Source organism: Haematobia irritans, chromosome 3 (genome assembly GCF_050003625.1).
Source record: "Haematobia irritans isolate KBUSLIRL chromosome 3, ASM5000362v1, whole genome shotgun sequence".
Lineage (NCBI taxonomy): Eukaryota > Metazoa > Arthropoda > Insecta > Diptera > Muscidae > Haematobia > Haematobia irritans.
Genome location: NC_134399.1, coordinates 172,612,186 through 172,737,237, shown reverse-complemented (window position 1 = coordinate 172,737,237; position 125,052 = coordinate 172,612,186). Strand labels below are relative to the sequence as shown.

The window sequence follows — 125,052 nt, the reverse complement described above, 5'->3', positions numbered from 1 at the left end:
TATCCCCTTGCGCGTCAGATATATTGAATAGTAAAATATCCCAAAATTTTGACATATCAAATCGTAGTATTAAAGAAAATACCAAATATACATACATGTTGGATCATGGATATGGGAAAAGGTCCCGTATGATGAAAAGTGATTTTGAAGAAATATGTACGTGTAAATGCCATATAAATGCGGCCGTTATAAAAAATAAATTAAAAACGGAAATAGAAGATTTGAAAGCATAGCAAAAACAATATGAAATTGAACTAAGCATGGCAAGAAAAGAAATCAGAAAAGTAAGAGAGATGCTAAAACCAAAGAGACAGAAATTGGTAGAAATGACAAAAAATCGAAATCAAATGATAATAAAATATGCCAAATTAGATGCTCAGATTGAAATGATGAAACATAAAGCTATAATGCCTCATCCACAATCCAGCGATCTTGCGCTTAAATTTGCTAGCATTGCAGTGGGTCCGATTAAAAAATATGACGATGAAGAAATTGGAATATAAGAAAGCATTTACTTGCAAAGCAACAAATGCTACAGATTGCTGAGAAATGACTTTCCGCTCAGACTTCCACATCCGTCAACTCTACTCCGACGTAGACCTATCAAGTCCATCAGTCCTGGCATAAATTCTTCCATCGTACTCAATCTGAGCTTTTCATTAAATTAGTTTAATCAACGTGAACGTCTTTGTGTGCTGTGTTTCGATGAGATATCAATAAAACGGTCATTTGATTACAACGTAGCCGAAGATTTAATAGATGGCTTTGAAGATCTCGGGAAAGGGCAACGAACAAATAAACCAGCAAAAAAGTGCTTATTTTTCATGCTGAAAGGATTATGTAGTGATTGGAAATATATTCTCAGCTACTACGCCGTTGCTGATATAAAATTCGATACTTTGAAGAAACTTATATATGAAAATATAAATGTTGCATGTTCAGTGGGACTAACATACAGGTGAAAGCATTGGTTTGTGATCAAGCAACGAGTAACATAACGACTTGGCAAACAATATTGATGAGATAGATGCGGTTAATAAGGAAATTAATAAATATCAAATAGAACGATCTTACATAACAGAAGTTCAAACCCAACGCTATCTGGCCGGTTACATTATTTATAAAACTGTAGTTACTAAAACGAACTGCTATTACGAAATAAAGAGCTAAAAAAACGTGGCGCAAGAATCCATAATTAATTTAAATGGGGATGTAATCGCCCGATCATTATTTTCGGGCATTTCATTCAATTGTAAGTCCCATAATTGGTAATCCCATAATAGTAAATGTATTTATAAGTACAATTCTAATGTATATTTTCCACAGAACTCAATCGAAGATTGGTATGATATGGTCGAAATGATAGAACAAATCACAGTACCTTCGGATTTAAACTTCTTCTTTTTGTACACCTTACCATAAACCAGAATTGAATCACAGAAGTACGAGCATATAATATACACTGAAAAAAAATTGAATGATGAATGAAGATCTTACAATCCAAGATACATATTTTCCGTACATCTTTTTTTTTTTTTTTTTTTTTTTTTTTTTTTGATTTGACGTTAAAAACATTTTTTGCTTCAAGGATTGTGATGGAAAATATAAATTTGTTTATATTTATGAAGCGAGCATTGCACTTTTCTATGTGTGTTGGAAAAAATAAGGCCTTAATGGTTCGAAAGGATATTGCAAGGCGCAGTTTCCAAAAATAAAAATTTCATAAGAGCTGAAAAATATAAGTTACGAAGGAATATAACATTATTAATAAGGTTATCTGTAGATAGTATTATTTATTTATATTTCTATATAGATTTCAAATTAGCGTTTTGAACCGACCTCAGCCTTTATTCAAGGCATATTAAAGAGGTAAAGTCATGCAATCAGGTGACTAATAAAGGCTTTGTTTACGTTTAGTATGTGTGTTTACATTCTTTGTGTACATAAATATTACAATACAACAACACTACACATACACAAAATGTCAACTTAAGTGACCTGTCATTTTAGTTTGACTTTCTAAATATCATGGGGTGTACACACGTTTGCTCGTGACTTTACCTTTAATTAATATGCCTTGGCCTTTATTTTTTTCCATTCACAAAGGAACCATAGCGTATTGATTAAATATTCGTAACTGAAAGCGCAACGCCGTATACTTTTGGGAGCACCTTTAAGATAGGTGTGTATTACAATTTATAGTCATTGAGTCAAGGCCGTATTCAGGGGGGGGGGGGATGAGGAGGATCAAACATTTTCCAAACGTGCAAATTCTTTTAAAAATTTTGCCAGTTACTCAGGGATGGAAAATACAATTTTTAAGAAAGTACAAAAAAGGTATTTTTTGAGCGGAAAGGTACTTTTTACTAAATTTCAACAAAAATTTCACTGGAAGATTATTGTCAAGAGACTGAATTTTAAAGAAAATAAAATTTTGACAAAATTTTCTATAGAAATAAAATTTTGCAAAAATTTCCTATAGAATTAAAATTTTTACAAAATTTTCAATTGAAATAAAATGTTGACAAAATTTTCTATAAAAATAAAATTTTGCAAAAATTCTATATAGAAATAAAATGTTGACAACTATTTCTACCGAAATAAAAAATCGATAATATAGAATCGCATTCTTTTTTCGACTAAAACTTTCTTGAAGTTCAATAAAATCCTGTTTTTGACTATGTCTTTTACAAAATCGAGATTTTCTTCCCACATGAACATGTCTGTTTTGCCATATTTGTAAAAGACTATTAGCAAATAAGGTTGATAAAGACTTTCTCAAAATATTAAACTATTTTGTCAAAGCTATTGTACCATAAATCTGATATCGACTCAAAAATGTCTGCACAAAAGATACTAAATCATTCGCGGGACCGATAAAAACTTAATCCGATACACGTTTTTGTGAGCCTAAAATACCAGAATATTTACAATTTCAAGCAAATCAGATAAAAACTACGGTTTCTAGAAACCCAAGGGAGCTTAAGACCTTAGTTGTCATAGCCATTAAGCCATTTAAGTTATCAATTTCAATTGTAACTTAATAATGAATAAATAAATAAATAAATAAACCCAAGGAGTTAAATCGGGAGATCGTTCTTATGGGGGCTATACAAAAATATGGACCGATACTCACCGTTTTCGGCACACCTCTTTATGACCCGAAAATACCTCTAGATTTCCAATTTCAGTCAAATAGGATAAAAACTTCGGATTCTAGAAGCCCAAGAAGTAAAATCGGGAGATCGGTCTATATGGGGGCTATACCAAAATATGGATCGATACTCACAATTTGGCACACGTATTTGTGGTCCTACAATACCTCTAGATTTCCAATTTCAGGTAAATTGGATAAAAACTGCGGTTTCTATAAGCCCAAGAAGTAAAATCGGGAGATCGGTCTATATGGGGGCTATACCAAAACATGGACCGATAATCACCATTTTTGGCACACCTCTTTATGGTCATAAAATACCTCTAGGTTTCAAATTTCAGGCAAATTGGATAAAAACTACGATTTCTATAAGCCCAAGACCCGAAATCGGGAGGTCGGTTTATATGCACCGAAAGAATTCTCTTCGTTAATTTTACGAAGAATTCTTCATTAACTATTCTTCCTGAATTCTTCATTAAAATAACGAAATTTTCATTCATTTTCGTAAATTTTACGAAGAACATTTTACGAATATACGAAACTTCTACGAAACATTCTACATTAACTTTTCTTCGTAAAAAGTTCGTACTTTTAACGAAACTTTCTTCACATTTCATGAATTTTGTGAAGAAGTTTTTACGAATATTTTACGAAACATTCTGCGTTAAAATTTCTTCATAAAAAGTACGAAACATTTTCTTTGAAATAACGAAGAAGTTTCATTGAAGTTGTAAAATTTCCGTTCGCGGCATTAAATTGTCTTTTATAATGTGCTTGAGTGCATTCCTTTATTCTATTTTTTATGCAAGTCTATGCTACTTCTCATTTGGGTGATAGCGCGCTATGAATAAAAGTGAAGCAATAAAACTAAAAATTATTCAAAAACTTAAGATGTAAAGTAGTGATGTCATTTTTCACACTTGCAACTACAACCAAATGCACTTTCGACTATAAATTTTTTTCTAAAAGTTCGAACATTTTTCAGAAAAAAGTACGAAAGTTTTTCATAAAAAGTACGAACATTTTTCATAAAAACTACGAAAATTTTTCATAAAAACATTTTCATAAAAAGAACGAAATTGTTTCATAAAAAGTACGAAGATTTTTCATAAAAAGTACGAAGATTCTTCATAAAAAGTACGAATTTTTTTCTTACAAACTACGAAAATTTTGGAAGAACTTTTCTTCGTAAAAAGTACGAAATATTTCGTACTTTTAATGAAAAGTTTCTTTGGTTGTAAAACAATGACAAATTTCGTACTTTTAACGAAATTTTTCGTTCTTTTTACGAAGAAAATTCTTTCGGTGTTGGGACTATATCAAAACCTGGACCGTATAGCCTATCTTCGAACTTGACCTGCCTGCAGACAAAAGACGAGTTTGTGCAAAATTTCAGTACGATTGCTTCATTATTGAAGACTGTAGCGTGATTACAACAGACAGACAGACGGACATCGTTATATCGTCTTAGAATTTCTCCCTGATCAAGAATATATATACATTATATAGTCGGAAATCGACATTTCGATGTGTTACAAACGGAATGACAAACTTATTATACCCCCGTCACCATGAGATTATATGAATATTTTTTTTTAAAGTTGAACCCCCCCCGAATTAAAATCTTGGCTACGGCCTTGCATTGAGTGATTTCTGAGTAAAGGCCGGTACTATGTTCATTCTTGCGAAAAATTTTTATGGAAACCATTATTTCGCACATAGAAAGCGGCGTTTTTTAGGTAGCTTGGAGCGCTATTTTACAGGGAGCGATATTGGATTAAGTTGGTGGTGTTGATTGTTTTTACAAAATAACATTTTATTTTTCCTTGGGCAATTGATCTGCTATTCCTTTGATCCTTTGTATAGTTTCGGAACAAAAATATGGTCCGTGTTTGATTTATAAACCCGCACAATAAATAAATTATTTCTTAATTCACATTGCAAATGGCGCCGTGCTATAAACGTCAGTTTTTCAACACGAAAAAACAAAGTATCACAAATGGAAAAAATTTCGCAAATTGTTCGCATTTTTTGGTTTTGTATGGAGTTTCAACGCGAAAACCGAACAGAGTACCGGCCTTAATATAACAGTTTCCCCCAAAGAGAATTTGGACAGAGGACAGTTTAAATAAATTTGAGAGTGTGTATTAGGGGTGTGATTTTCGTAACTGAATTTTTATTTATGTGAAAGTTACAATTTATTTGATATATGATATTTATTAAATAGGATAGTTTATGTAATGTTTCGTAAAGACAAAGGATAAGAAAAAAGGAAAATATAAATAAACTACAAATAAGGAAATTAATAGTAATGGTCTGTTTTGAATCCGTGGAAGTAACTTTTGCATTCAAATAATAACTTATCCCCGTATTGGGAAGTTGGAAATAAATATGTGGAAAGTTTTTTTTTTTTTTTTTTTTTTTTTTTTTTTTTTATGTGCAATATGCGGACGGGCTCAAGGGGTCACCTAATAAACCTCATTTAGAATCTTTTGGTGACCAAGGCTGGGATGGGCGACTGGTGGTCTACATCTATCACCCTTCTTTGGATTTCTGGTTTCCTGGGAATGCGTGTAACTCTTTACTTTGTGAGAATACATATTGTAACGTCTGTGGGCTATCCAAATGAGAGGAACCTCGTTATATGCCTAGTGCCGAAAACGGCTCGTAATAACAGGATGCAAAAATATATAATATATGTATGGTATGGTATCCGAACCTTTTTGTAATAAGGAGTTCATGGTAGTCATGTCTTTCATATATAAAAACCAATGCTATTTTCGTCTTTCGTAACGCAAATCCGTGAGTAATACTTTCTTCTTATTAACCTTATCTCGTTTTATATATATTACGGTTTCAATTGAGGTTATAAAATAATCTTTTTTTGGAGTGAGCTAAAAATCTCAAAATGTATTTTAAATATGCGTCTGTTACATTTAGTGCGGAAATATAACAGCGGCAACACTGTCATGAGTGCAAGTTCAGATATGAATTTTTCTAATGAGTGAAATATTGGAACGATATTCACTAGAGTCCTCTCTTGTCCATATTCTACATCTGAAGTGAGGCATCTTTAGGAAATTTAAATCTTCGTATGAACTAAAAATATCAATGAGCTATCGGCCACTAGAGGGAGCTGGTTTAATTTAATTTCTTTTCAGTTTCGAATTGTGAAAATTATGCCACTCAGTGGTAAATTCAGGGCATTTTCAGCACTGCCCACAAACGAGAGTGTTGCGATAAGTAGAGTTGCCTCTCGTTGAACATATCCCAGATGTTGGCCACAATATAAGTTATATCTGACGGCATAATCTGCTTGTTAATGTGATCGATAACACATTTGTCGATTATTTAGTCATCGCTGACAATTCGTATCAATTGCCACACTATAAGATTCGTTATGCGCTTTACAGACTATGGGCCATGCAGACTATAAGTTTATCCGGACGACAGTGGTCGTGTCGAACACATCCCATATATTGGCCACAATATAAGTTAAGGTTAGTACTAAGTTCGTATTTTTCACCAAAACACTAAATTCAAAATACAAAAATACATATGAAGACGATTATATTTTCATAAAGTCTTGTGAAATAATGAATTGAAAAAATCTAAGGAATTGATTGTGAATCATTTTATATATATAATTTCATTAATTTAAAAAAGTAACCGTGAAAACAAGCTGGTTTTCAGCTTGAAAACTGAACATAGTACCCAGCTTTAAGTCCGAAGGCATAATCGGTATTTGTAAAGAATCTTACAGTGTGTCGGATCGATACGACTTGTCGGCGATGACTAAATAATTGGTAAATGTGTTATCGATCCCATAAACATGCAGCAGTATCGATTATGCCTTCGGACTTAACTTATAATGTGCACAATATTTGGGATATGTTCGACACGAGCATGGCTTTTGTAACAATAGTGATGGCAAAATACTTTCATGTACATATTGTACTTCTTGAAACGCTTCTCCATCACAGTTGGCGATGGTTGTAGTGTCATTTACGAGTCAGTGGTAGCGATGAGCATAAAATGGAACTTTGAAATGCTGGCAGGGTTAACGAGATTTCGTAGGTTTGAAGATTTAACAGCTGCTTGTAAATATATCAAAACAAACACAATCCCGTATGTGCACACGCACACACACATCCATTGGGGCAGGGTTGCAAAAAGCACATTTTTAGTACTACCCTGCCAACATTTTTTGAATTTGGGGGCGCTTCTGAGAATCCCCACTACGTCGAAAACAGTCGTATACGATATCCAAAACTCCTCGGAAAAGCGCCGTCACTATTGAGAAGTTGTACCACGCCAAGTTACTACAAAAAAGTATCGCATGAGTGCAATTATTAGGAGCCCTTTCGGATACATTTAGAAGGACGCCAATAAGAGCCCCTTCAAACAATCAGACAAAGTGTATTTTAAGATAGTTGTAAAAGAATCATTGTGGTCAAGTAAAACACGATTGTTTAGATGTTTATTAATTTTATGAAACATTTATAAATTCTCATAAATATAACATTTATACGACTATCACATCACATTTAACACATTTTTATGCATTAATAAGAGATTGATGTTGAGTTACAAGTTGTAAGTTAAATGTTGTAGCGTCTATCAGCCAGTACTTTTATTCCCAATGGAGGCAGCGTGTCTGGAAAAATATTTGAAAAACTATCACTTTATTCCATTTGGAAAGTCAAAAATTGTTCACCAATTTACTTTTCACAATTTTAACCGTAATAACTATGTTTTCAGCACTTTATTTTCGTTTTCATTGAAATAAATTATAATAAGCCTTGTAACAATAGTGATGGCAAAATACTTTCATGCGAATAGTGATAGCAAAATACTATCACAGTTGGCGATTGTTGCAGTGTCACTTTCGAGTCTGTGGTAGCGATGAGGATGAAATGGAACATTGAAATGTTGGCCTTAGTTGTACAAGACAGTATAGGGGATTTTGAAAGTAATTTTGTTGAAATCCTCTACGAGCCAGCTGAAATTTGCCTACTAAAAATCTACTGAGATCTAGAAGGATTTCGGCCAAAATCCTCGTTTACGAGGATATCGTGCATAGTGCGAACGTAGTATAATCCTTTGAAAAATTGTTGCAATTTAGCATTTTTCAAGCGTGTGTGTTTATTGGGATAGTACATAGTACATACAACCTATAATGCGCCTTGCAGACTATACGTTTATCCGGACGACAGTGGTCGTGTCGAACATATCACATATATTGGACACATTTAAGTTAAGTCCGAAGGCATAATCGTTACTGCTGCATGTTTATGGGATCGATAACACATTTATCGATTATTTAGTCATCAACGAATTGTCGTATCGATTGGACACATTGTAAGATTCGTTATAAACGCAGACATTCCATCCGGAAAAACTTATAGTCTATAATGCGCTTTACAGACTATCAGTTATTCCGGAAGACAGTGCTCGTGTCGAACATATCCCATATATTGTGCACACTATAAGTTAGGTCCGAAGGCATAATCGATACTGCTGAATGTTTATGGGATCGATAACACATTTACCGATTATTTAGACATCGCCGACAAGTCGTATCGATCCGACACACTGTAAGATTCTTTACAAACACCGACATTCCGTCCGGAATAACTGATAGTCTGTAAAGCGCATAAAGCGGACCTTAGACGGTCGGATAAACACTCCGACAGAGGTTCGTCTATTTGTTGTGTGTTCGTTCAAGTTTTGCCCTTACACTGCACGAACAAATGTGATGGCAACATGAAAAAATAAGAAGAAGCATAAACAAACAATGAAGTTGTATGAAGATTTATGGGTGAAACCATTTTTTACTGAAAAAATGGAAGAAAATCCTGGTATATGTGTCAAAACAATGATTCCTGAAGTAATCCACATTTAATATATTACAAATTACTTGATGAATTTCAAAATACTTGTCGTCTGGTTTTCCATTGATTGGAAGTGCAATTTTCCACGTTTTTGCCACAATACTGGTTTAGATTTATATATTTCTTTAATTTTCAAATAGAATTGGCGATCCATCATTAATTTCATTGCAGAAATGCCTGTTTTTAATGTAAAAATAAATTTGTGTTTGATAATGTTTGTCGAACATCCCCTTACACTCAATGATTTGTACCTCTCAACCAGAAAAAATCAAAGTTGTTTTGATTTTATGCCAACACGTCCCCGCGACAGCCGAACACGACCTTATAAAGGGTGATTTGTTAAGAGCTTGATAACTTTTTTTTAAAAAAAAACGCATAAAATTTGCAAAATCTCATCGGTTCTTTATTTGAAACGTTAGATTGGTCCATGACATTTACTTTTTGAAGATAATTTCATTTAAATGTTGACCACGGCTGCGTCTTAGGTGGTCCATTCGGAAAGTCCAATTTTGGGCAACTTTTTCGAGCATTTCGGCCGGAATAGCCCGAATTTCTTCGGAAATGTTGTCTTCCAAAGCTGGAATAGTTGCTGGCTTATTTCTGTAGACTTTAGACTTGACGTAGCCCCACAAAAAATAGTCTAAAGGCGTCAAATCGCATGATCTTGGTGGCCAACTTACCGGTCCATTTCTTGAGATGAATTGTTCTCCGAAGTTTTCCCCCAAAATGGCCATAGAATCGCGAGCTGTGTGGCATGTAGCGCCATCTTGTTGAAACCACATGTCAACCAAGTTCAGTTCTTCCATTTTTGGCAACAAAAAGTTTGTTAGCATCGAACGATAGCGATCGCCATTCACCGTAACGTTGCGTCCAACAGCATCTTTGAAAAAATACGGTCCAATGATTCCACCAGCGTACAAACCACACCAAACAGTGCATTTTTCGGGATGCATGGGCAGTTCTTGAACGGCTTCTGGTTGCTCTTCACTCCAAATGCGGCAATTTTGCTTATTTACGTAGCCATTCAACCAGAAATGAGCCTTATCGCTGAACAAAATTTGTCGATAAAAAAGCGGATTTTCTGCCAACTTTTCTAGGGCCCATTCACTGAAAATTCGACGTTGTGGCAGATCGTAAGTCTATTCATGATGAAATGTCAAAGCATACTGAGCATCTTTCTCTTTGACACCATGTCTGAAATCCCACGTGATCTGTCAAATACTAATGCATGAAAATCCTAACCTCAAAAGAATCACCCTTTACTATCGGATTTGTCGCCGCAACGTGTTGTGTCGCAGGGTTTATCCGACCGTATAAGGTGCCCTTAAGACGCATTATAGGCCGACACACAATGAACATACCGTTTAATTCCTCGCTCTATTCTTTGGTTTGAAAAAAGTTGAAGCACACGTAATTACATGAGCATGCACACAACAAGTGTAAGCTTGGCGCCGAAGCTTCAAAAAAAGTTTAAAATATTTTAACTTTTTGGGCTTTGGTAGGCTGTTTTGTTTTTGACGTTAAAAACATTTGTTGCTTACAGGTTTGTAATTGAAAATATAAATTTGTTTATATTTATGAAACGAGCATTGCGCTTTTCTATGTGTGTTGGAAAAAATAATGCCGCTTTAGAGCAAAGAAAAAAGCTAATGCGCTTTACAGACTATCAGTTATTCCGGACGACAGTACTCGTGTCGAACATATCCCATATATTGTGCACAATATAAGTTAAGTCCGAAGGCATAATCGATACTGCTGCATGTTTGTGGGATCGATAACACATTTACCGATTATTTAGTCATCGCCGACAAGTCGTATCGATCCGACACACTGTAAGATTCTTTACAAAAACCGACATTCCATCCGGAATAACTTATAATCTGTAAAGCGCATAAAGCATACGCCTCCTTTTTTTCATTGTGTTTCGGCCTTATACGAACTTAATACCAAGTGGGTACATCCCTTAACCCAATACAACCCTGTTTCGTTCCCATTCCGTTTTCTCTTCGAGTAATCATCTTCAACGACGTTTATGTTTATACTACACCGACTCAGTATTTCTTCAACGAAACAAAACAAAGACGCAATATAGATCGAACCAAAAAAACTAAAAATTGAGTGTTTTATCGAATTTAAATAGCAAAAATGAACAATTAATGAAAACCGTTAACAGTAACGAAGCAGATACAATGGGTGATGTATAGAATTCAAATGAATTCTCTTTTAAAAGATGTCTTGATAATTTTTCGGAAAATCAGTATTGGGATATACAGTAGCAAAGAGTGTTGTCAACCATATTCAAGATAACATCATAAAATACGGAACAACGTATTTTGAGGTAAGTTGATAATTTTGTCCACACTGTTGCAGTTTACAAATTTGTTGCAGTTTACAAATTTGCAAAATTTGCATCTTCATAAATTTGAGCAAAAGCAAAGTTCAGAATGTAAAATTGTTGTCAGAAAAACATTGATAGCTTTATGTGTTTTTGTCACAAAAGTTCAATTCAAAATTAGAATCGAAATTATAAATTAATAAATGGTTACTTTTATATTTAGCTTTGTAAAAAATCATTATTGTTCCAATATGACTTAAATTATGTTAAACCAAAAATGATTTTTATGATAATTTAGCATATACACCGTTTAGTTATTGAAACAAACTGATTTATTGTAATATTACTTTTCCATTTGCATTGTTATTTTAAGGCAGGAATTATCTTAGCCAAAAGAACTTATTCCTACCAAAAGAAACTATAATCTCCGTAAGTTCTAATGAAGTTGATTGAGTAGTTGTTTATCTTATTTGAACACAGAACTAGGCACAGAGCAAATAAAATTTTTAAATTAAATCCAATTTTATTCTGTAATACATATGTACGCAACTCACACTATACTTTTATTCCTCCTATAATTGTGCCATCCATTTTTTCGAGGCAAATTCCAAACTTTGGCCGCCACATAATTTATGTTCGGCGGCATAATCGCATTATCGATTATGTCGCCGAACTAATTTAAAAGTCGTCCAGTATTTGGAAAGTTTAAAAAGGCTATCGAATTAGGTTAGGTGGCAGCTAGATGTATTAGGCTTACATAGACTATTCAGTGGGAGCCACCGTGGTGCAATGGTTAGCATGCCCGCCTTGCACACACAAGGTCGTGGGTTCGATTCCTGCTTCGACCGAACACCAAAAGTTTTTCAGCGGTGGATTAACCTACCTCAGTAATGCTGGTGACATTTCTGAGGGTTACAAAGCTTCTCTAAGTGGTTTCACTGCAATGTGGAACGCCGTTCGGACTCGGCTATAAAAAGGAGGTCCCTTGTCATTGAGCTTAACATAGTATCGGGCAGCACTCAGTGATAAGAGAGAAGTTCACCACTGTGGTATCACAATGGACTGAATAGTCTAAGTGAGCCTGATACATCGGGCTGCCACATAACCTAACCTTAATCTTCAACTTTTGTATCTCTTTGAAGAATTCCAAATATTTTGTATTTCAATTACAAAATATCTCTTATGACTAAGTTCGGCTTCATCCGATCCGGCTGAAATTTGGTACATGGTGTTGGTATATGTTATCTAATGACCATGCAAAAATTGGTCCACATCGACCCATATTTATATATAGCCCCCATATAAGCCGATCCACAGATTTGACCTGCGGAGCCTCTTAGAGGAGCAAAATTCATCCGATCCGGTTGAAATTTGGTACGTGGTGTTAGTATATGGTCTCTAACAACCATGCAAGAATTGGTCCATATCGGTCCATAATTATATATAGCCCCCATATAAATCGATCCCCAGATTTGTCCTCCGGAGCCTCTTGGAGGAGTAAAATTCATCCGATCCGGTTGAATTTTGGAACATGGTGTTAGAATGTGGTCTCTAACAAACACGCAAGAATTGGTCCATATCGGTCCATAATTATATATAGCCCCCATATAAACCATTCCTTAGATTTGATCTCCTGAGCCTCTTGGAAGAGCAAAATTCAGCCGATCCGGTTGAAATTTGCAATGTGCTGTTAGTATAAGGCCGCTAATAACCATGCCAAAATTGGCCCATATCGGTCTATAGTTATATATAGCCGATCCCCAATCACACAAAAAATGATCCATATCGGTTCATAATCATGGCTGCCACTCGAGCCAAAAATAATCTACCAAAATTGTATTTCTATAGAAAATTTTGTCAAAATTTTACTTCTATAGAAAATGTCAAAATTTTATGTGGTCAAAATTTTATTTCTATAGCAACTTTAAACTTAATTATATAGATATTTAATCGGCCCTTTTGTAGTTTAATATATACCACGTATGGACTATGTGGTATATATTACGTTGTTAGGAAGTTTTATGATACCTTGCCATCGGCTTAAGTAGACGTTTCTACGCAATCTATGGTGGAGGGTACATAAGCTTCGGCCTGGCCGAACTTACGGCCGTATATACTTGTTAATTAACTAATTTAGAAATATAAAATTATTTGCAATCAATTCCTTGGATCTTTTCCATCCATTATTTGGCAAGACTCGATCAAAATATAATCGTCTTCATAAATATATTTGTACTTTTAATTTAGTGTTTTGGTGAAAAAACCGAACATAGTACTCACCTTTAAGGTGAGTACTAAGTTCGAGTTTAGCCACTAAAGTGAAAACTTAATGAGTAAAAAAGCATAAAATTATGCATATTTGTTGCAAATTTCATTATAACTTGATGGGGAATAGCCCAAACCAAATTTTCACAAAGTTTGTATTCCTTAAAATGGATTATTAAAGAACAGTAATCGTGAAAAAATGAGGATTTTAGCGGCTAAACTCGAACGTAATACCCACCTTTAAGGTGAGTACTATGTTCGAGTTTTTCACCAAAACACTAAATTAAAAGTGCAAAAATATATATGAAGACGATAACATTTTTATCAAGTCTCTTCAAATTATGGATGGAAAAGATCCAATGTATTGATTGCGAACCATTTAATATTTCGAAATTAATTGATTAAAAAAAGTAACCGTGAAAATAAGCTTGTTTTCAGCTTGAAAACTAAACATAGTACCCAGCATTACTGTTGAAAATACGTTTTCAAAATTACATATTCTCAATGAAAACTAAAAAATAGCGTATTGCAGAAAACGCTAATTACGCCTCACTGTTATATTCCAAGAGACTAAACTTTAGTATACATTGTAGAGTTTTCTCTCTCTCTCTCTCTTTCAGGGAAAATAAGGAATCAGCTGTTTTCTATGTCTCTTGTAGATTTTGGAAGTTTTGTTTACCTTTTTTGTTGTTTGCCTCAAAGACAATTAAAGAAGAAGACATGAATTGGGCATGTTGTTATTCTTTTTTCTCAAGAACCAGAGATTAGCCCCATACATGTTCGTTGAGAAGTTGCAACTTTTTTTCGGTTTCTCTTTTCATTTTGCATTCGTAACAAAACCTAATTCTCTTATTTTAGCAATTTTTTTAACTTTTAAAAGAACGAAAACACTTCATGAAACATTTAATTAATAATTTAATGCAAACGACACAGAAATTGGCAGGAACTTTTGAGAAAATAGCAAAATAAAAATTGTCTGTATCAAACCAGTAAGTTCGAAGCGCTTTTCCTACAAGTATGGGGCTAATCTCTGGTTCTTAGCACTAACACTATCAAAGCCCAATTCATGTCTTCTTCTTTAATTGTCTTTGGTTTGCCTCAAATGAAAATAGTTGTGTTTTGAATTTCGTGGAAGTAAGTCGATGAAGAAAAAATAAGAGGAATAAGAATATAGGAAAAAACAATTGATTCCTTTTATTAGTGTGAGTGATTTGATGATTTTTTTTCTGTTTCAACACAAAGAAAAATACACCCATATACAAACACCAACAATGATTTTTTGTAAGAGATTGTAATAGTGGTGGTGGAGTGCAACAGAAACATAAGTAATACAGCAATAGAGCAGATGACCCGACCCTACTATTGCATATAGTTATTACCAAAGACAATTAAAGAAGAAGACATGAATTGGGCATGTTGTTATTCTTTTTTCTCAAGAACCAGAGATTAGCCCCATACATGTTCGTTGAGAAGTTGCAACTTTTTTTCGGTTTCTCTTTTCATTTTGCATTCGTAACAAAACCTAATTCTCTTATTTTAGCAATTTTTTTAACTTTTAAAAGAACGAAAACACTTCATGAAACATTTAATTAATAATTTAATGCAAACGACACAGAAATTGGCAGGAACTTTTGAGAAAATAGCAAAATAAAAATTGTCTGTATCAAACCAGTAAGTTCGAAGCGCTTTTCCTACAAGTATGGGGCTAATCTCTGGTTCTTAGCACTAACACTATCAAAGCCCAATTCATGTCTTCTTCTTTAATTGTCTTTGGTTATTACATATAGAGGGAACAACAAGAAGTGGAGGAAAATAAAAACGAAAAATACTTCCATTAAATACAAAAAAAAACATTGACCATAACTGAGGGATAAAAGAAGAAAATATTCTAAATCCAAAACTGTTGTATATGAAATCAATGAAGAATTTAGAAAAAAAAAAAACTAAAGTCCGAATCGAGAACGGGAATATATAGTTTTTTTGTTTAAAATTATTAGATTTCGTAATTTTCTCTACGTGTGCACACAAACCAAAAGCAATAGCAACAAATACAACAGCAATAACATTATATAGAAAAAAATTTCAATATTTCTTTGTTCGTTTCCAAATGACGATGGCTACGACAATGTCTACAACGAAGTAAAACGACTCAAATAAATACACGTCTATTATTCTCGAGGAAAGACGACGATAAGATTTTTCAGTTGTTAAAAAAAAAATTGTTTGTTTTTTTTTGTTGTTTTTCGTTTAATAATTAAAATTAATTTTCTAATCGAATTTTTTATACTAAGTGTAGAGTGAACAAAAGAGACGAAGTACAAGAAAATAAAGTGCTCCATTGGTGGAAAAAATTGAAACGCAATTTATGAATGTGTGATAGGAAGAAAATATTAAGAATTGGAACTTGAAAAGTCTTCTCAGAATAACACACCCCCAAGCAAGACAGTAACAAAATACCAAAACACCAACAATTAATCAAGTCGCAAGAGATAAAAATATCCTGTAGGATTGTGCAAGGCTATTTCAAGTGAAAGAAAACATCTTTCAAGAAATTTTTAAAATGTCCCATAAAGCTCTATGAACAAGGAAAATAGTAAAAATAAAAAAATTACAAAATTTTAAAAATTTTATTAACCTTGGGCTAATATGCTATCCATTGCACCCAATGAAGGTCATTAAAGAGAAACATCATCATATGACCCCCAAAAATTTGAAATTGAAATAATCAACCAGCCTAACATTGTTCCATTTTGGAATCAAACATCTATAAAATTCTACATATCATGGACATGGAACAAAAGCAGTAAATAAAATTCTTTATTTTTCATTGGTTAAAAATCAATCAAACTACTTTGCTGTAGCCAGGCAGAAGAGCCATTCAATCTCATCTACTCTTCTTGGCCTACCCCACCCCCAGCTCTTCGAGGTAGTTTCCAACATCATCCTTTTTGAGTTTAAGCCAAAAACGAAAACCAGAAGAGGAAACAACCTGAAACAAAACAGGAGTACCTTTTATGCCCTTTAGTTTCCATTAAACCCGATTTTGCTGCTTCATTCTCCTCTATCTATATTGCACTGTGACTTTGACTTTGGCCAAGAACAGAGCAAAATACACATAAACGTCAACGTCGTGGAATTATCGGGAATGAAAAAGCTCTGCGCCAGTGTTAACAGCTGAGCTAGAGCTGCATAAAATCTTCATAACAAAGCAACAAATCCAATCAAATTGCTAGCAGTTCAAATGTAAATAGAAACGAAAAAACAAGAATTGTACATTAACAGCAAAAATAGAAGAGATACAAAACAAATCCAGATAGCGAACGAGAGATAGAGGGTACTAGAGTGTTTATGTGAGAGCGTAATTTGTGACCAAAATAATAATAACAACAAACAAAAGCCATAAAATAGAAAACAGATGATTTTTGTTTTGTTTGTTCTACAATAAAGAGTCCCACCGCGCCACCAGCAAACGTCAAAGCAGTGCTCATACACTTGTTTGAAAGAAAAAGAGAACAATACTTGGAAATAATTACTCTCTTTTTTGCACTCGCATTTCTTGCACTTTGTTCGCCTAACAAAAACAAAAGTTCTCTATGTTTGTTTGTTTGTTGTTGTTTGCAAGCAACTTTTGGATCCATCTGTGATCCTCTTTATATTGTGTTTGGTGAAACCCCCCTCCTACATCCATAATCAGGCATTGTGGTGCAGTCAAGCAAAGGAAGTCTGGCGACAGCTGGTTTTTATTATCAAATATCTATAGCTTGATATTTGTTTCTTCTGGATATTATCATCATTATCATCGTTCTTTTTTGTGGATACCTACCTATTCGTTTGGATCACTCAGCTGTTGGCAACAGTGGTGTAGTTTTTTGATATCTTCATATTTCATAAGTTCCTGAAACTGGAATTATCTATAGGTGAGTTGCACCAAAATATATACTTTAGTTGTGACCTAAAATTGAATAAAGAATATATACAGGGAGTTTAACCAATTTAATTTACAAATAAATAAATATTAGCAAATCGTATCTATCGTAAGGTTCCCTCCACCATTTTTCGGTAATCGCAATAATAAATTTCAAAATTTTGATTTGGCTATTTTATCAAATCCAATTCAAATCTAAAAACTTGCTACAATCATTAGCGTAGCTAGACAATTTTCCTAGGGGGGGCTATAGCCCCCCTAGCTAAAATTTGTAGACTGAACTTATAGGTTCAATTAATGTTTTATTTCATAAAATTGAATAAAAAATTAGACATCAAAATAACTCGACAAACAATTTATAATAAAGCAACTAAAAGTATTTCAACACTTTTCCTAGCAAAAAAATTGTGAGTTGTTCTAAAGGAACAACTTTAAAAGTACTTCCAAAAATGTCCTCAATTATTTTAACTACACAGGAAGTTTTTTTACTTAATTTTTTTTTCATATTTTAATGTGTAACTTTTTGTTTTCTTTTTTTTCAAATAGTTTAAAAAGAGAGTAAGAATAAATAAATTGGTACAAATTATTCAAATTTTGCCACAAACTTGCTAAATCCATTATAGAAAAATCGATAATTTTGGAAATTATTCCAGGAAAAACGTTTCAAACAAGCGTCAGAATGCATTAAAAATCATAAAAACAATATAAAAATTATTTATTTGGGAAAAAAATTTTTAATTCACATTCAAAACACTGAATTCGGATCTCACCTTAAGAAGTGATGCAAATTCATTGCAACGGCTGTTGAAACGGTGGACATTTGTCCTATGACAAGCTCATATTACATTCATTGCTTCTCCGCCAATTTTGCACCACTTCTAGACCAAAAAAGAACATTTTCACTACTTTTTTGGCAACGCTTTTTCGCAGCATTATTAAGATATTAATTTATGAAAGAATAGTTTTAATATTAACTACTATTTTTTTAATTAAATTGACTAAACTAAATCAATCATAAGTTCAACCACAGCTTTATTTCATAAATATCTGACTTCAAACATTGCCATCGGCAATTGCTACCACAACCCAAGTAATTCGATTCTTCATGAAAGTCTTTAGCGGAAATTTGTGCGATTGTATATAATTGTTTAATTTTTATAATAATTAAAAAAAACTATTGACATTTATTGAAAAATGGAAAATCATAAATAGAGTTTCAAATTCTGGGGGGGGGGCTAAAATTTTTCTGGGGGGGTCTGAGTCCCCTCCCCAGAGGCCTTCCTACGCTTATGGCTACAATATTCCCTTCCTTCACAGAAAAAACAATCACCAAAAATTTTCCAATTAAAATTTTAATTGAATTAAAAAAGCAAAATATGTTCAACTAAAAATTTAATTGGCTCAACAAAATTTTTAATTGAAACAAAAATCAATCACAACATGTTATCCTATCAATTAAATTTTTTTAATTGGAACAATTAATTTTTTAATTGACTTTATTGATTGATAGTCATTGAACACATTCCAATTAAAAATTAATTTCGTGATTGAATACAAAAAATATTTATTTTTTGTGTTACAACCAGACCCATCTTTCCCACAGGGCACGTGTCCAGGGCCCCGCGATTAATAAGGGCTCCCTAGCTCCTGCCAGATTGCTGAATTTTATTATGAAAATGTTAATGGGAAAGAGTTAGAAATGGAATGTTTGCATTTAACAGAATATTTGAAAATTGTGGACAGTGAAAATGAGGGAAATAATTCTATGTTAAAAACATATCAACTCTTGAAAGAAAACAACATTGACGACACATTTCCAAATGTAGAAATCGCAATGAGAATCTTTTTAAGCACACACAATTTACGAAATATTCAAGATTTTCGATTAAATTTAAGTAGAACCAATTTTTATCAAAACTTATTGTTATATAATGGGCTTAAATTATTTAATGAACTGCCAATTGAAATAAAAAATGAAAATAACATACATTCCTTTAAAAAATCGCTCATTTCATATGTAAAAGAAAATTTTTGAAAAGTTATGTAATGTCAAAATTACCCAATCCAATTTAATAATTTAACGAAGTATTGTTTAAAATCAGTAGCATGTTATGCTAAATAAATAAATAAATAACACAAAAATTTTTTTTCTGATTCAATCACGAAATTAATTGATCCAATTAATTTTTTAATTGAAATGTCTTCAATCACAGAAATGATAGTCTCAATTAAAAAATTAATTGGCAGTCAATTAAAAAATTAATTGATCCAATTAAAAAATTAATTGATACTATTAATTTGTGTGATTAATTTTTATTTCAATTAAAAAAATTGTTGATTCAATTAAATTTTTAATTGAACATTTTCTAAAACTCAATTAAGATTTTAATTGGAAAAATTTTCGTGAAATTTTTTCTGTGCATGATGGTGTGATCCGAATTCAGTGTTTTGGTACATACAATTAAAAAAATGATATTTTGCCCCCCCCCCCCCAAAAAAAAAAAAAAACAATTTTTTATAATTTTTTTATAATTTGTTCGAAACTGACCTCAAATGTTTCCAAAAATTCCCCATTTTTATAGAATGGATTTTGCATTTTTTTTTGACAAAATTTAAATAATTTGTACCGTTTTATTAATCCTTAATCTATTAATCCTATTTGAAACAAAAAAAGTTCAAATTACCCTTTAAAAATATGAAAAAAGCAAGTTATAAAAATTGAATTAAAAGAACTTCCTGAGTAGTTAAAATAAAGAACTTTTTTGGAGGACATTTTTTGAAAGTGCTTTTAAAGTTGTGCCCTTAGAAGTACTTCCACTTTTTTCTGGGATGTAAATAGAATTTTAAGAAATGACTAACGATTTTGCCTTATCAAAATGGACTGAATAATCTAAGTAAGCCTGAAACTTAATCGGGCTGCCACTTTAACCTAACCAAACTATTTTGCCTGTCTCAAATCTGGAAGGGTTCCTCTTCAAACGACATAAATTAGGCGGCAACTCTGATGCCAGTCCCCCTTACGCCAACTTATGACGTCCATGAGAAAAGATGATTGATTCGTAAAAAGTTGTAAAAGAAATAAGTCGTTTAAAGTTGCTCTGCTCTGTCGCGTATTCTAATCGATTTTTTTATCGTTACAGTTGCCGGTGCCATCAACCATCGATCGATTATAATTTAAAATGTTTTCGTATTTTTTACGAAAGAATTAATAAACGGAAATTTTTTGAATTATAATATAATTGAATGCTTAAAAGATTTTTAATCACTAATCTGTGAATGCTAAGGGAGTTACATTTGTGGCAAATATTAAATTTATCTATTCGCTTAATGCTTTTTATCTATATTTGTTTGTTTATTATAACAAAATAATGTTCTCTAAATTTTCCCATATGATTAAGCTATCAGACTTAAGGTTGTTTTCCGCAAATAAAAAGACTTATTTTTTTGCATTATTCCCAACGTTTCGACAATTTTTGTTGTCTTCATCATAATAATAAATAATGTTCTGTCAAAGTCATAGGGGCCCATTATACTATAATATGTAGGTCGAAAACCTATGTTGTTAGCACCTATATTACCTGTTTATTTTCATAATTCCTTATGATTGTAAATATATAAATAAATAAATAAATAACTATAATATGTGGTTATAAAGGTAGAATTACATACCATGCGTTCAATGCGTACAATGCGTCCGATGATTGAAGAGTTGAAATTTTTCTTTGAAATCAAAAGCTCGAATTGTCTGCCGCAAACAGAAAACAATCAACCCTTCCTTCAACGCACGGATGGACGCATGGTGTGTAATTTAACCTTAGGTCCAGAATTTAATTAATTAATACATTTTTATGTTGGCTATGCTAGATTTAGTCTTGTAATGATATGTGCAATGTAATATGTCCGGGTGATGGTTCCTTCTCTGTGGTTACATCAATCTACCTCCGCCCCGCCATGGCCCGGACCATGATGTGTACGCTTTACGTAACGGGGATGATGCCCTCACGGTTTACGATTATCATTCTTTTGCTATTAATGGAACTGAATTTGACAATATTGGTCACCACTTCTAGATATGTTTTCACAAGACGGAAACATCTTATAGAACTGAAGTTTCAATGTCAAAACTTATGGCGATTTCGATTGGGAAAAAATGTGCAACATTCTCGAAATTGATTGCCAAATATGAAGGACATTGTCATAGATGTTGGATCCTGTATCCCTCACAACATTATGAATTACCAATAACTTTGAAATTATACTATAATTTGAGAGAAAATACAATGAGGAAAAAAGTAGTGTAACACCACGGCAACATATTTTTTGCGAAACGAAAACGCCCTTAATTTTTTCACTAAAGGCATCTCCTGTTATTATCATAGTCGTTTCAGCACATAGTACCACACAATGTTGAACACAACTTCTAGAGATATTTTCACAAGACGGAAATTGAATATGAAAAAATGTGTCAAAGAGAATCTAAATAATGGGAGACAGCATCGATCCGAAAATGATCGAACCAATGTCAAATGGTTTTTCTGTAAGTTTTTTTTTTATGACAGTTCTACCCAGAAAAAACGTAAAAAGGCAATGTTCTGAAGAAACCACAATAAATACAAATACTTTCGATTTTAATTTTCTATCATATTTGTAGGGTGCTACCGCGTGATGCGATGGTTAGTACGCTCGCCTTGCAGTTCAATCCTAGCTTCAATCAAACACCAAAAAGATTTTTAGCCCACCAAAAAATTGTTTATCCCCACTTAGTAACGGCGGTGACATATCCTGAGTGTTTCAAAGCTTCTCTAAGTGGTTTCACCGCAAAGTGGAACGCCATCCGGACTCAGCTATGAAGATGAAGTCCCTTGTCATTGAGCTAAACATAGAATCGGGCAGGATTCAGTAAAAAGAGAGAAGTTTACCACTTTGATATCACAATGGACTGAATAGTCTAATGGCGATTTTTGGATCCTGTATCCCTCACAATATTATGAAGTAATAATAACATTGGAAAGACACTATCATTTGAGTGAAAATGTATTGAGGGAAAAAGTAGTGTAACACCAGGGCAACATATTTTTGCGAAACGAAAACGCCCTAAGTAAGCCTGAAATATCAGGCTGCAACTATACCTAATCTATCATGTCATTTTTCTATTGCTTTTATGGATTTTAAATTTGAAAATTTAAGAAACACACAAATACAACTTTCGACTTTGCGACTATTGAAAAGTGAACTTATGACATCGCAATTTGATTTTTTTTGGAGAATTTTTAGCATTAAAAGAGCTACATTCCCATTCAATTCAAGTTAGATTAGTCGATTTTAGTCACCATAAAAATATTGATATTGATTAATTTCAAAAGTTGATTTGACTCGATTTTCTAAAAAATCGAAGTCTGGTGTACACCATCTTCTCTGGACACCCAAATTTGACTGAACTTTGAACTTCAAAGTTCTTTTATATCCAAATACAGATGTTTTGAAAGCTCTGAAATTTCGGAGTATTTGAATTCTCTTGCGTGAAAATTACGAATTGTTTTTGACCGCTTTACTCAAAGATTTTTTGTAGACTGTAGTAGTTTAAAAACTACAACAGTCTTAGGTTAGGTTGGAACTATGATCCATGTTTCCACTATCGTGTCAATTGGCCCCAACTCGCTTTTTTCATCGCACACAGGCCTCCAAATTGTTTTATTTTTTTTTATAAATACCTCAAGAAAAGTACCCTATCCTTTTAATCAGAACTGATACAGGTCCATATACACCATGGACTTGTCTTGTCACGGTCCTTGGGTTGATTTCAAGTTCTCATACACCTTGCTTCGTATTTAGTAAATAGATCCTCATATATCTTAAACAAAAAACATTTATCTAAAATCCATTAAAAATTTGCATCTCTCTTTGTTTGGCGCCAATTAATGTTAGAGAATTTATATGAATCTGGTATACCAAACAACTTTCGAAAAATGTTTAATAAATAATGGGGCTTTATGAAAGCAATAAATGACCATTTAAAGAATCGTTGCTCCTGTAGTGAATAGCTTTTTTAAACTGGCCAGGTAATTACTAAGATCATTTTTTGTCATTGTTTAACAAAAAAACAAATTTACTGATCTCATATGAAAGGTGATACTACTAAAAAGAACAAAAACGAACTAAAAACAAAATCATTGACCGCACCATTGCTATGATAATTAAAAAAAAAACGATTCTTATGTAAAGAACAAATCTGGTTTTCTTTTGTTTCCATATGTTTGTTGCTAAGATCTGCTCTTGTTTTGGATTCTATTTTAAATTATACTTGTTGGTCTTATTTTTTTGTTTTGTAGCTTGGTTTTTGCTACCACTTAATCAGAGACTAAAAATAATAAGAGCTTACATAAAAAACAAGAATACGATGATTGTCTGGAAGAATATCTACACAACAAAAAAAAAAAACTCACGTACATTATTTTGCATTGTTCGTTTGGTTCGTTCTTGATAGCCTTCTTCTATGGTGGATTTTAGATTTATAATTTTTTTATTTTGCATTTTTAAAAATGATAATAAGAGGGCGTCGACTGATTGCTTTCTTGCCATATATGTTAATCAAGTCTCAAGTCATCAATTTCATTTGCTGATAGCAATCTTTTTACCTATAATTGTAATTTATTCTTGACGACTATTTTTTATTTGTGGGATAGAAAACTAGTTTTGTCTGCGGAAAAATATTAAAAATGTGTATATTGCCTATAACTGTTGTAAATGAATTTGGATTTTAGTTTTATTAGGGTGACAATTTTCCTTAATTAGTTATGGATTTCTCATCATGACATATTTAAATAATTTCAATTAAAATGAATAAAATTAAAACTAATTCAATTTAATTTAGTTTCATTTCATATATTTTTGTGTGTTTAATAAATAAATAAAATTATACATAGTTTTACTCATTGAATGTCGTTGCTTTTTTCAGAATCATCAAAATAGTGGTCATTGGGTAAATTCTCGTATTTATTTTGTAGTTTCGTTGTATTATTATTATTTTTTTTTTCTAGGTTTAAGAATTTGTGTTTGGTGATTGCTATGAAACAATGGAATTTATTTTCATTTTCTCTTTTGTTCTTTCCTACATCATCCCATCCATAACTAAAGGTAGGGAATATGAATACCTGATGAGATTAGTCATGGTTTTTTTCTGGGTTTCTTGCATTTTTAGCTAACTAACAAATCATTCGATTCATGCAGGTGGTGGGTTATGATGGTTTCTTTCCTCATTTTGTATTTTCACTCTCGTTTCATTGTCCCACCAACAAAACAACCGCCAAAAATTTTAGAGATGACAACAAGGCAATGAATTATTTCATTTTTTTTTGTATTCGATACAATTCTGTAAATTTTAGTTTATAATTGTAATTTTAAAAATTTCCGACACTTAGGTAATATTATCGTGTAATAACACATAGAAAAATGTGTATCGTTATATTTTATTATTGGATTTTTGTTGAAACATTTTATTTTTAATTATTAATTATATATTAAAAAATTTTTGTTTTGAAAATTTTCCAAACACAAGTACACAGAAAAAATTTCACGAAAATTTTTCCAATTAAAGTCAATTGTGTTTTAAAAAATATTCAATTGACAATTTAATTGATTCCAAAAAATTTTTAATTGAAACAAAAATTAATAGTATCAGGTTAGGTTAGGTTAGGTTAGGTTAGGTGGCAGCCCGATGTATCAGGCTCACTTAGACTAAAGGGTTATACGGTCAAAATTTGGTCAAGGGAAAACGCCTGTAAATCGGTGAAATCGTTTATTTAAAAAATCAAATTAAATTTCTTTTTCAAGTTCAATTAGTATAAAATTCAGGAAAAATATTCAGTTAGGCTTTCGCTTTTCCAAATCTGAATTGCGGGGCCTCACGCTTGACACCTGCCATCAGATTTTGTACAGCCACCTTGTCCACCTTCTTCGCCGCAGAAAGCCAGTTTGCCTTGAACTGCTGCTCGTCCTTAGCAGTTTTTTTGGTCTTCTTTAGGTTCCGCTTGACAAAAGCCCAGTATTTCTCAATTGGGCGGAGCTCTGGCGTGTTGGGAGGGTTCTTGTCCTTGGGAACCATCTGCACGTTGTTGGCGGCGTACCACTCCATGGCCTTTTTACCGTAATGGCAAGATGCCAAATCCGACCAAAACAGTACGGAACAACCGTGTTTCTTCAGGAAAGGCAGCAGACGTTTATTCAAACACTCTTTCACGTAAATTTCTTGGTTGACAGTCCCGGAAGCTATGAAAATGCTGCTTTTCAAGTCACAGGTGCAGATGGCTTGCCAAACCAGATATTTCTTTGCGAACTTTGACAGTTTTATGTGCTTGAAAATATCTGCTACCTTTCCACTTCCTTTTGCCGTATAAAACTCCTGTCCCGGAAGCTGCTTGTAGTCGGCTTTGACGTAGGTTTCGTCGTCCATTACCACGCAGTCAAACTTCGTCAGCATCGTCGTGTACAGCCTCCGGGATCGCGCTTTGGCCGTCGTATTTTGTTTATCATCGCGATTTGGAGTCACTACCTTGTTGTAAGTCGATAGTCCGGCTCGTTTTTTGGCTCGATGCACGGTTGTAGACGATACACCCAGCTTATTTGCGACATCTCGGAGAGAGAGGTTAGGGTTTCGCTTGAAACTACCGGCAACTCTCTTTGTCGTCTCAGCGGCTTCCGGTTTTCGATTTCCCCCCGATCCAGACTTCCTGGCTGTCGACAAACGTTCCCCAAACACTTCAATTACATTTTTAACGGTTGATTTGGCAACTTTTAGCGATTTTGCCAGCTTTGCGTGCGAGTAGCTCGGATTTTCGCGATGCGCGAGCAAAATTTTGATACGCTGCTCTTCTTGGTTGGACGGCATTTTGACAACTGAAGAGTGAATTCCAAAATCAAAATAGGAGCAACATTCTACACACACACACCTTCAAAATGAGGGGTGTTCAGGTTTTTTAAATGCAAAATTGAAAGAAATACGTCAAGTTTATATTGACCAAAGTTTGACCGTATCACCCTTTATTCAGTCCATTGTGATACCACAGTGGTGAACTTCTCCACATTGCAGTGAAACCATTTAGAGAAGCTTTGAAACACTCAGAAATGTCGCCAGCATTACTGAGGTGCGATAATCCACCGCTGAAAATTTTTTTGGTGTTTGGTCGAAGCAGGAATCGAACCCACGACTTTGTGTATGCAAGGCGAACATACTAACCATTACACCACGGCGGCTCCCTAAGTTTGTTTAAAAGATTGATTGTTTCAATGAAATTTTTACTTAAAAATTAAAAAAATCAATAATTTTTTAACTGACTTCAATTTTATCGGACCCCATTTGGGGACAATGGGCAAATCAGTAATACATTTTAGCATATATCAAGAACCAATTTTGATCATATACATCCACTAGGTCGTGCAAGGATCGGAGAGAGAAGGTGGACTTCCAAATTCCAACACTCTTTGTCAATTACAACCACGGCATGGAAGGTGTAGATCGAATGGATCAGTCCATTAGCCTTTATAGCGTCCATAAGAGATTTAGGAGTTTGTAATGCGTGGTGTTTGCATTTTTTACTGTGCAAAGCTGAAAATAACAATCCGATGGACCAATTATCTTTCAGGCGGTATATCGTTAGGTCGTATTTGACTCCTCAAGATCAGGGCCTCGAAATCCGTTGTCAGAATTAGTTGGTGAAGATCGAAGAAATAACGGTCATAACCCGGATCGCTTATCAAATCAATTAAGATGTGTTGTATGCCATGCAAAGTGTCGCTGAAGATGCCAGTTATGCACTAAAACACTTTGTGTTGAACGAAACTGCTTTGGGGAATTCCATACTTAATCTGCCAAATGTCCCCATTTGAGGTAAACCATTTTTCTAAACAGTGAATAATAATTTTTCAGTTTTTTATTAATTTATTTAAATCTTTTTATTTAGTCGTTACTGTATTAGTAAAAACCCATAAAAGGTTGGCTGATAAGTCCCCGGTCTAACAAAGAAAAAAAAAATTTTTGTCAAAATTCGTTTTTATTATTCAACATAATAAAAAAGATACAACGATTATAACGACCTTCCAGTTTTTTGATACCATTTTGGTAGTACTCCTTCGGTTTTGTCTCAAAATAGACCTCAGCTTCGGCGATCACCTCTTCATTGCAGCCAAATTTTTCCCCTGCGAGCATTTTGAGGTCTGAGAACAAGAAAAAGTCGCTGGGGCCAGAACTGGAGAATACGGTGGGTGAGGAAGCAATTCGAAGTCCAATTCATGAATTTTTGCCATCGTTCTCAATGACTTGTGGCACGGTGCGTTGTCTTGGTGGAACAACACTTTTTTCTTCTTCGACCTTCAAACGCTCCAATAGTCACTGTTGATGGTTTTTCCCTTCTCAATATAATCGATAAAAATTATTCCATGCGCATCCCAAAAAACAGATGCCATTACTTTGCCAGCGGACTTTTGAGTCTTTCCACGCTTCGGAGACGGTTCACCGGTCGCTGTCCACTCAGCCGACTGTCGATTGGACTCAGGAGTGTAGTGATGGAGCCATGTTTCATCCATTGTCACATATCGACGTAAAAACTCGGGTGTATTACGAGTTAACAGCTGCAAACACCGCTAAGAATCATCAACACGTTGTTGTTTTTGGTCAAATGTGAGCTCGCGCGGCACCCATTTTGCACAGAGCTACCGCATATCCAAATATTTATGAATGATATGACCAACACGTTCCTTTGATATCTTTAAGGCCTCTGCTATCTCGATCAACTTCATTTTACGGTCATTCAAAATCATTTTGTGGATTTTTTTGATGTTTTCGTCGGTAACTACCTTTTTCGGTCGTCCACTGCGTTCACCGTCCTCCGTGCTCATTTCACCATGCTTGAATTTTGCATACCAATCAATTATTGTTGATTTCCCTGGGGCAGAGTCAGGAAACTCATTATCAAGCCAAGTTTTTACTTCCACCGTATTTTTTCCCTTCAGAAAACAGTATTTTATCAAAACACGAAATTCCTTTTTTTCCATTTTTTTTCACAATAACAAAAGTTGCTTCACAAAAGACGCTCTATCTCACAAACTAATTGACTTACAGACGTCAAATTTTGACACGAATCATTTGAAGGTTGGTACTATATAAAAATAATATGCATTTAATACTAGCGACGCCATCTATGTGTCAGACCGGGGACTTATCAGCCAACCTGTTGAAATCAATTTTTGTGCGGCAGTTTCATTTTGGGCGTTAATGGGTTAAACTTTTCTAAACTGCATTTTTCCTTCCTCACTTTTTTGAGTATTCATTTCGACTTTTTGAGTTTTTCTGCCTTTATTCCTTCAAAAATAATTTTTCGGTTTATTTTGTCATATTTCTTTTCCTTTTTCACAGCCATCTGGCAACTATAAACCTTTGTCCGAATTATAGTTAACCCCTATCTTGGATTTCTTTCTTAATTCCTTTACGAAACATTATTCATGAAATAACTTTTCGGTTTATTTTTGCCATGTTTCCTTCATTGTTTGGGGATTCTTTGATTGATATGACTGACCATTGTTTTGAATTGAATGAACCAAAATTCAAGTGAGAGAGGGAGAGAGGATTAGAAAAACATCATGCGCAAATGTCATTGGAAAGCAACATTGCTCCCTCATCTCTCAAAAATTGTTCGGGACTCTCAGATTTTGTTTTTGCTAAAGGGTTGAGAGGTTATTAAAGGATTTACATGTTAAATATTGAAATATAAAATTTATTTTTATTTTAAGAGAATATTTTTTTACTCTATTTTTGTGTTGCTACTAAAAATAACCACATATATTTTTTAATAGATTTTTTTCATTATAAAGAAATGTCTATAGGCCGGTATTAAAATCGTGTATCACAAACAGATAATCGGAAAATTTTACAGTTACTTTTATTTACTGTGTCGTTTTAAAGGATGACAACTTAGTCAATTGATGCTTTGAACTAATCCCTCGTATGTTATGTTGGTTTTTGTAAAGAATAATCATTTTTTTTATTTTTTTTTTTACTTCTCATATGTATAGAAGCTTTTGTCATATTCATTATAAAATGTTTATTATTTATAATTTATTGATTTTATTCTTTGTTGCATTATAATTATTGATATGTACTGGTAATGTTAGAAATTGCTACAATCCTTTATTTATAATTTATTGATTTATTCTTTGCTGCATGCATTATGGTTGTTATTGTTGATTTGTTTTTAATAAATTTACGTTTTTTAAAAATAAAAACGAAACATATTTTAATTACTATTGCATATCTAATGCTATTCGCGTTTAGATGTGATTCTCTTGTTTATTGTTATTATTATTATTTTTTGTTTGTTTATTTGATAACTTTGATTCTTGAATGCAATTTTGTTTTAGTCTTTTTCTCTCTCTCTCTCTCTTTACCTCTGACTTTAGCTATTTTGTTTTATTTCTTTATTCCGTATTTGTGTTGTGTGCTACTTGTTGTTCTTGCATTGGGTCATACCAACTGACTAACGGAAGGTTTTGTCCGTCCGTTTATACGTTGGCTCTTTCCATTCAAATCAATTTCTTTGTTCTTACGCGTAGAAGCAAACCATCACCGTAACATTTGGGATAGGAACGTGTAAATGTGTAGTTTACCTTCTTCTCTATATAGTATACCGATAAAATTGTAGTGTATATATTTGTTCATCATCATCATTCATATTTATATACATTTTTATTGAAGCAATGGTGGAATTATAGTAATTTCATACTGCATTTCATTTGTTTTGGGTCCTTTGTTTTACGCTAAATGGTCTTATGTGGAATTTTGTAGGTGATATATGGCTAAATGACAGTGTTGCCACCCGTAGGTAGTGTTGTCAGAAATGGGAATTTATCGCCACATTAATGATTGTATGCATCCAAAAAAAAAGTGCACCCACCATGAAAGGAAATTTAGGTTTATATTAGAAAATTTTAACTAATATATTTTAGTAATTGTAATACGATACATACATTTCAAATTGAAAAAATTGTTTAAAAATAATAAACTTGTTTCTGTTGTTTAATAAAATTTCATATTTTGGAAAAAAAATTGGAATTAACAAGTATATACGGCCGTAAGTTCGGCCAGGCCGAATCCTATGTACCCTCCACCAAACACAAAAATTTTTTTTCTGATTCAATCACGAAATTAATTGATCCAATTAATTTTTTAATTGATATGTCTTCAATCAAGAAAATGATAGTATCAATCACAGTTTTAATTGGACATAGAAAAAAATTCTTGATTAAACAATTAATTGATTTCAGTAGCAAATTTCAATTAATTTTTTAATTGATTCAATTAAACATTTAATTGATGTTGATCGCAAAACTCAATTGATTTTTTAATTAAAAAGAGGAACTATGTCCAATTACATTCTGAATTGGCTTAGAGTTTTTATTTGGATTAACAATTGGTTGTTTGAAATACATTTTTAATTAAAAATTAAAAAAATGTTCATCACTTTTTTTAACTGACGTAGTCTTCCGAATTTGATTAAAAAGTTAATTGTATCAATTAATTTTTTAATTAAAACTTTTAAAAATTTCAATCACTGACTTAATTAATTATTATATATTAATAATTATTGTTTCTATCTTTATTAAAAAGTTAATTGTATCAATTAATTTATTAATAGAAAATTTTTCAATTTTCATTAACTTTTTAATTGAAAATATTTTGGTGATATTTTTTTCTGTGCATGGATTGCATAGAAACTTGTACTAAAAACTGTCATCCACAATCGAATTACTTGGGTTGTGGTATCTTAAAACTTCTTAACATCGTTTTCTAAATTGTGAGTTAGTCCATACGTGGTAGAGAGCCAGAATTGAAATATGGGGGTCGCTTATATGGCGCCTATATACAATTATGAACTTGATATGGACCAATTTTTGTGTGATTGGGGATCGATTTATCTGAGGCCTATATATAACTAAAAACCGATATGGACCTAGTTAGGCATGGTTGTTAACGGCCACACACTAGCACAATGTACCAAATTTCAACTGACTCGGATGAAATTTGCTCCTCCAAGAGGCTCCAAAACCAAATCTCGGGATCGGTTTATATGTGGGCTACATATGATTATGGACTGATATGGACCACTTTTGGCATGGCTGTTAAATATCATATACTACCATCACGTACCAAATTTCAACCAGGTCGGATGAATTTTGCTTCTCCAAACGGCACCGGAGGTCAAATCTGGGGCTCGGTTTATATGGGGGCTATATATAATTATGGACTGATATGAACCAATTCCTGCATGGTTGTTGGATACCATATACCAACATCACGTACCAAATTTCAACCGAATCGGATGAATTTTGCTCTTCTAAGGGGCTCCGGAGGTCAAATCTGGTGATCGGTTTATATGGTGGGCTATATATAATTATGAACCGATGTGGACCAATTTTTGCATAGTCATTAGAGACCATATACTAACACCATGTACCAAATTTCAGCTGGATCGGATGAAATTCGCTTCTCTTAGAGTCCCCGCAAGCCAAATTTGGGGGGTCCGTTTATATGGGGGCTATACGTAAAAGGGACCGATATGGCCCATTTGCAATACCATCCGACCTAAATCAATAACAACTATGTGTGCCAAGTTTTGGCACACCTCTTTGTAGTCCTAAGATACCTATAGATTTCCAATTTCAGGCAAATTAGAAAAAAAATCTACGGTTTCTATAAGCCCAAGAAGTAAAATCGGGAGATCGGTCTATATGGGTGTTATACAAAAACATGGACTGATATTCACAATTTTTGGCACACCTCTTTATGGTCCTAAAATACCTGTAGATTTCCAATTTCAACCAAATCAGATAGTAAATACAGTTTCTAGAAGCCCAAGAAGTAAAATCGGGAGATCGGTCTATATGGGGGCTATACCATACTCACCATTTTTGGCACACCTCTTTATGGTCATAAAATACCTCTAAATTTCCAATTTCAACCAAATCGGATAGTAAATGCAATTTCTAGAAGCCCAAGAAGTAAAATCGGGAGATCGGTCTATATGGGTGCTATACCAAAACATGGACCGGTACTCACCATTTTTGGCACACCAATCTTTGGTCCTAAAATACCTCTAGATTTTCAATTTCAGGCAAATTGGATAAAAAATACAGTTTCTGGACGTCCAAGTAGCAAAATCCGGAAATCGGTCTATATGGGTGCTATACGAAAACATGGACCGATGGGCAAAATTTTCGGAACATTCTTTGATGTCCTAAAACACCTGTAGATTTCCAATTTCAGGCAAATTGGATAAAAACTACAAGACCCCAAATCGGGAGGTCGGGTTATATGGGGACTATATCAAAACTTGGACCGATATAGCTCATCTTCGAACTTGACCTGCCTGCAAACAAAACGCGAATCTGTGCCAAATTTCAGGACGATAGCGCCATTATAAAAGGCTGTAGCGTGATTACAACAGACAGACAGGCGGGCATGCTTATATCGTCTTAGAATTTCTCCCTGATCAAGAATATATATACTTTATATAGTCGGAAATCGATATTTCGATGTGTTACAAACGGAATGACAAACTTATTATACCCCCATCACCATTCTATGGTGGTGGGTATAAAAATAAAAAATTGTTTCCATGTTGGTAAGCACTAAAATATATTTCTATAAACTTCTTTAGCAATAAACGAATAATACGAAATTTTGAGACGATTTTTCTAGTATATGTATTTAGTAATTGAACATTCATACTATAATTATAGCTGATTCTGTTTTGTGCTCTCACACTTTGATAGATATTATAGGCCAAATAGCGCTTATTTTCGATAGGACATTTGGTCACAACTCAAAAATCAAATTTTCAGAACAAACTCATGAACTAATTGAGGTAGGTCCTCAAAATTAAATTTTTTTCTACAAGTAAAAAAGAAAAACAAATTATGTTAATTTAAATGACTTCATGTACATGCTTACCCAAATAAAAGATACATTCCTCCGCAATGATATTTTAGACAAACACAATTCTCCCTGTTGTAAATTATTTTCTTTAAGAGCAAATAAAAATGAATTTTTGACAAGCGTTGCAACTCTCTTCCTGCTCTTTCTACTCTTCTCTCTCTCTCTCTGATTAATGCTTGTAAATATGTTATTTTTTCTACACAATTTCTAAATCAAATTATTTTTGGGCCCAAACATATTTAACTTAATATGTTCTAAAATATATTAAAAATTTAAATTTCCAATCATGAAATTCATTCATGACTAGAGAAAAATACCAAATTCTTAATGGTGAGGAGGGATTCCACATGGTTATATACTGATTTACCCTTTATCCTCATTTAATAAAGCATCCCCTTGATATGTAACACATAGTATTCGCTCCTGATACATGCGTGTCAATAAAGATTTTAATAGACCACATATTTTATTTTAATTGTCCACGAATTCCAATTATTTTTCTTAATTTCTTGGAGTACCCACAATGTCATCGCCCCACCTACTTGTTCTGTCAATTTTTGGCTTATTGTTTCTTTGGGTTACTGGGTTGCCATATATATACTATATAAATACCCATATATGTACAATAAATTGATGGATTTGTTTCGTTAATTTTGTTTGTTTGTTTTTTTTTTTTGTGGAGACAAAGAAATTCCTTTAACAACTCAGCTCTTCTCAAAATAATAACAAACAAAAATTATATAAATTTTTGAAATGCTATTGCATCATCTTAGCAAAAATAAAAATTAAACAAAACAAAGCAAAAAGAGAAACCAAAATAAACATTATGCATTAACTGGGAACACTTAACAGATTTGACAGTTTGAAAAAAATGTGTGAAAAAAAAATCATTGCAATTTTCCTCAATTATTTTCTGTTCAATAAAAAAAGTTATTTGGGTATGAAATGAATGAATATGAAAACTATGTTAATAAATATATAGAGATTGCATTTTTTACGTATCACCCTTTACCTCATTTTCTCTCTGGAGTTTTATTTCATTTGGGGCCTTGTTTTTTAAAATGCGTCAATATTTGAAAACTATTTCGGTTAGTTTTTCTACAACAGGGATTTAAGCTTCAAGTCCATGGTGGAGAGAATATACGCTTTAGCGCAGTTTTTTTAGCAGTACAACGCCTTTTCCTGTAATTAAAGGTCGTACTTGCCAATTGTTTTGTTTATATTCAATGTTATCTTCTCTCTTCCTTTATTGCACACAAACACACACACACACACTCAGCGGTTTTTGATTAATATGCATTTAATGAATCAACCCATTAAATTCATTAAGGCCTTTTTGTCTATACTGGCGTTTGGATTAATTAACAATTCCAAGCACACTAACATACATTCAATATTTGAGTGAAACAGAAAAATAGACACCTACGCAAAGTATTACCGCACGATACGCATATGCTTTTATATGTTTGCAAATTTTGCATATCATTAGATAAAAACCAAGTGGAGTATAATGTGAATTATTACAGATCCTATAAGGGCCTTAACTGCGTGAGGTCATGGCGTTTTGCAAGCACGGTTACCACTCGTGCCAAAAATAATCTACCAAAATTTTAAGAAAAAATTACCAAAAATCTACCAAATATAAAAAATTCAGTTTTTATCAAAATTTCCACTCAAAGTTTTTTTTTCAAAATTTTATTTCTAAAGAAATTTTTGTCAAAATTTAATTTCTATACAAAATTTTGTCTTAATTTTATATCTATAGAAAATTTTGTCAAAATTTTATTTCGATAGAAAATTTTGTCAAAATTTTATTTCTATAGAAAATTTTGTCAAAATTTTATTTCTATAGAAAATTTTGTCAAAATTTTATTTCTATAGAAAATTTTGTCAAAATTTTATTTCTATAGAAAATTTTGGCAAAATTTTATTTCTATAGAAAATTTTATCAAAATTTTATTTCTATAGAAAATTTTGTCAAAATTTTATTTCTATAGAAAATTTTGTCAAAAATTTATTTCTATAGAAAATTTTGTCAAAATTTTATTTCTAAAGAATTGTTTGTCAAAATTTCATTTCTACTCAAAAAAGTTTTTTTTTTTTTAATTTTATTTCTAAAGAAATTTTTGTCAACATTTTATTTCCAAGAAAATTTTGTAAAAATTTTATTTGGATAGAAAATTTTGTCAAAATTTTATTTCTATAGAAAATTTTGTCAAAATTGTATTTCTAAAGAAAATTTTTTTCAAAACTTTATTTTCTCAAAATTTTTTTTCTATAGAAAATTTTGTAAAAATTTTATTACTATAGAAAATTTTCTCAACATTTTATTTCTAAAGAATTCTTTGTCAAAATTTTATTTCTATAGAAAATTTTGTATTAATTTTATATCTATAGAAAATTTTGTCAAAATTTTATTTCGATAGAAAATTTTGTCAAAATTTTATTTCTATAGAAAATTTTGTCAAAAGTTTATTTCTATAGGAAATTTTGTCAAAATTTTATTTCCATAGGAATTTTGTCATAATTTTATTTCTTTAGAAAATTTTGTCAAAATTTTATTTCGTTATTGTTTTTGACCTCAGCTTAAAGCCATGCATTGATTAAACTACAAGTGTAGCTTAACCAAAAAGAATAAATTCGGGTAATTAACTCAACCCAAAGTGAATTACACTTGAACCTTCCGAAAAAGGGTTTGATAGTCGGCTACTACCTAAACAAATTTGCAAGCATATCTCTTTTCCTTTGTCAAACTCAAATCATCGATTTGAATATAGTTGACTGGGTTTGTTTTTGAGCGTGCTTCCTCTATCTTCATTCGTTTTGTTTGTTATTGTTGGCTTCTCTTCAATCGTTATTGTTGTTTTTGATCTCAGCTTAAAGCCATGCATTGACTAAACTACAAGTGTAGCTTAACCAAAAAGAGGAAAAGTATGCTTGTCAAATTTATTTGGGCAAAGCCCTATAGACTACAAGATGGTTGGATGTACAGCTGTTTCGGAATTACCACATTCCTCATCAGCATCTCTACTTGCAGCAAAACTATCAACCAATTATCAGAATAAATTCGGGTAATTCACTCAACCCAAAGTGAATTACACTTGAACCTTCCGAAAAAGGGTTTGATAGTCGGCTACTACCTAAACAATTTATTTTTGACAAAATTTTTTAAAGAAAAAAAAAATTGACAAAATTTTCTATAGAAAATGTTCTCAAAATTGTATTTCTATAGAAAATTTTGTCAAAATTCTATTTCTATAGAAAATTTTGTCAAAATTTTATTTCTATAGAAAATTTTGTCAAAATTTTATTTCTATAGAAAATTTTGTCAAAATTTTATTTCTATAGAAAATTTTATCAAAATTTTATTTCTATAGAAAATTTTGTCAAAATTTTATTTCTATAGAAAATTTTGTCAAAAATTTATTTCTATAGAAAATTTTGTCAAAATTTTATTTCTAAAGAATTGTTTGTCAAAATTTCATTTCTACTCAAAAAAGTTTTTTTTTTAATTTTATTTCTAAAGAAATTTTTGTCAAAATTTTATTTCTAAGAAAATTTTGTAAAAATTTTATTTGGATAGAAAATTTTTTCAAAATTTTATCTCTATAGAAAATTTTGTCAAAAGTTTATTTCTATAGAAACTTTTGTCAAAAGTTTATTTCTATAGAAAATTTCGTCAAAATTTTATTTCTATAGGAAATTTTGTCAAAATTTTATTCCTTTAGAAAATTTTGTCAAAATTGTATTTCTATAGAAAATTTGGTCAAAATTGTATTTCTAAAGAAAATGTTTTTCAAAACTTTATTTTCTCAAAAATTTTTTTCTATAGAAAATTTTGTAAAAATTTTATTTCTATAGAAAATTTTCTCAAAATTTTATTTCTAAAGAATTTTTTGTCAAAATTTTATTTCTATAGAAAATTTTGTCTTAATTTTATATCTATAGAAAATTTTGTCAAAATTTTATTTCGATAGATAATTTTGTCAAAATTTTATTTCTATAGAAAAGTTTGTCAAAAGTTTATTTCTATAGGAAATTTTATCAAAATTTTATTTCTATAGGAATTTTGTCATAATTTTATTTCTTTCGAAAATTTTGTCAAAATTTTATTTCGTTATTGTTGTTTTTGGTCTCAGCTTAAAGCCATGCATTGACTAAACTACAAGTGTAGCTTAACCAAAAAGAGGAAAAGTATGCTTGTCAAATTCATTTGGGCAAAGCCCTATAGACTACAAGATGGTTGGATGTACAGCTGTTTCGGAATTACCACATTCCTCATCAGCATCCTCTACTTGCAGCAAAACTATCAACCAATTGTCAGAATAAATTCGGGTAATTCACTCAACCCAAAGTGAATTACACTTGAACCTTCCGAAAAAGGGTTTGATAGTCGGCTACTACCTAAACAATTTATTTCTATAGAAATAAAATTTTTTCAAAATTTTATTTCTATAAAAAATGTTGTCAAAATTTTATTTCAATAGAAAATTTTGTCAACATTTTTTAAAGAAAAAAAAATTGACAAAATTTTGACAAAATTTTCTATAGAAAATGTTCTCAAAATTGTATTTCTATAGAAAATTTTGTCAAACTTTTATTTCTATAGAAAATTTTGTCAAAATTGTATTTCTATAGAAAATTTTGTCAAAATTTTATTTCTATAGAAAATTTTTTCAAAATTGTATTTCTATAAAAAAGTTTGTCAAAAATTTATTTCTATAGAAAATTTTGTCAAAATTTTATTTCTATAGAAAATTTTCTCAAAATTTTATTTCTATAGAAAATTTTCTCAAAAATAAAGAATCAATAAAGAATTTTTTGTCAAAATTTTATTTCTATAGAAAATTTTGTCAAAATTTTTTGTAAAATATTTTGTAATATAAATTTTTTGTAATATAAATTTTTGTAAAAATGTTATTTCTATAGAAAATGTTGTCAAAATTTTATTTATTTCTATAGAAAATTTTCTCAAAAATAAAGAATCAATAAAGAATTTTTTGTCAAAATTTTATTTCTATAGAAAATTTTGTCAAAATTTTTTGTAAAATATTTTGTAATATAAATTTTTTGTAATATAAATTTTTGTAAAAATGTTATTTCTATAGAAAATGTTGTCAAAATTTTATTTCTATAGAAAATTTTCAAAATTTTATTTCTATATAAAATTTTGTCAAAATTCTATTTCTATAGAAAATTTTCGCAAAATTTTATTTCTACAGAAAATTTTCGCAAAATTTTATTTCTATAAAAATTTTGTCAAAATTTTATTTCTACAGAAAATTTGTCTATATTTCATTTCTATAGAAAATTTTGTCAAAATTTTATTTATACAGCAAATTTTGTCAAAATTTTATTTCTATAGCAAATTTTGTCAAAATTTTATTTCTATAGCAAATTTTGTCAAAATTTTATTTCTATAGCAAATTTTGTCAAAATTTTTTCTAAATTTTATTTCCATAGAAAATTTTCTCAAAATTTTATTTCTATAGAAATTTTTTTCAAAATTTTATTTCTATAGAAAATTTTCACAAAATTTTATTTCTACAGAAAATTTTCGCAAAATTTTATTTCTATAAAAATTTTGTCAAAATTTTATTTCTACAGAAAATTTGTCTATATTTCATTTCTATAGCAAATTTTGTCAAAATTTTATTTCTATAGCAAATTTTGTCAAAATTTTATTTCTATAGCAAATTTTGTCAAAATTTTATTTCTATAGCAAATTTTGTCAAAATTTTATTTCTATAGAAAATTTTTTTCTAAATTTTATTTCCATAGAAAATTTTTTCTAAATTTTATTTCTATAGAAAATTTTTTTCAAAATTTTATTTCTATAGAAAATTTTCGCAAAATTTTATTTCTATAGAAAATTTTGTTAATATTTTATTTCTATAGAAATTTCATTTCTATAGACAATTTTATCAAAATTGTATTCCTATAGAAAATTGTTCCAACAGTTGTATTTCTATAGAAAATTTTGTCAAAACTTTATTTTCTCAAAATTTTATTTTTTATAGAAAAATTTTGTCATAATTTTAGTTCTATAGACAGTTTTTTCAAAATGTTAGTTCTATATAAAATTTTCTCAAAATTTTGTTGAAATGTTATATTTATAGAAGTTTTTTTTTCAAATTGTATTTTTATAAAAAATTGAAATTGAATCTATCAAAACTTCAAGGATCCTACCAATCTATCAAACAGTAAAAAATTTACAATTTTTGATAGAATTCTACCAACTGTGGTAACCGTGTTTGCAACGCTACCAGTATTACTATAAAGATATCAAGGCTGATACACTAAATTTTTTACACTTAGAGGTGTTTCAGATTGCAATTTATAGCGGTCGGTATTGCGTTATAAGTCTCTTTAGAAGGATTTATTCTTTGACACTTGACAAGAAATTACGCCATATTAAAAAATGAAGGAATGATACACGCTTCCAAAACGCATCGTTAGAATTCACTATAAAAATTCAGAAAATCTTGCGGATAAAGTTCGCAAAATACCACCTTAAGAGGCCAATGGCCTCTTGCTGTGCCTATGGAAACCCAAGAGATATTGTTGAGAAGCCTCCCCATCGTCATTGGTTAGGTTTATGGTCTGGCGGGGCTATTATTTTCGATAATGAGGTTGCATCAGTACAATGGAAAAATTATGTTAGTACACGCAAAAAAAAAAAAACGAAATTTTAGACAAACAAATATCGTTTCCCATTTGATTGTTGTTGTAAGGTTGATTCTTTTACAGGATATAAAAACTTTTCACTAATAGAAAGTTGATATTTTCTTTAAGAACTTAGTTTCTTTAAATTTAGGACACGAATCTTTGAAATTTTGAGATATTTGAATTAAAGATAAAAAGCTTAAAAAATAAACAAATAATTTTTTTGAGGATTTGGATCTTTGATTTAAAGAGTTTTTGAATCACGAAATGGTAGCAAAATTCGATAAATGAGATATGTATTATAATTCTAAATTTATCGAGCCTAGATTTAAAGTTATATAGCTTTCTAAAAATGTCTTTATTTTAAAGAAACAACATCTTCGACCCGAAATCAATACCAAAATCCTTAAGGGGAGATCAAAATCTTTGAATTGAAGTAAACTTTTTATTTTGTGTGTAATTTTAAATGATTTTTAGCTCTAGAAGAAAAAAGTCAACGAATTTAAAGATGATTTATTTAATTTTGAAGAACTTTTAGAAATATTAAAGTCAATTTGACAATTAGCTCAACAAAATTGTCATTCATATACAGTTCCTTATTTTAAAGTCGATTCTCCCAACCCTATGGACAAACGCCTTCAATGGAAATGACATTCGTATTTTAAGGATTCGAAATCTTTGTGCTTATTTTTTGTTTTGCAATCAAGATGCAAAATTACAACAAATTTAAAGGCAAATTCATTAATTTTAAAGAATTATTGAAGGCAAGTTGACCTTAGCCAAACAAAATTTTCTTTTATTTAAGTCGAATCACATAATTCGAAGGACAATATGACTTCATTGAAAAGTGTATAGACTTTTGGACAAGGAAAATAGCCAGAGAAATGCATTTTCTATGCTAATCAAAAAACGCATTCGTATTTTATGGTCAAGAAATTTTTGGCCTCAGGACAATATGTTTTTCAGTGTGTAAACAGCGATTTTTTGCCACCATAAAATGCCTTTTCGAAATTTGGTCATGGATTTATTGTAAAATGATTTCCAAAAAAAGTTTGCTGGCAAGTACAATGAGACGTAAAAAGAACTTTTTAGAAAACTAGTTTTTGTTTTTATATTCGTTTAAAGCGCATTCGCTTGAAAACCAACCTCTGTATTCCAGAATTAAAGTTTAGTTGAAAAAAAAACAAAAACTAAATACAAAGACAAACCTTATAAGCAATACTTTGATTCTGTGTTTCTACAATTGAAAACCAAATTAAATATATGAAAAAAATAGTATAAAGTAAATCGAATAAAAAAAAACACTGGGGGGAAAAACAATGCCTCTCAAAGTCGAGTGAATGATCGCAATTGTTGTATTTGTAACCTCGAACTTGTTATGTTACTCTGTAGCCATCAAAAGTAGTCAACTGCATTCGTCACCGTAGACTGCAACGTTTGCTGTCGTCTATTGGCTGCTGCAGTTTTATTTCTTTTTTTTACTCTGCAATTGCTGCTGATGCTGTTTGACGATCGTTTTGTGTGTTTTTTTTGTTCTTGCTTTAATTTTTGTTTTGTTTGCTTTCCATTGTTATTTTGTCTTTGGTAGTTATAGTGTGTTTGTGTCGTTGTGTATTTCTTATTTTTGTAAAAAAAACAATAACGATAATGTAAGTCTATATAGGATATTTTGCGAGGGGGACTAATCATATTTTTGGACTCAAGAAAAGTACACGTATAGAAGGGATATGATCACCGCAACCATGTTCCAAGAGAAAAATGTTACTTTTTCACGGAAAACAGGTAGCATGCTTGTCGCAACCATGATCTTTTCTCGGAAATTATGTATCTTATGTTATTTCGGAAAGCATGGTATGTTTGACGAGACAATAATATTTTTGCGACAAAAATGCTACATGGTCGCCGCGAAAAAGTAACATGGTGCTCTTGAAACATGTTTGCGGTGATCATATTCCTTCTCTGGGTGTATAATTTTGTACTCAGAATCTGTATTTTAAGCTTGTGTGTAACGGTGAACGGTTGCGATCTACCGCAACCGACCAGTGTATTTAGTAAACACCAATATTTGCAATCTTAAAACACCAATTGGTAAAAAAATTTCAACCACCAATATCCAATGCAACCGACGACTGTCGGTGTTTGTTAGTATGAGTGTTGGTCTCTCGAAAACACCGTAGTAAAGCAATCACACAAATTGATTACCCATATCTCATCAGTTTGGTATTCTCTTAATTGGTAATCTCTCAATTCTCTTGAGCTAATGCCAACTGCTGGTAATTGTTGTTGTTGAGCGCAATCACACTTAAGTGTCGCACTCGTTTTTTGTTTATCGAGCGTTGTTACGATGTCGATTGGTTTAAGATTGCAAGACACTGCATACGAACATTGTGGTAATGGTGTCTTACTCCAGTGTTGCCAGGTTGGGGGGTTTCCCCCAAATTTAGGGGTTTTTACACGTTTAGGGGGATTTTTAGGGGTAACATTTATTTGGGGGGATTTTTGGGGGTAAACAAATATCTTAGATCTTATAAAGTGGAGCAATTCTCAACAAAATTTGGAACAATTCTGGCATGAATTTTGAGAAAAAAATAAGGGAAGTCAACCCATATTCTTAAATACAAGCAAGTATGCAATGACATTCTTTTTTAAACGCATCTGTTGAAGGGACATTTTTAATATTTGATACAATTTAAAACAAAGTTAGGTTAGGTGGCAGCCCGATGTATCAGGCTCACTTAGACTCACTTAGGGACCTCCTTAGACTCACTTAGGGACCTCCTTTTTATAGCCGAGTACGAACGGCTATATTGCAGTGCAACCACTTAGATAATCTTTGAAACCCTCAGAAATGTCACCAGCATTGCTGAGGTGTTACTTTTTGGTGTTCTGTCGAAGCAGAAATCGAACCCGAATTTGTTGCAAGTGGTATAATGAATTTATCTAATGATTTTTATTTACTTCAAAAGAAAATTTTTAGCATAAAAAACTTATTTTGTCTAAAATTTTGTTCCTGAGAAAAAATCTTCTTTCAGTTTATATATTTGTGTTAAAATTAATTTTTAAAGTGTATCACTACAGAATTTTTTAACGAAATTTTGGGTCTCTTTTTGTACTATTTACATACCTAAAATTTTTGGGGGTTTTTGAAAAAAGTCTAGACCAATTTAGGGGTTTTTTTCTTAAGATTTGGGGGGAAGAATCAAAAATTACCTGGCAACACTGAAGCAATCACACAAATTGGTTACACACAGTGTTGCCAACTCCCCAAGGCCAAAAAGCACCAAAAATATATTATAAATTTTAACATACCACCTTCCACCACAAAATCGAAAATTAAATGCTCTACTAAAAAAAAAACCTTCCGAAGATGTATTATAGAACTTTTGTGAATTGAATTTTAAAAAGTTAAGGTGGGTATTAAGATCGAGTTTAGCTGCTAAAATAGTCATTTTTTCACAATTACTTTTCTTTAATAATTCATTTTAAGGAATACAAACTTTGTGAAATTTTGCTTTTGGTTATAATAAAATTTGCAGCAAGTTATAATAAAATTTGCAGCAAATATGCATAATTTTATGCCCTTTTTTACTGATATAGTATAAATTCGGCAAAACTCGAATTTAGTACTCACCATTATGAACCGCTATTCAAGTATACACTTTGATCAGTTTTAATGCTTTCGTCCAATTCATTTTGATCAGTGATGTTTTTCCACTTTCAAAATATTAATATATGGAAGGAGTCTATTGCTTATTTTAGTACTGCGTGCTTTTGTGAATTTAATACGAACGTTTTTAATGACATCTTTACCAAATTAAAAAATTCGACACTCATTGCTCGACTTTCCTACAGAATACCCTAAATAACAATATTAATTAAAAAATAATCAATACCAACTTCATAACAATCAAATTCTATATTTGGCAATAAATTTGAGTTTCTTCGGCTCTTGAAAGTCTAATCAACATTTTTGTATCAATTAAACTTAATACTGTTCAAAATAAAAAAAGCACCAAAAGCACTAAATGAAAATGCCAGAAAGCACCAAGTTGGTGCTTTTTTTGAAAAGGCACCAAAAAGGCAATTTGGTGCTTTTTAGAAATCAAAAAGCACTAAATTTGGTGCTAAAAGCACCAAATTGGCAACACTGGTTACACATATCTCATCAGAGAGAGTACCAAATAAGAGAATACCTTATTTGGTACTCTCTCAATTCTCTTGAGCTAATGCCAACTGGTAATTGTTGTTGAGTGCAATCACACTTAAGTGCCACACTCGTTTTTGGGTTACCGATCGTTGTTACGATGTCGATTGGTTTAAGATTGCAAGACACTGCATACGAACATTGTGGTAATTGTGTCTTACTCACTGTCACCGACATTTTGTGAGTAAGATTGCAATACAAAAAAACCACCGGTTGCAGTTATCTGGTGTGTAAGTAGTAGAGGTGTGCGCGTGACACGAAATTCACGTGACACACATGATTCACGTGAAGCGTGAACAAAATCCAAACTAACTCTCGTGAATGTGCGAGAATTGGACTAAAATAAATATATCGTGCGTGAGAAATAAAATCGGTTCGTGAATAAAATTTTTTGCAAAATCACGCTCACGAAAAAATCAAGATTTAATTCATACTCGTATGTTAATTGAAATTAATTTAGCTCTCGAACTTTATTCTATTGTTGAATTTTGTTACCTCTGCTGATTTCCGTTTGGAAAATGTCGTGAGTCTCGTGAATTGTAGTGAATCGTGCGTGAGCGTGAGTCTTTAAAAGTAGTTCGCGCGTGAGTACTGGTTTCCATTCCGTGAATGTGCGTGAGTGGGATTGGCTACCACACGTATCGCGCGTGAATAAACATTTCGTGAATGTGCGTGAGTGTGAGTGAAATTTCAGTCACGCGCACACCTCTAGTAAGTTGTTTTCCATTTAAGTTTAAGAACGAATTCTAATAACAGGTTGGCTGATAAGTCCCCGGTCTAACAAAGAAAAACAAATTTTTTTTTGTCAAAATTCGTTTTTATTATTCAACATAGTTCCCATCAAGAGCGATACAACGATTATAACGACCTTCCAATTTTTTGATACCATTTTGGTAGTACTCCTTCGGTTTTGCCTCAAAATAGGCCTCAGTTTCGGCGATTCATTGCAGCCAATTTTTTTCCCTGCGAGCATCCTTTTGAGGTCTGAGAACAAGAAAAAGTCGCCAGATCTGGAGAATACGGTAGGTGGGGAAGCAATTCGAAGCCCAATTCATGAATTTTTTGCCATCGTTCTCAATGACTTGTGGCACGGTGCGTTGTCTTGGTGGAACAACACTTTTTTCTTCTTCATATGGGGCCGTTTTGCCGCGATTTCGACCTTCAAACGCTCCAATAACATCATATAATAGTCACTGTTGATGTTTTTTCTCTTCTCAAGATAATCGATAAAATTTATTCCATGCACATCCCAAAAAACAGAGGCCATTACTTTGCCAGCGGACTTTTGAGTCTTTCCACGCTTCGAAGACGGTTCACCGGTTGCTGTCCACTCAGCCGACTGACGATTGCACTCAGGAGTGTAGTGATGGAGCCATTTTTCATCCATTGTCACATATCGACGGAAAAACTCGGGTGTATTACGAGTTAACAGCTGCAAACACCGTTCAGAATCATCAACACGTTGTTTTGGTCAAATGTGAGCTCGCGCAGCACCCATTTTGCACAGAGCTTCCGCATATCCAAATATTGATGAATGATATGACCAGCACGTTCCTTTAATATCTTTAAGGCCTCTGCTATCTCGATCAACTTCATTTTACGGTCATTCAAAAGCATTTTCACCCAGAGAAGGAATATGATCACCTCAAACATGTTTCAAGAGCAAAATGTTATTTTTGGATGGTGACCATGTAACATGCTTATTGCAAAAATGTTGTTTTCTCGATAAACATAACATGTTTTCCGAAAACAGATACATAATTTCCGAGAAAATAACATGGTTGCGATAAAAATGTTACATGGTCACAATCCAAAAATAACATTTTGCTCTTGAAACATGTTTGAGGTGATCATATTCCTTCTCTGGGTGTTGTGAATTTTTTTGATGTTTTCATCGGTAACCACCTCTTTCGGGCGTCCACTGCGTTCACCGTCCTCCGTGCTCATTTCACCACGCTTGAGTTTTACATACCAATCAATTATTGTTGATTTCCCTGGGACAGAGTCCGGAAACTCATTATCAAGCCAAAATTTTGCTTCCATCGTATTTTTTCCCTTCAGAAAACAGTATTTTATCAAAACACGCAATTCCTTTTTTTCAATTTTTTTCACAATAACAAAAGTTGCTTCACAAAAGACGCTCTATCTCACAAACTAATTGACTTACAGACGTCAAATTTTGACACGAATCATTTGAAGGTTGGTACTATATAAAAATAATATGCATTTAACACTAGCGACGCCATCTATGTGTCAGACCGGGGACTTATCCAACCTGTTATATAAAAATAAGTCGGGTTTTCCTTCCTGACGCTTTAACTCCAGAACCATTATGTTTATTGCATATCGAATATACCAAATTTAGTACCAACAAATGGGACATTTGGATTATATATTTCACCTTTATATAAATAGCAATCCTCCATATATAATGCATAACTATGCACTAGTATTGTTATAGTTTTTTCCATTGTTGCCTCGATGCCTCAGCTAAAAATTATAGTGCACAAATTCGTAGTTACGTATGTCGAGAGTGTTGAGCTCAGTTTAGCTGAGCTAACTAGTCGTCGTCGTTGCCGTTGTCGTTATTGTAGTTCGTTACAGCAGACTAACTGTTGATTTTAAATTCGCGTCCCCACAATGACTAGAAATTATACAGCGATAGTTATTAAGTTCAAGAAAATATAGTTCACATGAGTGTAACGTATATACGAAGTATATGTATGTATATATGACACAAATTTTACATTGACACTGAAACTTGTGAGGAAATTATCTGTATACAGTGAAACCTTTCAGATGTGGACAAACATGGTCGCAAAATAAATTAATTTTCACATTTTCATCTGATCACTTTATGTGACAAGTTGAGTATTAGACATATTGGCACAGCTAAATCCTCAACATCGGTTTTAAATAAAAATAGAAGTTCGATTATTCTCAAATCTCGACCGTTTTAGCCGTTTACCGAGAATGCATCATACGATAGTAAAGTGCTATTAATTTCGTCAAGCGGCATAGGTTAGTAATTAAACTTTAACATTAATTAACAAATTTCCATAATTTTACCACGGGATTATCTTGGTAAATAAATGATTAGACATGAAAACCTGTTAACATTCTTCAAAAAATTCCCATTGAAATAATGGCATACTTATAGGCGGCGGAAAAATGTTTATAATTTCATTACATTGCATAAAACCATGGTTATTATTTATTTGTAATCTTAATAGGTGCCAAGTACTGTTCAGAAAGTTGCATAAACAACACATATAGAAAAATGTTCCACTTGCATAGGCATCACAAAAACTAATTTCAATCATTATATCAAATACGATATTGTATAAATATTTATCGCTAAAATTTGAAATGAGCAAATGTTTTTTCCTCATTATTTGTTTGGATTTTTATTTTGCAAGATTTTCCATTAGTTGAGCAATTTACTTTTATTTACAAAATTTGTGATGGCCAATGATTGCAATCGAGATTTTCTTGCCATTGCACAGTGGCCGGTGCTATATGGAGTTAGCGGCCAAAAATACTTACCGTAGAGGTATCATCGTGAAACTTCGGTCACGGGATTGATTGATGAGGGTTTGGTATAGCCCCCCCCCCCCCCCATATAGGCCGATCTCCCAATTTTACTTCTTGGGCTTCTAGAAACTGTATTTTCTATCCGATTTGGCTGAAAATTGAAATCTAAAGGTATTTTAGGACCAAAAGTAGGTGTTCTGAAAATGGTGTGTATCGGCCCATGATTTGGTATAGCCCCCATATGGACCGAATTCCCAATTTTACTTCTTGGGCTTCTAGGAACCATAGTTTATATCCGATTTCCCTGAAATTGGAAATCTAGAGGTATCGGTCCATGTATTTATATAGCCCTCATATATACCGATATGCCGATTTTACTTCTTGGGCCTCTAGAAACCGTATTTTCTATCTGATTTGCCTTAAACTTCAAATACAAAGGTATTTTAGGACCACAAATAGGTGTGAAGAAAATGATGGTTATATGTTCATGTATCGGTATAGCCCCCATATATACCGATTTTTTTTGGGCTTCTAGAAAGCGTACTTTCTATCCGATTTTAAAATCTAGAAATTTTTTAAGATCACAAATAGATGTAACGGAAATGAGCTGAATCAGCCCATGTGTTGGTATAGGCCACGTGTAGACCGATCTCCCGATTTTACTCCAAGGGCAGTAGTTTTTATCCGATTTTCATGAAATTGTAAAACAAGATTGTTTTAAAAATTCGCCCTATTTTCATCGATATATTTTGAACCAATTAACTTATCACAGATCCAATTATACACGTTTGATCGTCATCTCAATACCTTGCATTCAAGTTCGAGGTATAATTTGTTTAGTGGAAAAAGTCAGAAAAACTAAAAATAATGGGATATCTCAAAAACGGGCTTTTTTAAAGGGGGCAAAAGGAAGCAGCTGATTTTTATCAATTTAGTATCTTGAAATATTAACTAATGAACCACAAAAAATCCCATTGGAGACTTCAGGGGGGAACACAACTAAAACTCTACATAAAATTTACATATAAGAACGAACGAACGAACACGAAACAATGAGACTGACAAAAAAATAATTTTATAACAAATTTAAAACAATTTTTACACACTTTTTATTTTAAATATAGTTAATACCATTTAATACAATATTCATTTCGATTTGTTTCGATATATTTTTTTCTTTTGTTTTAACATATTTATTTAAAGTGCACTTAATTTTATACTTTTCAACACTTTAAAAACCAACTGCTTACTTGCTCACTTTTTGAAGCCGTTCTGAAAGAGTACAGATGGAATAAAACAAAAACATTGTTTTATTCCATCTGTAAAACCTTGTTTGCATAAGAAACAGTGATGCCACACTTTTTGACAAATTTCTAACTTTGATTTTTTATTTTTGGCCAAAGGGATCGACCACTGTGCATTGACAGGAAAGATTTGATATTGGATATGTTTGCTTGTTGATGTTTATTTAAGATGCATATTTTTACGGTTCTGCGATGTTTAGCGTTCTGGATGATTGATTACAAATTTACAAATGTTTAGATTGCCCATTTTACCATGTGTCTCGAATAGAACACTTAGGTAATTTTGAAAAATCGATTTACTATTACACAAGCCTACAAAGCGAGTAAATATTGAAACAATTTAATTTTTATAGAAAATAAATTTAAAATTTTATTTTTATTTTGTAAAAATATTATTGTATAAAAAAAATATTAAACCCAATTGTTTTGGTAAAAACTTATTTTTTAGAAAAATTTGTCAAACATTTTGTTTCTCTAGATAGTTTTGTCAAAATTGTTAAAATCGATAAATTTGACTTTGGCAAAGAAAAAGTAAACTATGGTTCCTAGAAGCCCAAGAAGTAAAATTGGGACATCGGTCCAATAAAAAAAGTTGCAATACAATACAATTTGTTAGGTCGTGGGTTCGATTCCTGCTACGACCGAACACCAAAAAGTTTTTCAGCTGTGGATTATCCCACCTCAGTAATGCTGGTGACATTTCTGAGGGTTTCAAAGCTTCTCTAAGAGGTTTCACTGGAATGTGGAACGCCGTTCGGACTCGGCTATAAAAAGGAGGTCCCTTGTCATTGAGCTTAACATGGAATCGGGCAGCACTCAGTGATAAGAGAGAAGTTCACCACTGTGGTATCACAATGGACTGAATAGTCTAAGTGAGCCTGATACATCGGGCGGCCACATAACCTAACCTAACCTAACCTAGGTTTTTGTTGCAACTAAAATGGAAAGTTTCCACATGATATAAAGCTTTGAATTGAAGTCCTATTTTAATATTTTTTATTTTCAACTCTGCTTCCAACATAAAAAGAAATAGCAAAAGGAAATGGAACAAGGTTGTCGCTCGAGACAAAAAAAAAAAAATTATTTCTATAGAACATTTTGTCAGAATTTGATTTCTATAGAAAAATTTTTCAAAATTTAATTTCTATAGAAAATTTTGTCAAAATATAAAATATTTTTAACATTTTTTGTCTATAGTAAATTTCGTCAAATTTTTTTTCTCATAATTTTATTTCTATAGAAAATTTTTTCAAAATTTTATTAGCAATTGTTTTTGTTTTTCTCAAAATTTTATTTCTATCACACAAAAATTTTTTTCTGACTCAATCACGAAATTAATTTTTTAATTGAAATGTCTTCAATCACAGAAATGATAGTATCAATTAAAAAATTAATTGAAGGTCAATTAAAAAATTAATTGATCGATCCAATTAAAAACTTAATTGATACTATTAATTTTTGTGATTGATTTTTGTTTCAATTAAAAAATTTGTTGATTCAATTAAATTTTTAATTGAATATTTTCTAAAACTCAAATAAAATTTTAATTGGAAATTTTTTTTCTGTGATAGGAAATATTGTCAACATTTTATTACTATCGAACATTTTGTCAAAATTTTATTTCTATAGAAAAATTTGTCAAAATTTTATTTCTGTAAAAAAATTTGTCCAAATTTTATTTCTGTAGAAAATATTGTCAAGCTTTTATATCTATAGAAAATTTTGTCAAGATTTTATTTCTATAGAAATTTTTTTCAAAGTTTTATTTCTATAGAAAATTTTGTCAACATTTTTTGTATATAAAAAATTTTCTCAAAATATTATTTCTATAGAAAATTTTGCAAAAATTTTATTTCATTAGAATATTTTGTCAAAATTTCATTTCTATAGAAAATTTCGTAAATTTTTTTTTGTCTATAGACAATTTTGTCAAACTTTTTTGTCCATAGAAAATTTCCCCAAAATTGTATTTCTATAGAAAATTTTCTCAAAATTTAATTTTTTATAGAATTTTTTTTTCATAATTTTATTTCTATAGAAAATTTTGTCAGAATTACTTTTCTACTCTGAAAAAAAGCATGCCCGGTTCCAAAGATTTTGTCTTTACTTTAAAAATGTTGGTATTGATTCCGAGCCAAAGAAGCAGAGAATAAAAGTAAGGATACTTTTAAGACACAATTCTCTTTTAAATTTGGGTTTTGTGTACTTGCTTCTAAGAAGCAAATTTTAATTTTTCGCTTTTTCGGCTTTTTCTCTTCATATGCTATCACAGTCCTTTAAAAACGAGTTAACGGCAACTTTATTTTCCAAATTAAGACTCGACTTCCAGTAGAAATTATGCTATGTTTCAAGTAAAAAACGTCTTTAAAATAAAGAGTTGAAAAACATGTCCTATATTTGAACGATTTTTTGCTTTGTAGTCAAGATGCAAAAAGACAACAAATTTAAAGACAATTTCATTAAATCTAAAGAATTTTTCTGAATTATTAAAGTCAAGTTGAACTTCGCCCAAACATTTTTTCTTTCATGTTATGATACCCATTTATAAGTGAAATCACTTAATTATAAGGACAATACGACTTCATTGAAAAGTTTATCGACTTTTGGGTAAGGAAAAAAATTTTATATTAGAGAAATGCGTCTTCTATGCTAAGCAAAATTTGCATTCGTATTTTAAGGACATGAAATCTTTGACCTTACGACAATATTTTTTTCAGTGTATAGACAATGTTGTCAAAATTTTTTGTCTATAGAAAATTTCGCCAAATTTTTTTTTGACATAATTTTATTTCTACGCCGAAAAAAAGTGAACTGTTTTATAGGAAGAATAAACTACCTCGCACGAATATTGAACTAAATTTTATTCCACATTTTGAGATTTCCACAAAGCGTTGTTAAAACCAGGAAATTGTAATGCCCTGTTGTACTTTTTAACTGCAGTTCACGAAATTACATCATCTCATAGAGGAAAAAATTAACTAAAAGTAAAGAAGAAAATCATTGGCGCCAAGTCATGACCATTTTAACCGTACAGTAGTTCATTCTTACTATTTTTGGGAATCGTACGAAAATCTTCTTTTGCTTTAGTTTATATTGAACTTATGTGTACGGTCATTGAACTTTATACTCACGTTTAGTTCATAAAATTTTTGAGGCATACTTAAAAAAGTAAGATTTCATTAAGCTGTGGAAAATTTCGATAAAAATAATAAAATTGAACTACAAGCAAATAAATTTTTTCCAATAAAAATAAGTTAAATTTAGCGTTAGTTTTACTACGGATTTTTTTTTTTGTGTATAGAAAATTTTTCAAAATTGTATTTCTATAGGAAATTTTTTTTCTCAAAATTTTATTTCTATAGAAAATGTTTTCAAAATTTTGTTTCTATAGAAATTTTTCTCAAAATTTTGTTTATATAGAAATTTTTCTCAGAATTTTGTTTATATAGAAAATTTTCTCAAAATTTTATTTCTATAGCAAAAAGCAAATTTTTTAAAAATGTTATTTTAAGAATTCAACCAATTCTACAAAACTTAGTTGGAGAGGTATATTTGTAAAATCTACCACAACATCAAGAATTCTACCAATTTATCATACAGTAGGTTAGGTTAGGTGGCAACTCGATGTATCAGGCTCACTTAGACTAGTCAGTCCATTGTGATATCACATTGGTAACAAATCTACAAACAGTAACATATCTACAATTTTTGCTAGAATTCTAATTTGGTACAAATTTAAAGCCTTTTTTAAGAAATATTTTCTTTAATGAGATTTCTTTTACATTCTACCGTAATGTGTACAAAATATACTAATTAATCATCATTTATTTTTTTTTTTCAGGTATGTTAGAATTCCCTCATCAACAATTTATTTACTTCATATGTAAGTAGCCAATAAGTATATGCTTGTAAAACTATAAAAAAAAAAAACTCCTACTTGTATTCGAGCAACAAAGTGAGATGGTAGATGTTTGTTGTTAAACTACAAACACCTCTATTTGCTATATTCAACACTTTTATCCATCACTGTATTAGTGCTATTTAATTAGAATCTCAGAGAGAGGGGGACTATGGCTTACAAGCAAAGCCACTAATAATACAACTTTTGCTATTAGTTCATAGCATTGTTGCTTTTGTTGTAGCACAAAGTTTACAACGCTGACACACATTTTGGTTTTAGTTTCTTGTTTGATATTTGCTGTAATAAAAACAAAAACAAATCAATGGGTTAAGATCATTTAAAACTGGAAATACTAATACACAAGTAATGATTTCAAACTCTCACATACACACCCACACCAACATACATACTCTCCACACATTACATACTCTTGTAATAGTAAAGTGGTGGGAGGATGGGGACAAGAACCTCATCACATAGATATTACCATCAAGCACTTACTCTCCCTCATACACACACAAACACATACTTACGCCTACCTCCCCCTAATTATGACACAACAAACACATAAACGAATAAATAAATTGACATAAAAACGAGAAACCAAAACAAAACCCACCATATAAAATATGAACGAAAGACGTCATAAAAACAACACTTGAAGTGGAACTGGTTTTGTGTTTTTCTGTTCGTTTTTTTCTTTTTTTGTATAAAATTATCGTCTTTGTGGTTCATGATATAAACAAAAATCAGCTGACACATAAAAACATAAACAATAATAATATTTTGAATGATGAAAAATTGACTAGGACCACAACATTGGTGTTAAATATGATAGCAAAATTTTGATACATTAAAATAGAAAAATTTAAAATTAGTTTAGTACATCAGAATTGAATTCATTACCTATATTTCGTATATTTTTGAAATGCAGTTTTTATCATAATAGAATAATAAAAATTTTCTGTAAAGAGAAACCAAAAAAAAAAGAACTGGTCGCAATCAATCGAATTCATTAAAAAGGAAAATATTAGAAATTTATTAGACTTCATTAAAAAGGAAAATATTAGAAAATTTTTAATATTAGAAAAATTTTTAATTAACTCTATTACAAACGCCTATATCTCAAAAATAAGTAAATATTCAATTCAAGAAAAATTATAAGACAATTTTTTTTAGACTTGTTAAAGAAAATTTCGTAGTTTGAAGGACAACAATGGATTTCAAAATTGCAAAAATGTTTTTATCGCCATAAAATCTTTTATTGCAGCTGTTCGTCTCCACGTAAAAAATAGGACGTAGAATAAACTTTAGATCCAATAATAATATGTCATAAATTGGAATGAAAATTTGTTAAAATGTCTTTAGCGCTAAATGAAGTTCTAGACAGACACAATTTAAGTAAAATTTTATTTCTATAGAAAAATTTGTCAAAATTTTATTTCTGTAGAAAATATTGTAAAAATTTTATTTCTATATTAGACATTTGTTAGAATTCATTAAAAAGGAAAATATTAGAAAATTTTTAATATTAGAAAAATTTTTAATTAACTGTATTACAAACGCGTATATCTCAAAAATAAGTAAATATTAAATTCAAGAAAAATTATAAGACAATTTTTTTTTTACTTGTTAAAGAAAATTTCGTTGTTTGAAGGACAACATTGGATTTCAAAATTGCAAAAATGTTTTTAGCGCCATAAAATCTTTTATTGCAGCTGTTCGTCTCCACGTAAACAATAGGTCGTAGAATAAACTTTAGATCCAATAATAATATTTCATAAATTGGAATGAAAACATTTTATTTCTATAGAAAATTTTGTCAAAATTTTATTTCTATAGAAAATTTTCTCAAAATTTTATTTCTATAGAAAATTTTGTCAAAATTTTATTTCTATAGAAAATTTTGTCAAAATTTTATTTCTATAGAAAATTTTTGTCAAAATTTTATTTCTATAGAAAATTTTCTCAAAATTTTATTTCTATAGAAAATTTTCTCGAAATTTTATTTCTATAAAAAATTTTCTCAAAATTTTATGTCTATAGAAAATTTTCTCAATATTTTATTTCTATAGAAAATTTTCTCAAAATTTTATTTCTATAGAAAATTTTTGTCAAAATTTTATTTCTATAGAAAATGTCAACATTTTTTGTCTATAGAAAAGTTCGTCAAATTTTTTTCTCATAATTTTATTTCTATAGAACATTTTCTCAAAATTTTATTTCTATAGAAAATTTTCTCAAAATTTTATTTCTATAGCAAATAGTACATTTTTTTAAAATTGTATAAAAAATTTTATTTCTATAGAAAATGTCAAAATTTATAGCAAATAGTACATTTTTTTAAAATTGTATATCATTAGAAAAATTTTCAAAATTTTATTTCTGGGGGAAATTTGTGATGTACCCTTGTTTGTAGATTTTTTTTCAAAATTGTATTTCTATGGAACATTTTATCAAAATTTTATTTTTATAGATTTTTTTTCAAAATTTTATTTCTGGATTTTAGTTGGAGAGGTATATTTTGTAAAATCTATCAAAACATCAAGAATTCTCCCAATCTACCAAATAGTAACAAATCTACATATTTTGGTAGAATTCTAATTAGGTACAAATCTGAAGAAAATTTGTCAATGAAAATTTGTTAAAATGTCTTTAGCGCGATATGAAGTTCTAGACAGACACAATTTAAGTAAAATTTACTCATTTGAGAAACTTATGAACTCAATTTCAGCAAACTTAACCCATTTTAGGAAAATATTAACTATTTTCATTTGTACTTCATTTGTAGAACACTTTTCTCATTTTTAGTTCACGGCATTAAAGTAAAAAAAAAAATAAAATAAGAAAAATTAACTAAAATAAAGTTAAATCGTCTATAAACAATTTCGTTGTCTTTTTTTCTGAGTGTATGATTGTAAAGCCTTCTTTCGTCTCCATTCGATCGATGAGTTAACTTAGGAACACGTTTCCTCTATCCCTATGGTCTATATTTCATTGACTTTCACGAAAACGAAGATACATTATTAGGATTGTGCTTAAAGAGCCTGAAACACTACACTTCCATTTGCTGTAGCTGTTCGCACTTAGCAAACACAGAAAAAAATTTCAAGAAAAAATTTCCAATTAAAGTGTTAATTGAGTTTTAAAAAATATTCAATTAAAAATTTAAATGATTCAACAAATTTTTTAATTGAAACAAAAATCTATCACAAAAATTAATAGTATCAATTAATTTTTTAATTGGATTAATTAATTTTTTAATTGACTTTCAATTAATTTTTTAATTGATACTATCATTTCTGTGATTGAAGATATTTCAATTAAAAAATTAATTGGATCAGTTAATTTCGTGATTGAACCAGAAAAAATTTTGTTTGTGTGAACGCTGTTGGATATAACCCACGCGACTGATGTCTTGCCTATGTTACGTACCTTCAATAGGCGTTTTTTTAATACGAGACCGTTGCACTATTTCATAATATTGGCGTGCGATCACTTCGAAACTGACAACAAATTTTTTTATGATAGTCTCTGAAGATGAAAAGTCACCGATCAAAGACAGAAATTGGTATTAATATTTTTCCCTGGAATGTTATGTTTCTAAAGCGTTGCAATATTGTATGATATACAATATTTTATTTGTATGAACAAAATTATTAAACCAATTAAATGATAGTTTTTCATATATAATTACATTTTAATTGAACAAATATTGCACACAAAAAATTAATTGATCCTATTAATTTTTTAATTGAAATGTTAGTATCAATTAAAAAATTATTTGAAAGTCAATTAAAAAATTAATTTTTGTGATAGATTTTTGTTTCAATTAAAAAAATTTGTTAAATCAAATAAAATTTTAATTGAATTTTTTTAAAACTCAATTAAGACTTTAATTGGAAAAATGTTCGCGATTTTTTTTTCTGTGTGGTGATAATTTTTCTGTGAATATTTTTTAAAGCTCAATTAAGGCTTCAATTGGAAAAATTTTCGTGAATTTTTCTTTCTGTGTGGGGATAATTTTTCTGTGCAAAAAACATTTCCACTTTATTAAATATAAATGGAAAAAGTTTATTGAAACGAAATTCAGTAGGGTATTCCTCGCTTTCTGGACTACATGTAGTAATTATTACAAAAATAAAATTGACTATCATCTCTGGACACCTATACATTTCTACGAGTCTACCAGACTTGATAAGATTAATATGACCTTTGTAAGAATATCAATGGCACTTTTGTATACCAATGCAATGCTATTTTAATGACCATAACTATTGTGTGATATGCCCATGAATATTAACATGTAGAAAAAAATATAAACAAATGATTTTTAACATTTGTTGTTAATGATTCGCCCCATCATATTCTTTATTTTTTCAAAACCACAAAAATAAGAAAAAAAAAATATATATATATATATATACACATACATATATATAGTAATGCGCAGAAAAGTAATCAACGACGACGAGTATTGTGAATTGTTTAATTTGAAAATGAGTGGTGGGTACTTTATATTGCACATTTGTAGAAGAAACCATTGGACAAACATGCACGCAAACTAATATGACTTTGAGGTGGGAATCTAAGGGTAAGCAAATAATTTACGGGGCCTTATTTACCAATGGGTTATATCTATTTCACATCAAAAATCGTTTCAATTATTTTATTATACAACTTTTTATACCCTCCACCATAGTTTGTAACACATCGAAATATTGCTTTAAGACCCCATAAAGTATATACATTCTGGGTCGTGGTGAAATTCTGAGTCGATCTAAGCATGTCCGTCCGTCCGTCTGTTGAAATCACGCTAACTTCCGAACAAAACAAGCTATCGATTTGAAACTTGGCACAAGTAGTTGTTATTGATGTAGGTCGGATGGTATTGCAAATGGGCCATATCGGACCACTTTTGCGTATAGCCCCCATATTAACCGACGCTTACATTTGGCTCTTGGACGGAGCCTCGTGGAGGAGCAAAATTCATCCAATCCGATTGAAATTTGGTACATGGCGTTAGTATATCGGTCCATAATTATATGTAGCTTCCATATAAACCGATCCCCAGATTTGACCTCCGGAGCTCTTGGAGGAACAAAATTCATCAGATCCAGCTGAAATTTGGTACGTGGTGAAATTTGGTAAATTGCGCTAGTATATGGTCGCTACCCTGTAGGAAGTCTGGGGATATGTGTCTCAATGTCACCACTTTTGTCAACTATTATGGTGACATTGTCGATAATTTGTCTACAGATTGTCTACAAATATTTCTCTGGCTTTAATGTGTAGAGAAATTTATGACAAATGAGAGTCAATGCTTCTTCTTCCTTTTCATTGTTTCGCTTTTTTGGTTGTGAAAACACGTTGTATCGCAATAATTGGACAATAGTTTAAAAAGAAAAGTAAGTTTTATAAGTGAATTAAAAAATGAATAAAAGAAATTACAAAAGATTTGTAAAACAGCAATTAAAATTGTACAAGGATAGAGCAAATGCTGAAGAGGAGTTAATTTCTAGAGAGCACTTTCAGTGATTTTGTGCTGCAAGAAGAAAATTTTGAAAATTTTGAAACTCTTGAAAATTTTGAGTTAGCTGATTTGCCCACTCCAACTCTGAATTTGAGGGAAAAACTGAAGCAGTGGTACATCGAAACATCGCCTTCCAGAAAGTGTTTGGAGAAGCTGCTCAGTATATTGCAGGAGGAAGGCCTAGACGTTCCGCCTTGAAGAAATAGTGCCCATGAAAAAGACGGAATTTTTCTTTAATTTAATTAAATATACATAATAAATATAATTTTAATTTCTAATTTTACGCCTTTTTATTTGGTAAAAAAGTGTTGACAAAATGGTGACAATGGACTACTGATTCAGTGGTTCCAATGTCTCCATATGGTTCCAAAAGTAAAGGGTGATTTGTTAAGAGCTTGATAACTTTTTTTTTTAAAAAAACGCATAAAATTTGCAAAATCTCATCGGTTCTTTATTTGAAACGTTAGATTGGTCCATGACATTTACTTTTTGAAGATAATTTCATTTAAATGTTGACCGCGGCTGCGTCTTAGGTGGTCCATTCGGAAAGTCCAATTTTGGGCAACTTTTTCGAGCATTTCGGCCGGAATAGCCCGAATTTCTTCGGAAATGTTGTCTTCCAAAGCTGGAATAGTTGCTGGCTTATTTCTGTAGACTTTAGACTTGACGTAGCCCCACAAAAAATAGTCTAAAGGCGTCAAATCGCATGATCTTGGTGGCCAACTTACCGGTCCATTTCTTGAGATGAATTGTTCTCCGAAGTTTTCCCTCAAAATGGCCATAGAATCGCGAGCTGTGTGGCATGTAGCGCCATCTTGTTGAAACCACATGTCAACCAAGTTCAGTTCTTCCATTTTTGGCAACAAAAAGTTTGTTAGCATCGAACGATAGCGATCGCCATTCACCGTAACGTTGCGTCCAACAGCATCTTTGAAAAAATACGGTCCAATGATTCCACCAGCGTACAAACCACACCAAACAGTGCATTTTTCGGGATGCATGGGCAGTTCTTGAACGGCTTCTGGTTGCTCTTCACTCCAAATGCGGCAATTTTGCTTATTTACGTAGCCATTCAACCAGAAATGAGCCTCATCGCTGAACAAAATTTGTCGATAAAAAAGCGGATTTTCTGCCAACTTTTCTAGGGCCCATTCACTGAAAATTCGACGTTGTGGCAGATCGTAAGTCTATTCATGATGAAATGTCAAAGCATACTGAGCATCTTTCTCTTTGACACCATGTCTGAAATCCCACGTGATCTGTCAAATACTAATGCATGAAAATCCTAACCTCAAAAGAATCACCCTTTACCACCTAGTCAGTAGTTCCTGTGTCAGTAGTTCATTATCAATGACAAGTATATGTTAAATGTTAATAGAATTTTACATTGTCTGGGGTATATTTGGTCAGTAGTACTGGCGACACAGTCAATAGCAAGTCAGTACTATTTCACTATTGACATTTCCTACAGGGTAACAACCATGCCAACATTGGTCGATATCGGTCTATAGTTATATAACAGGTTGGCTGATAAGTCCTCGGTCTGACACATAGATGGCGTCTCTAGTATTAAATGCATATTATTTTTATATAGTACCAACCTTCAAATGATTCGTGTCAAAATTTGACGTCTGTAAGTCAATTAGATTGTGAGATAGACCGTCTTTTGTGAAACAACTTTTGTTATTGTGAAAAAATGGGGAAAAAAGGAATTTCGTGTTTTGATAAAATACTGTTTTCTGAAGGGGAAAAATACGGTGGAAGCAAAAACTTGGCTTGATAATGATTTTCCGGACTCTGCCTCAGGGAAATCAACAATAATTAATTGGTATGCAAAATTCAAGCGTGGTGAAATGAGCACGGAGGACGGTGAACGCAGTGGACGCCCGAAAGAAGTGGTTACCGACGAAAACATCCAAAAAATCCACAAAATGATTTTGAATGACCGTAAAATGAAGTTGATCGAGATAGCAGAGGCCTTAAAGATATCAAAGGAACGTGTTGGTCATATCAGTCATCAATATTTGGATATGCGGAAGCTCTGTGCAAAATGGGTGCCGCGCGAGCTCACATTTGACCAAAAACAACAACGTGTTGATGATTCTGAGCGGTGTTTGCAGCTGTTAACTCGTAATACACCCGAGTTTTTCCGTCGATATGTGACAATGGATGATACATGGCTCTATCACTACACTCCTGAGTCCAATCGACAGTCGGTTGAGTGGACAGCGACCGGTGAACCGTCTCCGAAGCGTGGAAAGACTCAAAAGTCCGCTGGCAAAGTTTTTTAGGATGCGCATGGAATAATTTTTATCGATTATCTTGAGAAGGGAAAAACCATTAACAGTGACTATTATATGGCGTTATTGAATCGCGGCAAAACGGCCCCATATGAAGAAAAAAGTGTTGTTCCATCAAGACAACGCACCGTGTCACAAGTCATTGAGAACGATGGCAAAAATTCACGAATTGGGTTTCGAATTGCTTCCCCACCCATTCTCCAGATCTGACCCCCAGCGACTTTTTCTTGTTCTCAGACCTCAAAAGGATGCTCGCAGGAAAAAAATTTGGCTGCAATGAAGAGGTGATCGCCGAAACTGAGGCCTATTTTAAGGCAAAACCGAAGGAGTACTACCAAAATGGTATCAAAAAATTGGAAGGTCGTTATAATCGTTGTATCGCTCTTGAAGGGAACTATGTTGAATAATAAAAACGAATTTTGACAAAAAAATGTGTTTTTCTTTGTTAGACCGGGGACTTATCAGCCTACCTGTTATAGCCGATCCCCAAAAATATTTTACCAAAATTTTATTTCTATAGAAAATTTTATCAACATTTTATTTCTATAGAAAATTTTGTCAAAATTTTATTACTATAGAAAATTTTGTCAAAATTTTATTTCTATAGAAAATTTTGTCAAAATTTTATTACTATACAAAATGTTGTCAACATTTTATTTCTATAGAACATTTTGTCAACATTTTATTTCTGTAGAAAATTTTGTCAAACTGAATTTTATACGTATTTAATCGGCTTTTTTTTTTGTTTAATATATACCCCGTCTGGACTAACTTACATTTGAGAAGGCGGTGTTAAGAAGTTTTAAGATACCTTGCTATCGGCAAGTGTTACCGCAACCCAAGTAATTCGATTGTGGATGACAGTCTTTAGTATAAGTTTCTATGCAATCCATGGTGGAGGGTACATACACACAAAAAATGTCTTTCTGATTCAATCACGAAATTAATTGATCCAATTAATTGTTTAATTGAAATGTCTTCAATCACACACAGAAAAAAAAATCATGAAATTTTTTCCAATTAAAATCTTAATTGAGTTTTGAAAAATATTCAATTAAAAATTTTATTGATTCAACCATTTTTGTAATTGAAACAAAAATCAATCACACAAATTAATAGTTTCAATTAATTTTTTAATTGGATCAATTAATTTTTAATTGACTGTCAATTAATTTTTTAATTGATACTATCATTTCTGTGATTGAAGACATTTCAGTTAAAAAATTAATTGGATCAATTAATTTCGTGATTGAATTAGAAAAATTTTTTTTTGTGTGCAGAAATGATAGTATCAATTAAAAAATTAATTGAAAGTCAATTAAAAATTAATTGATCCAATTAAAAAATTAATTGATACTATTAATTTTTGTGATTGATTTTTGTTTCAATTAAAAAATTTGTTGATTCAATTAAATTTTTAATTGAATATTTTTTAAAACTCAATTAAAATTTAAATTGGAAAATTTTTCGTCAAATTTTTTTCTGTGTGGCCTGGCCGAATCTTACAGCCGTATATACTTGTTATTTATTCTTTTATGACCAATATTAATTCTTTGAATACCCAAACTAAAGCTATATTATCGTTTTCTGGGCGTTTTATCGATTTTTATTTTTTACATCACATTTATTTCACTTATTTTATATAAAAAATGGACATGATGATGCATTATTAGCAAATTTTAACCTCAATATTAGCTAATTACTTTATCGATATTTCTAATAATTGGAAGTTGTAGTTTATGCAAATAAAGACAACTGATGATGATGTCAGTTTAGGGCCTTTTAAGAAAAAATTAACGGCCCTACCACTACCCTACCTGCTGATTTTCAATATGCATTTATATTTTAACTTATTTGAACACCATATATAAAATATCCTTTATATATATCTACTATGCAATTTTCGTTTTATATGTATATATGTATGTAATGCCATATATTATTCCATACAATGTCAGCAAATGACAAGAAATATCATTATCATGGTACTTGTAAGACAAACCGACAATAATGCACCAACATTAAAAAACAGACAGTTGGACTGGCATGCCTGTCACTTACAAGTAGTCAGCTTTTGAGATTTTGGTGGTACTACTATTAGTCAGCGTTATTGCTACAACATCGATTAGATGATAATAATTCCAATCAAAGAAGAAATATATCTAAGTCAATTTGATGGAAACATTGTGGTTTGAAGATCATTAGAGATAAAAAGTTTATACAAAGCTTTAAAAAATTTTCTTTCAGTGTACACGTATAGGCAGAATTGGTTTGTTCTCTAAGTTCATCGGTTTCCACGTATAGAACTTTTCATTTAAGTTTTTCTTTTATTTTCAAAATTTTTTTATATATTTACTTTTCGATACACCCTTATATTGCCATCAATATGGAATAATTCTATGGCTGACTGAGAAACAAAGAAATAATTGTGATATGTGTGTTTTTTTTTCTATATTTGTTCAAAATAAATTTTTAATATAAACCAAGAGTATGTGACGATAACAGCACAGTTCACAAAAATGCAAACATTGATGTGGTTCATCTAACCTACAGGGGCAAATATAGATCTAACTGCTGCTACGTTAAAACGGAAAGACGATACACAAACTAAAACATTGCGATACGAATAGAATATGGATGACGTTGAGTCAGTGTTGCCAGGTGATTTTTGAATCTTCCCCCCAAATCTTAAGAAAAAACCCCCAAAATTGGTCTAGAGTTTTTTCAAAAACCCCCAAAAATTTAAGAATGTAAAAAATTTCGTGAAAAAATCCTGTAGTGATACATTTTAAAAATTTAATTGAATAAAAATATATAATAATACGATATCAATTTAAAAAGCAGGTAAAACAGACTAATTTAATGTATAAATATTTTAAATCGTATTAATTTAAAAAAATCGGTTTACAAAGTAAAAAAATAAACGAAATTCGGTAAATATATACATTATTAAAATTTTAAATCGTTTGCCGTTGCAGTCTACAAATTGTAGGTGTTCAATTATGAGACCCATATGTTAGGTGGCAGCCCGATGTATCATGCTCACTTAGACTATTCAGTCTATTGTGATACCACAGTGGTGAACTTCTCTCTTATCACTGAGTGCTACCCGAATCGATGTTAAGCTCAATGACAAGATACCTCTTTTTTATAGCCGAGTCCGAACGGCGTTCCACATTGTAGTGAAACCACTTAGAGAAGTTTTGAAACACTCAGAAATGTCGCCAACATTAATGAGGTGGGATAATCCAGTGCTGAACCATTGCACCACGGTAGCTCCCTAAGACCCATAATTGAATGAAAATTTAACTCTAAAAATGCTTTCAGCTGCTAAGTTAAAATACGATTTTTTTTAACTGTGTCAAATATTTAAAAATTAAATTAAAAAGAAGCAATTGAAAAGGATAATGAAAATAATGGTAATGCCTACTTGTTTATATTTAAGAACTTGGGTTGATTTCCTGCATCTTTCTCCCCCAATTTCATGTCAGAATTGTTCCAAATGTGGTTGAAAATTGCTCCACTTTATGAGGTCTAGGATATTTGTTTACCCCCAAAAATCCCCCAAAATAAATGTTACCCCTAAAAATCCCCCTAAACGTGCAAAAACCCCCTAAATTTGGGGGGAAAACCCCTAACCTGGCAACACTGCGTTGAGTCAATTTGAATTCTCTAAAAAAAAACACACACACACACACGTACACTTCTATCTAAAACAAAACGTCTAGCCCCACAAAATCCGAATTTGTATCAGAATAATATGCCCTATATGGATGCATTCTTTGTTGTGGTTATGGGTCTTTGTCCAATGAATATTTGATATTGAGTATTTTTGTGTGACACTGACATCGAAACCAAAGCATTTGATTGATAATGCAAAACTTTGCACTACTGCCAATCAGATGGAATTTACACAAACACACACATACATACAAATTAAAATTTGTATACAAAAAATCTATATGGTTTGGAGTGCATACCATCATTATTAATAGAGAGAAGGGTTGAATTTAACCAAGGGATAGCTCAGAGAGTTTGTCGTTTGGGGGCTCTTTGCAAGAGAGGCTTTTGTGAAAGAGGGTCTTCTACCATTACACGTGTTGTCGCAATTAATGAGTGTCATAAAAGTATTATTGAACGAGGCTTAGTATTAACCATTCAAATATGGATTTTATTAATTTTTTTTAAACTTACTTGTTTATTCAACAATTTTTGAATTTATTCTCCTGATAATGTCAGTCAATATAAATTCCGAAATTATCAAACATTTTCTAATTAACACTGCATTTAGTGTTGCCAGTATTGGGGATTTCCCACCAAGTTGCCGTTATTTTTTCTTGGATGGGGACGAAAATTTTGAGTTGGGAACTTGGGGATTTGGTGGGGAATTTCCATAAATTTTCGGATTTTTTTTGAGAATTTTTTTAAATCCGTTCAGTATAATAAATCAGGTTGCAGTAATGATATTCAGGAATTTCTGTTTATTTCTACACTATATTTGGACTAGAAACGGGCACAGGATTTTATTTTGGAGGCCCAAGCGCTAATTTATAATTTAACTCAGCTAGTTTAAGACATTTTGAGAAGTCATTTCGTAAGGACTCGGGCCTAAATGTTGCCTTTCATCAGTGCTCATCACTTATTTGGACAATATATTCCATAAATATAGAAATGATGAAAATGGTTCACGTTCATATTTATCTACCATCCAATTTTATTACTTCAGTATTTAGAAATAAAATTTCGTTCATAAATAGGGTAAGTGCAGCAAATGCGGTATACCCATTTGTTTTTCGAAAACCAAATTTTTTGTTTTTCTTCGACGAGGCTAAGATTTTACCACATTCATTTTACTAGTGTTAGCCATCCACGCAACTATGAGCGAAAAATTAGAAACCCATAATTTCGGATATATTTGCGAATTTATTAAAAAACACATTAAGCACGGATTCATAAAATGTGCAGGTAATGTGGTACACCATAATGTAGATTTTTTTTGTAAAAAAAAATAAATGCAATACGTGTATCGCAATTGCATACATTTTATGCTTATTTAGTACTCTTCAGTTATTTACATCCGAAAATTAATAAATTTAAAATATATCTTCACACAAAACGAAATGATTAAGAACCACCAAACAAAAACCTTCGAGCACGGGTAAATGTGAATTCTTTCAACTGGCACAAAGAAAGAGTTGCAAAAATCAAATTGATCTTTGATAGCTTCATTTTCTGACAGCCACAATCTATTCAGCTTGGTTTAGTTGTTCGTATGTTGTTAGATAGAGAAAAAAGCTACTATACCACATTACCAGCCTATACCACATTTGCTGCACTTACCCTACATGATGACCGGGCTCCCATTTTAAATTTTGGAACATTTGGAAGACAATCATAAGAACTTGTCGAAAATGTATTGGAGATTTTTGTGAGGAATTTTGGTTTAAATTGGAGATTTTTGGGGACGAAAGTGTTCTAATATGGGGAAAAGAGTCAGAAAAATACTGGCAACACTGACTGCTATGTTAATGAAATAACAGGGGTGTGTCCAGATAATATAAAATTCTGGTTCACAGAAAAAAATATCACCAAAATATTTCCAATTAGAAAGTTAATTGAAGTTGAAAATTTTTTCAATTAATAAATTAATTGATACAATTAACTTTTTAATCATGATAGAAACATTAAGTTAATTAAGTCAATGATTGAAATTTTTAAAATGTTTAATTAAAAAATTAATTGAAACAATTAACTTTTTAATCAAATTCGGAAGACTAATTCAGTTAAAAAAAGTGCTGATTTTTTTTTACTTTTTTAATTAAAAATGTATTTCAAACAATCATTTGTTAATCCAAATAAAAACTCTAAGCCAATCTAACGAAGTAATTAAAAATAGTTACCTTTTTAAAAATAGTTACCTTAATAAATTAATTGCGTTTTGCAATCAACATCAATTAAATTTTTAATTGAATCAATTAAAAAATTAATTGAATTTTGCTGAAAAAATCAATTAATTTTTTAATCAAGAATTTTTTCTATGCCCAATTAAAACTGTGATTGATACTATCATTTTCGTGACTGAAGACATTTCAATTAAAAAATTAATTGGATCAATTAATTTGGTGATTGAATCAGAGAAAAAATTTTTTGTGTGTTTGCACACAAAGAAAGAATACTTTTCTCCGCCAATAGTACACTGAAAAAAGCATGCCCTGTTCCGAAGATTTTGTCTTTACGCTGATGATTTTGGTATTGATTCCGAGCCAAAGAAGCGGAGAATTGAATTAAGGACACATTTAAGACACAATTCCCCTTTAAAACTTGAGTTTTTCGTACTTGATTGTAGGAAACAATTTTTAATTTTTTCATTTCCTCGGCTGTTTTCTTCATGTGCTATCGAAGTCAATTAAAAAGGTTTTAACGACAACTTAAATGTTCTTATTGAGAATCGACTTCAAGTTTAAATTATGCTTTCAAGTAAAAACGCCTTTAAAATATAGTGTTAAAAAATCTCCTATTTTTAAATGATTTTTAAAAAGATTTTTTTTTGATTCAATCACGAAATTAATTGATCCAATTAATTTTTTATTTGAAATGTCTTCAATAACAGCAATCATGGTACCAAAAAATTAATTGATACGATTTACATTTGTGATTGATTTTTTTTTAATTTTAAATTTTTAATTGAATATTTTGTAAAACTCAATTAAGAGTTTAATTGGAAAAATTTACGTGAAAATTTTTTCTGTGTAGAGAAGATGAAAAAAAAAATCAACAAATTTAATTTTGAAGATTTTTTAAAACGAAATTTTCGTTCATGTTATTTTCGAATCTCTTAACTACACACAAAGGAAAAAAAAAAACGTTTGGAAAACGTGTACCGCAAACGTTTTTCTTTTATTAGAGTTTTTTGAATTGCTTCGAAAATTTTTTCACCAAAAAAATTCGTTTGTTACAAAATTTTTATTTTTTCAATAAAAAAAGTTATTTTTGAAACAACAACACAGTCCATTTCGTTTATATCAAACATTGTTCTTTTCTGACTTTAGGTCTTTAATAAGACACATTTTACAGTTCAAAATTTAATATAGTACAATATAATGTTGAACATTTTTTCGGAATCTTCCGAACATATCTGGAATATATGTAAAAAAAAAAAAAAAAACTTTGGTCGAAGCAGGGATCGAACCCATGACCCTTGGCATGCAAGTCGGACGTAGCAACCACTGCTCCACGGTGCCAAACTAAATGTTTGTTTCTGTTAAATAAACTTTGTTTATTCGGTTCTTGGGCGCCGCAAGCTATGCTATATAAATATAACTTATATGGATAATTATCTATTGATGACCATAACAGGTACATAGCTTAGTTGTTAGTGTGTTGGCTTACAAAGTGCATGGTCCGCGGTTCGATTCTCCGTCCAGGCGAAAGGAAAAAAAATTTTAAAAATTTATAAACTTGTATAATTTCTTCTACATTGTTGGTATTACAGGAAAAGGTGTTAAGAACTAAAAAACCTCGTGGATGTGAGAAAGATGTGAGGAAAAATGCAATTAGCAAGAAAACAATGTTTTTTTTGAGTTAGTCTTTATGAAATTGTTTTTACATCCTGGAAAAGAATAAACGTTTATCACAAAAAGTATATACTTTTCTTCCAAATACACTTCCTTACAGCGAAAAGCAAATGAGAAATGAACTTTGTTTGTCTAAAATTTCGTTTGGGAGGAAAGAATTATTTTTTTGCGTGTATAAGGAAAAAAACGACTTCATTAAAAAGTTTATCGATTTTTCGACAAGGAAAAACAACTTTATATCAGAGAAATGAGTCTTCTATGCTAAGCAAAATTCTCATACGTAATTTAAGGACATGGAAAATTTGGCCTCACGACAATCTTGTTTTCAGTGTAGTCCATATTTTTTGACTTCAATCACGAAATTAATTGATCCAAATAATTTTTAATGGAAATATCTTCAATCACAAAAATGATAGTATCAAACACCAAAGTTAATTAAAAAATTGATTGTTCAAATTAAAAAATTAATGTACACAATTAATGTTTGTGATTCAATATTATTGGTTCAATAAAAAATTTTATTGAACCAATTAAATTTTTAATTGAATATTTTTTACAAATCAATTAAAATTTTAATGGGAACAATGTTGGTGATATATCATTTCTGTGTGTCTTCAATGTAAAATTTTTATTAAACAATTTTTATTAGAAAAAATGTCTGTTACTAACTCTGTAAAATCTTTTCCTTTTACCACAAAAAAAAATATTGTTTATCCATATTATTAGATGTTTAATTATTAAGTAAAAGTTTATTGCTCTACTAAGCAAAGAAAACGAACGACGTCATTTATTTATCATTATCTATTGCCAACAAAAACAAGCCATTGCCCCATAGGCAATTAAAACATTTAGCGTAAATTTTCTCTTTCATCGAATAAACAATATTTACTCTCACTCGTTTCTAAACAAAGAAAAAAATTAACATAATATAAAGAAATTGTGAAAAATAAATATAATAACTAAAACAGACACTTTAGAAATCTAAACACAGATATGGGGGATCGCAAATCGACACAAAAGAAATAGCACAGTACCCTGTGTCGATAAGAAATTTTTAAGCAAAATTAACCTTTTGTTTTTGCATACACCGAAAAAAATATCACTAAATTTTTCCCAATTAGAATTTTAATTGAATCTTGAAAAATATTCAATAAACAAATTTTATTGGTTCAACAAATTATTTAATTGAAACAATTAATTTTTTAATTGACTTTGATGATAGATACTATTATTTCTGTGCTTAAAGATAATTCAATTATAAATTAATTGGATCAATTAATTTCGTGATTGAAGACAAAAAATATTTTTTTGTGTACACTACTTTTAGAGTTTTTAATTTATGGTAATCGTCAAAATTTTTGTTTCCAACAGAATTCAGATTTCAAAATTTTATATTAAAAAAATATATATTTTATTACGTGTATACTTCTACATATGAAAGAACTGTAAATAGTTTTGAAAAATATTCCCCAAAAAATTTTATGCTTTAAAATTAATATAAAATAATACATTTTCCCATTTTCCAACAAATTTTACTTTTTAAATAGAATTACTTGAGAACAATTCACTCATTTTCATTTAATATAAAAGAACAATATTTTTTGCCTGTATTATATTTGCAGAAAAATCTAATAATGAGAGTGACACCAATGCCGAAAGGGCTGACCCACAAATCCCACCCTCATTTGTTTAAAATCAATAATAAATAAATTAAAAATTATTATTTTTATTATTAAATTAGTGTTTACCATCTCCATGATAAAGACTTTATTCAGTGACCCAAAATGGTAGACATTGCTGGCCTAGGCATTAGTTGCCCAATACGAATTTAAATTAGACTCTCTGATTGTTGTTGCAGTTTTTCATAATTCAAATTTTCACTACAACAACACGTGAATATAAAGGCTTGTTGAACGATTGATATTAAATCTTTGTTTTTTTTTATACTAACATAGAAAAAAATTCACGAAAATTTTTCCAATTAGTTTAATTGAGTTTTAAAAATTTAATTGATACAACAAATTTTTTATTTGAAACAAAAATCAATCACAAAAATTATTAGTATCAATTAAATTTTTATTCACTTTCAATTAATTTTTTTAAATGATACCATCATTTCCGTGATTGAACACATTTCGGTTTAAAATTCAATTTGACCAATTAATTTCGTGATTGAATCAGAAAAAAAAATTTTGTATGGATTTTTTAAGCGAAAATTTATCCGTTATCCGACTTTTGAGCCTATGGGTTCGTAAGGTAAAGTTGACTGTTTTATGCGAGATTAAGTTGAAGACTGTGTTTATTACGGTAGACCCGAGTTCCTCACGCTACCATAAATTCAAGAATTATGCGATTTCTAGTTTCTAATTGCCAGTACATTTTTTGTAGCTATTGTCACTAAATTATGATGCTTTCGTCCCCAAAAATTCCCAATTTACATTAAAATATTTACCCAAAAATCCCCAATAAATTTTTGACAAGTTTTTATGAAAAAAAAAAATAATAAAATAAAGACATAGCATCTGCTATAGAAAATCAGTAATAATTTAAGAATTGAATAATACATATAAGGTCAATATTTTAAAACACAACACTACCAAAATTTGAAGAAAATTTTGCCAAAAATCTACCAAATTTAAATAACAGAGAGAAGTTCACCAATGTGGTATCACAATGGGCTGAATAGTCTAAGTAAGCCTGATACATCGGGCTGCCACCTAACATAACCATATAACATAACATACCAAATTAAAAAAAAAAACTTAATTTGAAGCTTTACATCAAATTTTTGTAGAAAATGTATTTCTATAGAAAATTTTGTCAAAATTTTATTTCTATAGAAAATTTTGTCAAAATTTTATTTCTATAGAAAATTTTGTCAAAATTTTATTTCTATAGAAAAGTTTGTCAAAATTTTAGTTCTATAGAAAATTTTAACAAAATTTTAGTTCTATAGAAAATTTTGTCAACATTTTATTTCTATAGAAAATTTTGTCAAAATTTTATTTCTATAGAAAATGTCAACATTTTATTTCTACAGAAAATTTTGTCAAAATTTTATTTCTATAGATAACTTTGTCAAAATTTTATTTCTATAGAAAATTTTTATTCTATAGAATATTTTGTCAAAATTTTATTTCTATAGAAAATTTTGTCAAAATTGTATTTCCATAGAAAACTTTGTCAAAATTTTATTTCTATAGAAAATTTTTATTCTATAGAATATTTTGTCAAAATTTTATTTCTATAGAAAATTTTGTCAAAATTTTATTTCTATAGAAATTTTTGTCAAAATTTTATTTCTATAGAAAATTTTGTCAAAATTTTATTTCCATAGAAAATTTTGCCAAAATTTTATTTCTATAGAAAATTTTGTCAAAATTTTATTTCTAAAGAAAATATTGTCAAAATTTTATTTCTATAGAAAATTTTGTCAAAATTTTATTTCCATAGAAAATTTTGTCAAAATTTTATTTCTATAGAAAATTTTGTCAAAATTCTATTTCTATAGAAAATTTTGTCAAAATTTTATTTCCATAGAAAATTTTGTCAAAATTTTAATTCTATAGAAAATTGTGTCAAAATTTTATTTCCATAGAAAATTTTGTTAAAATTTTATTTCTATAGAAAATTTTCACAAAATTATATTTCTATAGAAAATTTTATTTCTATAGAAAATTTTGTCAAAATTTTATTTCTATAGAAAATTTTCACAAAATTATATTTCTATAGAAAATTTTGTCAAAATTTTATTTCTATAGAAAATTGTGTCAAAATTTTATTTCTATAGAAAATTTTCACAAAATTATATTTCCATAGAAAATTTTGTCAAAATTTTATTTCTATAGAAAATTTTGTCAAAATTTTATTTCTATAGAAAATTTTCACAAAATTATATTTCTATAGAAAATTTTGTCAAAATTATATTTCTATAGAAAAGTTTGTCAAAATTTTATTTCTATAGAAAATTTTAACAAAATTTTAGTTCTATAGAAAGTTTGTCAAAATTTTATTTCTATAGAAAATTTTACCAAAATTTTAATTCTATAGAAAATTTTACCAAAATTTTAATTCTATAGAAATTTTTGTCAAAATTTTATTTATTTCGATAGAAAATTGTTTCAAAATTTTAATTCTAGAGGAGAACAGTTATCGTTTTCCAAATGCTCAAGAAATGAAGATGTGATGTCGGGCATCACTGTATTTATAAACGAAAATTTACTCTTAAATACTCAATTAATAAAATTGTATTTTACACTGGTTAGAATTTTCTGCTGCAATGAGTTCTTAAGCAATGAATCTATCCAGTTGTACAGAATATATCATTGTAGTACCATGTACTTTTTTCATGTGGAATGTACCAAATTTATTACAATTGTACCAACTTTGGCATCCTTGTCTCTTACGCAATACATGCTCCACTCCACTTATATATAAGATAATTTCTATTAGGTGAGTAACTCTTTAACAAACCATCTTCTATACCACAGAATTTATCATGTTATAATGTAAACACGCCACCAACAAATATAAGCCACTGTAAATTATGTGAGTTATTCATATTGATAAAATGTTCAACATCTATTTCCACCAACTTATCCTTTAAGATGCATTAAATGTAGAAACAAAACATATCGCATGTTTTACAAAGTAAGGCTAATCGGTCGTTAGTTTCGTCTATCTGTCATTGACCATAACTTTAGTTCTGTACTCAAGAGAATTGTGCAGTCATTGTCCACATGGAAAACAAAACCATTATTTTTTCCATTTTTTTCTATTATTTGAATATGATATAGCGTTAACGTATATAACCATATTTTACAATACCACATATTTAACTTCATTTGATATACAAATGACAAGAGAGCCCTGACATTGACTGGCGTCAACAAAGGTGGACTAATGGAAATATTTCCACATACCATATCCTCTAAAATTATGATACACACTAGAGGGGTTGTTGCATTCTCATTGTGTTTTTTTTTGTATTTTCTAAAAAATATGACACCTGTCTGCATGAGGGTGTGAATACAATCTGCAATCAATTTATCACAGGGGTAAAGTCAGAATTATGGCTTTTGTCTGTCTTAGACATGGATATACAAATGAAAACTCCCATTTAGAAACCCGTGTAAAAATTGGGGGATCTGATTTGATATGGTTAGATCTGATCCAAGATATGGTCAGATCTGAGCAGATCCGAAAAATGGTTATATCTGGTCAGATCTAAATACTATGAAATTTGATCTGATCAGATCTCAAAAATGAGACACATCTAATCAGATCTAATTTGATATAATTGTATATTATTTGATACAATTGTATCTTTCGAGATCTTTCAACACATAAAAGCCCATAATTTGTATATAAAATGAGATCAATTGTTTTATTTAATAATACAGACAAAAAGTATGTGCATAATAAATATGTTTAATTTAAATTGATCCATCAAAGCTATTTAAGAGTATTGACAGTTGAGTTAGAGTGTTGTCCAAGGGTTTTTTCGTTTGTTTCTTCTGCTTTGGACTTAGACACGCGACTAAAGTATTACAGTGTTAAGGCAATCTGCAATGAAATTAAGTAAAAAAACAATTATTAAACAAATATAGGAATAAACAAATATGGGAATATATTGAACTATGTAAGCAAGTATTAGTATTGTTTTGGATCATTCTTCTTTAAGTTGCAATAAAAATTGCCATATAATTTTATGTTGCTTTTAATACACACATTAGAGTGTATTCGGGATTAGGTTAGGTATAGCGATAGGCTGTTATTTTAGGCTCATACATACTATTCAGACCATCATGACATCACAGTGATCAACATCTCACTTATCACTGACTGCTGCTCGATTCAATAATTAGCTCAATAACATGGGACCTCCTTGCTTTAATCGAGTCCTATCGGCATTTCACGTTGCGCTGAAACAACTTAGAGAATCTTTGAAGCAGAAATGTCACCAACATTACTGCGAGGAGATAATCCACCGCCGAAATAATTTTTGGTGTTGGTCGGAACTGGGATTTGAACCCGTGACCTTTTGAATGCAAGGCGGGCATGTTAACCAGTACACCACTGAGGTTTCCTTTTTTTCCAAATCTAGAAAATAGTAAAACAATATGAAAATGACTACTAAGGAAATAACAAATACAAGCTACTTACCTACATAATCTCCGCAATAAAGGAAACGATATACACTGACAAAAATATTGTCGTGAGGTCAAAGATTTCATGTCTTTAAAATACGAATACAAATTTTGCTTAGCATAGAATACGCATTTCTCTAAAATAAAGTTATTTTCCTTGTCCAAAAGTCGATAAACTTTTCAATGAAGTCATATTGTCCTTATAATTAAGTGATTTGACTTAAAAATGGGTATCTTAACATGAAAGAAAAAAATTTATAGGCTAAGGTCAACTTGACTTTAATAATTCAGAAAAATTCTTTAAATTTAATGAAATTGTCTTTAAATTTGTTGTCTTTTTGCATCTTGACTACAAAGCAAAAAATCGTTCAAATATAGGACATGTTTTTCAAAACTTTATTTTAAAGAAGTTTTTTACTTCAAACATAGCATAATTTCTACTGGAAGTCGAGTCCTAATTTGGAAAATAAAGTTGCCGTTAACTCGTTTTTAAAGGACTTTGATAGCATATGAAGAAAAAAAGCTGAGAAAGCGAAACATTAAAATTTGCTTCCTAGAAGCAAGTACACAAGACCTAAATTTAAAAGAGAATTGTGTCTTAAAAGTATCCTTACTTGTATTCTCCGCTTCTTTGGCTCGGAATCAATACCAAATTTTTTAAAGTAAAGACAAAATCTTTGGAACCGAGTATGCTTTTTTTTCAGTGTACACTTTATCAAAGGAACACATTTAAAACAATTATATTAAATTTCTTAATTTTCTCAGCTAGTCTGGCGTTAAATTTGTTTAGAAGTGATGCCCCTGACGGCGTTGACATTTGAAATAATGGCATTGAGGTTTAGACGTGTATTGCAAAAATCTTTTTAACTTGTTTAATTTTTTTTTTATATTTTGGACCGTATTTAACCCCATATATAGTCAGATATGATGTTATATCTACCATATCTTATTAGATATAGTGCTATATATGGTCGTATCCAAGCATATATTATTAGATATGCCAGATATAATTAGATATTATACTATATATGATGAGATCTGCAATTATATCTAACCAGATCTAGCACCATATATAGCATATCTGTGCATATCTAATTGTGTCTGAACCAATATCTGAACAGATCCAATTAGACCCAATTTGATATTATTAGATAGGATTGGATCCTCCAATTTTTACACGGGAATAGTAATTCATACTAAATGCATTATCTTGTACAAAAGTAAATGGACTTTAAAATGTTTGTGTCACCATTTTGTTATGTTGCTTTCATAATATCGTTTTTGACTATTTTTATCCGAATCACGGTATCCACTCGGATCAAAAATAAACTACCACAATTTGAAGAAAATATTACCAAAATTCTATCAAATTTAAAAAATCTTAATCATAGTGATAATCAAAATTTGAATTCTATAGAAAATTTTGTCAAAATTTTAATTCTATAGAAAATTTTGTCAACATTTTATTTCTATAGAAAATTTTGACAAAATTGTATTTCTATAGGAAATTTTGCCAAAATTTTAATTTTTTAGAAATTTTTTTCAATTTTTTAATTCCATAGAAAATTTTGTCAAAATTTTATTTCTATAGAAAATTTTTCAAAATTTTAATTCTATAGAAAATTTTGACAAAATTTTAATTCTATAGAAAATTTTGACAAAATTTTAATTCTATAGAAAATTTGTCAACATTTTAATTCTATAGAAAGTTTGTCAAAATTTTAATTCTATTGAAAAAGTGGCCAAAATTTTATTTCCATAGAAAATTTTGTCAAAATTTTATTTCTATAGAAAATTTTGTTAAAATTTTATTTCTATAGTGAATTTTTTCAATATTTTATTTCTATAGAAAATTTTGTCAAAATTTTATTTCTATAGAAAATTTAGTCAAAATTTTATTTCTATAGAAAATGTTGTCAAAATTTTATTTCTATAGAAAATTTGTCAACATTTTATTTCTATCGAAAATTTTGTCGAAAGTTTATTTCTATAGAAATTTTTGTCAAAATTTTATTACTATAGAAAATTTTAACAAAATTTTAGTTCTATCAAAATTTTAATTCTATTGAAAAAGTGGTCAAAATTTTATTTCCATAGAAAATTTTGTCAAAATTTTATTTCTATAGAAAATTTTGTTAAAATTTTATTTCTATAGTGAATTTTGTCAATATTTTATTTTTATAGAAAATTTTGTCAAAATTTTATTTCTATAGAAAATTTAGTCAAAATTTTATTTCTATAGAAAATGTTGTCAAAATTTTATTTCTATAGAAAATTTGTCAACATTTTATTTCTATCGAAAATTTTGTCAAAAGTTTATTTCTATAGAAATTTTTGTCAAAATTTTATTACTATAGAAAATTTTAACAAAATTTTAGTTCTAAAGAAAATTTTCACAAAATTATATTTCTATAGAAAATTTTGTCAAAATTTTATTTCTATAGAAAATTTTGTTAAAATTTTATTTCTATAGTGAATTTTGTCAATATTTTATTTCTATAGTGAATTTTGTCAAAATTTTATTTCTATAGAAATTTTTTTCAAAATTATCAAAATATTATTTCTATAGATGGTTGGATGTACAGCTGTTTCGGAATTACCACATTCCTCATCAGCATCCTCTACTTGCAGCAAAACAATCAGAATAAATTCGAGTAATTCACTCAACCCAAAGTGAACTACACTTGAACCTTCCGAAAAAAGGTTTGATAGTCGGCTACTGCCTAGGCAAATTTGCAATCATATCTCTTTTCCTTTGCCAAACTCAAATCATCGATTTGAATGTAGTTGGCTGGGTTTGTTTTTGAGCGTGTTTCCTCTATCTTCATTCTTTTGAAAAATACTTTTCCTCTGTTGGTTAAGCTACACTTGTAGTTTAGTCAACGTATGGTTTTAAGCTGAGATCAAAAACAACAATAAATATTTTATTTCTATAGGAAATTTTGTAAACATTTTAATTCTATAGAAAATTTTGTCAAAATTTTAATTCTATAGAAATTTTTGACATTTTAATTATATACAAAATTTTGTCAAAATTGTATTCCTATAAAAAATTTTGTCAATTCTATAGAAATTTTTGCCACAATTTAATTTTTTAACTGTTTTTGTCAATTTTTTTCTATTGAAAATTTGGTTTTTATTAATTGGAGTGGAATATTTTGTAAAATCTACCAAAACATCAAGAATTCTACCAATCTACGAAACAGTAAAAAAGCTACCATTTTTGGTAGAATTCTACCCACTGTGACAACCGTGATCCGAATTCAATTAGGATTACGGACTAGTATACGTATCCAATTCCGTATATGTGAGGATTTGATTGACATAGGACAAAATCAGATTATATATCATAGACAAAATATCGCCCAAATAACTTCAATTGAAGCTCAAGTCAATTGAAGATGAAAGCGTTTTCAATTAGTAAATTAATTGATACAATTAACTTTTTAATCAAACTCGAAACAGTACGTCAATTAGGTAAAATTTTTAAATTTTTTGATCAAAAAATTAATTGATATAATGAGTTTTTTAATCAAATATATATGATATAATGAGTTTTTTTAATCAAACTCGAAAGACTAAGTCAGTTAAATATTTATTATTTTTTTTTTATAAAAACAATTATTGAGACAATTAATTTATCAAGAAATATAAAAAACAAAGCCTATACGGAAAGAGAATGAAAATTGTTACGTCGTTAATTAAAAAATTAATTGATACATTTATTTTTTAATCAAACTAAGAACACAAATTGAGTGAAAATTGAGTGAAAATTTTCGTGATTTTTATTAAACAGTAAATTGTTCCAATTAGCCATTTAATTAGAAAATGTAATCGATTTCGATTGCAAAACTCAATAATTAAAAAGTTAATTGGAAATTCGATTGAAGTGTAACTAAATATAAATCAATTAAAAAACTGATTGAGTTTTCCAATCGACATCAATTAAATTTTTGATTGAATCAATTAGACAATTAATTTGTTGATTTTTGCAATCAATATCAATTACATTTTTAATTGATTCAATTAAAAAACTAATTGTTTTTTTTTTTTGAATCAATATCAATAAAATGTTTAATTGAATCAATTAAAAAAATAATTAAAGTGGCACAAAAAGTGTCACAGTTCATAAAAGGTGGCTCACTCATTGTAAAACAGTGGCATACCTTTTCATATAAAAAATTCAACAATTAAGCACATTTATAATTCAACAATTAAACCCATTGTTGCGTGGAACTATCTATTTTTTAATGTAGATTTTAACTAGTCTACCATTAAATTTATCTCCATTTAGTTGAAAATTTGTGGATTTTTTTTAATTTTAATTTTATTTAACCAGGTTTATCTACTATAGAAAATTTCTCACAAATGAATTATTCGACTCGTGAACTCGATTATTTGTTAAGAAAAAGCGCTAATGGCGATCGAAAAGTGATATATATTTTACAGCATAAATTAATGTAATTAAAAAGTGTCACAGAATGAGAAAAGAGTGGCGCAAAATAGTAAAACGTATAACATTTACCCCCAGTTTCAGGAAGCTCCGTTAGTGCTACCTTAGCTAACGAACTTGTAAACCGTACTATGAACATGTCTGTTATCATGTCTATATATTCCATACGCCAGTTAGGAACTTAACTGCTAAAAATGTTTCAGTTAACCGGAGAGAAGATATTTCGATTTTACTTTCTGTTAACTGGGAGTTAAAGTCTAACGGAGATACATGAAAATGGCCGTTAGTGACACAACAGAAAGGTAGCACAAAAGTATCACTGCTTAAAAAAAGTGATAAATTTGCGACTAAAGTGGCACAACGGTAACACTGCTTATATGACTTATTTACTTGTTTTTTTTTTTTATTCAATATTTAATTGCATATCTTTGAAGAATAGTATTGGAGTTTCGATTCTAATAAAAAGTGCAATATTTTCGAAATATAAACAACTTTGCCCTAGCTTTTGATTTAATATCCACCAATTTATTACAAATTAGCAATAGCCTTAGAATGACATAATTTAGGCGAAAAAAATACGAGAAAATAGTAATGTAACACTAGGGCAACACTTTTTCGCAGAAACGAAATCGCCCTTAATTTTAAAATAATCGTCTTCTATTCCACAATGATAAGCCACACTAATATTTCGTGATTTTGGAGCCCAGTAATTGATAGCCGAATAAATATTTAATCAGCATCGAATAATAACCCCTTCTGGCAACTGTCATTTGAAATCAACAACACAAAAAGACTATTGTTCTAATTAATCACTTTTAATTTCATATCATTACACAAACTGCTAAGTTAGCAAAAAATACCATAATCGCAAACTATAGAGAGAGAGAAAGACAAAAACGACCATAATAGATTTCGCCAACCAACTACCCGCCCGCAGCTAGCTAAAATCCAACAGTCGGAAAAAATTTATTCAATTTCAATTTTATTTTAAATGCATTTGACGTAAAAAAAAGAACTCAACATCGAAAAACATTTCATGCACCAAAAACACAAAAAACTGCTAACGTATGTGCTTAAAAGCGAATACGCCACAATGTCTGTTGACTATAGCTAGATGATTTGGAATAAACAGAAACATTTTTTTTGCTATTTCAATCATTTGTGGCCTTTGTGAAATATATACGAGTATCTTTAATAAAGCAAAAAACGTGACATAGTCAATAACAGTGAAATCCAATTCCTATTGAAATTCAAATATAATTTTTTTTTGTGCAGAATAAAGTTACAGGAAGAATGGCATATGGTCTGATTCAATTTATGGGGAATTTTAAAATTGTTTTTTTTTTTTTTGTTTATATTACTGCAATATAAGAAATTCGAATTTGTTGTTTTGAAGCTGGTATATAGGCTTCAGGTTTCTAGGAGAAAGAAATTCTTATATGTATATAATAAGGAAAGGTCCATTGGCTTAGACAGAGCAACAAATTTTAAACATAATTTCATTGGAATGGAAATTCAATGCAATTTTTGGTGTAGGGTCGGTCACCCTGAGAGATGAGTTACCCTACTCTGTCGTACAAATTGGTAGCCAACCGATTTTGTTGACATGGTAGAAAACCTTTTTCTTAGGGCGTTTTCGATTCGCAAAAAATATGTTGTCTTGGTGTTACACTACTTTTTCCCTAATTGACATTTCGCCCAAATGATAGTGTAATTCTAAAGTTATTGTTAATTTATAATATTGTGAGGTATAAAGGATCCAAAATCTATGACAGTGTCCTTGATATGTTGCAATCAATTTCGAGAATGTTGCACCTTTTTTACCAATCGAAATCGCCATTAGAGATTTTCTCCTGTAATACAAACATTACCCAGCAAAAACTCCTATTACCAGGTATGAGTACAAGTATGCCTGCGTCAAATTGGTAACAACTTCCTCGTACATATATCAGTAGTAATACTTTTACACGGGCATTCCAAATATGTTCGGAAGATTCCGGAAAGGTGTTCAACATTACATACTATATTAAATTTATACTATGAAACTGTAAAATGTGTCTTATTAAAGACTTAAAGTCTGAAAAGAACAGTGCTTAAGATAAACGAAATGGACTGTGTTGTTGGTTCAAAAATAATTTTTTTTATTGAAAAAATAAAAATTTTGTACCAAACGAATTTTTTTGGTGATAAAAGTTTAAAATTTTCCAAACGTGTTGTTTCTTTGCGTGTAGGGGATGAAGGGATGCGCTTTAAAAGAAATGTTTGTGGACTTGTCCAAAAGGACTGCATGGGAAGTGGAAACAAATTGATGGGGGATTCCGGGATGTGCTTTAAAAGAAATGTTTGTGGAACAACTTCCAATTTTTTTTTGCTGGGATAATGTATTTAGCTTTATAATCTTTGATGCACGCTAAAACCGACACCGGTTAATCGAATTCAATTATATGAACCGAAACTGGACAGTGAAAAATTTGGCATTTTCGGTTCATCGCAAAAACCTGAGTGTGACCATCGTTTTTCTAAATTTTAACGAAATTCTTATCCACTTTGACATATATTTCTTCCGAAAGTTGAACTTTTTCTAAAGAGGTACTGAGGACGAGAGGAATGAGGAACTGACTATTTACAAGACGTTTTCACCAAATAGCACAAAATAATGTCTTATTGCACCATTTTATCTTCGACGATTTCACATTTTTCGTAAAACTGAAGAGATAACAAAAAATAATTTCCTCCGGAACGAAATTCCGCTTTGTTGTAAAGTCCTTTCTTTGAGAGCAAATAAATCCTAATTTATTAGAAGTGATTTGCCGATTTTCTCAAATCTTTTTTATTTGCCTTTAAAAAACATTTTAAAAAAATCGTTGGTCTAAAATTTCGCTCCTCAGAAAAGAAAAAAAAAAATTTTAGTATTTACAATGCAATGAAGACGTACAGACCGACATATACCATCAGTAAACGAGTATTTTCACAAAAAAAAAAAAAAAAATGAAAAAATCACATGCACTCAAAAAAAAGTGAACTCTCTATTTCACTAAAGCCATATTAACTTTATATTAGTTCATAGAATCATTATGTTTGGAAAAAGTTTATTTTAGTCAAATAATTTTTTGCGTATGTTAGTTAAATGAACTAAAAAACGGGAAAAAGTTATACACAAATAAAGCATAAAGATTTCCTAATTTCGTATTTCTTACAAAATAGTTCATTATTTCTTTAAATTTGTAAATTTTACCAAAAATGTGTCCATCGTGAACTTCGTATGTCACTAAAGACATTCTTGCAATTTTGAACTCCAAGATTTCTCTTAAAACTACAAAATTTTCTTTAACTACTGAAAAAATTTAGTTATGTCTAATAAATTTTCTTGAATATGTCGAAAAATATTTACTTATTTTTGCCATATCGGAGTGATGCCAGCGCTTGTAATACCGTTTAGTTAAAATTTTCTAAAAAAGTTCCAAATTTTCTAAAATTAATCGAAAGTTATCTTTCCTGGTGGGTTCACTGTTTTTTCAGTGTGGAAAGAAAGCACCTTTACGGCACTACTTTTTCCCATCACACAGGAAAAACAGCATGAATTTATCCTTAATTTGTTCATTTTATTACAATGAGTTGTTAATTGCATGTTTTATAGAATAAAATGAGTGTTAAAAACTCATTTTCACTAATGTTTATTTTTTGTTCGGTTTAAGTCGGTTAATCGGTTTTGAGCAAAATTAAAAAATCGAAATTGGGATATTCGGATAAAACGAAAATTAGATTATACCCTCCACCAGGAGGGTAATATAATCTGAGTCGATCTACACCCTAAAAAAATCGCCTCTGTAACATATGCCCCAAACACATTTTGCTACAAGCATATATATTTTCAGGATTGGTCCAAATAAAATATTGCTTGTATTGTTAAAACATATTATGTTTAACCTCAGGCATACAGTGGTAAAAAAAAATTAATGAAATTTTCTTTGTGTATACATATTTTAAAGGCGTCAATTGGTTACTTCCATTATTTTACTTGCAGCATACTCTCTAGGTCTCTCTTTCTAAACACATATATATTTATAATATATGTTTGGATCCAAGCATTTTATATTTACAAGCATTTTATATCCCAAACATAATATGTTCTAACATATATGTCCCAAAAATGTTATGCTAGTTTATGAACATTATATGCTTGCGCTTAAAAATACTGTGTTAAACAATTTGAGTTCCAAACATATAATTTGTATACCCAAACATATGAAAAACAGTCTTTTTCGTCCGTGTAAGCATGTCCGTCCGTCTGTTGAAATCACGCTAACTTCCGAACGAAACCAGCTATCGAATTGAAACTTGGCACTAGTAGTTGTTATTGATGTAGGTCGGATGGTATTGCAACTGGGCCATATCGGTTCACTTTTACATATAGCCATATAAACGGACCCCCTGATTTGGCTTGCGGAGCCTCTAAGAGAAGCAAATTTCATCCGATCATGCTGAAATTTGGTACATGGTGTTAATATATGATCTCTAACAACCATGCAAAAATTGGTCCATAATTATATATAGCCCCCATATAAACCGATCCCCAGATTTGACCTCCGGAGCCTCTTGGAGGAGCAAAATTCGTCCTATCCGGCTGAAATTCGGCACATGGTGTTAGTATATGGTCTCTAACAACCATGTAAAAATTGGTCCAAATAGGTCCATAATTATATATAGCCCACATATAAACCGATCCCCAGATTTGACCTCCAGAGCCCCTTGGAGGAGCAAAATTCATCCGATCCGGTTGAAACGTAGTACGTGGTGTTAGTACATGGTCTCCAACAACCATGCAAAAATTGGCCCATATCGGTTAATAATTATATATAGCCCCCATATAAACCGATCCCCAGATTTGACCTCCGGAGCCTCTTGAAGGAGCAAAATTGATCCGATCCGGTTGAAACGTAGTACGTGGTGTTAGTATATGGTCTCTAATAACCATGCAAAAATTGATCCATATCGGTCCATAATTATATATAGCCCCCATATAAACCGATCCCCAGATTTGACCTCCGGAAGGAGCAAAATTCATCCCATATAAACCGATCCCCAGATTTGACCTCCGGAAGGAGCAAAATTCATCCCATCCCGTTGAAATTTGGTACATTGCGCTAGAATATGGCCGATAACAACAATGCCACAATTCTGTAGACAATTTATGAAGCACCTCTTAGTTGGAGAGGAATATTTCGCAAAATCTTCCAAAACATCAAGAACTCTACCAATCTACCAAACAGTAAAAAATCTGCTATTTTTGGTAGACTCGTTTTCATAATTGTATATAGCCCCTATAAAATATTTCCATATTTCAATTCTGGCCTATAATTACCCCTCAAAAGTTCATATCGGTTCGTAATTATTTCTTCTCTATATATACCGGTCAAGAACTGAATATATACGTATTTAATCGACCTTTTTTTGTCTAATATATATCCCGCATGGACTAACTTACAATTTAGAAGGTGATGCCATCGGCCGCAACCCAAGTAATTTAATTGTGGATGACCGTCTTTATTAGAAGTTTCTACGCAATCCATGGTGGTGGGTACATAGGATTCGTCCTGGCCGATCTTAGGGTCGTATATACTTGTATCGGAAATAACGCCATCTATTGGAAAAATAATGCATACCTTTCGACTACACTTAATATTAAATATAACTCACGTTCCCATCTCCATTGTTTAAACTTTGGGCATCTAATCAATCGTTTTACGAGAAAATGTACTCTTGGCTTGTTGTTGCAACGCTCACACAATCGTTTCTCCCTTATTACAATTCCAAAGACTGTTATTAACATTCACTGTAAAACTACTCATGTTTTTTTTTTTTTATTGTGGAAATCAAACGTATAAAACCTTCACGTCAAAGTGCTAAACAAGAAACCTCCTCAAGCATTGAGTCACAATATATTAAAAAGTAACTCTAGCTTTATAGAATAATATAGACGGTGAATTTGTTCTAATCTTTTGTTGAGTATTGGCAAATTTGCTGATAACAGGGTAGAAAAAAAAAACAAAGAAACAATGGGGGAAACAAACATTACCCTCTTCTTAAATGGGCGATTAACTAATACCGTTTCCTAAACACTTTGTGTTCTCTTACCCTCAGAATATGCTCTCTTACTCCCTGAATTTGCTCTTTCTCTCCCACTATGTTAACATGGTCTGAAACGCAATATTTATATTGCCTTCGCAAACGAAGAAAAAAAAGCTAATGTAAATATCAACATTGAATCAGCAGACCAACGGACAGACGAATAGTCGTCGTCGTCGTTGTCGTTGCCGTCTTCAAACGCAATGCCCAAGAAAAGATCTACCAACAACTCTTTGGACGTGTTTTTCTGTGATAACAACATCGTCAGTTATATTGGCCCCTTTTGTTTTCATTTTACTGTTGTTGCTGTTCTTCCGATTTCATCATACATTTAGTTTTGTTTTTTATTTTTTTATTTTTGTATTATTTTGTTATTTTATGTGGAGGAACAACCACTACATAGTAGTAGCAGCAGCAGCAGAGAGCGACGAGGTAAATGCGAATTTATTAACAAAACACTTAAATTAGTCTGAGTTTAGTGATAAAAGACGATAGATACGCATTTCAAGCGGAAAAGAAATAAACTTTCGAATAAAACAAATTTGAGAAAAGAAATATTAATAAAATATTTTTATATGAAACGTTATAAGAAAAATTTGGCGGAAAATAATATAAATAAATAACAAAAAAATAAAACTTGTAGAATTTATGTGAAAATAATATTAAGTGAAAATACAACAAATACATTCGTTTAGTAAAGATCTCTAAAAAGTGCGTAGTATTGAGATGTTGTTATGTATATGAAAATAAAAATAAAATAGAAAATGACATAATATTGTATATTACTAATAAAAAATATTACAGGAGAAAAAATAATAAAAATAACAAAGTGAAGAAAATTTTAAACCCATATGCCAAAAAATTTTGTATTTCCTTCAATCAAAAAACAAAAAAAAAAAGTTGCCAAGATTTTCTATAGACTTCTTTATAAGATGATATTAGTGAATATAATATTCAAAACTTTATAGATAGAAAGTGGTCTACTTCTGAGAACAAGTGAAAAGCTTCATGGCATTGAACAAAAAAAAAGTAAATAAATAAACACAATGATGAAATATCTTAGATGTCAAATCATGATCTATTGATGGTGCCAATCAATGTTGATGTTCCCGATATTTTATAAACGCTATTGTACCTTGATCTTATTGGAAATACAAAACAGTATTATGGAACATACGATGGTTGCCAAAATATAAAATTGGGATTTGAGAACAACAACAAATGAGTTAATCATCGAAAACCGTTGTATTATTTTTCAAAAGATTCCTCATTAACCCTTAAATGCGCACTGTATCTTTTAAGATACAAACAGAAAAAATTCTTACGTCTTAAAATTTTGACTGAATTCTATACATCATAACGCTATTTATAAAAATATATTTTTCCGAAAAATTTGATGTTACTCAGTAATCTGCAGTTAAAATTACAAATCAAATTTTGACAACAAATTGCAAGTTAAAAAATATTTATCAGAGATGAAAGTAAAGTTGGTAAAAAACTATGTGGTGTAAAAATATATCTATTCACTACTAAAATTAAATTGTATATTTGTAAATAAAAACTTAGTTTAATGCGCACTGTATTTTTTAAAATACAATTTTCTTCAAAAAAAAAAAGCACAGTTAAAAAAAAAATGTGGTATGCAGATGTTTTTTTTTTAACCATATTATATATTTTTTTGGAGGAATCGGTGATCTTGTGCATTTAAGGGTTACGATCTAAACACTTTTGCATACGTTGGAACAAATTGTTGAGGTACTTTTCCACTTTGATTGAGTTATCTCCAAAACATGCATTCTGAACGCATCCACCGCTTCTTCAGGTTTCGAAAAACTTGGACCTGTCATTTTATAAAAAAAGGAATAAAAAATTACAATAAAAAGAGAAAAAAATGAATAAAATGAAGTCATTCGGTGCCAACACAGAAAAAAAATTTTCACGAAAATTTTTCCAATTAAAGTCTTAATTGAGTTCTAAAAAATATTCAAGTAAGAATTTTATTGATTTAACAAATTTTTTAATTGAAATAAAAATCAATCACAAAAATTAATAGTATCAATAAATTTTTTAATTGGATTAATTATTTTTTAATTGACTTTCAATTAATTAAATTCGAATTAAAAAAAAAATAAATTCGAATTTTTAAATTAAATTCGAATTCAAAATTATATTGAATGTGCTGGTTCGTGTCTCGGCTAATGCCTCTGCCACAATTTTAATTTCGAATTTATCTTCATACACATTAATATGAAAGGCTATGTTAAATGTAGGACTAATTAGTAACATAACGTTAAGGGCAATTTTCTTGAAACCCGATAACATGTCAGACGATTTTAAACAAGATTAAGACAATTAACAGGCTGGCTGATAAGTCCCCTGTCTAACAAAGAAAAACACATTTTTTTTTTCAAGAGCGATACAACGATTATAACGACCTTCCAATTTTTTGATACCATTTTGGTAGTACTCCTTCGGTTTTGCCTCAAAATAGGCCTCAGGTTCGGCGATCACCTCTTCATTGCATCTAAATTTTTTCCCTGCGAGCATCCTTTTGAGGTCTGAGAACAAGAAAAAGTCGCTGGGGGCCAGATCTGGAGAATACGGTGGGTGGGGAAGCAATTCGAAGCCCAATTCATGAATTTTTCCATCGTTCTCAATGACTTGTGGCACGGTGCGTTGTCTTGGTGGAACAACACATTTTTCTTCTTCATATGGGGCCGTTTTGCCGCGATTTCGACCTTCAAACGCTCCAATAACGCCATATAATAGTCACTGTTGATGGTTTTTCCCTTCTCAAGATAATCGATAAAAATTATTCCATGCGAATCCCAAAAAACAGAGGCCATTACTTTGCCAGCGGACTTTTGAGTCTTTCCACGCTTCGGAGACGGTTCACCGGTCGCTGTCCACTCAGCCGACTGTCGATTGGACTCAGGAGTGTAGTGATGGAGCCATGTTTCATCCGTTGTCACAAATCGACGGAAAAACTCGGGTGTATTACGAGTTAACAGCTGCAAACACCGCTCAGAATCATCAACACGTTGTTGTTTTTGGTCAAATGTGAGCTCGCGCGGCACCCATTTTGCACAGAGCTTCCGCATATCCAAATATTGATGAATGATATGACCAACATGTTCCTTTGATATCTTTAAGGCCTCTGCTATCTCGATCAACTTCATTTGACGGTCATTCAAAATCACTTTGTGGATTTTTTTGATGTTTTCGTCGGTAACCACCTCTTTCGGGCGTCCACTGTGTTCACCGTCCTCCGTGCTCATTTCACCACGCTTGAATTTTGCATACCAATCAATTATTGTTGATTTCCCTGGGGCAGAGTCCAAGGGAAGGAAGGGAAAAATAGGTTTTCCACCGTATTTTTTCCCTTCAGAAAACAGTATTTTATCAAAACACGAAACTCCTTTTTTCCATTTTTTTACAATAACACAAGTTGCTTTACCAAAGACGCTCTATCTCACAAACTATTTGACTTACAGACGTCAAATTTTAACACGAATCATTTGAAGGTTGGTACTATATAAAAATAATATGCATTTAATACTAGCGACGCCATCTATGTGTCAGACCGGGGACTGATCCGCCAACCTGTTAACAATTTAGATAAATGAAAATTATTAATGAATACAATAAATATTTGTTTGCCTCAATGAAAAAATTTAAAATATCTGCACCCTCAAAAAAAATCGTTTCTGTAACATATACCCCAAACACCTGTTGCTTCAAGCATATATATTTTCAGGATTGGTCCAAACAAAATATTGTTTGTATTGTTCAAACATATTATGTTTCACCTTAGGGCATACACTGGTAGAAAAAAATGTTAATGAAATTTTCTTTGTGTGGATATATTTTTAAGGCGTCAATTGGTTACTTCCGTTATTTTACTTGCGGCATATTATCTAGGTCTCTCTATACACATATATGTTTATAGGCCATTTCTAAATTAATATATGTTTGCATCTAAGCATATTATATTTACAAACATAATATGTTCTATTACATATTAGCATATATGTCCCAAACATGTTATGCTAGTTTATAAACATTATATTTTTGTACTTCAAAATATTATGTTAAAACATTTGAGTTCCAAACATATCATTTTTACACCCAAACATATGGAAAACAGTCTTTTTCGTCCGTTTGGCCTATTATATCTAACTTAACCAATATAACCAACCGAATTTAGCACCGTTTTCACTTATTTGTTTAACTAAAAATGTAACAATAATATATTCAATAATTACCTTTGCCATAGAAACTCATTAAATAAAAATTAAAACGCATTACGTAGTGAAAATTTTTACATGCGCATGCATGGAAATGCATAAAAATTAAAATATTTTAAATTCTGTCTATTGGCTGTTTGGCTCGTAGTCCATCCAGTGAATACCATATCGTAGTACTCGCATTCTATTTTCAAAAAAGAATGATTAGTCATGGGATAGTCATTTCTTTTGTGAAGTACGAGTATAACAAAAAATACAAATATTGTTTAGTAAACCCAAAAGAAGAATTTGCAATCAAAACAAAAATAAAAGTAAAAACACCTACCTGCTAATGTGAATGTGCAAAATTCTCTTTTGAGAAAAAACTTAATTTTTATGCAATTTCTTTGACAAAACAAAAAGCACCACACGAGCTATGTATGTGTATTTGTAAATGCATTTTTTTCTGTAATTTTATTGTTTTGTTTTTCTATTTTGTTTTAATTCCATATATTTATATAGAAAAATGTTTACAAAAAGTTTAGGTTTTAAAACGCACATTCATTCATTCACATATTTGAAACGCAATATAATGTAAAACATATGTATGTGATGACAGACTTGTTTTTATATACATATATATATATATATATATATATATATATATATATATATATATATATATATATATATATATATATATATATATATATATATATATATATATATATATATATAAAAACAAAACAAATAATGAAAAAAAAAATTAGAATATTTTGAAAGTCGTCAAGATATCTCCATTTAACGGATTTTTAAACAACTAATGTTTATAAACTAATTATAAACAAAAGTTTTATCCAGACAAACAAAATAAAATATCCCCAATATATCCTTAATAGAAGAAATTGTAGACAAATGTACATGGTGATGGCGGTATTATAATTTTGCCATTCCGTTTCTACCACATCAAAATATACATTTCGAGGATGAATGAACAACCTTATGCGAAAATTGAACTAAATTATACTTCACATTTTGAGAATTCCACAAAACCAGCAAAATTTAATACCCTGATGTCTTTTTTAACTGCAGTTCACAAAACAAAAAATTAATGCTTTCCGCAAATTCAAATTTTTAACACGATGAAAAAAATACGATGTTATCTGTTGAATGACTTGATGTATTCACAGATGTCAGAGCAAACGAAAAAAAAAAATAGTATATACGGCCGTAAGTTCGGCCAGGCCGAATCTTTTGTACCCTCCACCATGGATTGCGTAGAAACTTCTACTAAAGACTGTCATCTACAATCGAGTTACTTGGGTTGTGGAAATACTTACCGATTGCAAGGTATCTCAACACCGTCTTCTAAATTGTAAGATAGTCCATAGTCCATATATATTAGACAAACCGATATGCACTTTTTCCCGGGAATTAGAGAGCCAGAATCGAAATATGGGGGTCGCTTTATATGGGGGCATTGTACAATTGGGAACCGATATGAACCAATTTTTGTGTGATTGGGGATCGGTTTATCGGAGGGCTATATATAACTATAGACCGATATGGACCTAGTTTGGCATGGTTGTTAGCGGCCATATACTAACACCATGTACCAAATTTCAACCGGATCGGATGAAATTTGCTTCTCTTAGATTCTCCGCAATCCAAATCTGGGGATCGGTTTATATGAGGTCTATATATAATTATGGAGCGATATGGACCAATTTTTGCATGGTTATTAGAGACCACATACTAACACCACCTACCAAATTTCAGCCGGATCGGATGAAATTTGCTGCTCCAAAAGGCTCCAAAACCAAATCAGGGGGTCGGTTTATGTGGGGGCTATATATGATTATGGACCGATATGTACCAATTTTGGCATGATTGTTGTTTTGTACTAACACCACGTACCAAATATCAACCGGACCGGGTGAAATTTGCCCCTCCATGAGGCTCCGGAGGTTAAATCTGGGGATCGGTTCATATGGGGGCTATACATAATTATGGACTAATTTTTGCACGGTTATTAGAGACCACATACTAACACCCCCAACCAAATTTTAGCCGGATCGGATGAAGTTTGCTTCTCTTAGAGGTTCCGCAAACCAAATCTGGGGATCGGTTTATATGGGGACTGTATATAATTATCGACCGATATGGATCAATTTTTGCATGGTTCTTGGAGACCGTATACTAACACCACCTACCAAATTTCAGCCAGATCGGATGAAATATGCTTCTCTTAGAGGCTCCGCAAGCGAAATCTGGGGATCGGCTTATATGGGGGCTATATATAATTATGGATGGATATGGATAAATTTTTGCATGGTTAGGTTAGGTTAGGCTATATATAATTATGGACCGATATGGATAAATTTTTGCATGGTTGTTAGAGACCATACACATACACCATGTACCAAAATTCAGCCAGATCGGATGAAATATGGTTCTCTTAGAGACTCCGCAAGCGAAATCTGGGGATCGGTTTATATGGGGGCTATATATAATTATGGATGGATATGGATAAATTTTTGCATGGTTGTTAAAGATCATATACTAACACCATGTACCAAATTTCAGCCAGATCGGATGAAATATGCTTCTCTTAGGGGATCCGCAAACGAAATCTGGGGATTGGTTTATATGGGGGCTATATATAATTATGGACCGATATGGATCAATTTTTGCATGGTTCTTTGAGACCGTATACTAACACCATGTACCAAATTTCAACCGGATCGGATGAAATTTACTTCTCTTTGAGGCTCCGTAAGCCAAATCTGGGGATCGGTTTATATGGGGGCTATATATAATTATGGACCGATATGGACCAATTTTTGCATGGTTCTTTGAGACCGTATACTAACACCATGTACCAAATTTCAACCGGATCGGATGAAATTTACTTCTCTTTGAGGCTCCGTAAGCCAAATCTGGGGATCGGTTTATATGGGGGCTATATATAATTATGGACCGATATGGACCAATTTTTCTTGGTTATTAGAGACCCTATACTAACACCATGTACCAAAGTTCAGCCAGATCGGATGAAATATGGTTCTCTTAGAGGCTCCGCAAGCGAAATCTGGGGATCGGTTCATATGGGGACTATACGTAAAAGTGGACCGGTATGGCCCATTTGCAATACCATCCGACCTACATCAATAACAACTATTTTTGCCAAGTTTCAAGTCGATATCTTGTTTCGTTCGGAAGTTAGCGTGAACTCAACAGACGGACGGACGACGTACATGCTTAGATCGACGCAGAATTGCACCACGACCCAGAATATATGTTATATACTTTATGGGGTCTTTTGCAATATTTCAATGTGTTACAAACGGAATGACAAAGTTAATATATCCCCCATCCTATGGTGGAGGGTATACAAAAAATAAGGGCTCGTTCATAACAAATGTTCCCTATCGTATCTTGGCGCTCACTTCATACCGGTATACCTGGTAGAAAAAAAAACATGAACTAAAAGTAAAGAAGTTAATCATTGGCGCCAAATCATGACAATTTTAAGCACACAGTAGTTCATTATTACTAATTTTGGGAATCGTACGAACATTTTTTTTTTGCTTAGTTCATATTGAACTTATGTGTGTACGGTCATTGAACTTTATACCCACGTTTAGTTCATAAAATGTTTGAGACATACTTAGCAGGGAAAGGAAAATTTCATTGGGCTGTGGAAAAATTCGAAAAAATAATAAAATTTAAATACAAACAAATATTTTTTTGCAAAAAACCAAATTAAAATTAGCGTTTGTTTAATTACGGACTTTTTTTCAGTGTATATAAGGTATATGTTCTTGATCGGGGAGAATTTCTAAGGCGTCCATTTGTCTGTCTATTGTAATCACGCTACAACTTTCAAAAATAGCGCTATCGTCCTGAAATTTGGCACAGATTCTTTTGTGTCTGCAAGCGAGTTAAGTTCGAAGATGGGCTATAGCGGTCCAGGTTGTGATATAACGTTTGTATAGCCCCGATTTGACTTCTGGGTTTTTTTTTCACACCGCGATTTTGGGATACCATTTGCTTGAAATTGGAAATTTATAGGTATTTTAGGTCCACAAGTAGCCGTGCCAAATATGGTGTGTATCGGTCCATGTTTTGGTATAGCCCCCACAAAGACCGATCTCCCGATTTGGGAGATCATGGGCTTCTACACACCGCAATTTTTATCCGATTTGCCTGGAAGCTCAAATCTATAGGTAGATTATGTTCAAATAGGAGTGGTTCGTATCAGTGAGGAGTTTTTTTAATCTACAAAAAACCGGACTCCCGATTTAATTCTAGAAGGAAAAATTCCCTATTTTACTTCTCGTGCTCATGCCGGTAAAAATTCATAGAATTAAATTTCAAATCATATGAATTGTTTTATGTCATCGGATCTTATAGCTCTTTTCGTCATCAACCCACAAAAATCGCTATAGATACCCAGCAAAAAATTTTGGAAGTTCTTCCAGAGGAACAACTTTAAAGCACTTCCAGAAGATGTACTCTCAATGATGTTCTTTATTTTAACTCCACAGGAAGTTCTTTTTATTAAATTTTTTATAACATGCTTTTTTCATATTTTTAATGCGTAAGTTTTCTTTTTTTTTTTTTTCAAATAGGTTAAAAAGAGAGTAAGAATTCATAAAATGGTACAATTATTAAAATTATGTCGAAAAAAATCTACATCCAATGTGAAAAAATTGTGTATTTTTGAAAATATTTGAGGTCAAACGTTCCCAATAAGCGTCAGAATCCATTAAAAATTATAAAAATTATTTATTTGACAAAATATCACAGAATTTTTTAATTTACATCCAAAACATTGAATTCGGATCACACCTAATGAAATAATGCAAATTCAGCGCAACGGTGCAAATTCATAGGACTTCCGTCCTATGACAAGCCCATGTTAAATTCATCGCTTCTGCGGCAATTTTGCACCACTTCCGGATCCAAAAAGAACATTTTCATTACTTTTTTGGCGACACTTTTTTTTTTTTTTTGTTGGGACATTTGTCAACTGAAACGAACGAACGCCAATCAAAAAGCCTACAAAGATATCTATTATGTTTTTTCACATCATTGTACAAACTTCAACACAGTTTTTGATTAAAAAAACATATATTCGAAGTGATAAATTATTTTTGTTTTATTTGAAAGCGCCTACAAATATGCTACGAAAAATGTAAAATCTTTGCGGATTTCAGAAATTCTAATAAAGCGAGCTGATACTATATTTGGATTTTCCACAACAATTTGACGACTGAAACGAAGTTTTATAAGGCTGAGTAACCAAAGATTTTTAGGATCATTATTTTTTTCACATCATCGTACAATCCTTAACACAGATTTTATAAACAAAAATATGTTTGATGTGATAAATTGTTTTGTTATTTTTTTTCATTTGAATGCGTCCATAAGTATGCTTCGAAAATTGAAAATCATATTTGTATTTTCCACAATGAGAAATTCTAACAAAAATACGAATTTTCATAAGGCTGAAATAAGTAAGCATGTAGAGATTTCTTGGATCTTTAATTCCACAGATTTCACATTATCGTCCAATACTCAACACAGATTTTAATAAAACAAATATTTTAGAAGTGATAAATTATTTTTTGTTTGTGTATCGATTAATCGCCTGGAAGTATGCTACGAAAAATTAAAATATAACAATGCTGCTAGTAAGCTGGTACTATATTTGGATTTTCCACAAAGAGATTAAGATTAAATGTGCACAAATATCCAAAAAGACAATTATATTTTCTTTTATAAATTCTTGGATGGAAACATTTCGACGCATTGATTGCAGAACATTTTGTGTTTTGAAATTATTTGGTTGGAAAAAGGAATCATAAAATAAAAGATTGTTTTCGGCGCAAAACCCAAACATACTATTCACCTTAGAACAAACTATACATCGTAAAAACATGTGTGGTCTATTCAACACCAGACCCTTTCTATGCGCCTAGAAGTATGCCAAGAAAATTTAAAAAAAAGTTTTCATAACCATATTTATAGGCTGTAATAAAACTATATTATAATGTATAGATTACGGCTAATATATCGCTAAATATTTGTATTTAATTATTAATTCAAATTAAATGTCTACCCCATTTGTTAACAGAACTGCATTACGTTTCACTGTCATATATTTTTTTTATCTGAAACTCTTGAAAATATTACATAATAACACTCCATAATTCTACATTGTAATCTTGATAACCATATTAAAATTTATGATACAATAATATAATGTCCCACCACAAATTATTATTGCTGTAATAAATGGATTCATTGGATTATTAAAAATAAAGTCTGCCTCAATTCTGGATTTCATTGGAAATCAAGTCATCGAAATTGCATTTAAGATAGCATTTGTTAAAATAAACCAGATATAAAAAAGCCATAAAAATACTTATAATAACGTGCATAATTTTTTTATCTTTGCAGATAGCTCGATATTGACGACGAAGACCAATAATCTGAAAATAAAATTTGGCTGAGAAGCACAACCACGTTTTCATATGTCTGCTATCGGTTAATCATCATCTTGGAATAAAGAAAAAAAATTAAAAAGGAAAACAACAAAAGGTTTCTCGGTAAACAAGACAAGTCTTGGTAGACTAACTGTCTCCAATCGATGTGGAAATAAATGTGATAAAAATTACGGCATCGATGAGTGCAATTTGAACAAAATCAACAAAGAGAATTCTACCGCCCCAGCACAACAAAAAAAATCAAGAAAAGTGAGAGAAAAATCCATAAACAAAACTCCGATTGAATTGAAACAGCACAAAAAAAAAAACAAATTTTATATATTTGTACAAAAAAGATCTCGTTATATAACCAAGACAGAGTTATTTACTCTCTTGTTTTCATTGGTTGAGCTCTCTTTCTGTCCATTACTTTCTCTCACTTATATGATTTTTTCACTCTCTTGGAGTTTATACTTCGAACGAGAGCCTTGAAAAAATCTCTACATTTATCCTAAAGAGATAACAAAATTTAAAGCTTGAGAGTAGAGAGAGAGAAACATCAGAACCCTAAAGGAATAAATCTACAAAGTACCAAGATTACCAAGAAGTACTTGAGTCTTCCAAAAGGCTAAGTACTAAATCCTTGTACTCTATTTCTTCCACACTCTCCACACCCCTCAAAAATTCAGTTCTAAGACGAAGCATTCAAAATGTCTGCGGATTCACCAAGGCGTTCTTCGGGTAATTCTTCACGGGGCCTAGTAGCTGTACCTTCCATAGTTCCACCACAAGTGGTTAGCGACAGATCAATATTGGACTCGGCCATTGGTTTCATAAATGAGGTCACTTTGGCCCATCAACCCCATACAGATCCCAAAGATACCATAACATGGGCCAGATTTGAAACAGCAGCTGATATCAGTGATCCTCGATTTGGTGAGGATTGGGAATTAGATGGAAATGTTGCCCCGCCTTTACTACTCATTCTGGGCTATGGCCTTGGTGTACAAGTATGGGCTATACCTGCCAATGGTGAAGCTGTGGAGGTTCTTTCATGGCGTCACGGCATAGTATCGGCTCTAAGAGTCTTACCTACACCTTCCGCATCGGGCGCCATTGAGGAGAATGGTCGAGCTGATGAACCCATTGATGTTTTTGCCGATAAACGACCATTGATTGCTTTGGTCGATGGTAGTTCTTCATCGGGCTCTCAACCACAATTTTGTGCAGTTAATTTTATATCCCTTAAGACTGGTACTCAAGTAAAAGCGATCAAATTTAAGAATCCCGTTATTGATGTTTTGGCCAATCGTTCATCGATAGCGATAACATTTCATGAACGCATAGCAGTTTTCGATGCTCGCACATTGGAAGATCGTTTGTCGATAACGACATGTTATCCCAGTCCAGGGTAAGTAGCCATACTATTTTATCATAATTATTTTTATCTTTTATATTTACCTGTTATACAAACACGTAGTGAAGAAATATGATCACCTCAAACATGTTTCGAAAGTATTATGTTAATTTTTGGGCGGAAAAAATGGAACATTTCTGTCTCCATAATATTGTTTTCTCGCCAAAGATAAACAAGCCTCTCGAAATCATATATAACTTCTGAGAAAATAACATTATTGCGACAAATATGTTACATGTTTTCCGTACCAAAATAACATTATGCTGTCGAACATATTCCTTCTCTGGATTTATCCGTTATATGATTTAAAATTTTGTTAGCAGTCCCTGCACTGTTAGAGTTTCTTAAAAATGGGGAGCACCTAAAACTAGGCTATACTATTTGGAATGAATACCTTGGCAGTTTGTGCACTGTAAGAATTTCTTGAAAATAGGGAGCGCCTAAAAATATACTTTACTATTTGGAATGAAATACAAAATTAAATAGATTTCGGCAATTTTGAATTTTTTCTATAATCAACTTTTCAACCAGTTCAACTTTTCCATTTCCTCCACCAATGGTTCTAATAAGAGCGGACATTGCAGAGACATATTCATTGCCCTTAAAAGTCTTAATGGAGTTGTAAGCGCGATTTCTACTCGTGCCAAAAATAATCTACCAAAATTTACCACATTAAAACAAATCTTATTTTGAAGTTGTTGATCAATTTTTTGTTGGTTAGTATATAATTTTTGTTAAAATTTTATTTCTATAGAAAAATTTGTCAAAATTTTATTTCTATAGAAAATTTTTGCAAAATTTTGTTTCTAAGAAAATTTTTGCAACATTTTATTTCTATAGGAAATTTTTGCAAAATTTAATTTCTATGCAAAAATTTTATTTCTATAGAAAATAAAAATACCTCTTAATTATATTGAATTTATAGACAAATTTGTTAAAATTTTATTTCCATAGAAAAGTTTTGCAAAAATTTATTTTTTTTTGCAAAATTGTATTTTTATAGAACTTTTTTTTGTAAAATTTTATTATAGAAAATGTTGTAACTTTTTATTTCTATGCAAAAATTTGAGAAAAAAATTATTTATATAGCAAATAAAAGTACCTCTTAATTGTAAGAGTAATATTTTGGAAAATCTACCAAAACATTAAGAAATCGACCAATCTGTACTGCAGCCGCTGGCCGATAAGAGGATCCCCTTGGGCCAATCAGGGGGCTAATCACGGCATTCGATATCGAGAACTTTTGATCGAAATCTAAATTTTTCGGATCACGGGAGTCGATATCGAGTTTTTTTGATCGACAATTTTTTCGATTGGTAAATTGCAATCGTAAAACATTTTTCACATGTTTTTTACATTGTTTTCGCCATATAGGAATAGTAAATATATTAGTTTTAGTTCGAATTGTTGCTAGTTTGTAGTAAATTTACATATAATGAACCTATTTTTAATATTTAGGACCAATGCAATTCCAATAAAAGTTAAACAAAAATTGGTCATAGTAGTGTTCGCAGCGAGCATTCTAGCTTGGCAAAGAACCATATATAAAGCGCACATGCTAGATCGATATTCAAGAGATTGTGATCGACCAAATACTGTACCATTCCGTGACAACATAACGCTTCTGGACCACCTTGTAAGAATAGTGAATTATGAAGGCTCCCACTCGCAAAAAGTTTTAAGACGGCAGACAATTGTAAAGTGATAAAATTGACGTTGACATGCCACCAAAAATTATTTTCCATTTGAACGCCTCCTTCGTCAGCCGAAATCGTCTATTGAGCCTACAAAAGGTGACTTTCTAACAGTGCACACCATTTCAAACCCATGTACTTACACCAATAACAATGTGCACTTTTATTCCTTATTTGTCGCCGAATTATTTTATATTCATCTCATCCTCCAATTAGGAAGGAATTTGGAGGAATGTAAAAAGAGATATGGGTCCATAAGATATAATGCAATACAATTTACTTTTTACTTTGAAACCTCCAAAAACATGTTTTTTTTTTCAACATTATATTTTGTGACGCTAACTTAGTTTTGTCATTTCATTTTGCTCTGCTTCGTTTTTTGCTGTTGGCAACGCTTGAGAAATTGCATCAAATTTCGATCGAATGCCGTGATCCAAACTTTTAATCGTATCGACAATTTTTTCGATACGATTATGAATTCGATATCGAATGCCGTGATTAGCCCCCAGGCTTAAGCTTCGGAAACGGTTAGGCAATGGTATTACTAATGCGATGGTCACACTGGGCAATTATTTCACAGTAATCAAAAAAAAATCCGTCGCCACAGCCAAGGTAGCAAACATTTTGAGCTCATATTGGATATATATCATCACGGTAGGAATATTTTCCAAAACCGTATCCAGATATTTTGAAAATAGTTCTGGAAAAAGGTTTGACCTCATTTTGGTCAAATATTTGCCTAGTGTGACCATAGCCTAAGGGTTCTCCCGACAAAATTTCATTTCTATAGATCTTTTTTTTTCAAAATTTTATTTTTATCGAAAATTTTGTAAATTTTTATTTCTATACAAAAATGTGTGAAATATTGTATTGAATTTATAGAAAAATTTGTTAAAATTTTATTTCTATAGAAAATTTTGTTAAAATTTTATTGCTACAGAAAATTTTTGCAAAATTTTATTTCTATAGAAATTTTTTGCAAAATTTTATTTCTCTAGAAAATTTTTGCAAAATTTAATTTATTAATTTATATATTTACAAACGTAATGAATTATGAAAATAAACAGGAAATATAGGTGCTAACAATATAGGTTTTCGGCCTGTGGAAATTTTAATCTTTATAGAAATTTTTTGCAAAATTTAATTTCTATAGAAATTTTTTGCAAAATTTTGTTTCTATAGAAAATCTTTGAGAAATTTTAGTTCTATAGAAAATTTTGTAAATTTTTATTTCTATGCAAAAATATGCGAAAAATTGTATTTCTATAGAAAATAAAAATACCTCTTAATTGGAGAGGAATATTTTGGAAAATCTACCAAAACATAAAGAACTCGACCAATCTGTACTGCAGCCGCTGGCCGATAAGAGGATCCCCTTGAGCCAATCAGGATTAAGCATCGGAAACGGTTAAGCATAGGTATTACTAAGGGTTCTCTCGACCACCACTAGGAGGGATAATAATACATAAGTCTCCATTGGCGATATAATGGGACTTATCCAATAGTAGAGATGGGTAGTTCGCGAACTAGTTCAATTGAACGGTTCACTGAAATGAGTGAGCTGAACTAGTTCGCGTCTATTGTTCTTTTCCGTTTACCATGTCAGTTCGGCTAACTAAGGACATTTTATCAGTGTGTTCGCTCAGTTATTTTCGCTTTCGTAATAATTGGATAATTTTCTGCCTTTACGCTCATATCGATCTTTTTTGCACATACGCTGTTCGGGATTCTTTTCGCATGTGGTTTTTAGGATGAATAAATCGACGTAAGGCTAATATGTTTCATTTATATGATGAACTGGAAGAAAGCAACAACATATGTTGAAATGAACCGGTCACTGGCCGAAAATGAACTAACTGACCGAACTAGTTCGTTGATCGGAAAAGAGCTGAAGTGTGCGATCACTATACTGAACTATAATGTCCAACACTATCCCATAGTTTGCGGAACAATTCCATATCGGCGAATTCTATGGCTAAATTCCCTGTTTGCGTTTGGTCCGAAAATTTTATAGGAAACCACTGAATCATGGTTCTGTTCACTCTCTAGAGGGCATGGTTAGGTTAGGTGGTAGCCCGATGTATCAGGCTCACTTAGACTATTCAGTCCATTGTGATACCATATTGGTGAATGAGTGCTGCCCGACCCCACGTTAAGCTTAATGACAAGGGACCTCCTTTTTATAGCCGAGTCCGAACGGCGTTCCACATTGCAGTGAAATCACTTAGAGGAGCTTTGAACACCTCAGAAATGTTACCAGCATTACTGAGGTGGGATAATCCACCGCTGAATTTTTTTTTGTTGTTCGGTCGAAGCAGGAATCGAACCCACGACCTTGTGTGTGCAATGCGGGCATGGTAACCATTGCACCACGGTGGTTCCCCCTCTAGAGGGCATGGTTCAGTGTTATAAGTGAACCTTGGTGGACCTGAACAGGTAGGGATACTGTAACGGATATTTTCCATTCATGGAGTTGAACCGAAAAAAAACTGAAATCCCACAGCAGGTCAAGTTTGCTTGGGCTCAACTAAGGTTAGTTAAGTTAATTCATGGGGCATGGTAACCATTGCATGGTTCAGTGATAAACCTCTTTGTGGATATGCGGAACAGGTACGCTGGTCTCGGCTGCGGCTTAGCTCGCCGGATGGGGGGGGAGTTCTTATTCCGCTGAAGGTGTCACAATTTGTCGTTGCGTACCTTGGTAGACCTGAACAGGTAGGGATACTGTAACGGATATTTGCTATTCATGGAGTTGAACCGAAAAAAAACTGAAATCCCACAGCAGGCCAAGTTTGATTGGGTCAACTAAGGTTAGTCAAGTTAATTCCGTCATTTCCATTTCTGTAATCAAAGGCCAAATAACAGACAATCATTTCGCTTGTCCTGCCAAATTTACTCAACTATCCAGCAGATTGGACTGAGGATCAAAACTCACCATCTAATCGAGAAGGAAATTGAAGATGGATATTTACACTCTGGAGCGCAACGTCCAGCACTATACTCGTAAAAGGGACTGAAAGACCTGAACAAATGGAGACACTGTAACAACGAATATTTTCTCTTCATGCAGTTCGACCGAAAAAAAAAACTGAAATTCCACAGCAGGTCAGGTTTGCTTGGGCTCAACTAAGCTTACCCAAGTTAATTCCGCCATTTTCGGGTTTGATAGCAATGGGAGAGACATTTGATCCATCTCTGTAATCAAGGGCCAAATGACAAACGTCATCATTTCGCTTGTCCTGCCAAATTTACTCAACTATCCAGCAGATTAGACTGAGGAACATGACTCACCATCTAGTTGAGAAGGAAATTGAAGATCGATCTTCACTCTCTGGAGTGCAATGTCCAGTATTATAAAAAGGACTCCATTTCGCTTACCCTGCCAAATTTACTCGACTATTCAGCATATTAGAAAGAGGAACAAGACAGAAAGAAATTGAATATCTATCTTCACACTCTGTAGGGCAACATCCAACTTTACAAAAGGGATTCCAAAAGGTATCGTGGCGAATTCGTGGGAATTCGTTTTCATGCCGGATGAAATTTAATTCCAATGACTTGTCTTTTACTTATCTATTCGATTTTGATAGCAGCGTGGTTGGGGGAGTTTCAACTCAGTTCGCTTATCCTTCCAAATTTACTCGGCATCTCACTAGATCGCAGTGGACATACCACATATTAATCCTAAAGTTTTGTAAAAATCTAGGACAAGAAGCAAAAGAAACTGTTACATCCAGTAGAACATGCTACCCCAGCTGTGATCTGGTATCCCCAACTCAGGGCAAATCCAGTCCTGCTGGATGTTGACGATGTCATGTCATTTTCAAATGTACTTACATGTCCTCTTCTCCATGATGATACGACTCCAATGCAATGTCTACCTTATATTCTGAATATTCTTTTTTATTTTGGACTAGGGTAAAAAAATGGGAATGGTGTTTGTGCCGGAGTCCTATTCCATCTAATGTACCACTATTCCATCTAATGTACACATGTACTTGCATGTCCTCTTCTCCATGATGATACGACTCCAATGCAATGTCTGCCTTATATTCTGAATATTCTTTTTTATTTTTATTTATTTGGGTAAAAAAATGGGAATGGTGTTTGTGCCGGATTCCTATACCATCTAATGTACCACTCTCCCACTTCTCTCTTTACCATCGATTAGAATAATGAACATTTTGTATTTTTGTATTTCATTTTAGCATAAATCCCAATCCCATTGCCTTGGGTCCTCGCTGGTTGGCCTATGCTGAACACAAACTTCTACACTCCAAACGTAGTGGTGGTGGCTGTGATGGCGAAGGCGTGGCTAGTTATACGGCCACAGTACTAAATGCATCCAAATCTTTGGTTAAAGGTCTAAGGGAATTGGGTGAACAAGTAGCTGCTGGCCTAACAGGCACTACAGGTAGTACCTCTGGTTCAAAGAACCCATCCTTTGATTCGGGGATGGGACCTGATTCGAAGCAATCCGGTATTGTAACCATAATAGATATAAAGGTAAGCTTCCCAGATACAAGTTTAGGTCACATTTCAAAATCTGTTATTGTGTGTGTGTGTGTTTTTTTTTTACAGAACCCTTTGAGGGATTATAGTCCTACATCTGGTATACCAATGTCCAGTTCACAATCGGCTGGTACAGATCCCATTGTGGCACATTTTCTGGCCCACTCAGAAGCTTTGGTAGCCATGGAATTTGATAATTCGGGCATGCTTTTGGTTACGGCCGATCGTAGAGGTCATGATTTTCATGTCTTTCGCATACAACCAAACCCCGTGGGATCCAGTTTGGCAGCAGTACATCATTTATATGTATTACATCGTGGTGATACCAGTGCCAAAGTGCAAAATATAGCATTCTCTTTGGACTCACGTTGGGTGGCCGTATCGACATTGCGTGGCACAACACATGTTTTCCCCATCACCCCCTATGGTGGACCCATGGGTGTGAGAACTCACACATCATTGCATGTTGTTAATAAACTATCACGATTCCATCGTTCGGCGGGCCTGTCGGCTGAGGGTCGTTCCAATTCGCCAATAACACATTCGGAAAGCACGACGTTCTCATTGTCATTGCAGCCGTATCATAATCCAACATTGCCACCTTATCCAAGGCCCACTGTGGTTATGCCTTTGGCTCAGTTACGGCAACCCTTTGCACTCGGTTCACCACCAGGATCTGCAACAATAGCAAGTGGAAAATCTGGTGCGGGTTCACAGGGTTCGGGATCTCAGCGACAAAGGCTATCCTCATTGTCGGATGATAGTGGCAAGCCATTGAGTGTATGTGCTATATTTGCAAAATCGCGATCATGGCTTTTGGATCCACCGAATGTAACGCGAGAAGCACCGCATCGTATGCAACGCAAAGCTGTGGACTCGCTGTTTGTAATGGCCGGCCATGGAGCTCTAATACAATATGATTTGGATACAAAACTTGCCTCAAGTAGGGATAATTCTGGGAGAATTTGAATGGGAAATTAATTTTGTTTCTCTCTCTCTCTCTCTTCCGCTTCCCTTTAGATGTTGCCAAAGAAAAGATATGTGATGATACTCCCATTGAATTGGAAGTTGAAGCTAAAGCTCAATGGAATTTAGGACGTCGTAAGGAAGGATCTCAAGAGATAACACCACCTCTTTCGTTGGACAATTGGTTGGTTAAAAATCGTAATTCCTGCATGTTAACCGATAGTACTAGACAATATGATGACTCTGATGACCGGGGTGATTCATGGCTGGCACAAGTAGAAATTGTAACACATGCTGGTCCCCATCGACGTTTATGGATGGGTCCACAATTTGTTTTCAAAACCTACAATACGCCCAGTGGGTAAGTAAATTCAAAATAATGCATAATTGTTTGTGAGTAATTCATTTTTTCTCTCTCTCTCTCTCTCTCTCTTCAAGGTCAAATTTAAGTCATGTGGATATTGAGGCTGTTGAAATTGGTACCAATAAAGCAACAACTTCTACAACCAAACCCGATCATACAAGCCCATTAAATATGCCCCTTACAGCTGCGGGACGTTCGAGTGCTGTACCTGTGCTCATAGAATCAGGATCTTACAGTAGGTTTATGGGGAAAAATGAAACAAAATTAATGAAGTTTTTAAGGGGCTGCGGTTCGGAAGTTTTGATAACGATAAAAAAATCGACAATTTGACGTTTTGATTCTCATTTTAATCTGTAATATACCACAGTCTTAAAGCTCTTACCACTGTTTTACACATTAATATTAAATTTTTTAAGTTTTTAATTCTTTGTGCTATTTTTGGTCAATTTTTTGAAGATGCAAATAAAACAAATTTAAAATTTTTATTTTCCTACATTTTAGGTAGCATTGAGCAAAGTCCTAAATTAATGGATCGTTTCCGTCATGATCATTTGGATTCGGATTATTCTGTAGCACATGGCGATACACGATTAAAAGAAGATTTAGCCGATGCTATGCGTGAATCACCCTCTGTTTCAGCCACTTCTAAAGAATCGGGTAAGTCCCCAATATCTATTGTTTGTAACTAGCTCACTTTTTTTCTCCTCTATTTTCCTTTCCTTGTTTTGTTTGTTAAACTTTTCGATTTATTCTATTATTAATGCTGTAGATGATGTTGTCTTTGTTATATTTTTGTTTTATTATTTTAACCAATTTTCGAAAATTTTATTTTATTTGTGTATTTTTTTTTTTTGTTTTCTCATTTACTGGAAAGTATTTTTGTTCAATTTTGGTACTGGCTTTTAATTTGCAAATTGGTTTTTCTTGTATGTTCCTCTCATTGGTTTTGTTGATGAATTCCTTTGATGATTATCGCAAAGAGTATTGTGCAAAAAATCTAGGTTATATTGAATATCAAAAGAATGATACAAAAAATAAAACGTTTAGTTTTTGTATTCAAAATTTAAGTTGTGCCTTCAATAGGCTAACCATTCCCAAAAAGAACCCGATCTACTTACATTTTGTAAATTATTTAAATTCTTGACATTTTATGACAAAATTCTCTTTAACACACAAACTATCATGTAGACATATTCAGTTAAAAAAAAAAAAACATAATAAATTTTGTATTGTAAATTTTACAAGAAATTGGCTTTCAACATTTTCCCATTTTTTCATTTCATTGCCATAAATATAGAAAACCTTTACATTTTATATATTCTTCAAATTGTATATAAACTGGATGCATGCGAGTTCGAACTAGTGTCTTATGAAGCAACTAACAACTCATCTTTAGTTTCGGTACCTAAAGCCTAGTACTAAGATCACGATTTCGCACGAATAACTGTTATACTCCATATAAGAAACGTTAGCGCGGAAGTTTTGTTTTGAGCATTTTCAAACACATATTTATAAAACCCTGGCGGGTATATTATTTCGCATAAATAAGTTAACATCCCTGGGTTTGAGACCCTATTTACAGAGATAGATGAAGATATTCGTTTTTCGCAGAAACGAACTTAGTACTAAGCATAAGGCGGAAGACCACGCTTTACACATGTCGACATTTTTTAATGGCTTTAAACACACAAAGTAATGCTGGAGATATTTCTGTGTAATTGAGATTTGGGATAATAAAACTCGAAAATTGTCAACTAGTCGAATTTTTAGTCGAAAGTTGTTTTTTTTTAACTTCTAATTCAATTTTTGATAGTTTTTCAAAATTATGAAAAAAAAAAAATCGAAATGTGATTTTGACCGTTAACCCGATTATACTTCTTAGGCGTCTAAAAAACGCAATTTTCGCTCGAAATTTGGAAACTTTATAAACCTTTAAATTAAGTAAACTCGAATTTTCAAACTGGAAATTATGAAAAAAATCAAAAAGTGAAATTTCGAAGTTTATAGTCATACATTCATTTTGACCGTTTACACGATTATACCCAGCAAAAAAAGCGTCGCCAAAAATGTAATGAAAATGTCTTTTTGGATCCGGAAGTGGTGCAAAAATGACGCGGAAGCGATGAATTTAAGATGGGCTTGTCATAGGATGGAAGTCCTCCATTTCAACAGCCGTTGCACTGGATTTGCATCACTTCATTAGGTTTGATCCGAATTCAGTGTTTTGGATGTAAATTAAAAAATTCTTTGATATTTTGGCAAATAAGTAATTTTTAAAATGTTTTATAATTTTTAATGGATTTTAACGCTTGTCGGAAACGTTTGACCTCAAATATTTTCAAAAAATCAAAATTTTTTCAAATTGGATTTAGCATTTTTTCGACTAAATTTAATTTATTTGTACCATTTTATGAATTCTTACTCTGTCTTAATCTATTTGAAAGAAAAAAAGTTGCAATTACCCATTAAAAGTATGAACAAAGCAAGTTATAAAAAATTGAATTAAAAGAACTTCCTGGGTAGTTGGCAAATAAATAATTTTTAAAATGTTTTATAATTTTTAATGGATTTTAACGCTGGTCGGAAACGTTTGACCTCAAATATTTTCAAAAAATCAAAATTTTTCAAACTGGATTTAGCATTTTTTTCGACTAAATTTAATTTATTTGTACCATTTTATGAATTCTTACTCTCTCTTAATCTATTTGAAAGAAAAAGGTTGCATTACCCATTAAAAGTATGAACAAATCAAGTTATAAAAAATTGAATTAAAAGAAGTTCCTGGGTAGTTCAAATAAAGAACATCATTGGGAGTGCATCTTCTGGAAGTGCTTTTAGAGTTGTGCCTTTGGAAGAACTTCCAAATTTTTTGCTGGGTACTTCTTAGGCGTCTATAATCCGCAATTTCCGCTCGAAATTTGAAAATTTTATAAACCTTTCAATAAATAAATGTGGGGAACAATGTTGATGTTAGGCATATTTGGACATAATAGAGCTCGACCGACGAATCGGATTCGACATTCGTCCAAAAACCGATAATCGACCGTGAATTGGCCTTCAGCGTCAAGAAGCCGATTAACCGAAGCTTTTTGAATAATTTATTTCATATCGAATTGTCATAGTGTTGAATTTGTTTCAGTACAAATAAAACGTAAAAAATTATAAAATTTTTTTTGTCATTATAACAGGTTGGCTAATAAGTCCCCGGTCTAACAAAGAAAAACACATTTTTTTTGTCAAAATTCGTTTTTATTATTCAAAATAGTTCCTACAACGATTATAACGACCTTCCAATTTTTTGATACCATTTTGGTAGTACTCCTTCGGTTTTGCCTCAAAATAGGCCTCAGTTTCGGCGATCACCTCTTCATTGCAGCCAAATTTTCTCCCTGCGAGCATCCTTTTGAGGTCTGAGAACAAGAAAAAGTCGCTGGGGGCCAGATCTGAAGAATACGTTGGGTGGGGAAGCAATTCGAAGCCCAATTCATGAATTTTTGCCATCGTTCTCAATGACTTGTGGCACGGTGCGTTGTCTTGGTGGAACAACAATTTTTTCTTCTTCATATGGGGCCGTTTTGCCGCGATTTCGACCTTCAAACGCTCCAATAACGCCATATAATAGTCACTGTTGATGGTTTTTCCCTTCTCAAGATAATTGATAAAAATTATCCCATGCGCATGCCAAAAAACAGAGGCCATTACTTTGCCAGCGGACTTTTGAGTCTTTCCACGCTTCGGAGACGGTTCACCGGTCGCTGTCCACTCAGCCGACTGTCGATTGGACTCAGGAGTGTAGTGATGGAGCCATGTTTCATCCATTGTCACATATCGACGGAAAAACTCGGGTGTATTACGAGTTAACAGCTGCAAACACCGTTCAGAATCATGAACACGTTGTTGTTTTTGGTCAAATGTGAGCTCGCGCGGCACCCATATCCAAATATTGATGAATGTTATGACCAACACGTTCCTTTGATATCTTTAAGGCTTCTGCTATCTCGATCAACTTCATTTTACGGTCATTCAAAATCATTTTGTGGATTTTTTTTTTGATGTTTTCGTCGGTAACCACCTCTTTCGGGCGTTCACTGCGTTCGCCGTCCTTCGTGCTCATTTCACCACGCTTGAATTTTGCATACCAATCAATTATTGTTGATTTCCCTGGGGCAGAGTCCGGAAACTCATTGTCAAGCCAAATTTTTGCTTCCACCGTATTTGTTCCCTTCAGAAAACAGTATTTTATCAAAACATGAAATTCCTTTTTTTTTCCATTTTTTTTCACAATAACAAAACAATTTGACTATATAAAAATAATATGTATTTAATACCAGCGACGCCATCTATGTGTCAGACCGGGGACTTATCAGCCAACCTGTTAATATCAAACTACTGCATTCTGAATACTAAAAAGTCTGTTAGTTCTTAAAGAATATTATAAGGCATGGACTGAATTAGCTTTTGATGTTTTTATGCCTTTGTTTAATAAAATTTGCTAATACTGAACGAAAACTCGTCAAATTTCCTTAAGTATAAATTTCAGGAAAATAATCAAATTCGGCCGATTATTGCTTTTTGCGGTCAAAAAATCCGCTTCGACCCAGCTCTAATCGTCACATAAATAGACTTTTCTCTCGTCTTCACTTATTGCTTTTTTCGGTCAAAAAATCCGCTTCGGTCCAGCTCTAATCATCACATAGACTTGTCTCTCGTCTTCACTTCTTGGGCATCTATATGCTGCAAATTTAAACCGATTCGTGCAATATTTTTCAAGCCCATCTTCTGATACTAACTTTAAAGGCTCAATTTTGCAAATTACATCCTATTTCTCATATCTGAAATGAGCGCTTTCGTTCGTCTGATACGTCAAAAATAGAAGATTTTTCGTTATAAATTCATCTGTTTTGACATCCTAGTCGAACGAAAACAATCGTTTCGGATATGAGTCAATGGCCGTTAGTGTTTTTTTTTGACTCATAAATACAGTCGAATAATTAGGCTCTTTTGCAAAAGATAAGCTTCCAATTTATTAAAAATTTTGAAATACGCAACTGCATAATAATGTCTTATCGACCAATAAATAGCCCTCATATGAATCAATCTGTAAATTTGATTTCGTGAACGTTTCAACCCCTTTTTCTTTATTCCTACTACTTGCAATTTGGTTGGTGGTTTATGTCATTAAATATTCACAATACTTCCGCTCTGAAGCAAAATTGTTAGAACAATTCGAATAGTTAGGACTAGTCGCTCAAGAATACCTGAGCATATTGCAAAGTGTTGAAGAAAAAACTTTTTTGTCCATTCCTCGTCCTTCTTTTGGATTGATCCCCGGATACCATCGAAAAATTTTCTAACATTGTCGCATCTGGGGCTCAAAAAACCCAAGACCTGTGTTTGAGAAGCCTCTCTATCCTCAGCGTGTGACTGGGTGGAACGGTTTAGGGTCCGATTGGACCTTACTTTTTCGAAAATAAGGTTTGATGAACATCTTGCGATTTCTTTGTTTGGGACCACGTGAAAGAGCTGAAAGACAAAATTCGTGAGGCTATAGAGAAGTCAGTTTGCGATTTTCATGAAAAGTGTATGGCGCTGTAAGCATGGTCGGTAGTGGCCATTTGATCATATTACTTTTCATTATTAGGAGCATATGGTCCTCTTTATTCCCTTCATCTTCTTGTGCAATAAGCTCGACTAAATATTTTTATAATACGTAATATAAATAATTTAGACATTGATATCAGGCTAACATAAAAATAAAACTTGTATCATTTATCTAAAAAAATGTACAGCTTTCTTTGAATATCAAAATAACGTCTTAATTTGGAACAGCCTACTCAATATTTCATGGTAGTCTTGTGGTTACTCTTATAGGGTAGATGGTTCTGTCATTTCATCCTGTTTTCTGTCTATCATTTATGCCTTTTTAACATTTCACAATGCATGTTATATAAATAAATTACAAAATAGAAAACATTTTTGTATATTTTTGAATGTGCGTATATGTGTCTGTTTTTTTTTTTAATTTATTTAAAATTACTTCATTGGTGATTGTATCCCAAAATCATATTTATATATCGTGAACATATGTTATAAAAAAAAAAAACAAAATATTTGAATATACAGTCGAACTTCGCTATAGGGAAACTTCTACAAAATTAAGCTCTCCCTTATTGATGGTGGAAATTTGAGTAATGTCCCAATTTTCTTGTCGAACAATTTTCTGTTATAATGCGAAATTAAAATAAACAAGTATATATGGCCGTAAGTTCGGCCAGGCCGAATCTTATGTACCCTCCACCATGGATTGCGTAGAAACTTCTACGAAAGACTGTCATCCATAATCGAATTACTTGGGTTGTGGTATCTTAAATCGCTTTCTAAATTGTGAGTTAGTCCATACGTGGTATATATTAGACAAAAAAGGTATGTGTATGTAAGTCTACAAATAATTACAATTCGATATGGACATTTGGGAGGGAGGCAGCCAGAATTGAAATATGGGGGTCGCTTATATGGGGGCTATATACAATTATGAACTTTATATGGACCAATTTTTGTGTGATTGGGGATCGGTTTATCTGAGGGCTATATATAACTATAGACCGATATGGACCTAGTTAGGCATGGTTGTTAACGGCCATATACTTGCACAATGTAACAAATTTCAACTGACTCGGATGAAATTTGCTTCTCCAAGATGCTCCAAAACCAAATCTCGGGATCGGTTTATATGGGGGCTATATATGATTATGGACTGATATGGACCACTTTTGGCATGGTTGTTATTAAATATCATATACTACCCCACGTTGCAAATTTCAACCGGATCGGATGAATTTTGCTCCTCCAAGAGGCTCCGGAGATCAAATCTGGGGAACGGTTTATATGGGGGCTATATATAATTATGGGCCGATATGGACCAATTCTTGCGTGTTTGTTAGAGACCACATTCTAACACCATGTTCCAAATTTCAACCGGATCGGATGAATTTTTCTCCTCCAAGAGGCTCCGGAGGACAAATCTGGGGATCGATTTATATGGGGGCTATATATAATTATGGACCGATATGGACCAATTCTTGCATGGTTGTTAGAGACCATATACTAACACCACGTACTAAATTTTAGCCGGAACGGATAAAATTTGCTTCTCTTAGAGGCTCCGCAAGCCTAATAGGGGGATCGGTTTATATGGGGGCTATATATAATTATGGACCGATGTGGACCAATTTTTGCATGGTTGTTAGAGACCATATACTAACAGCATGTACCAAATTTCAGCCGGATCGGATGAAATTGGCTTCTCTTAGAGCAATCGCAGGCCAAATTTGGGGGTCCGTTTATATGGGGGCTATACGTTAAAGTGGACCGATATGGACCAATTTTTGCATGGTTGTTAGAGACCATATACTAACAGCATGTACCAAATTTCAGCCGGATTGGATGCAATTTGCTTCTCTTAGGGCAATCGCAAGCCAAATTTGGGGGTCCGTTTATATGGGGGCTATACGTTAAAGTGGACCGATATGGACCAATTTTTGCATGGTTGTTAGAGACCATATACTAACAACATGTACCAAATTTCAGCCGGATCGGATGAAATTTGCGTCTCTTAGAGCAATCGCAAGCCAAATTTTGGGGTCCGTTTATATGGGGGCTATACGTAAAAGTGGACCGATACCATCCGACCTACATCAATAACTACTTGTGCCAAGTTTCAAGTCGATCGCTTGTTTCGTTCGGAAGTTAGCGTGATTTCAACAGACGGACGGACGAACGGACATGCTCAGATCGACTCAGAATTTCACCACGACCCAGAATATATATACTTTATGGGGTCTTAGAGCAATATTTCGATGTGTTACAAACGGAATGACAAAGTTAATGTACCCCCATCCTATGGTGGAGGGTATAAAAATGTTATAATAAAAAATTGGAAAACGAACAATTTCACAACTAAAAAGCTTGGAATCTGCCGTTTTCAGAATATTAATAAAGCAATGATCCGAAGGTTCTCTAATCTATATAGCAAATACAAAAATACCGTGGTTTAGTTTGAAAACGTACCAGATTTTTATTTTACAAAAAAGTTGATTTTTGGCGTCGCGACTATCGAATTTTTGTTGCTATGATCCACATCACATTTTCTTTTGGACTTTTCAATTTTTTTCTTTTTAAAAGTCGATATTGGTCACTATTAAAAATTAATCAGTGAATTTGAATAGATTTTAAACAATATCAAAAGTCCATTACTTTGAAAATTAAAAAATTTAGTTTTTTTTTTCATTTTTGGATAAAAAGTGGAAAAGTCCATATTTGACTTTTTTATTTCCAACCTCAATTATTTAGAAATATATAGGCAGCATTGCTGTGTGTTTTAAGGCCATTAAAAAAATGTTGGATAATAATCCACATTGCATTCAATTTCGACTTTAAATTTTTCTTAAATGTTCTTATGTAGGGAGCCACCGTGGTGCAATGGTTAGCATGTCCGCCTTGCACACACAAGGTCGTGGGTTCGATTCCTGCTGCGACCGAATACCAAAAAGTTTTTTAGCGGTGGATTATCCCACCTCAGTAATGCTGGTGACATTTCTGAGGGTTTCAGAGCTTCTCTAAGTGGTTTCACTGCAATGTGGAACGCCGTTCGGACTCGGCTATAAATAGGAGGTCCCTTGTCATTGAGCTTAACATGGAATCGGGCAGCACTCAGTAATAAGAGAGACGTTCACCAATGTGGTATCACAATGGACTGAATAGTCTAAGTGAGCCTGATACATCGGGCTGCCACCTAATCTAACCTAACCTAAATGTCGATTTTGGTCAATCAGTCGATTTGAATAGATTTTCAAATATATTAAAAGTTGATTGGTCGATGTTGAAGATTATAAACACTAATAAGTCTTAGCCTATATTTGAATGCTTTTTATCTTTAGTCCCTTTAATCTTTAATCTCATTAAAATACAAGGATTAATTATTTAAATCAAATAAGTTTTTGATAACCTTCAGGGATTATACTAATTTTGTCAGATTCCTTAAAGTATATAAAATCTGTGTCATGGTGAAATGAAGCGATATAGCGATGTACGTCCGTCCGTCCGCCCGTTACGCAAAGTTCTGAACAAACTATCGACCTGAGACTTTGTACAAGTAGATGGATGGTATTGCAAATGAGCCATATCGGACCACTTTTTGGTATAACCCCCATATAACTCGATTCCCATATTTGATCTCCTATAGGAGGAATAAATTTCATCCGATCCGGTTGATACGCGATGTTAGCAAATATCCTGTAACAACCAAGCAAAAATTGCTCCATATCGGCCCATAATTATATATAACCCCCAAATAAACCGATTCTCAGATTTGTCCTTCAGGGCCTCTTGGAGGATCAAGAAGTGAAGAGGCTTATATAGCAATTTATTCTGCTTTTTTATCTAACATAGACTCCATATGAACTAACTTACAATTTAGAAAACAATATGCATTCCATGGTGGAGGGTACTTTAGAGTCGGCTTGGCCGAACTTTCTGCTTTTATAATAGATATACTTCTTTAATGGATGAAGGAAAATTTCACAGATTTGCTCCATGAATTAAATGAAAAAAAAATTTAAGCAAAGATTATAAACTTTCTTTGGTCTGTTTTTTTTTTGTTTCCCAAAATTTTTGTTGCATATTAGGTTAAAATTTGTTTCAGTGTAATAGAATAGAAAATTTACAAATATAATCCACATTAAAATGCATTATTATTTTAAATACAAAGAGGAGGAAATATATATTTTCTGAATAATGAAGTTTTTATAAAAATGAATCAATTTTCTGGACCCTACACGGATGTTCGACTGTATAATAAGTGTGCTTGAATAATAAAACAGAGACATAGCTGGGTTGTTCGTCCCATAAATTTGTTCTATTTATAGAAAATTTCCAAAATCAATTTTGTAAAAACTACTAGCTACGTCTCTGTCAATTGTCATATACAATATGAAATATTGCTTACTTTTGTTTTTGATGTTAAGCTCAATTATTACATATACGAGTAAAACCAATATTTTAATCCACTAATTTATATTGAAAACACTAATACCGCTAATATCATTACCCAAAGGCTCATTGATCCATTTGCCCTCACACCCCCAACGTTCCTCATCGCCCCTTTACGAGACCCTTATATATCCTACAATCTTTCCAACACCAAAAAAAAAGTTTGCTTGTTCCATTTTTTTTGTTTGAGTACATTTTTAGAGTGTATTAAGAACAAAAAACGATTTTTTTCTTAAATACCAAGTATGCTTGTGTATATTTTTGAAAAAAAAAATAATTTTTTTTCATACTTTGGAATAAATAATAATTTTTTTTTTCATATTTGCGAAAAAATATTTCTCCATATTTTCAAAAAAAAAAAAAATATTAAGATTTTATCTTAAAAATGTTTTTTTTTTAATCTACAAAAAAATTCTCTTTTATTAATAAACAATTAACAGCAATATTTGTTTATTAGAGAATACGTTTAGATTTTTATTTTTTTTTTTTCAAAAAAGTTACGAAATGTTTAAAAGTGAAATTAATCTCGAAAAAGTAAAACAAAAAATGAGTGAAAAGTGCTTGTGAATGATCGAGTGAGAATGTGCGCCTAGCAAACGAGAGTGAGAGAGTTTAAGTGTGGTCGAAGAGAGAGCGAGAGAGAGAGAGAGCAATAAAAGGAGAGCATCATCAAAACACTGAGAGATATATACCTCAAAATTTTCGTTTCAAAGCACTGCCATAAGCCAGAGTACAAATTTATTTTCCCCAAAACAATCTAAAAAAAAGCCAAAGTTCTTTTTGTTTCTACTTCAATTCGATATATATGTTTTCCTCTACCACCCCCCTTGTATATCATCATATTACATACCTTTTTTGGTCAACAATCAAGCTTTTCTAAATGCGCCCAAAATTTCTTCATTTAATCGGCTTTTAAATGTTGTTCTTTGTTATAGATATGTTTATATCCTTCTAGAGTATGTTTACTGCTACTTTAACTAAATACAAAAAAAAACAAAAAATCGTTTGTGCCAAATGATTTCCTGAAAAAAAAATTGTTCTTTTATAATTATGGTGTTAGTTTGTTTCTCGATATAAGAAAAAAGATCATCGGTTGCTATTTGAAAGCTTTATCATCCCAAAATCGAAATGTTAGCATGTTCAAGTAAACTAAACCAAAAGTAAAAGAATTTAAATTATTAAAAAAACATTTTTTTTTAAATCTGTAAATTCTATTTAATTATAAAAAAACACACACAAAGACGTCTTCAACACAAAATTTTGTTACACGTAACCAACTTACGTAAAATCCATAATATCTAATTTTTTTTGTTAATTCAAATCCATCACACTGCTTCGACAAATTAACCTATTATTTAACAATTACTTCTTTTTATCCAGTAATATATTTGTTTTTTTTTTTTTTTGGTATAATTTGTAAATTTTATTTTACATTGTTGTTTTTGTTTGTTTGTTTTTTTTTCTATCAATGACAACTTAGATTTTTGCACTATAGTTTTGTTAATTATCAAAAGAAAACTTCATCTGAAAAAAAATGAAAATTTCGTTTTAAATTTAAAATTACACATCATAGAGCTTGCCAAAATTGACTATGCAAAATTCAATTCCGGGTTTTTAAGTTTCTCTTAATCTTTGGCTTTTTTCTCTCTATTACCCCAACCCACCCAAAAAAAAAAATCAATACTTTTTGATTACAACAAAAATGTACTCTTTCTCATGGTATTTGTTTTCTCTGTTTTCTTTTCTCTCTCTCCCCTTTTTTTGGTTTTCTCTCTCTCTCTCCCTCTCTCGAAATTAGGAGGAAGTCGTGTTTCTGAAACTGGGTGTTCTAGTGACAATATAGCCTTTTATGATGCTCTCGCCGAACACGATGATCAAGATCAGGATTCGGATTTTCTACATGATCGTAATGCCTCAGCAGCTGCCTTGGCTAGTGCTTTACCCAATATCTATTCGTATGACAACAGTTCTAGTTATGAGTCCATGGATTCGCTGAAACCCAAACCAAATGTTTCCATAGAGAAAATTGTAAATCCTTTGGGTACTGTGACAACGGTAACTTCCTGCCTCACAGCTGAGGTGAAAAAAGACATATTGGATGAGGTGGTCTCTCAGCTGGCCGCCGAAGACACTGTGATTCATGAGAATTGTGATGAGAGTCTTTTCCGACCTGTGGTGGCAATATTCTGTGATGAGAAGACCCGTTTGAAACAGGAAGAAGAAGCTCGTAAAAATCTAGAGTTATGTCAACCCCCAGAAAATATAAGCAATAAATTGATAGTGCCTGTTATAGCAAAGGAAGTTGATGATGCTCTCACCATGAAAGAGAAACAAAAGAGTATGAATAAATTTAAGAGCAAGAGTGGGGCAGGTGATGTTGTTGGTCAAGAGCAATTGAAAAAGGAAAGAGAACAGCAAAGTAAATTTGATGAACTTTCATTATTGAATAAAAAAATCAGAGAAGAGAAGGAAGAAGTTAGAAACACAGAGAGTAAAGAGCAAATCTCTTCTCTAGCCGAGAATAAAGGAAAATTGCCTTTAAAAGAAAACAAAGAGCAATCCAAACCAAAAATAGAAGAAGAGACTACCAGAATGTCGGAGAGCAAAATGGAGGCAAAAGTTAAATCAGTAAAAGCAAACGAAACCAAGGAAAAACTTAAAGAAAAAGCAAAATCAGATATAGAAACTATCAAACACAAAGAAAATAAAATCAGTCCTGCAGCAAAAAAGGAAGAAATATATCCTAGTTCCGGTCAAACCTCCAAACTATCACAACAAGAGAAGGAAACAAATAACATCAAAGAACTGGAGAGTAAACAAGATAACGAAAAACTCGATACAAAGACGACAGGAGAAGAAAGTGATATAAAACCCAATAGCAAAAAAGAAAGACAAAAGAAAAGTGAAGAAAAAGAGTTAGTAGAAAAGGTGCAGATGAAAGGCCAAAAGAAAGAGGAGATGGTGAAAACCAATAGATCTTCCGAGGAAAAGGAAAAAAGTCCGAAACCTTGTTCATCCTCAGCATCGTCTTCGATAAATAAGAAAGGTTCCAAAGCTTCGTTTACAGATGATTCTGAAGATGATAAACCCATGGAATTTATAAGAATGACTCCTACCACAGAGAAAACAGCCTCTGCCCAAAAACCTCTTTCAAAAAAGGAATTGAAAAAGCAACAGCAACAACAAAAAGCCAAAGAGGCAGAAGAAGCTAGACTAAATGAATTGGAGAAATCGAAAAAGAAAAGCGAAAAAGAAATACCAACAAAAGCAGGCGAAGAGGTAACAACAATGACACAAACCAAGGTTGAGGAACCAACTACCACGAAATCAAATTTGAAAGAAGAGAAATCCCTGGAAAAGAAACTTCCTAACAAGGATTCTATGAAAACAGAAGAAAAGTGTTCGACTATAAAAAACCAGATCCAGGACGAAGTCAACACCATAACCGATGCTGCCCCAAAGATAAAAATAAGCGCAATTGATAAAACTGCCATTAGCGATGAAATCGAAAAAGATCTGCCATCCACAAAATCAGCTAAAGAAAACGACGACACAAGTCCTGCCAAGAAGGAAACAAAATCTCTTATTAAAACCGAGCAATTAAATGTAAAGGAATTAACCGATAGTTTATTGGAGCTTAAAAATGACGATGAAATCGTAGATGAAAATCAAGAAAAGAAAGTGGAAAATATTAGCACCCCTCCTTTAGAATCCGTTGAGGTATTTACTGCACCAAGTGTTAGCTCTGGTCCCAGTAAGACTGCTTCAAAGAAGAAAAACAAGAAAGGCAATAAATCGGGGTCCAGCTCAGAAAATGAAGAAATTGTTGAAATAACCAAGCCAACGCAATCATCTAAGCAAGCTAAATGTAATAAGAAATCTTCCATTAGTTCTGAAGACAGTTATCCCGATTTGGCTGATAGCCTATTGGATAAAAAGGAGCAGGAGGATATGGAGGAGACTATGTATGTCAGTTTTACCCAAACTAAGGAGCGTAGAAAATCTTCAGAAAAGGTCGAGGAAACAAAATCCAAAGAGGATTCAGAAGCCAAGCAAGCAAAAAATAAAGACCCAACAGAAAAGAAAGTAGAATCGCTGCCGAAAGCCCAACCAGAAAATGTGAAATTGACTAAAAATGAAATACCCGAAAAATCTTCTGGTAAAATAAATAAAAATGAAGAAAAGATTCCCCAAAAAGACAAACAAACAAAAGAATCTGAAGAAAATCAAGAGCCTAAGGAATATAAAGTGATCGTAAAAGAAGAACAAATTGCGAAGAAAGAAGAAACATTGAAAAGCAAAGAGAAAGCTATCAGTAAAGTTGAAGAGAAATGCGATGAAGAGAAGACAATGAAAAAATCTATGGATAAGAAAGTAAAACAAGGAGTAAACCCAGCTATCGATGGTGAGGGAAGTGATAAAGAAAAATCCTCAAAATCCAATAAAAGTGAAAGTCAAAAAGAGAAATCAATGAAGGATAATAAAACCGCAGAAGCCCCCACCCAGGAAAAGAGCGGCGAAGACGCATTAAAGCAAACTAAAGAGAAAATTGTAGACAGTGATGAGAATGACAAAGAGAAACATACTAAGATGTCCGAAACAGATGAGAGTGATAAACAAAAGACTACTAAAGGAAATAAGGGCAAGACATCTCTTAAAGAAGATGATGAAAGTGATAAGGAAAAAATTTCAAAAGAGAATATTAAAGGAAATCAAGAGTTTTCTCAAGATAAATCTCCACAGTCCAAAAAATTTGAGCAAAGCTTTGAAGAGAAAGATGTGAAAGCTACTAAAGATGAGGAAAGCAACAAAAGTAAAAATAAATCCATAGAAAAAGACGAAAACACCGCCGAAAGTAAAAAAGACAAAATGGTTACCAAAAACTCTTTGGATAAACTTAAAGAGAACGATGATCGGGACAAAGAGAAATCTGCGAAAAATAAAAAGGAAAACGTAAACGAAAAACAGGAGGATATGAAACCCATCTCCAAAAACATGAAACCCAAACCATTTGAAGATGAAAGACCACGTAATGAAACAGTCGCGGTGAAAGATATTAAAGAGAATGTAAAAACAAAGAGTGATAAATCGCCTATAGTCTCCTTGGATAAAAAGAAATCGGAGGAGGAATCTAAAGAAAATACTAAAATTGAAATAAAATCGAAACCATTCGAATCCCAAGATGATATGAAAATAAAAAAGCCTAAGGCTCAAGAAAGCCAGGAAAATCTTAGCTCTAAAGTAGCTAGCAAACAAGAGGTCATTGTTGAACAACCAAAAATTCAAGCAAAAGAGAAAAAGGAAGAATTACAAAAACAAATCGAAGCCTTGGAGAAGGAAACATCTTTAAAGGAACCATCAGAGGTAGAGGGAGAAAAGGCAAAGAAAGCTCAATCGTCTTCGGTAGAAACAACATCAAAGGATGCAATGAAAACTAAAACCACACCACCATCATCGCCCAAAAAGAAACAGGAAAAAATGAGTAAAACCAAATCTGAAGAAAACCCAGGAGGCAAGCCCGCCGTTAAAAAGGAAGAGCTTGAGGTTCTGAAACAAATAGCCTCCGCTAATGAGGATAGCAAGAAACCTGGTGGGGCTTCTATAAGCAAGCAGGATAAATCGGATGTCGAGGAACCTCCAAAAGAGTTTAAGGTCAAGATAATTGAATCACAATCTCAAGATACGCCTACAGAAGGTAGTAAAACACCTAAAGTGGCTGGATCACCCAAAAAATCATCCAATATTGTTTCTGCCTCACCACCTACCCCTGCACCCGCACCTGTAACCTCGGCTTGGAAAACTCTTAGTGGAGCTGAAATGATAGCCCAAAATCTTCAAAAACAGGAAACTAAAATCGATAAATCCATGTATCCTTCGTTGGGTGGAGCTATTGCTAAGAGCACACCAAAAACTTCGGGTAATAGTGAAAAATTACTTCCTGAACTGCCAACACCCAAAGAGGATGTGAAAGATGTGTCCAAAACACCCACAAAGAAATCGAAAACCCCCTCCACTTCATCAGCTCTGGATGATTTTCCCATACTAAAGCCATTAGATGCTTTACCTCCTTTGCCCTCATTGCAACCTTTAGAGTTGATAAGTGAAGCAAATAGAAGAGCTAGTGACACCATGCCCAAAGATGTCAGCTTGATTAATTTTGAAAGTCCTTTACAAGAAAATCCAGCCTTGGAGCGTAAAATTACACCTCCCCCTCGTGGCTTTACTGAACAAAATCTCATATTTGCTCTCTGCGGTTCATTGCATTATGAAAATGAACAGCGATCTCGTTTGACTCCTGAAAAATCCGATGTATCTCCAACTACTCCATCATCGTCCAATCGATCTTCTTCGGCCTTGGATGAACCCTCTATGGCCGATTATAAATCTTTGACCGAAAATGATGATCCCTATATTAGTTTGGAACAAAGTTCCCAGGATACCTATACCACGAATACGAATACTACCAATGATAAATTTTCATCGTCTACCAATTCATCGGGCACCGAAGAGATCATCATTATGGAGGAAAAGAAAATGACCAAAAAACAAAAACGTAAACGCCAACAACAATTATTGGAAATACAAAAACAAAAGGAACAGCAATTGCAACAACACCACCACAATCCAACTGAAATGGATGATGATGAATTGAGGCCCCTGATTGCCATGAGTGAGTCCCAAATTGAAAATGTTGCATGCAGCAATTCATCGGTTCTACCACCCTCTTTGCTTGATGAAAGTTTCTCCATGAAACCCTTAATAGCGAAATCTAATACTCTAACCCACTCTACGACCACAGATAGTGAAGGACCCATGCCAGCCACCACATCCGATGATAATGTCTTCATTATGCCCGCCACCTCAAGTGGTCAGCATAAAATTAAAACAAAAAAATTGGAACATAAAATTAACCTAATGGCTGCCATAGAAGCAGCCACATCTTCTTCCACTTCATCGGCTGAGGAGAGTGGTGTGGAATTGGGAGGTGGCCGTTGCCACGATGCTGATGATGAACCGCCCAATCTATTGGGATCGGTATCGCTGATCTCTGGAGCTAGTGTTGGCAGCGCCGCCTCCATATCATCTCCCAATATATTACCAATGTCTATGGCAGCTGTAGTTGCCGCTGGGGGTTCTGGTAATACCCCAATCATGACATTGAATAGCTCCAACACAGTGGGGGCTTTAAAAAAGAAAACCAAAAGACGTAAGAGATAAGAATTAGCCATTTGTTTGTTTTGTATTTTTTGTTTGATACTTGTCTATTATTTGTATGTGGTATATTTTAGTCACATATTTGTTGTAGTCGATTCCTCAGCGATGGGAATTGACAATGGAAATATAATGTATCACCACAAAAGTGATACAAGTGATTCCAGTAGCAGCAGCAGCAGTAGTAGTAGTAGTACTAATAATAATATACTTAAGGATACAGTCCAAAAGAAATTTGATAATCCATTTGTGATTAAAGAATGATATATAAATATCACCAAAATCAACTATCTATTTTGAGAAAATATTTATAAAATTGTATTGGTATTGAGAAGTTATAAAAATTTACTTGTCTAAGTTAGTTTCTTCGAAATTAAATTAATCGAATTAAATTCTTACAGAACGCCTCTGGTTTATGGTTTATGATTTCGCAAAAGGTAAAATTTTCACCCCTCCTTATAATTCAAAGAGTTATAATTTCAATTCTCTATTCTGATGGAGAAGGAGTTAAATTAAAAAAAAAAACGAATTTTAAAATAAACCTGGTATTGTTTACGAGTTTTGCTTTTGCGAATTTGTAAACCAGAAAACAGGGGATACATTAAAAAAAAGAGGATCGAAAAGTGTTGGCTAATATGGTGCCTGAAAGTATGCTTCAGATTTCGTACATCATTATTGTCCATTACGTTTTGCGGATACATAAATCATAAAAGGGATTTAAAAAAATAAAATTTTGTAGCTATATAGCGCCTGAAAGTACACTCATAGAAAAAAGTCTGCTAAAAACAGCAGTCGATGTCTGCTGTTATATTTTTGTACTTCAGGGCCAAATGAACAACAATTCATAAAATTTTTAGGTTATAAATTTTTCCCTAAAGCATATTTAAGAACCAAAAGTAGTTTTTGGTATATTTTTGCACCGTAATATACTTACAAGCTCCTAAATACGATCAGCAAACCTTTTGTTTGCTTTTATGCATCAATTCGATAAATATTCAGATTTTTGGTCACATACTATAGATATTCATAAAATATTGTTTTAATTATCTTAGGATAGCTCCTAAGTTGACATTTTTATTTGTTTTAGCCAAAATAAAACATGTTTTAGAGTAATCGAGCTTCAAAAATAGCAGGAAATGTTTGATATTTCAGCAAACAGTGACTGCTGTCCCTTTTTCAGCAGATTTTCTGCTGTTTTAGCAGACTTTTCTGCTATCCCTACTAACAAATTTCTTTGGGTGTACGCTTCAGATTTGATGCAATATAAAAAACGTTTTAAGGAATTCGTAGTGAAAATTAAATTTTTCAATTATAATCGATTATATTAGGTATTTCAAATTTGTGTATCTCGCGTTGACTAAGACCGATCGGTTTCCTGTAGATGGCGTTTCAAAAAAGACTTTCTTGGCAAAAGGAAAATACGGAATATGGTACTTGCATGGAAAAAACTAAATATTTTGAATTTTTTTCTTTGTTAAGCGCAAAAACTTAACCTACACACAAAAAAATTTCACGAACATTTTTCCAATTAAAATTTTAATTGAGTTTTAAAAAAAAATCAATTAAAAATTTAATTGATTCAACAAATTTTTTAATTGAAATAAAAATCAATCACAAAAATAATAGTATCAATTAATTTTTTAATTGGATCAATTAATTTTTTAATTGACCTTCAATTAATTTTTTAATTGATACTATCATTTCTGTGATTGAAGACATTTCAATTAAAAAATTAATTGGATCAATTAATTTCGTGATTGAATCAGAAAAATGTTTTTTGTGTATAGTATAAGTCCGATCGAGTTTCGAAGGTGGCATTTGAACATTTTAGTTTTCTGCGGCAATCAAAAATTTGGGATTATTTTGAAGTTTTTCTTTCAAAAAGTCGATTCCGGCGATAGCGATCACTGTTGCCACTCGAGCCAAAAGTAATTTAACAAAATTTTGAAAAAAAAAAACAAAAAATAAAACTACCAAACAAAAATGTTTATTTTGCAACATTTTATTAGTACAGAAAAAATTTGTCAAAATTTTATTTCTATACAAAAATTTTTCAAAATTTTATTTCTCTAGAAATTTTTTTCAAAATTTTATTTCTATAGAAAATTTTTGTTAAAATTTTATTTCTATAGAAAATTTTGTCAAACTTTTTTTTCTATAGAAAATTTTGTCAAAATTTTTTTTCTATAGAAATTTTTGTCAAACTTTTTTTTCTATAGAAAATTTTGTAAAACTTTTTTTTCTATAGAAAATTTTGTCAAAATTTTATTTCTATCGAAAATTTTGTCAAAATTTTATTTCTATAGAAAATTTTGTCAAAATTTTATTTCTATAGAAAATGTTGTCTAAATTTTATTTCTATAGAAAATTTTGTCAAAATTTTATTTCAATTGAAATTTTTGTTAAAATTTTATTTCTATAGAGAATTTTGTTAAACTTTTTTTCTATAGAAAATTTTGTCAAAATTTTATTGCTACAGAAAATTTTGTCATAATTTTATTTATATAGAAAATTTTGTCAAAATTTTATTTCTATAGAAAATTTTGGCAAAATTTTATTTCTATAGAAAATTTTATCAAAATTTTATGTCTATAGGAAATTTTGTCAAAACTTTATTTTTATAGAAAATTTTATCAAAATTTTATGTCTATAGGAGGAAATTTTGTCAAAACTTTATTTCTATAGAAAATTTTGTCAAAGTTTTTTTTTCTATAGAAAATTTTTTCAAAATTTTATTTCTATAGAAAATTTTGTCAAAATTTTATTTCTATAGAAAATTTTGTCAAAATTTTATTTCTATAGAAAATTTTGTCAAAATTTT

At 31.7% G+C, this 125,052-nt stretch overlaps 1 protein-coding gene and 1 long non-coding RNA gene across 8 annotated transcripts; one reads left to right on the top strand and one right to left on the bottom strand.

Moving 5' to 3' along the window:
• The first annotated feature begins 11,112 nt into the window (after nucleotides 1-11,112).
• On the top strand, nucleotides 11,113-124,201 carry rudhira (breast carcinoma-amplified sequence 3 protein rudhira). Of its 7 annotated transcripts, none has more exons than XM_075298533.1 (9): nucleotides 14,772-14,850; nucleotides 15,940-17,565; nucleotides 95,994-97,430; nucleotides 103,339-103,636; nucleotides 103,712-104,585; nucleotides 104,663-104,969; nucleotides 105,047-105,211; nucleotides 105,478-105,629; nucleotides 116,818-124,201. In XM_075298533.1, the coding sequence occupies exons 3-9, from the start codon at nucleotides 96,730-96,732 to the stop codon at nucleotides 122,235-122,237; spliced, it is 7,917 nt and encodes a 2,638-aa protein (XP_075154648.1). In that variant the 5' UTR covers nucleotides 14,772-14,850; nucleotides 15,940-17,565; nucleotides 95,994-96,729; the 3' UTR covers nucleotides 122,238-124,201. The 7 variants fall into 7 exon arrangements, with proteins under 7 accessions (XP_075154651.1, XP_075154648.1, XP_075154653.1 ...); XM_075298538.1 differs by lacking the exon at nucleotides 15,940-17,565 and adding an exon at nucleotides 53,105-53,146 and having other exon boundaries at nucleotides 14,776-14,850; XM_075298535.1 differs by having other exon boundaries at nucleotides 14,776-14,850; nucleotides 15,945-17,565.
• LOC142229225 (uncharacterized) lies at nucleotides 98,655-99,620 on the bottom strand. Its single transcript, XR_012720359.1, has 2 exons — nucleotides 99,274-99,620; nucleotides 98,655-99,220 (listed from the first exon to the last, which is right to left on the bottom strand). It is a non-coding gene; the product is annotated as an uncharacterized LOC142229225 (long non-coding RNA).
• Nucleotides 124,202-125,052: the final 851 nt, after the last annotated feature.

Coding starts and splice junctions, on each gene's coding strand:
- rudhira (XM_075298536.1), top strand. CDS start 96,730: ATGTCTGCGGATTCACCAAGGCGTTCTTCGGGTAATTCTTCACGGGGC. Junction 103,637..103,711: donor TAACCATAATAGATATAAAG/GTAAGCTTCCCA, acceptor TTTTTTTTACAG/AACCCTTTGAGGGATTATAG. Junction 105,630..116,817: donor AGCCACTTCTAAAGAATCGG/GTAAGTCCCCAA, acceptor TCTCGAAATTAG/GAGGAAGTCGTGTTTCTGAA.